The following is a 144,179-nucleotide window of genomic DNA, read 5'->3' on the forward strand; positions in this document are numbered from 1 at the left end:
TATTTTCCCCTCCTTTTTCTGTTTTCAGGACGTTTGTACTATCGAGGACGTATTTCTATAACACGTATCTTCCTCCGTGTGGGTCGGTCTTTTTTTTTGTCGACTGACAATACGGCAGATCAACTGTTGAAAATAATTTCAGAAAATTATTACCTGCTCAAGCAAGAACAATGTATTTATTCGTAGAAGAGAGGAGAAACTATGCAACAATAACGTTTTGTTAACTTGTACTTCCGCCAAATATACAGGACTATTATAGAGAAAGGGCCGAAAATCCCACTAGAACGAAGCATGAGTGCAGCGACGCATTTCCGGCTATGCGTAATTTGACAAAAAAAATTACTTTACGAGAAAGATTGGGGTCCATAACGGGTGACCCAACGCAATAAAATCACCGGAAAAGGAAGCCCGCCAAATAAATAAATACCAGCCGGAATCAAAACATCTGTTTTGTGTTTGAGAAATTGCGATTTCAACTACAAACCTTGGTTAGAAAAAGAAGTGGCTTCTTTAAGCAGCACTGCCACGTACAAAACAAAACACGCAAAACCCTCAAAATTTTGCGTAGGATACGCCACGGGGCATAAATATTTTTTCTTCAAAGTTCCTTGCTAGGAGTAATGCCCGTCTCCCGATTTTGTACTTGTAAAGCTAGACATAGCTACCGAGGGTGACCTAGGCGGTTTGTTACCGTTGTTTGTCCTAACACAAACGTAAATTAATTTTGACTGAGTATAGATAACCGCCACACAGGGTAAAATATTTTGGATGGTAATACAAGCCCACAAGGCAACACCTTATGTCAGTGAAGCGTTTATACTGAACACTATGAATGTGTAAAATTTGTTGTCATGCTTTTTGATTTTTTCTTCACATATAAGGGTTTTTACTAACATATACCACAGACAGAACCTTTTCGACCAGTTAGAAATTTACGAATAAAATTTAAAAACTTCGAAATTTAGACGCAATGCGATAGTAGTAGAAACAACATCGTGTTTCTTGTGACAATGTAACGTCAATACACTGTAAGTAGTAAATGAATGTATGCTACGCAATCAAGTTGATAGGGTTTTAATTTGAAGCCTATGCGGTTCTTTTGAAGAGGAATAAATGCCGCGAACATGTTGTGTGTTTCATGAGGAGTACAATTGCAGTTCATCTGTGCGAATTTAAATAATAGTTACCTTACGCGGTAATTCTTCAATGTCGTAAACTGCAAATAGGAATTCGTGTGGTAAAACACTGCGTTGACATCCAGCTGTGTGTGTTTTTTGCGCCTCATTATTTTGCGACATATCATCCTGCGAAGTTAGGAAGTCTGAAAAATCGTAGAGATGAGCCTCAAGTTTGTGAACGAGGCGCCTGGACTAGGCTCCCCCAAGGAAACAGGCGGCTGCGTCAATGCGCTTGCGTATGAAAATACCGAAACGACGAGAGAATTGCATATGTCGCACGTATATCGCAATATAACATTTGCCATGAGTTTAATTGTTATTACACGGTGGCAGAACGAATTATATAAACCATGGTTGGCAATAAGCCGATTTATTTACAGGATGTATCGATGTTCGCACAAGCGCCTATAGCAGTTACGGAGAGGCACGGAGCTGTACGACTTCGATGTTGTCTTTGGTTGTTGAACGTTGTTCTATGCGACACTCAGCAGTTTCTTCTTTGGTCGGAACGAGTGAGGAGTGCGCCTAGATCGGTTGATGCAATAACCAGAAACCGTGGATGATTGCCTGCTGCCGAGGATAATGGTATCTTTGGTGATGGCTCTTACGCGGCAACAACGTAGTCAAGGCAGCAACAAATCGTCTATTGTTGTCAGACCCTTGTCGGACGATATGGCTTAAGGCACGGCATCGTCTACATGTCTTGTATTATCTGGTAACGGTAGGTATTGATGGTCACTGAAGGGGGACACCGGGTGAGAGACGTGGGATAGTTTTGGTCACGGTGAGGGTGGGGCTGCCAAGCACGGCCGGCGTACCCTCGACGACTCCCCCCCGGCCGAGTCATTCAGAAGCTGGAAGAAGGTAGCCTCAACTGTCGGTGCTACATGGCGGCCAAAGAAACCAAGCGAACTATGGCAGCGAATGAAGCGATCAATTTGCAAGATATGTCAATCAATCTTCAAGCGCCAGTAGAGTAGAGGCTTCTTCGTGACCACTGCTTCGGTTTCGTCTGGGATGGCTGATTGCGGCGCTACGTGACACTTGGTACCTCTTTTGCTTGCGTGATAATAATATTAAAATATCAAATGGCCCTAAATGAGATTTAAAAACCCAGTCATTCCTTCAAGTTAAATGTTGAGAAAAGGACCGCGGACTTTACTTAAAGTTGTATTCATCAGCTATAGAAGATTCGCGTCTACTGCTGGACGAAGGCCACTCCAAAAATTTCAATGCACTCCTCTAAACATCTTTTCGAGTATTTTCTATGCCCGGCAACGCATTCATAAAGACTTTTACAGAGCTTTGCTGCTATTACATCTCACAATTGAACCCATGCTGTTCCCCACAAAATTATTTGTAAAATATGACGCCTAAGTGGGAACAGTATATAACGTATGAAGAGACTGGGTACCTGGACACGAATCACATTGTTCAGCTGCTCTCTTCTACGAATAGACGGAGCATGGGGTCTCTCATGAGCATGGTCCTTCCCAATCTGCACTGGGGCCTGGAGTAACGCCCTCGCTGTGTCCCTCGACCTCCCCATAGATGCACATCTACCACCAGAAGAAGGATAGACGAGCTCGTCTAAAATATCAAACTCGAGCTGGACACTTCAGTCACCTACCACTTCTTCCGCTTGAAGTGAACTTTTCCTCAACAAACATTTTGCCAATACACCCAACACTCCTGAAACACATCGCAAGTGGCAAAGCTTACACCTCACCCACCCCTCAATGTGCTGACGGAAATACCACACTGCATCAGAACAGGCACACCTTCTTTGCTTGTGTCCAGCCTTTGCTAGACGCTGTATATTCACATTCGCGCAACCTGAGCCAGATACAAAAATGGATCAACAAGCAGTATCCGAAATTGCAGCTTACTCAATTAAAGCGGTCTAGCACGTGTTATGTGAGTGGGTCCCTGAATATAAGTACCTGTACCAAACTGTAGAACTTGTACCTAACTACGAACTCTACTGTTACCATGAGCTGGCCCATTACTGCACATGCCAAGAACTGCCCAATTCATTTACCAACTATAGCATTAGGTAACTACCAGCATTTGTTTATTTTGCCTTTCCTCTCTCACCATTTCCTCCATCGCGTGCAGTGGTACTTTGCTTTTTTTAAAGGTTCTCGACTGCGCTCCTATGCCATAATTTTTTGTATTTCGACCCCACATCTGGTGTTTTTTGTTATGATGACAACAGTGCCACCTGCAATAGCCACATATGATAAAGAGCATTGCGGATGCAGGCTTCCGTCTTCTTGAGGGCTTGCATTGCGCTCGAGTTAATTTTTCAAAGCTGTGGTTTATATGGGCTAGGCAAAGGAAAACACGGCGGTTTCCTGCATAATCCCGTGAATATGCGCGAGAAAGTCAGGTTGGAAAGAAGTGATGTCATTTGTAGGGGATATACCTGAATCCTTGCATCTACCGAAACTCGTAAGTGAAAATGATGTAGTGCGGAAAGCTAAAGTAGAAGGTCAAGCAAACACGTTGGGAAAAGGTGGCGGCAATGCAGTTGGAACAGTGTCAATGTGACAATGGGAAACACTGCCCGGGCGTTACTTTGGAGCGGGTTGGCAGCGCGTAATACCAAAAATACTGTCCACACGTCCCCGCTTCGCCAGTTACCCATCTGTACATAGCGCACGGGCGCTTGTTTGATTAACAAGATCCCCCGCTTAGTGCAATTGAAAAGTCGTCTAATTGCGCGCAATTCCAATGAGGCATCAGGACCAAGTTTTTTGTAGAAAAGTTTTTATTGTGAACGGTTCTGTTGCGATAATGTCCGTCAATTAGTAGCAGTTGACCCGCAAAAACGTGCAGAAACGTCACCTTAATATAAAGTGACGGGACTGCATTGTATCAGGATTATTGCCGTTATTTTAATTGACTGCGTTTTTTCGTACGCGTTCTATTATTGAGAGACTCGGCCAAAGGAGTCTTTGAGCGGACCCTATTTGCTGTTTTCCTGCAGGTGCTTACGAATTTTTGTAATTAATGGTGCTCAAAAGCTAATTTAGGCATGCGGTGATGGGATTATGTCCTCACATTATCAGCCATTAAATCCTTTGCCTTTCGATCATTTGATTTTTTTTCCTGATTTTTTTACTGAAAGGTCCGTGATATCGCTTCCGTTCGTCCCATGTTTGCACTGTTAGCATAAACACGCTTTTCTGCTATCGTGACTAACAAGCTGGAAATATCCGCACGTCGGGGCTCCCCCGCATTGAGAGGGCAGGCTTGGCCATGGGTTCACTTGGGGCGATGACTTACCGGCTTTGTTGACCTTTAGAGATGGAGCTATGGCGAAGGTGCTTGTGGAAACCGCTGGTAGTACTGGTGCTGGTGGTGTAGCTGGGTGGAAATGGGTGCCGGTGGTGGAAACTGTGCCTGTGAAGCCCTGGAACTCTCACGTGAGTAGTCGTGGCCGTCTTTGATACCGGGAGCATTCGATGATCTACGCCGTCTCGATCGTCGGCAGCGTTACACTTTGGCAGACGCGTCTTTGTGAGACGAGTGATCCTCGACCACCTGCTGCCGAACATTTCTTCCCTGTATGAGGCGATTGCAGGTCTACAACAAGGAGCCGTGTGTGCCTTGACAGTTGGTACCCTTGAGCGCACCTTCGGTGCAGTATTTGGCATCATGAGGCTCAGCGCATGTGGGGCACACTGTGACTCGTCCGCAAAAGCTGCTAACATGGCCAATCTTTAGGAATTTCCGACGCAGTTGCGGTTTCGGCAAAAAAGGTCGCGCTGGGTGCCGAAAGTAGCCCATCTTGACATGTGCAGGAATACAGTCACCTTGAAACACAAGCTTAACACAACGGAATGATTGCGCCGCCCTGCCGGTTTAACAAGTATGGGCAAGTCGGCATCCGTTATGGAGACATCAACATCATAGCTGACTCCCGCGGAAACACTCTGCACTGGAGATAAGGAGGCCCAAACCTTCATTTATCCAAGCATCGTGAGTAAAACTGCATCTCGCTGCTCGACGTAAATACCCAAAATATTCTTCCTTGGGTAATTCGTGTCTCCTTATTACCCCCGGCAGAATGGCTTTCAAGGAAACAGAAATTGCTTGACGATTGAGCATTAGGAGGTTGTCATTCGGGGATTCCGGCACAAACAAGACGGTATGGACCGGGGGCCTTGTTCGGGTAGTTATAGTCGATGCGCTGGACGTTGAGGACGCTCCAGTCGACGGAGAGGCCGCTGCGCGAAGACTCCGTTTCGCCTTCTTCCCGAAAACCAACTTGAAGTTGTCATCACTGCTGCCATCGCTAGGTGCGGAATATAGCTGTGTCCTCGGAACGCACCTCGCTTGGGAGGCAGATATTTTTCCTTGGCGTGGCACCATCCGGTGGCATGTTACCCGGCGGAGTGTCCGCAGGTTCCACTTCTATCATCTCCGCTTCAAAGGAGCGGCGTCCCTGTGAGGTAATATAAATGTAAATATAAACAGAAATACCAAAACACACACACACACACATACACCCACACACACACACACATTATATATATATATATATATATATATATATATATATATATATATATATATATATATATATATATATATATATATATATATATATATATATATATATATATATATATATATATATATATATATATATATATATAGATTTATATATATATAAGAGGGTTTCCCGCCAGTTGACCGCTTATGACAGGCTGTAGACGTTCGCGTCACGCCCCGGGGGTTGACAAAGAAGGTCCCCTTCTCCCCGTGTAGTCTGAAGTGGCGCTGGCTACCACCCTCAAGCGTCAGATACAGTGTAAATATAAATACCCCAGAAAGTGAAGCAGAACACAGTCGCCCAGATAGCCGAGTTGGTAAGGCATTCGAGATCTAATCGAAAGGCGTGGGTTCGGTCCCCACTCTGGGCGCGTGTTTTTCTTTCTTTCTTTCTCACGTAATTAATAAAAGTTCATAGTAATGTAACGTCACTAACGGTAAAAAAATAGTCTAACATTCCCCTATGCCTTCTTTGGCGTTGTAGACTGCCGGCATTTCTTTCTGTATATATATATATATATATATATATATATATATATATATATATATATATAAATATATATATATATATATATATAAATTGGGCTACCGAGCCACCTACCATACTTCCGCCATCAACATTAGGCAACGAATTCGTCGACCTGTGCTCTGTATTTTTCTGCTCTCAAGTAGTTCACGAACGAGCAACAACAACACTTACAACCGGCAATACCCTTGACCTCGAACGAACAACCAGGCCTTTTTCGGACATAACTTACGCACCAGGTTTGAGTGATCGTTCATTGTTGTTCAAAATTAGGCTCACGCGTCCGAAACCGGCCAAGAGCACCAAAATAATTCCCGATTATAATAAAGCAAATTTGAAGGCAATAACTACAAACTGTGGAATTTTTTTGACACTTCTGGAGGGTTTCGACAAGCACACCATGCAAACTAATTGAAATCTGTTTATACGTAAGGTCGATGAACGAGCAACAAATACATTCCCGTCCCCTCTATCACTACAAACGTACACGCTCCATGGTTTATTACTCAATTAAACAACTATCTAACAAAAGGAGCGTCCATATAGATTAGGAAAGCGTTCCTACAACGCGCCCCGATGGAATGCCTATACATTTGCACCTACTGAGTACATAAACACGATTCAATCACATTTATCTTTACCACTCTCCAAAGACACATTTATCATTACCACTCTCCAATCCATGCTATCTAACGTTCCTAAAAAGCTTTGCCTCGTAATAAACAGAAGTGAAAATACGATACCCCTTACCGATAGCTCTGGAGACGCTGTAGCTCCAGAACGGTGCACTTCATCTCTCAATAATTTTTTCACTTGCCATTTCAGTCGCACTATGAATGTTCCTGTGAAAAAATGCCATTGGCGTTGACATGTTTGAGTGGCGCCCCCTTGCTCTGACGTCGGCTTAGGGACTCGCTCCACTGTCGTCTGCTACATTCGCGCCGCTGCTGTAGTCGCGCCGCAGTCGTCCGCGTGGGAGTGGAAGCAGTGCCTGGGCTAGAAATCGCCCGCTTTGATGTTTTAGTGCTTTAAAAAGTTTATTTCCAGCCAGCTTCTGACAGGTCTGAATAATGTCAAGCTTTATCTAGCACGAGTTTAGCACACGAGGAGAGAGAGAACGACTTTCTCATAGCATCTCTAAGACGATCGCGTGTTGCTCGTGCTATCTAGCGTATTAGCGAGTTTGAGTGCTAAGTGCTCCTCGATAAGTATGAAAATTGCGTAGGCTTCCCTACAGTATTTCTGAGATGTGAGATGCTCTTATGAAGACCCAACAGTGTCACGCTACGCACCAAGGAGCAGGTCGCATAGCAGGAAATAGAACGCCTGTCTTCTATTTATTTCGTTGTTGTTGACGTGTATTAGATTAATGTTTTTTTCTGTGCCCAACGCATTATTTTTTTGCACTGTCCCGAACACCCTAGGAGGTTTTGGGATGTTTGCGAGGCTCGCAAAGTTTGTGTGGATATATTTTTCGGGCTGTAAGGCATATAGTATCCTCTTCAGAAATGAGCTTTCCTTATGGCTGCGTAAAAAGTACATACCAACAGTGTGCTTTGTTTATTCACACGCAAATGTAACGAGAAGGTTTGTGCTATATACGCCACCGTGAAACGGCGCATACAACGTTGTCCACAGTAGTCGAAGGCGGTTTTTGTGCGCCGAAGTTCTATCGTAACCATCGTAGTCGTAACGAACTGAATCTCAACCCGAACAGTTATGACATTAATGCGGTGGTGAAGGCTTGATATGCTTGATAATGAACACAATAAATAGTATATATACCGGTTTTCAGTATAACACAATTCGAAACCGGTGAATGTGTCCAAACAACTCTTTATTGTTTTCCAACCCCTTCAGTCGTAAAGACCTGGCCTACTCGGGATGATGTTCGATGAATTAAAGAAAATTACTCTTACTCTTTAGTCTGGGGCTGAGGAGCCTGCCCACTAACCAGCTCGATGTTCCTGTTAAAGTTTTCTCCTCCTGATTGTCTTCCTCCTCTTCAGTGCACGTTTACTGTAACGCCTATCTGAATATTGGGATGATATGGCTGTGGCAAATGTACCTAAATATCCCTCTAAGTCTGTAGAAACATAGCCTTACTCTATGCTTACCATACGGGTACCTCGTTTCGTTCAATAAGCCTTCATGCTGGTTGGAAGCCCGGTATAAAACCAGCACACGCCTATACACACAGTAGAGTATTTGGAAGTCAACCTACATTATTTGTGCCCCATAGTACATGTCGGCACACGATCATGCCAGGACAACGTAAAGTGACGTGACAACGTAACGTAAGTGACGTGACAATGTAAAGTGACGAAAGTCGTAAAGGGCGAGGTCATTAAAATCAGGACCTATGCGGCTCGCTAATGGCAACATGGCATACTCTTGGACGCATAAGAAATATCGGCAGTTGGACACTTACGTTCTAGCTTGTTAGGCGAGATTCGGTGTGAAAGAGCTAGACAATTCAGATAGAAATATCTAAAAAGCTGGCCGTGTAGCAAGGTGTTCTTGTAAGTCAACTATACATAGCTACAAATATATCAGGGCACACAAGTCCACTGCAAAACCGTCAATCAATATTTGGTCCATCATTAAGTAATGGATCAAAATGTAAGGTAGCTTAGAAGAGTACCGGAAAGGAAAAATGCTGTCAATATAAATGCTGCGATTTGTTGAACGATTATATTCAGAAGCTGTGTAGCGGCGCACTCAATGTTTGTGTATCACCGGCCATATATGCTGATATTTTACATCATCGCTATTACTGCAAGAAACTTAAACAGCCATGCGCACTGCGTATGTGATTTTTAAGATGGGAGTATACTTGACTCTACCTTTGAGCTATGAACAAGTGATGTTTCTCGTTCGTTCAAACCGCCCGGCAAAGAAAGGAAGCTTGGCCACGCTAGCGAAGTTTTTTCGACGAAGCACTTAAAGCACACGCACAGTTCGAGTACACTGCGCTAACCCTTACTTTCCTTGGGCTTGACAAATTTAGCAAATGCTGAAGTGTTCCCAGCACCTGACCAGCCACTATCAATGTGTACGGCATGGTCCAAAATCTTCCCTTCTTGGTAGACGAAGTGGCACTTACCAGATTCAGACCTTAAAAAGTTTAAAGAGCCTCGAGTGCCAAGTCTAGCCTTGTAATATTTTCATCCAAGATGGAGGCGTACATGGTGGCCTCGTCGACATTACACGAGCGAATTCAGCACTCCTGTCTGTGTCTCCTTTTTCTCTCCTGGTTTAAGCGCTATTTCACCGTTTTATCATGAATCAACAAGCCCAAAACCAAACGTTAGTTACAATTGCGACATCCTTGAATGGTTATTAGAGTGTCTGTGGTGCGTTGCTGGTACCCTGCACCGCCCCAGCAGCATCACCATAAATTTGTACTGTCCGTCGGGTGCTGATAAGGCAGTGTTTTCATGGCCTCCCTCACCCGCGTAGGTCTTTATAGTGTATTTTCAAGTCTATGGAAGCGAAACTATAGACATGCAGGTGTAGGCAACGGAAATTCATTTTGTAGCAGAGCGTCCATGCATTATTTTGGTTAGTTCTTGAGTCATCTATTTCCTCTCAATACAGCAGAGCTTTTCTTACAACCTTACAATGGTTAGTGCCAAGCTTTCCCATTATTCTAATTTGTGGTCGTGGAGCACCTGTTCAACTTGGGCAGTGATACATTCGTGCTCGTGAACACATACGGTATTGTGAGTTTGTGATAGGTTGAACTATCACAAAGTGCAACACATCGCAAATAATTCACTGCAGCATGGATCAGAGGTACATCACTCGCCACGTATACGGGAGGTACCGAGTTACAATCTTCACAGTGCCGTGCGCTCACAGCTTTCTTTAAAGGGGCCCTGAAAGGCGTTTTGAGCACACTAAATGAAGTAGCGCAATCGTTAGATTGGGTCGTCAAGGTCATCTGGGCCAAGTATTACTCTTTTACGCGCAGCGGAAAGCTCACACTTTTGTTGCAAAGTTTGTCGCTTTTTTGTCACCCTTTCCTTCGTGTTTTTGGACGCCGCCGTCTTCACATGTCTACATCATCGATTCCCAGATGTTCGTCAGGAGCTAGACATCCTGCTATTGGGCGGATTTTTCACGCACTTCCGGCAAAGAGATGAGTCGTCTGCTCAGCGTCGGCTCGCCGGCTGATCTGCCAGTGGAGTGTTGGAGTGCTTGGACATTTTACGACAAACGAAACAAGTGTAAACAAACGCTTAACCATTCGTATTGAATGCAACACGGCAATAACACGACATGGATATTCTCTTACCTCAGTACGTTTCATAAAGAAAGCGTTGAAGCCCCGTGGAACTTCTTTCGTGCAATCGCAGAGAACGCCCTGAGCCGAATGCCCGGGTTTGACGGATACATTTTATTCCACTTCAAAACAATCCAGAGATGCGTTTCGAACGAACACAACGTCACAACATGCGTTGCAAGTCTGAACCGCGATTGACTGACGATGAGTTGCCTCCTCCCGCCCGTCGTAAATTAGGCACTCACCTCGCGCGCGGTTGCGGGGACGAACAGCAAGTCGCTTGAGCCTGGCGCGCAAGCCGAGATGGCTTTTAGCCACGCACACTGCACATACCCCATGCGAGGTTGAGTCGTACGTCGCTCGAGAAAGATACTCCAGACCATGGGAAACACTATCCACCCGCAGAAGCACAACGTCGCATTTCATCGCGAAACAAAGGCGTCAACAACACACACACACCATCGCCTCCTGTAATGCCAAACGCATCTCACACTTCCCAATGGGAGTGAGTGGTACGCCTGCAGTGCCCACATGTCGCGAGGTGGGACCCCGAGCTGAACCGGGATCACGCAACCGTAACTGACTTCTGGGGCGGTTTTTGCCTTGTTGCCAAGGCAACCGATGTTTGAGATTGTCAAAGAAATGGCGCTCGCTCCAGCGCTAGAAAGCTCAGAGCCACGCCGGAGCATGTTTTGCCAACGTTGCCACTCTCCACCACGCGTCGCCCCAAGCTGAACTGGTCACATGATTCAAGCGTTTTGTGCACGGGTTCTGTATCGGTTTAAAATGTCTTTTTCACAAGCCGCTGGCAGGAATTACCGCCACCGCAAAATAGGACCCGGCACCAGCGGGGCCACATCTGATACGGCGCTTTTTGGATAAACAGTGCGCGGTGCATGAGGGGCATAAGGGACCGAGCCCACGATCCACCCCGAGCGGCTGCGAGTTCGCCGCCGATTAAAAGTCACGTGCTGCCCGGCAGCAACGCACACCGCGAAAGGGCAAGGCCAGGCCGCCGCACAAATGCCGCCAGATTTTTCGTTCGCTTTTCCAGCCTTGAGCGAAGTGAGAGATTCAAGGTGTCAACAAAGCTTGCCCGTAGCAGACGGCAGTATGACCAGCGTGATAGCGGAAGTACGTCACCGCCGAGGAGCGCAGCGCATCACGGGAGGGAAGGGGCGCGCCGTCAACAGCGGAGAGTAAGTTGAAAGGAGTAGGAAACGCGGCGCGACGATAATGCGCGGTTTTTGATTTACGATTTCTCAGCTAATACTCATCGCTTTAACAAAATTCTTTCGAGAGGAGATTGCTAATGCATTGTCTTATTTGGTTACATATACATCCATGCATCGGCCGAAGGTATTTCAGGACCCCTTTAATGGGCACATACGTCCCTTGTCGAGCACGGACCCCTGAAACAGGAATTCACGCCTGGAAAGCAGCTTTTAGGCTTGGAAGCGGTCTGTGACCATTGTCCATTTGTAGCCACCCCCTCCCAACATGCCGCGTTGGCTCATTGCCGGGGGTGAAAGATTCTTGCGGCATGCCCTGTCACAGGTCGTTCCACAAACTGAGCATCCACGGTGGCTGTCGAAGTCACCATGTGCATTCGTGCGCCTTAGTGCTGCCGGGCACCTACCGGTAAAACAGTTACAAGCGGCTCGTCAGGCTGGCTCTAGGCCCTTTTGCGGGCACACAATGTTTAAAAAGCTCTCTACACGAAATCGCCTATATGAAACAGGGCGGCTTCAAGAATGCAGTAACGTTTTACTGCAGCGATGGCCCACGCATACTGCACTGGCCTCGTATGCGGGAGGTACCGGATTAAATTCCGCGTACCACCATAAACCAACCGGTTTCTTTATTGCGTACAGGCGTCCCTGGCCGAGTGCGAACCCTTCAAAGGGGAACGCTGACCTGAAACGCTGTTCGAAGTGCCCTCCCGAAGTGCCCGTGATCATGGTCCACCTGGCGAGGCATCTAGCCATAAAGCCGTATGGTGACATTGATGTGGGTTGAAAAAGTCGGCTGGCATGTCCTGCCGCATACGGTTACCGAGTTGAGCGTTCACCGCGGCTGTAGAAGTCACTATGTGCACTCGTGTGCCTTAGTGGCGGCGGGCACCTACCGGTAAAAAAGGTACACGCGGCCTTCCGGCCTGGTGGTCAGCCTTTGTGCCGGACTACAACACTTGGGAAGTTACCCCGGCTTGTACGGGAAATCGCCCCTATGAAATGGGACTGCTGCAAAAATGTAACTTTTGGACCGCAAGGATGCCTAAGATGTATACCACTCGCATCGTTTGCGGGAGGTACCGTATTCCAATCCACGTGCCGCCGGGCACCTACCAGTTTCTCTATTGGATACAGGCTTCCCTGCTCGAGTGCGAGCCCCTAAAAGGGGGGCTCCTGGCCATTCTCCAGGTGGTGAAAGAACCCCAAAATCATTCTGCGTTGCTTCATTGCCGGGGGTGAAAAAAACAGGCCGCATGTTGTGCCACAATCGGAGAACCGATTTCAGCGTCCGCCGTGGCTGTGAGGTTACCATGTGCATTCGTGTGCCTTGTTGGGCCGGTACCGACGGGTAAAATGGGTACAAAAGATTCCACGGCCTGGTGCTCGGCCTTTGTGTGGGACTACAACGTTTGGGGAGTTTACTCGGCTAGAACAGGATAACGCCCCTCTAGAATGTGACTGCTGCAAAAATGCGGTAACTTTTTGCCTGCAATGGTGGCTCAGAGGTACAGCACTAGTCTCGCATGCGGGAGGTTCTGGGTTCTAATCCGCGTTTCCCCGGGGACCACCGGTGTCTTTGCAGGAGTACAGGCTTCCCTGGTGAGGTGCGGACCCTTGATAAAGGTAATCCATGCCTGGAAAGCTGCATTTACCCTTGTGAGGCAGCCCTCTAGTGGGGGAGCCCATTTTCCATCTGGGGGGACTCCGACCATCATGCCGCGTGGCGGTATTGGCCTGGTTGAAATATTACGGACAACGCTTTTAACGCAAACTTTAATAAAAGAAGCTATAGTATTCGGGAAAAAAGCATGGCCTTGCGATCCACTAACGCATTTCACGCACTACAACCTGTGGCGTATTATGGGCAGCAATGTGATTGGCTTGGGCCGGGAAATGCGAATTCAAATTAACCAGGGCCTTTTAGCTTGCCGAAGGAGCTATCTGTGCTAAATGTAATACTGAGAGACGATGGAAAGCGTAACCGGTTTATTCGGACACTCGGACGAAAAGCCCAATTTAGTGCTGATTATGATTATGTACAGGTGATGATGATGCCGGGGCCACGAGAGCTAGCACTGATGATAATGTACCGATTACGAGGAAATGTCCGTAACGTGTTGAAGAGCACAGAGTCGTGGTCAGGGTGTCTCACATAATTACCCATCCGCGGCCGGAAGCGGCTACCTGGCCGCGACTTATTCTTCTGTCCTGCGGTTGAACGGCTTGGGGCGAGATACGTGCACGATTTTAGTACCACGGTGGCGCCAATCTGACGACTGTTCTACTGGCGTCACACGGTAATTAACTGGCGAAGTCTGGTCTGTGATTTTGTATGGACCAAGAAAGCGATGGAGGAATTTTTCGCACAGACCGGGTACACGAACAGGGGTCCATAACAATACTTCATCACCCGGCCGAAATTGAACAGAGCGATGTGCGACGTCGTAGCGAGCTTTGCGTTCTTGTTGTTGACTTTCGGTTCGTCTGCGTGCGAGTTCGCGGCAGTGGGCGAGCCGTGAAACGTACTGCTCCCGAGATGACATTTCAGAGGGGACAGGAGCATAGAAGAAAGTTGACTCGATGGTAATAGAGGGAGAGCGGCCAAAGACTAGGAAGAATGGTGAGTATCCAGTCGTTTTTTGCGTTGCAGTATTGTACGCAAAAGTCACAAATGGCAGGATGGTATCCCAGTTGCGATGATCAGGGCTGATGTACATCGAGAGCATGTCCGCGAGGGTTCGATGGAATCTCTCTGTTATTCCATTCGTCTGGGGATGGTAGCTGGACGTTGTCTTGTGCACGATCTTGGAGGCACGCAGAAGCTCTTCGACTACAGCGGACAGAAAAGCCCTGCCGCGATCGCTGAGGAGGACGCCTGGCGCGCCATGGCGCAAAATAATGTTGTGTAGTATAAAGTCAGCGACTTCAGCAGCCGTTCCAGAGCATATTGGTGCTGTTTCAGCGTATCGTGTCAGATGGTCGACAACAGGAACTATCCAACGGTATCCAGACGGCGTTGGAGGTAGTGGTCCAAACAAATCGATGGCGACGGTCCCGAAAGGCTCTGACGGACAAGGGAGAGGTTGAAGTAGTCAGGCAGGAGGCGTAGTTGAGCGCTTGCGGTGCTGGCAGGAGGCGCACGAGCGAACGTATTTGGCAACAGAAGTGGACAGGCCAGGCCAAAAGTAGAGACTACGTATGCGCTCGTACGTTTTTGCAGAACCAAGCGGTAGCTGCATCGTGGTAGGCTACGAGAATAGGGCGCCGGAGTGTACGAGGCACAACGGGGACCCATTTTCTGCCATTTGGATGGTAATTTTGCCGGTAAAGAACGCCATGAAATAGTTTGAACTTACTGACTTGGCGATGCGCACGGCTGTTTGGAGGTGTTAAACGACCGTCGAGATAGTCAATGATGGCACCGCAATATGCGTCTGCGCGTTGCAGCGACGGCAAATCGACGCGTCCCTCAATGTTTGAGGAGATAATGGGGGCCAAACAAAGTGTGTTGTCGGCGGGCTCCTGCGCATCGGAAGAGGAAGAGGACAATGGGCAACGAGAGAGAGCGTCGGCGTCCATGTGCTTCTTCCCTGACTTATACGCCACGGAAAAATCGTACTGCTGGAGGCGGAGAACCCAGCGGCCAAGGCGTCCAGAGAGGTTTTTCATGGTGGAGAACCAGCACAGCGCATGATGGTCGGTCACCACTGTAAAAAGACGGCCATGAAGGTAAGGGCGAAATTTTTGAACAGCCCAAACGATGGTAAGGCATTCCTGTTCAGTGATTGTGTAATTCTTCTCTGCAGGTGTCAACGAACGGCTTGCGTAGGCGACGACCCTCTCCCGAACTTTATCATCCCTTTGTAGGAGAACACCGCCAATGTCATGGCCACTAGCATCCGTGTGGAGTATAGTGGGCTTTGTTTCATCAAAGTGGCAGAGCACCGGAACAGACGTTAGAGCGGCTTTCAGATCGTCAAAAGCACCATGACAGGTATCAGACCAAACGTACTTGGTGCCAGACTGTAGGAGATGGTTCAGTGGGGACGCAATGGTGGCAAAATTCCGTACAAAGCGGCGAAAATACGAAGCCAACCAGAGAAAACTACGGAGGTCTTTTTGTTAGCGGGGACGAGGAAAGCTGACAACGGCAGCAATTTTCTCAGGATCGGGTCTGATGCCATCTTTACTAACGACATGGCCAAGCACCTTGATGGTTTTGGTAGCAAAGCGGCATTTTTTTAGTTGAGTTGAAGTCCGGCGTTAGAAATGCATATGAGTACCTCGTCCAGACGCTTAAGATGTTCAGTAAACGTCGACGAGAAGACAACGACGTCATCCAGGTAGCAGAAACAGGTCTTCCATTTCAGTCCTCTAAGCACCGAATCCATCATGCGTTCAAATGTCGCCGGAGCGTTGCACAACCCGAATGGCATGACATTAAATTCGTATAGGCCATCGGGAGTTGCAAACGCGGTCTTTTCTTTGTCGAACTCATGCATGGGGATCTGCCAATAGCGAGAACGCAAGTCAAGGCTCGAAAAGTATTCGGCTCCTTGAAGGCAGTCCAGGGCGTCGTCTATGCGTGGCATGGGATATACATCCTTTCTGGTAATCTTGTTGAGGGCACGATAGTCAACGCAAAAGCGTACGGTGCCATCTTTCTTCTCCACTAGCACGACCGGGGAGGACCAAGGACTACATAAAGGCCGGATCGCATTGCGTTTCAGCATGTCAGCCACATTTTCCTCGATGACTTGCCTTTCTGATGAGGAGACGCGATACGGGCGACGGCGAACAATAGACGACCCTTCAGTTTCGATGCGATGCGTGGCCGTGGTTGTGTGGGGAAGAACGGTTGAGTAGGAGTCGAACGATGCACGGTGCTTATTGAAAAGCTCCAGGACTGATAATTTCTGTGATTCTGTCAGGTCCGGGCTGACGGTGACTGCAAGGGAAGGCTTTGAGGACGTAGTCGCTGAAGCCAGGCATGTAAGGGAACGGGAACGCGAAGGCAGAATGGTCACCTCGACATCGGAGACAGATGCGATTGTGGAACCTTGCGGAAGCAGAACGTCTTCTGCAGTGGTGTTTTGCACAGGTATAAGAGCTTGCCCTTCAGAAAAACGAACGAGACACGCGGCAACAGCAAGTCCACGGGAAAGGAGGCGGCTGCAGGGAACGACCAGGACATCACCGTCAAGTATAGCGCTAGCAGAAACTGAAAGGATGTGCTCACAACGGGAGGGTACGACGTGATCGGTCGTCAGCACCAAAAAAATTGGCTCTGTCGGGGAAACAGTTGAATGATTAGTATCTGTGATGCTAATAGCAGGACTTCGACAACAAATAAGAGCGGACGTCGATGACAGGAAGTCCCAGCCAAGAATTAGGTCGTATGGACACGTGGAGAGTACGGCACACTGGATGTGATGACAAATTCCTTCAATGGAGACACGCACTGTACAATATGCAGAAGGATCGATGCGTGCTTCATTTGCACCACGTAATGAGGGACCTCTAAACGGTGTTCTCAGCTTGCGTAACCTTTCGCACAGATCAGCATGAATAATTGAGACGCTTGCACCAGTGTCCACCAACGCTTCGATGCGGACGCCTTCGACGAATACACACAAAATGTTCGAGGGATGCTCTGGAGGAGATTTTATCTTTTCCCTGTATGCAGTTTCCCCTCCAAAAACTGCATGGCTTAGTTTTCCGAGAGACGAGCGCTGTCGTGCATGACGGGGCGAAGCGGCGATACAGATCGGCGGAAAGGTGAGGGAGAGCGGCGTCGTTGATCACGTGAATTGCGCTGTATCACAGGGGAATCGGCTGGGGGAGGAGTCTCGCGGGTCGGAGATTGGTAACCCCGCTGGCGGTATCCATAACGAGGGCTCGTTACGTCGCGCTCGTAGGTGTCGTAGCCACGCCGTTCATCCTGTGCACGCCGGCGACAGAACCGAGCAATGTGGCCGCGAATTCCGCAGTAGAAACACACTGGCTGGTTAGGTGGGTGCTCGGGGCTCGGCGGTCCCCACGTGCGATAGTAAGGCTGTGGCCGAATGGCATGGTTGATCGTTGCCACATATCCAGGCAGAGGCTGCGAGGTAACCGGGACCAAGGGCAGGGGCGGCGTACCAGCGACTTCCGAATAGGACGGTACGGCATAAGGGGTGGCAAGATCAGGCACTGACCGACCAGGCACACAGGCAAGCTCCTCCTTGATTATCTGTCGAAGATTGGTGTTTGCTGAGTGGTGAGCAGGAGCAGAAGCACACACGGAGGCCCGGCCGTCAAGCTCCTCCCGAATCAGCTGCCTTATAAGCACGCGAAGGTCTTCGTCGCCTAAGCGCGTGGCCGATGTATCCTGCTGAATGCGAATTGACTGCAGATCGTCAAGACGTTGGCAAGTAGTGGTGACATCCGAGACGGTTCTTGGGTTCTGAAGGGCGAGCGCAGTGAAAGCGAACTGGTTAATACCTTTCAGTATCTGGCGTACGCGGTCCGACTCTGACATATCCTTATTGACCTTCCGGCACAGTGCGAGAACATCTTCGATATAAGACGTGTAGCTTTCGCACGGGTGTTGCACGCGTGCTTCCAGTTTCTTTTTCGCGTCCTCAGAGCGAGCTGCGGATGTCCCGAAAATCTTGCGGATCTCGGTTGTAAAGGTCGTCCAATCGGGTAGGCTTCCCGCGTTATTGCGGTACCACGTCTTCGTGATCTCAGTGAGGGAAAAGCCGACAGTCAGCCGTTTTAGCTTGTCGTCCCACCCGTTATATGCGCTGACCCTTTCGAAGTTCTCCAACCACTCTTCTACATCATCCCCACGAAGGCCAGCGAAGTCGGGCGGATCTCGCTGGCGGCTGATAAAACATTGCGGGGGAGGCGTAGCCGTGGCGCTGGCTGGATCGAGCGTCATGGGCATGGTCTCCTGAGTCAGACGGCGGCCCGAACGGAGCTCCAGGAGTGGCGCTGCAGAGGTAGACTTCGAGATCGAAACGCACCCTCCACCACTTGGGAGACGATGGAAAGCGTGACCGGTTTATTCGGACACTCGGACGAAAAGCCCAATTTAGTGCTGATAATGATTATGTACAGGTGATGATGATGCCGGGGCTACGAGAGCTAGCACTGATGATAATGTACCGATTACGAGGAAATGGCCGTAACGTGTTGAAGAGCACAGAGTCGTGGTCAGGGTGTCTCACAATACATATTTTTATATCACTAATATTGTTACGGTAAACAAAAGTTATGGATGCACACGTAAACATAGTAGTCGTAATGCGTACTGCGTGCACTATGCTTCCTCTAGCTCCACAACAGTCCGGCTTTTAGGGAATGTCTCACACGACACTGGCTAAATGCCACAAGCGACATTTTCGTACATGACCCTATTTGTCCAGCATATCAAATGTCTCATGAAGCGATTATAACTAGCATAAAAATAAGATAAATTTCGGTCAGAAACAAAGCGAGTGTGGACAATGGGAATGATGATGATGATTGATGATTCCTATTGGTTTATCCTTTGAAGCGTGGTGATGACATGTCATCTTACCAAAAGGGACTAATATAACTATGTTTTACACTCTTGGTTTAATACTAGCGCTGCTTAGGGCAGGCACTAAAGCTTATTAGGCCCGAAATACTTTCTTTTTTCTGTTACAGGTAGTAACTGTCCTAGGCAATATTCCCCTCTCTGCTTTTCGTCCACCAGCATTCTAATCTTCTTTTCGTCCCCTCGACAGCCTTAAAGTTAACTTCCTCTCTGATACCGTTAAATCTTAGGGCTTCTGAAAGCCCAATATTCCCTTCATGTAGATTTGGATGGATACCCTCACATCCTAACTTTATGTGCCGCATAGTTTCTGTTTCTTTTCCGCAGACCACACATACCCCATCATTTTGTGAATACTTCCTCACAAAACTCTTAGTTCGCAGGCAACCTGCTCTAGCCTAGGAAGGAGCGGTTTTGTTTCGCCATCTAGAGGATGGACGCTAAACGAAACAAGAAAAGGTGTTTTGTTCCCTGCAGCGCCTATTTCGGCATACTTCAAAAATCTTTTCAAATACCTGCTTCGATATATATTCGCTGACGTCACGAAACAGCCTATAGAGTGGGAGAAAATAAAATTCTGGCTCAAAATGTGTAATTTATCAGTTAATAAAGCATCAGTTTCTTGCAGACACCCGCTGGGGCCCCTTTAAAATACGCAATTTTTAAAATAAAACGAACTTGTAGTTCATCGTCATTATCCCTTTTATAACCTCCAATTTTATTCTTTCCGCGTTGTATGAGCATTGCTTACTGCGACCTTTTCAAGCGTGTAATATAATTCCTGCTGCATTGCCTACGATATTTTTCCTTTTACGCGTAACGTACTCACTGTACTGTATTGCCCCTTCACGCGCGGTATAAGTAAACCGCTTAAAAATTTTTATAATAAATAAAAAGGTATCAACTACAAAGTTTATCTCACAGGAACGCCGAACATTGAGCAGTGAAGGCATGCGCACAAGCAGGGTTAGCCTTACGCATAACGGTAGAGACTCTTCAGTAGCTCATTTACATGACAGCACGGATACCGGCAGCATAATGCGGCGGATGAAGCTGTCCGTGCTGCAAAAACGAAGGCAGATGCACAAAAACAGGATGTGGGGCCTTCAACCGCGAGAAAGGTTCAATCAAATTGCCCTTGTTTTTATCTGAAACCTTGTACAGCCTCCCAAGCTGGTATGGGAAGCGGGAGGATTGCGCGCAGTACAGAACAATAGACGGCTCACTTAAATCACTCTTTTAGGGGTTGAAAACAAATACTTTATTCTTACTCTTCCCAGATTGTAAATACGAACACACAAAAGTTCTGGCGCAACATAAACACCTAATGCACAGCCAGATTTCCGGTATAGGAAAGCGACATAGGTACCTCTCAAGAAATGTTGCACGTGCTGGACATTTTGACTTGTATGATACTGAAGTGTTCACCACCGAACAGCCTTTAGGCAAGTCAATCACCCCTGAACAAATTTAAAAATCCTTGACAGTCGTTCTCGTCGATGTCATTTAAAATGTGGTAACTAGGGCGATTGACCACATATCTCACGGAATATGACCGGGTCCTGATGGTATTAGTGCGATATTATTAAAATTACTTGGCATCATCAGTCCCTCACATTTCTACAATTTTCCAGCAGTAATACGGCACAGGCTGCATACCGGACCACTGATAAACACTCATGTCATACTCCTTTTGTAGCGTAAGCTACACTGGCCGAGGTTGAGCCGTTTCGCGTGGGCGTTGCCGTTCTGCGCAAGCACGAGGAGCATTGGATTGGTTTGGATCAGATCGAAATGGATCAGAATGAATTGGCTTTGTTTGGATTGGATTTGAATTCGATTGGAATTAATTGGATTGTGTTGGATATAAATCCAATCCAATTGGTGTACGGGTTTGTAGAGAATTACGTCTGCACATTCTCCGGTCTACGCATTCCAGAGGAGGGACGTCATAGCCGCGGCAGACGCACTGGCGCCGGCGCGTGCCAAGCTGTTCGCCTGCGTTGTGCAGTAGCTGAGTCTGATGCTGCGCCGGAGACGCTTGATAGCCGTTTGGCGTGGCTCTTAGACAGCCGTGCTGCGGGAGGCGCCATGCGTGGGGAGCAGTGACTGGACTGGACTGGACTGGACTGAATTGGATTGGATTCGATTCGTTTGGTTTGGAAATCGTTTTAGCAACAGTACGCATGATAATCAGCTAATTTTCCTACACAGCCCGGAAACCTAAAAATAACCAGCTTAACCTTAGATCACGCTACGTATATCCTAGCATACCCGAGCTAAGCCGCTGCTAATTTTTTAAAATCTCTGATAGCGCCGAGCCCAATAATGACCGGCCTATTTCTCTGTCTCCAGTGTGGTGCAATCTACTAGAGATCATTCTTGGTACTGTCCGTCGGGTGCTGATAAGGCAGTGTTTTCATGGCCTCCCTCACCCGCTTATGTCTTTATAGTGTGTTTTCAAGTCTATGAAAGCGAAACTATAGACATGCAGGTGTAGGAAACGGAAATTCATTTTGTAGCAGAGCGTCCATGCATTATCTTGGCTAGTTCTTGAGTCATCTATTTCCTCTCAAGACAGCAGAGCTTTTCTTACAACCTTAAAATGGTTAGTGCCAAGCTTTCCCATTATTCGAATTTGTGGTCGTGGAGCACCTGTTCAACTTGGGCTGTGATACATTCGTGCTCGTGAACACACACGGTATTGTGAGTTTGTGATAGGTTGAACTATCACAAAGTGCAACACATCGCAAATATTTCACTGCAGCATGGATCAGAGGTACATCACTCGCCACGTCTACGGGAGGTACCGAGTTAAAATCTTCATAGCGCCGTGCACTCACAGCTTTCTTAAAGGGGCCCTGAAAGGCGTTTTGAGCACAGTAAATGAAGTAGCGCAATCGTTAGATTGGGTCGTCAAGGTCATCTGGGCTAAGTATTACTTTTTTACGCGCAGCGGAAAGCTCAGACTTTTGTTGCAAAGTTTGTCGCTTTTTTGTCACCCTTGCCTTCGTGTTTTTGGACGCCGCCATCTTCACATGTCTACATCATTGATTCCCAGATGTTCGTCATGAGCTAGGCATCCAGCTATTGGGCGGATTTTTCACGCACTTCCGGCAAAGAGATGAGTCGTCTGCTCAGCGTCGGCTCGCCGGCTCATCATCCAGTGGAGTGTCGGAGTGCTTGGACATTTTACGACAAACAAAACAAGTGTAAACAAACGCTTAACCGTTCGTATTGAATGCAACATGGCCATAACACGACATGGATATTCTCTTACCTGAGTACGTTTCATAAAGAAAGCGTTGAAGCCCCGTGGCACTTCTTTCGTGCCATCGCAGAGAACGCCCTGAGCCGAATGCCCGGGTTTGACGGATACATTTTATTCCACTTCAAAACAATCGAGAGATGCGTTTCGAACGAACACAACATCACAACATGCGTTGCAAGTCTGAACCGCGATTGACTGACGATGAGTTGCCTCCTCCCGCCCGTCGTAAATTAGGCACTCACCTCGCGCGCGGTTGCGGGGACGAACAGCAAGTTGCTTAAGCCTGACGCGCAAGCCGAGATGGCTTTTAGCCACGCACACTGCACATACCCTATGCGAGGTTGAGTCGTACATCGCTCGAGAAAGATAATCCAGACCATGGGAAGCACTATCCACCCGCAGAAGCACAACGTCGCATTTCATCGCGAAACAAAGGCGTCCACAACACACACACACCATCGCCTCCTGTAATGCCAAACGCATCTCACACTTCCCAATGGGAGTGAGTGGTACGCCTGCAGTGCCCACATGTCGCGAGGTGGGGCCCCGAGCTGAACCGGGATCACGCAACCGTAACTGACTTCTGGGGCGGTTTTTGCCTTGTTGCCAAGGCAACCGATGTTTGAGATCGTCAAAGAAATGGCGCTCGCTCCAGCGCTAGAAATGTGAGAGCCACGCCGGAGCATGTTTTGCCAACGTTGCCGCTCTCCACCACGCGTCGCCCCAAGCTGAACTTGTCACATGATTCAAGCGTTTTGTGCACGGGTTCTGTATAGGTTTAAAATGTCTTTTTCACATGCCGCTGGCAGGAATTACCACCACCGCAAAATAAGACCCGGCACCAGAGGGGCCACATCTGATACGGCGCTTTTTGGATAAACAGTGCGCGGTGCATGAGGGGCATGAGGGACCGAGCCCACGATCCACCCAGAGCGGCTGCGAGATCGCCTCCGATTAAAAGTCACGTGCTGCCCCGCAGCAACGCACACCGCGAAAGGGCAAGGCCAGGCCGACGCACAAATGCGGCCAGATTTTTCTTTCGCTTTTCCAGCCTTGAGCGGAGTGAGCGATTCAAGGTGCCAACAAAGCTTGCCCGTAGCAGATGGCAGTATGACCAGCGTGATAGCGGAAGTACGTCACCGCCGAGGAGCGCAGCATCACGGGAGGAAAGGTTGCCGCGCCGTCAACAGCGGAGAGTAAGTTGAAAGGAGGAGGAAACGCGGCGCGACGATAATGCGCGGTTTTTTATTTACGATTTCTCAGCTAATACTCATCGCTTTAACAAAATTCTTGCTGGAGGAGATTGCTAATACATTGTCTTATTTGGTTACATGTACATCCATGCATCGGCGGAAGGTATTTCAGGACCCCTTTAATGGGTACAGGCGTCCCTTGTCGAGCACGGACCCCTGAAACAGGAATTCACGCCTGGAAAGCAGCTTTTAGGCTTGCAAGCGGTCTGTGACCATTGTCCATTTGTAGCCACCCTCTCCCAACATGCCGCGTTGGCTCATTGCCGGGGGTGAAATATTCTTGCGGCATGCCCTGTCACAGGTCGTTCCACAAACTTAGCATCCACTGTGGCTGTCGAAGTCACCATGTGCATTCGTGCGCCTTAGTGCTGCCGGGCACCTACCGGTAAAACAGTTACAAGCGGCTCGTCAGACTGGCTCTAGGCCCTTTTGGGGGCACACAATGTTTAAAAAGCTATCCGCACGAAATCGCCTATATGGAACAGGGCGGCTTCAAGAATGCAGTAACGTTTTACTGCAGCGATGGCCCACGCATACTGCCCTGGCCTCGTATGCGGGAGGTACCGGATTAAATTCCGCGTACCACCGCAAACCAACCGGCTTCTTTATTGTGTACAGGCGTCCCTGGCCGAGTGTGAACCCTTCAAAGAGGAACGCTGACCTGAAACGCTGTCCCAAGTGCCCTTCCGAAGTGCCCGTGATCATGGTCCACCTGGCGAGGCATCTAGCCATAAAGCCGTATGGTGACATTGATGTGGGTTTAAAGAGTCGGCTGGCATGTCCTGCCGCATACGGTTACCGAGTTGAGCGTCCACCGCGGCTGTAGAAGTCACTATGTGCACTCGTGTGCCTTAGTGGCGGCGGGCACCTACCGGCAAAAAAGGTACACGCGGCCTTCCCGCCTGGTGGTCAGCCTTTGTGCCGGACTACAACACTTGGGAAGTTACCCCAGCTTGTACGGGAAATCGCCCCTATGAAATGGGACTGCTGCAAAAATGTAACTTTTGGACCGCAAGGATGCCTCAGATGTATACCACTCGCATCGTTTGCGGGAGGTACCGTATTCGAATCCACGTGCCGCCGGGCACCTACCGGTTTCTTTATTGGATACAGGCGTCCCTGCTCGAGTGCGAGCACCTAAAAGGGGGCTCCTGGCCATTCTCCAGGTGGTGAAAGAACCCCAAAATCATTCTGCGTTGCTTCATTGCCGGGGGTCAAAGAAACTGGCCGCATGCCGTGCCACAATCGGAGAACCGATTTCAGCGTGCGCCGTGGCTGTGAGGTTACCATGAGCATTCGTGTGCCTTGTGGGGCCGGTACCTACGGGTAAAATGGGTACAAAAGACTCCACGGCCTGGTGCTCGTCCTTTGTGTGGGACTACAACGTTTGGGGAGTTTACTCGGCTAGAACAGGATAACGCCCCTCTAGAATGTGACTGCTGCAAAAATGCGGTAACTTTTTTGCCTGCAATGGTGGCTCAGAGGCACAGCACTAGTCTCGCATGCGGGAGGTGCTGGGTTCTAATCCGCGTTTCCCCAGGGACCACCGGTGTCTTTGCAGGGGTACAGGCTTCCCTGGTGAAGTGCGGAACCTTGATAAAGGTAATCCACTCCTGGAAAGCTGCATTTACCCTTGTGAGGCAGCCCTCTAGTGGGGGAGCCCATTGTCCATCTGGAGGGACTCCGACCATCATGCCGCGTGGCGGTATTGGCCTGGTTGAAATATTACGGACAACGCTTTTAACGCAAACTTTATTAAAAGAAGCTATAGTATTCGGGAAAAAAGCATGGCCATGCGATCCACTAACGCATTTCACGCACTACAAGCTGTGGCGTATAATGGGCAGCAATGCGATTGGCTTGGGCCGGGAAATGCGAATTCAAATTAACCAGGGCCTTTTAGCTTGCCGAAAGAGCTATGTGTGCTAAATGTAATGCATATTTTTATATCACTAATATTGTTATGGTAAACAAAAGAAGTTATGGATGCACACGTAAACATAGTAGTCGTAATGCGTACTGCGTGCACTATGCTTCCTCTAGCTCCACAGCAGTCCGGCTCTTAGGGAATGTCTCACACGACACTGGCTAAATGCCATAAGCGACATTTTCGTACATGACCCAATTTTTCCAGCATATCAAATGTCTCATGAAGAGATTATAGCTAGCATAAAAATAAGATAAATTTCGGTCAGAAACAAAGCGAGTGTGGACAACGGGAATGATGATGATGATTGATGATTCCTATTGGTTTCGCCTTTGAAGCGGGGTGATGACATGTCATCTTACCAAAAGGGACTAATATAACTATGTTTTACACTCTTGGTTTAATACTAGCGCTGCTTAGGGCAGGCACTAAAGCTTATTAGGCCCGAAATACTTTCTTTTTCCTGTTACAGGTAGTAACTGTCCTAGGCAATATTCCCCTCTCTGCTTTTCGTCCACCAGCATTTTAATCTTCTTTTCGTCCCCTCGACAGCCTTACAGTTAACTTCCTCTCTGATACCGTCAAATCTTAGGGCTTCTCAAAGCCCAATATTCCCTTCATGTAGATTTGGATGGATACCCTCACATTCTAACACTATGTGCCGCATAGTTTCTGTTTCTTTTCCGCAGATCACACATACCCCATCATTTTGTGAATACTTCCTCACAAAACTCTTAGTTCGCAGGCAACCTGCTCTAGCCTACGAAGGAGCGGTTTTGTTGCGCCATCTAGAGGATGGACGCTAAACAAAACAAGAAAAGGTGTTTTGTTCCCTGCAGCGCCTATTTCGGCATACTTCAACAATCTTTTCAAATACCTGCTTCGATATATATTCGCTGACGTCACGAAACAGCCTATAGAGTGGGAGAAAATAAAATTCTGGCTCAAAATGTGTAATTTATCAGTTAATAAAGCATCAGTTTCTTGCAGACACCCGCTGGGGCCCCTTTAAAATACGCAATTTTTAAAATAAAACGAACTTGTAGTTCATCGTCATTATCCCTTTTATAACCTCCAATTTTATTCTTTCCGCGTTGTATGAGCATTGCTTACTGCGACCTTTTCAAGCGTGTAATATAATTCCTGCTGCATTGCCTACGATATTTTTCCTTTTACGCGTAACTTGCTCACTGTACTGTATTGCCCCTTCACGCGCGGTATAGGTAAACCGCTTAAAAATTTTTATAATAAATAAATAGGTATAAACTACAAAGTTAATCTCACCGGCACGCCGAACATTGAGCAGTGAAGGCATGTGCACAAGCAGGGTTAGCCTTACGCATACCCGTAGATACTCTTCAGTAGCTCATTTACATGACAGCACGGATACCGGCAGCATAATGCGGCGGATGAAGCTGTCCGTGCTGCAAAAACGAAGGCAGATGCACAAAAACAGGATGTGGGGTCTTCAACCGCGAGAAAGGTTCAATTATATTGCCCTTGTTTTTATCTGAAACCTTGTACAGCCTCCCAAGCTGGTATGGGAAGCGGGAGGATTGCGTGCAGTACAGAACAATAGACGGCTCACTTAAATAACTCTTTTAGGGGTTGAAAACAAATACGTTATTGTTACTCTTCCCTAGATTGTTAAATACGAACACACAAAAGTTCTGGGGCAACATAAACACCTAATGCACAGCCAGATTTCCGGTATAGGAAAGAGACAGAGGTACCTCTCAAGAAATGTTGCACGTGCTGTACGTGTTGACTTGTATGATACTGAAGTGTTCACCACCGAACAGCCTTTAGGCAAGTCAATCACCCCTGAACAAATTTAAAAATCCTTGACAGTCGTTCTCGTCGATATCATTTAAAATGTGGTAACTAGGGCGATTGACCACCTATCTCACGGAATATGACCGGGTCCTGATGGTATTAGTGCGATATTATTAAAATTACGTGGCATCTTCAGTCCCTTGCATTTCTACAATTTTCCAGCAGTAATACGGCACTGGCTGCATACCGGACCACTCATAAACACCCATGTCATACCCCTTTTGTAGCGTAAGCTACACTGGCCGAGGTTAAGCAGTTTCGCGTAGGCCTTGCTGTTCTGCGCAAGCGCGAGGAGCATTGGATTGGTTTGGATCAGATCGAATTGAATCAGAATGAATTGGCTTTGCTTGGATTGGATTTGGATTGGATTGGAAATAATTGGATTGTGTTGGATTTAATTCCAATCCAATTGGTGTACGGGTTTGTAGAGAAATACGTCTGCACATTCTCCGGTCTACGCATTCCAGAGGAGGGACGTCATAGCCGCGGCAGACGCACTGGCGCCGGCGCGTGCCAAGCTGTTCGCCTCCGTTGTGCAGTAGCTGAGTCTGATGGTGCGCCGGAGACTCTTGATAGCCGTTTCGCGTGGCTCTTAGACAGCCGTGCTGCGGGAGGCGCCATGCGTGGGGAGCAGTGACTGGACTGGACTGGACTGGACTGGACTAGACTGGACTGAATTGGATTGGATTCGATTCGTTTGGTTTGCAAATCGTTTTAGCAACTGTACGCATGATAATCAGCTAATTTTCCTAGACAACCCGGAAACCTAACAATAACCAGCTGAACCTTAGCTCACGCTACGTATATCCTGGCGTAGCCGAGCTAAGCCGCTGCTAATTTTTTAAAATCTCTGATAGCGCGCGCCGAACCCAATAATTACCGGCCTATTTCTCTGTCTCCAGTGTGGTGCAATCTACTAGAGATCATTCTTTACGACCATATCAAGGGACTTCATAGCAAAGGTAACGTTCTAGTTAAAAAGACCAGTATGGTTGTACGCCTCAGCAATCATGCCAACACAAACGCACGTGTTCGTGATAGTGACTGACGTTCACCACTGATTTTACGTTTCACCTAACGGTAATGCTATCTAGATTACCTACTCAAAATCTTTAATATGTGTGGCCCATAACCTCGTACTTCTCTCGCCTTCAACTTTACAGCCCGGCGAAGGAGTGGGTCAAGCAATAATTACCTAACCGTTTTCAGTCGCAGAAGCTTAGCAGTCTTGTATCTAAGGGCATGCCTCTGAAACACGGGGAACCACAGGGATAAGTCCTAGGTCATATACTTTGGTAGTATACGAGTTGCATTGTTGATAACAGAGCCTCAAACGTGCGCCTTTTCATAAATGATTGCGATGTTAATGAACATACAATTGAGCCTCCTGATGTACGTACGCTCCAGAATGATCAAACCGTATTATCAGGTTGGAGCTGTACCTGAAAGATAAAGATAATCATTCGCCGTTTACTTTCTCTAACAATTAGCCCCCCCCCCCCCCCTAAGTACACTATTACTAATAAGCTTCTGCAGGGAGTCCAGTCGATTAGGTGCCACGGAATATTGCTTAGTTCAAACTGAGCCGGAATTACTAATATAAAATACATAACCTGCATTGCTTTTACAAAGCTAGGCGCTCTTAAACACCGTTTATATCTTGCAAACTCTGAAACATAAAGTGACACTGAGGGCAACTATCAAGTTGGGCTCAAACAAAAATTCAACTGCCCGTAGCACTCTCAGCGTTTCTTCGAGGCCAAATACGCTTTGATAGCCCAGAAATTACTAATTCAGAAATGCATTTCCTTCCTGGCGCTGTTTCATGACGTTTTTCTCACGTGAATGGAGGCCTGAAGCGAGTGAGGCCAGGTGTCGTTTAGTATTAAGACTAAAACCTACCAAGCGAGTCATTGCGGCCGCAGGGAACACCACCATTCGCGATCTCGGCGCATACGAATAAACAACTTGCCTGCCCGACACGTCCACTCTGTGTGCCGCATGGCATGTGTGATGGTTGATAAATAATGTCGATGGTACGCGTGACCTTTTACTTTACCTACAAAACGTCTAGCGGACAGCGCAACCGCAGCGAGAACGACGTTAGGGGCGCTCCTACGCTTTGCAGTCTCGTTATCAATAGTCTGGTTCTAGTCGCTCTGATGTACTTGGATTGATACGTAGCCTGACCTGTTTGTTCCACTTTTAACCTCACCAAATGCCTAGTTTGAAAACCAGCCTAGGTACTCCGCAGTTTGAGGACCTGAATGACACTACGTGTGCATTAGCCTGCTATTACTATGCACGCGTGTGTTGGCGCTTCCATCGGGAAGCTCGAAAAAGCCATTAAAATTTACAACTCGACCGATGGGCAGCTTTGGTATACGTACAGTTTGAGGTAACAGGCATGTGCTTATGCCGAATCTGCAGTAACTCTCGCAACCGCCAGCGGCGATGCGTCTTGGCAGCTTGCGATTGTCGGCGTGAGTTGAATTATACCTGTACATTTATAGTTGTTGTATGCTCGTGAAAGTCAATGTGCAAAGAAATATTTTCCTTTTTTTAGAGCATGTGTGTGGACTTCTCGTTCAGTTGCTCCTGACGTGACTCTTCGCATATCAGCTCTATCGCCGTTTACGTCATCTCTGCTGGGCGACTGATAGCTTAATTTTTTTTTATTATTTACGAGAATAATTTATAGGTATTACCCTAGAGACTGTATATTCGTTTTCTGGGGAGGCCAATATAATTAAAATCCACTTCGGTGTTGTATTCAGTGTCCCTTTACCAGGGAGCGTACATTTCTTTAAGTATCCCTTCGTTAGAGTACGCCTCCGCTATAAGGCCCCTGCACCTACAATATCTTACAAACTTGCTGGAGTTAGTCCAGAAGAACGTGTCATGGTTTATGTCGTCGTCTTATTCCCGCTATAACAGTGTTTCGGCAACAAAAGCGTTCCGAAAACTTTCGCATGTCGCAATGCGAAGACAATACGGTCGCTTACCGTTTTTCGTTCTTTGTATCACAGTGGTTCATTGCCTCCATGAAGTCATGTTCATCCCGCTACCTATGTCTCAGCACGCATCGATCAATGTCATAAGTCAGGCCCATATTCGTGAAAACTCACCACTACCGAAAGTCCCCCTTACGGCTTAACATCGCCGAGTGGAAAATGCTGCCCGCAAGTGTGCCAAATGTAACCAATATATCCTCGTTCCTCTTAGCGTTTTTAGAAAGTGAACACCAGTGCGTGTTCCCTACTTTATTTTGTGGTTTTGGTGCTTTTTTGCAACCTGGATATGAAATACTGCCTTTTCACCTTGCAGTCACTTGACATTAGTTACTTGTATCTCATTTCTTGTTTGGTGTGCAATCGCTTATGTAATAATGCATTTATAGCACTGAGGGTATCTCACTTTTGAGTAAATAAATAAATAAATAAATATATAAATAAATAAATACGGTCATGTATGACCTATTTACAAAAGATAACATGCTGCGATACCTAACGCCAAGAAAAGGAACAACCAACGTGTTGGCCACGCCGCGCTGGGCCAAACCCGGTCGGCATGGCCGGGCGACTCGAGACGCCACAGGAGCAGAGCATGGTGGGAGCCAGTGGCATCCAAGCAACAGGGCAACAACCCGTGGTCAGCGACGACGAATCCCACATGGAACTTCCTGACGAGAGCGAGGAAGATGCAGAACTTCACAACAATGACACCGGTACACCGACGGAGGGAGACCACCATGACGACGACGCCGGCTGGAAACAAGCCCTTCTTCATTGGCGCTCTTTGCCCATTGTCGGCCTTGAGCCAATAAAATCCAACTATCATCATCATCATCATGGAAACAAGCTCTCGGCCCAAGAGCGAAGAGAAAACCGCTCAAAGAAGCGGAAGGACAATCCGGTGTCCAAGCTACACCTGTGCAGTTGGAAAAGGATACAAGACACGCAGGCACGACCATTTCGAATTTGGCCAGCCGCGGGCCGAACACGCCACGCAGGCGTTTGCCCCCGTTACCAAAAGGGGACATCAAAATAATCATGCGACCAGCTAGAGGGCTGCCATTAAAGAGCACAGTATTGTAGAAATCACCAAGGCGATCGCCGAAGCCTGCAAGGGTGGCAGACAACTACTGCACAAGTATGTGGTCCGACCTAGAAACGGTTCGAACATCTTGATTGTCACACGCCTGACACAGAGGCTGCCGATAAGTTGAGGAAGATCACTAAAATCACCCTTCGAGGGGTCAGCCAGGACATAACCACCTATGTGGCTTTCTCCGAGGAGGAAGTGAGGGATGTTGTGCATGGTTTTCCGGCCGGCACCACACCGCAAGATTTAATGGACGGACTAAGGATCCGGACACAAAATACTAGGATCATCTAAGCAAGGATGCTTGGTAAATCCAAAACCGCCTTTTTTACATTCGAAGGCAACACAGTCCCGAAGGTGGTCTACTACTACGGAGGGGAGATGCCTTGCTTCCTGTACTGGCCTACCAGACAAGTGGGGTATGTGTGCATGAATCCCGGGCACCGCTCTGATGTCTGCCCGACACCTAACGTCAAGACATGCCATCAGTGTTTGACAGAGAACCCAGTGGAGGGACACAAGTGTCCAGGAAGTGTGCATATTGCGGGGAATCCCACCTTACGGGGGCTCGTGAGTGCGCGATGAAACTGAGACGTGCAGTGATCCCACCGGGCAACCAGAATCAAAGGAAATTGAGAACAGACCTCGAAGATGACAAATCCAAAGTGACGGTTGAGCTCTGAATGGCCACGCTTGGAGAAACGAAGCAAAAGCCTGTCTCCATCAAAGCCTACGGTGAAGAACCAAACACCAGAGCACAACCCGAGGCCCCCATCATTCGAAACAACGAGAAGAAGGTCAAGAAGAAGAAACTCATGGCGGAAAGAGCATCGAAAGAGGATCAGGTGAGCTGGCCCAATGTAGCTGCCTCCCTGGCTGATACCAATACCAAAGTCGACAGTATCACTTCTAAGCAAGAAGAGATAATAGAACAGCTGCAAAGCCAAATTGCACGCCAAAGTGCTGAGATAGCAGAACTAAAAAAAAACAAGTACTGAACCCTCCAAGAACATTAGCAAGAAGTAAATCAAAAACTACGACTATCAGCATAGGTAACATTTCATCACAACCACCCCCATTGCCCCAGCCCCCAGTTCCAGAAGGGCAGCTGCAGGACCCAGGCGGCATAGGGCTCTAGGACCCAGGCGGCATAGGGCTCTACCTGATACGAATAATGGAGGTAATAAACAGCACATTCGATGCTCTACAAAAACAAGGCGATGAAATCAAAACCAAAGGCTTCGAAATTAAAAGAAAGCTATCAATGCCGGAAAATATAAGAAAAGAAAAACAACAAATACTAGAAATCAGCAACGATGAAGATGAAATGTCCGGCGAAGATGAATAAGGAAAGAACAGCACAGGAATATCTAGAGATCTGGCAGTGGAACTGCAGGAACTTCAAAAAGAAAAGAAACAGCCTAAGACAGTACATTGATCAATCCCATGTAAACACAGACGTTATATGTCTCCAGGAGGCAGGCCCAAACGTAGCGCTTCTGGGATACCAGGTAATCATCGATAAAGACAACCCTCGCTTAGCGACCCTGATAAACAAAGACCTCACCACAATTGAGCACAAGCTAAGCTCATCAGAATAAGCGCACGCATATCTAATTGAAATAATCCAAACAATAGGGGAAAACAAGCACATTCATCCTAAACGTATACAGTCCCCCTCGCAATAAGGAGGAAACCTTCACCGAAACTTTCAGGGAGACCATGAAGATAGCAAACAAGAACCAACTCGTAATCATGGGCGACTCTAATGCACCCCATGGAGAGTGGGGTTATAACTTTAACTCGCGCAAAGGACAAAACCTGATCCAAGCCATCGAAAATGACGACTTAACCTTGATCACGAATCCAGAATGTCCCACCAGGATAGGAGGCCAAACTAGTAGGGACACCTGCCCGGATCTCGCAATAATCAAGAACGCCGAAGGAGTACACTGGTCCAATCTAGAGGAAACACTAGGTAGGGACCATTGCATAATAAGCTCATCTATCCCCACGGCGATGACCAGGAGAATTTTAGGAGAAGCCAAAATCACCAATTGGGAGAAATACAGAAAAAGGGCATCTTCATTATTGGAAATAACAAATATTAAAGAATGGAGTAAAAAAACTGAAACAAACATATCAGGACGCAACAATAGCGGTAAAACGCGCAAACTAAGAACCAAATGTAGACAAACATTTACAACACATATGGGAAGCAAGGCGTAGTCTGGTAAACAGGTGGAAAAGGCAAAAGCGCAACAAGAAGCTCAAGAACAAAATTAAAGAACTGACAACGAGAGCACGGGAATACGCAGACAAGCTCGGACAACAGAATTGGGCTCAGTTTTGTAACTCCTCGAAAGACACGTTCAGCACCTCAAAAACCTGAGCCATTCTCAGAAGCATGATTGACCCAGCAAAGACAAGGACCGAAAATAATACAACCTTAAAAAAGATAGCGCATCAGTTTCAAGGCACGAACAAAGTATTACTGAAAGCCCTGAAGGACAAATTCCTGGGCCCACAGAAGACGGCACCCTGCAAGCTGCCATACGAGGGAAACCGTAATGAAGCCCTGGACGCAGAAATAACTAAGGAAGAAGTTAGGGCGGCAATCAGAGCGGCGCAGAAAAACACCGCCGCGGGTGCGGACCGCATAACAAATGCAATGATTATAAATTTAAGCGGAGACCATATAGAGGCACTAACAAAGTACATAAATGAAGAACTCTGGGCAAAAGGAGAAGTCCCACAGGAATGGAAACATGCCGAAATAATACCCATCCCCTAACCAGGGAAGAAACCAGGAATCGAAGCACTTAGACCAATCTCGCTGACCTTATGATTGGGGAAGGTCTACGAAAGAATAATATTAGGAAGGCTGCATAACTACCTGGAAGACAACGACCTCTTACCGCACACCATGGTAGGCTTCAGAGAAGGCCTATCAACACAAGACGCCTTCTTGCTCCTGAAAGAAGAGGTGCTCCCCAACATTCCCAAGGGAAGTGAACACACAATCATGGCCCTGGTCTTAAAAGGGGCTTTTGATAATGTGTCACACTACGGAATTTTAAAAGAGCTAAATAACCTCCATTGCGGAGAGAGAATTTACAACTATGTAAAAGCTTTCCTATCAGACAGAACTGGAAGCATAGGATTAGGCGAAGTCAGATTCAAAAGGCTCAAAATGCCCAACAAAGGCAACCGCAAGGATCTATAATATCGCCCTTACTCTTCAATGTAGCCATGATAAAGCTACCAAAAAACTCCAGGAAATAACAAACATTAATCATACGCTATATGCGGATGATATAACCTAATGGACAACCAAAGCTCATTGGCCCAAAAGGAAGAAGCACTTCAAGAGGCGGCGAACTGCGTAGAATCTCTCGCCAAGGACAGCCGCCTCCGGTGTGCCCGAGAGAAGTCAGAAATAATCAGGGTCTATAACAGCCGATACAAAAGCCCGGGAGACCTAAATGTCCTTCTGGAAGGACAAAAAATCAAAGAAGTCATTAATCAGGATACTCGGACTCTGGATACAGAGCAACCTAAAGGCCAACTACACTATACAGATGCTCAAGAAGACCACACAGCAAATAACACGAATAATCAGAAGAATAACAAGAAACAAAACAGGAATGACAGAAGAAGACAATCTCCGTCTAGTACAAGCCCTGGTGGTCAGCAGGGTGGCGTACAGCCTACCATATCACCGGCTAAACAAACAAGAGAACGATCAAATAGAAACGATATTAAGGAGAGCTTATAAAACTGCCATCGGACTTTCTCAGTGCACGGCCACGAGTAAGCTACAAAAACTGGGCGTAAGAAACACCTTTGAGGAGATCAAAGAAGCCACGCTAATCGCTCAAAAACAAAGGCTGCAACTCACTAGAACAGGCCGAGTCATACTCGAAAGAGTAGGCACGCCCGCTGATAAATTCAACATCGCAAGTAAAGTAGACCTCGACCAGGACATACGCAGAAAATTATTTATATCACCAATACCAAGACACATGGACAAGACAGCCCACCAAGGAAGAAGAAAAGTAAGGATAGCATATCTAGAAAAAAAAAACTTCACGGAGACCCTAACACACTCTACACTGACGCAGCAATGCACAAAAACAACAGAGATGCGGTGGCGGCTGTCATAGATTCTGACCACAACTTAATAGATTGCTTGACTATTAAGAATACGAATCCCGAGGAAGCGGAGGCCGCAGCAATGGCCCTTGGTTTCGCCCACGGAGAGAGACAACAGAAGAGCCTGCACATAATTACGGACTCCAAGCAAGCATGCTACGACTTCGTTAAAGGAAGAATATCATGGGTGGAAGCAAAGATACTGAACAAGGTCAAGGGAAGACCCCATGGCACGCACAGATTAACCTGGACACCCGGTCACGAGGGATTGGCGGGGAACGAAGCGGCTAACAGCACTGCCCGAGAATTGACGAACCGGGCGGGTGACAGCACGCCGTTTTTCACCCCACTTCCCAACGGCTATGGGGAAAGACTGGAAGCACTCAGGGCAGCCAGGGCACTCTACCGGCCCCCTCACAATAAGCTAAACGCAATGGAAGCCACCTCCTGGAGACAGGTTCAAACGCATACTTATCCGAACCTTCACAGGTATACCCTTATTTACCCAGGAAAATACCGATGAGAATGTCCAACCTGCGACAGCACACCCACACTATACCACATCACCTGGGAGTGCAACAGCAATTGGCGTGAAGATACAACACCAGAGAAAAAACTTGAGCTATGGGAGGCAGCCTTGGCCAGCTCGAGCCTGGAAGACCAGCTTCATTTAGTCAACCAGGCCCGGGAGAAGGCCAGACTTAGTGGAGTCCTGGACTAGGGACCCCACCCATCAGCGTCACCAAAAGTCTTCTTTTTCAATAAAAGTTTGTTCCTCCTGCTCCTTCTCCGTAATAAAAACATTTCTAATGCATATTTCTATGGAGTATCTAAAAAACATCAAAATTACCAATACTATCAGGTACTTTTCTGCCAATGTTCCTCTTATTATCACATTCAAGCACCGTGGCCTACTGCGAATATATTTCCACCCAGACGGATTTCAAACAGTAGCAGTACTTCGCAGAGAGCAGCCGTACTTCAGAACAACGACCTTTTTCTCTCCGCTCTAGCTAGTATTGCACACTAGCGAACTGAAGAACGTGTTTACTAAAGCATTTTTTATTCTTGCATTGTATTTATGTGTCCAGTCTTCTTTCTAAATCTCCGACCTCGAAGGAAAGTGCGCATGAAATCGAACTAATAGTATTTTTCTGAATATCTTCTCGGTAAATTTTTTTTTTTGAAAAGCCGGAGGATATTCAGCGTTGTTTTACTTATATTTTTCATTCAATCTGGTTGCATCCTATCCCAATTACGCTTGTGTTGAAAAGCTAGGTGCCCAGAACCCTTCATCTTCACTTATCATTGCTGAAAGGGGAAAAACGTAACTCTGGTCGATGAGTGTTGTTTCGCTTTTTATCCCTTGATGTAGGGCCTAAAGGCGTCAATGCCAATCGCAAGCAATGAAGATGGCGGTTATCTGAGCTGCCTATAAAGATCAAACGCATACTGGAAATGTATGTATGTGAAAAACACAAATCACACTAACAGAAAAAAAGAAACCCAATTTTGAGAAAACCTGTAAAATGACAAACATTATAACATATGCACTCACAGCAGCTATATCACCGAATCCTTCACGGTCGGAAACAGAACATTGCATTCCTTCACAATGGGCCACAAGTACCAAAGTCTAAATTGTGCACCAAACGCACATAACAAAACTAAAACCATCGTTATCTAAAAACTATTCAACCAAAGTACCCCACACTAACATAAAAAGAAAAAAATGGTAGCATCTCCACTCCGTGGATGGTGGCGAGAGTGCGGAGTACGGGGACTCGAAACGACATCCAAGTTGCGCCCCTAGTGACATCCCATTTGCGGCACGACTGTTTTTCGATTTGAGCCGTGAGTTGATTGATTGATTGATTGATTGAGTGGTTTAACGCGCCGACGCAACGCAGGCGATGAGGCGCGCCGTAGTGGAGGGCTCCGTATTAATTTTGACCACCTGGGGATCTTTATCGTGCGCCGAAATCTCGTACACACGGGCGTTTTTGCTTTTCGCCTCCATCAGAAAAGCGGCCGCCGCGGCCGGGAATCGAACCCGCGACCTCGTGCTCAGCAGCGCTTGAGCCGTGAGTTGCCCCTTGATTATTCCCTAAATGAAACTGCAACTCACGCCTCAATTCGTATTCCGCTTGATTTTCGCTTGATGGTGGTGTGCACACGGATGGACGCGGAAGGAAATTGGGAGGTCCCAAGGTATTCCGCACAGTTACAGGCGAGGGAGTAAGCCGGATTACTCGCGCTCGTAGCCCAATGGGTAAGACGACTGACCCTTACTCAGTCTGGTATACCTGACACCGGCTCGAATCCTGACGGTTCCTGTGGGAATTTTTCCGATCGTAAATGCTATGAGCACAGACGCGGACGGACAAGGGGCGGTTCTATGGTACTCTTGACCTAAAAGACCTTAAAAGCAAACATAGTACCTGAGACGTACCCAAATCGAGCCAAACCACACGAAACCCCATTTATAGTATTCAACAGCGTAGGAAATCACTGGGAAGTTTAAAAAATATTCTCTTTTTATTCCCCCTTCCAGTTTTTAAGAATTCTTTATATATAAGAACGTGATTAAAAAACCGGCGATTGTAGAGATCACCTACTAGGTTTCCCATACTTGTCACTTTAAAGCGGAACTTTGTCGTGCGAAGAATTCGCAAGGACAAAAACCAACGCCGGTTAAAGAAGATGTAGAACAGAAACTATGAAGCAGACCACACGCGCAAGATGCTCCGCCAAGTCGACTGACACCAGCTACGGCGCCGAGTGCTCGCGAACATGGCACGAGCTCACGCCGGCCACCAGCCAATCGGCAGCGGCCAACGACAGCGACCGGCGGGCAGAGCCGATCCCGAGAGGAAGACGAGGGAGAAGAACACTGATAGTGAACGGTGGAGCGAGACCGGGATGCGCGGCGGTCGGGCGACCAGACCCGTGCCGTGCCCCAGGAGGTCCTCCACCAGGACAACTTTAAAGACATCTTCTCCACAAGCAAGTCGTCGCGCCGGGCATCGGTGACGACAGCGGCGCTTCCGGAGAGCTGCGTTCCCCACGACGGTGACGGGATCTCGGAACGTGCTGTACTACCGCGGCCACTACACACTACCTGGACATTTCAAGGCTACTTCGACCGGTGTCGGTAATCACTACGTACCGTGTCTCATTCCTCATTCCCCTGACTGTGACTCTTCCACCCTTTGAACTAATTGCCGTTTTCTATACTGCGTCCTCGCAGCCCCGATTTGCACTATCGTTTGTATCTGTTTATTGTGTGCATTTGGGTTATACCAATATAGTCTTTTAGGGTTATACCAATATAGTCTCGTCTAAATAGTTTCATCTCTTATTTATTGTTTTCCACCGAACCTGACAATAATTGGCGTCCGCGATAGGACGAGGCTAGTTCGTTTGGCATACCCATAAAAAACAAACTCATAATGTACACGGCAGAGTACATAAACTAGGGAAGTGGTTAGGCTTGAGCGGCGACGAGCTTAAACAGTGGGTGCTCGAGGAGCAAAATAGCTGGCTCGAGGAAACAGTTCTAGAGCTCGAGCCGGCCAAAGAGCTAGCCGAGATAAAAAAAAAAGAGATTGCCGCAAAACAGAAAGAAACTTTTCAGCTGCGGCTACTGCTCGGGGAGCTTGAGCCGACGCAAAGAGAAGCACTTGAGGCAGAGGGCTATGAAGAAGCCCCAGATGAAACGCAGATGGTGAAATCTCTTTTGACTGTTGACGAGTTTGTGGAACCTGCTGGCAGGGATGACCATAAAGCGGGTGTGTATTACATCCTCCCTCAGGAACGCAAATCAATACACGAAAGTGCCCCGATGGGAGACAAGGGGGTCATACAACCCCAGATTTTCACCCAGAGTGCAAAGAAAGAGTTGGGGAAAAAGCAACCGCCACATAAGCGGTGTAACAATTTCAATCGGACAAAGGAGCGACATTTAACAACAAAGCAGAAGATAGGCAGGGTGGCAAGACGGGCACAGCCAAAGCCCAGCAGTTCAGAAAAAAAACGCCACCGGTAGGCAGAAAAGTTCCCGTGAAATTTCCTCTGGAAGCTATCACGAGTGCCCTCGCGTTTTCATATCCTGTAATGGTAGATATAATCGCAACTCTGGCACGCTTGTGTATCGAAAAGGCAGGGGATGGCACCGCAGCCACTGTCGAAAAAGGCACAAACCACCTGCCGGTTTGCATTTATGGTTGAAGTCTGGTCCAAAATCTCACTTGAATGTCATGTGTAAAGATGGTTGGTGTTTTGACTCATTATGTACTCTGATCAGTGTATGTTTAACGCGTGTTTTCTCTTGGGGACATTTCAAGTGCATTAGTGAGGACTAGAGCCTGTGTCCATGGCGTGGTAGGACTGCGAAAAGACATTTTTCGTGGAAAAATGCTTGAGTGGGGGGTAATGTCATGCGAAGAATTCGCAAGGACAAAAACAAACGCCGGTTAAAGAAGACGACGAAAAGAAACTACGAAGCAGACGACACGCGCAAGATGCTCCGCCAAGTCGACTGACACCAGCTACGGCGCCGAGTGCTCGCGACCATGGCACGAGCTCACGCCGGCCACCAGCCAATCGGCAGCGGCCCCAGGAGGTCTTCCACCAGGATAACCTTCAAGACATCTTCTCCACAAGCAAGTCGTCGCGCCGGGGATCGGTGACGACAGCGGCGCTTCCAGAGAGCTGCGTTCCGCACGACGGTGACGGGACCTCCGAACGTGCTGTACTACCGCGGCCACGACACACTACCTGGACATTTCAAGGCTACTTCGACCGGTGTCGGTAATCACTACGTACCATGTCTCATTCCTCATTCCCCTTACTGTGACTCTCCCACCCTGTGAACTAATTGCCGTTTTCTATACTGCGTCCTCGCAGCCCCGATTTTCACTTTCGTTTGTATCTATTCATTGTGTGCATTTTGTTGTGCTTTAGGGTTATACCAATATAGTCTCGTATAAAGAGTTTCTTCTCTTATTTATTGTTTTCCACCGAACCTGACAACTTTAAAGATCGCTTAATTTGAGCATCACAAACAGGCGGACGTAGATTCAAGCGTTCTTACCCAATTCCTAACTTCGCTATGTTAACTAGGAATCACCTATACGTCTGCAGACGAGGGTCACGGCCCTGCTAACGTAAAAAAAGTTTCTGACTTCGTTTATAACAAGACCGCTTGAGGTTCTATGTGTACATACGCATGTACAAAGTCCCCAGAAATTTCAACCAATCTATCTTTCGGTGAAGGATAGTTGTGACCTATGACAAAATTTACAGCGGAACTTCTGGCTTCACGAGTATGCTATACTTCCTCCCTCGTTTCGTAAATCATAATGAAGGTGTAGTGAAGGGCCCGTGCATTGTGATGGCCCATCCGCCAAACCGCTGATGTAGCGCTTGCCGAAGAGGGAGGGCCAGCAGGAAAGAAGAAGCAGTTCGGAAGCGGTCGGCCAAGATGTTTCTCTCGTGTGCCAAGTGCTTGCCAGAGGGAACGATATCTGGCCTTTTAGCAAACTACCTAGAAGAGTTCCTGACACATGTCGTTATAGCAACAGATGCTTCTGTTGGAGACACAAAAGCTGGTGTAGGCAACTTTTCACCTGCGCTTGACTGGGCATTTTCTCTCCGTCTTCCAAATTTCACGTCAATATATCTGGCAGAATTTTTGGCAATCGCGCTCGCTTTTAGAAAGCTCGGCGAAGAGCATTCCCAGGGGCTCATTGTGACGGATTCTTTTTCGTTCTGCTCCGCCTTATCTTCACCAACCGTTCCAAACTTCACCGATCGCTGTCGATGCTTATACCGGCCCGTGTCAGGGAAATCCCTCTGGTCTGAGTCCGAGGGATACAGAGGCGCTGAACTAACAACGCCGCTAATTACCTGGCAGGAGTAGCACTGAATGGTCCTCTGGTTAATACTGTACCCCTGATAGCCTACGTTGTTGCAACTAGGTTTCGAAGGTACAGTTCTCTGGACAGCTTCCCTCCAAACAGCATCGCTGGCTGCCCTGACATTGAGCATTTCCAGTACTCTTGGAACAGTGACATTGCGCAGTCTCTACTGTGCGAGGTCCCACTGACTAGCGTTCCATGCCCAACTTCTAATTTGAATTTTATCTTCACCGCGCACGCATAGCGCAATCGGCCATGTGCGGCTTCTGTCAAGAAGAGGAAACAATTGACCACTTCCTGTTGTCTTTCCGGCGGTTCTCCTCCCTCCAAAATTGTTACCGGCAGGTTCCCCTCCAGCCCCTCAGTTTCGGCTTGTCGGTGCCTAATTTATTGTCATTTGGGGCAGTCGGACTTTGTTGGTGCAACGGGGATGTTTGTCGCGCTCTTCACTCATTTATAGCCGAAACAGGTCGCTTGCCTTGTTAATCAATCGCATTAAACAATTTTTATTCGTTTGTTGAAATACCTGTTGGTACAGCAGTATTGAATTTTTTTTGGTTCAAAATTGTTAGCATCATTGTACCCCATTTTTTCTTCGTTTGCAACTAATTTGTATGCTTCTTCAATAGGGAAACCACAATAAGATTTGGCCAATCCCCAAGAGTGGGTACGCGCCAATCTTGTTCAGGATCCAACCAACCAACCAACGAGAGCAGGACGGTGGCCTCGCAGTGTTGGCCCGAGGTCCTTCGTCGGCGCTGCCTTGCAAGTTCCCATCCGTCGCGTTGTCGGCCCGAGGACAGCCCTGGACGCCACCGGGAGCAGGTGGTATCCGGCCCACGAGTGAGCGGTGCGCCGGTTGCGAGGAGCGCTAGCAGCGAGGCCTCGTTTCGGGCCGAAGCTATCTCGTCCCACTGCTAGTCATCGGCGCCGCCACGCTCTTGGACGTGGAACCATAACGCCCGTATGGAGCTCCTCAGTGCACAAAGCTCAGCAGCCTCGTGGACAGCGCCGCCTCGCATCGACTCGCCCAAGTCACTGCCCTCTCTCTCCTGGAGTCTACTACACCGTGCCAGCCCTAGCGGACTGAAGTATGCCAGTTTCTCCCAAGTTCTAAAGAAGTCTTGTAAATATATTTTCCCGCTTTCCGTTCGCGACCACTGGATTGTCTTTTCAGTATAACGCGTGTGTTCATGTGGATGCAGTAGCACGGCTCACAACTCACCGCGCGATCCTGCCCATTCCTTCATAACAGAAGGCATCAGTCATACTATCAGTGTCCTACGAAGTCATGTAGGAGAGTATTAGGAGAATAGTGTGGCTGAATGTGGATTGGGACTTTTTTTTATGAGAAAATGTTGCAATTGCAATCTTTTGATGTATACTTTTGTTCTTTGTCACATAAATTTTGGTCTGTGAATTTTGACGCTTTGTAGGTTATATTATGAAATCGTTTGTGTGTCTTGATATCTCCATCATGCTAGCAATGTGATGCAGTCTGATACAAAATTTCCAAATTAATTGTCTATTTTCTCAGCTACCAGGTGTAATAAATTTGGGGAGTAGTGAGAGAATTTGTAACATCGTGCTGCCGCTGATATCCGAACAGAGAGCAACGAAATCGTCAGGTGCTTATGTGTACCTTTTTTTTCCTACCTTCAGTTTTTTTGGGGGAAACGTAAAGTAAATAAAAAAGGCTTCAATACTTCAGCAGAGACCCGCAGGTTGAGGTGAGAAGAAATTGGGGCATCTTCTGACTTGTTCACCACGGTGTTAAAACTACCTACAATTGAGCCTAAAATAGGGAAATGGCGCGTAAATGCTGAGGTGCATTGGTCTACGCCTAGTCCCTAAGTGTTAAAGAAAAAAGTCTTTCTTGGGCCACTTAAACTCGAAAATTTTGGCCAGCCTCTACGGATGTCTGTCTGTCTGTCTCTGCATTCAAGCTTCCTACCAAAGTTAAAAGTATACTTTAATATCGGCTTATAGAGGCAAAACTTTTCCAAACGTTAAACCTAGAAGCACTCTTTTACGTGGCAACATTATTCAGCACGGAGCAAATATTGGGCCTATTTGAGGGAGAACATCAATGCACCAGTGGTGTCGATACAATAGTGGTTGATTTTTACGATGAGAAATATACAAATACAAGCTGAATACACTACATCTTGTGACAGGAAAATGCAAACAATCACGGGGTTACGAAGTCTAGACGTCGTGGCGGCAATACAAGCAGTCGAACAGCAATATAAGGTACCTGTACTAGGAGTGTGGGCATTGCCGTACCGGAAATATGTATTGACTTGAGCAAACGTGCACCGTGCTTATCGGAAGGTAGCGTTTCGCGCACCAGCGTTTTGCGTGCGTGATGTTTGCACGTGGGAGAATGCCTGGGATTACCGCAGCAGCTCCCGCGGGATGGCCAAATCTGAGAATGACAGTGAGTATGAGAAAAGAAATCTTCGCAATTTCAGGGTATTGCATTCTAATGTTTTTTTTTCATTCTTTTGACGCTTGTCTAGAATGGGAGCTCTTTACAGCCACATTTATTATTTTATCGAAATTCTGTTCGACAAATGATCTCCATTTACGATACTACGGCGTTTTAAAGGTGTTGCTTCGGTCAAGTCTGCATTTTCTTCGGAAATACAGGGCGTTAACACATTTAGCCAGTTTTCGTCTTTTTTTTTTTGTTTTTCATATACTTTTTTTCAAACCTATGTTCTACCAATTATTTTCATTTACGCTATTGTAACTACTACGGATATAACTTCCGCCAAATCTGCATTTTTATTGAAATACACGGCTCGCCAATTTTCGCTATTTTTTTCTGTTTACAACTTCGTGTATTTTGAAATGCTATTGTTTGTCAAAATTCTCATGGACCAGTTGCCCAAATTGCGCTGTTAGAATGCGTACAGGTGGAACATTCGTTCAATTTGCATTTTTGTGGAAATACAGGGCGTTACACGGTAGGGGGTACGGGGGTGCTCGGTGAAGAGTGCTACGATTTAAAACGTTAATCGTGCAGAGTGCGTACCATAGGCATCGAGCAAGAGGGTGCTGGCGGGCCTGTAAATGCTAGGCGCAGGAGCGTGACTGACGAAACCCACAGTGGTGATGGTTGGCTACGACATCGATAACGCCGTCGCCGCCGAGTGGTGAACTGCCCTCAGGTGGTGGAAGATTGAACCAGGTTTCCAGGTTAACATGTGGTGCCCTCGTGTCTGGCTTCGACTAGTCGCATTCATCGCAAGAGAGTAGTGTCGCACTTTTGAAGTCCACGCAGCCGTCATGAGTTTGTTGACGGGCCTTGAATGGAGATGTGTGGATATTTCTCAGGTCAACGGACGGTGCGGGCAGGATGCTGGATGAGGTAAGCATGGTGGGTTATTTAGCGCCCTCAAAATACCGGGTGAAGCGTTGACTTCAGAAGTATAGAAGGCGTGAGTTCTTCAGGGTTGGTGTAGGGTGGTGCGGTGTGCATATAGTGCGGATCATAGTGCGACTGCAAGGGAGCAGGACGTTGTGGCCAGGTCGAGGTGGAAAGGACGTGCGATTGTGATTTAGACGGTGACCAGTTTGGAGAGGATTTGGTGGAAACGCATAAGTGCCTCTCCAAAACACTTCAATTGGGTGACGGCAGCGAAAGAGGTGGTCTCTGGAGCCAGTAGCATCTGCTCTGACGTCGTTTCCAAGTTCTTTCGCTGGAGGTGCGGCTGCCGCGCCAGAGATCGTACACAATGGGATGAAGCTAGTAGCAGGAGATGACGCCATTAGGGCGGAGGGTACAATGTGCGGTGGCAGAACATAGGCACGCCTTGCTAGTACCTCTTTTGCGGCAGGCGCAACCAATCACCTCTTAAGCCATGGGGCGTGAATTCGGCACGTCGAACGTCATCGTATGGGTTCAGCTGAGAAGTGTTGCGGTGCTGGCACAGCCGTGGTCCACTGGAAGTTGGTCATAAAAAATGAAGTGCTGAGGGCCGGTATCCTGAAGTGGTTGGGTCGGAACTTGCCCTTGAGCTTACAAAAGTATCCGGGGAGAGAGAGAGAGAGAGAGAGAGAACAAGACTTTATTATCAATATCCGGCGTGTGAGGGAGTCGGTCATGCCGCGCAGGGCTTCGCCACCCCTCTGTCTCGCTAGACCTCTATGTTGCCTGACTCATCATTGGCTACTAGGAGGAGTCTCCGTTCGCCTCGGTCGGGCCAGCGCAGCATCGAGCCGCTGTATAGCTTGGAGTTGCATCGCCTGATGGGGCGACGTGACCCACTGTTCAATGTCCGGTGGAAACAAGTCCCAGGTATTCCCTTGCACGGGAACACCACACCCCCACATCAAGTGGGCTAAGGTAGCCGGTCCGTCCCCGCACGCACTGCACATTACACTCGCAAACAATCCGGGGTTCACATGTCGAGCGAGTGCCGGTGTGAGGACAGTCCTGGTTTGTAGTTGTAGAAGGACACCTTCTCTTCTGCTTAAACCTGGATGAGGCGCGGGTAGTTGTCGGCGGGTCTCCCTGTACCAGCCGAGTATCTCTCCGAATTCCATGAGTGGTTCGAAGTTAGCTGTGGTCGTTTCTTCCGCTTCCGAGGGGCGGCGGGGCGTCGTGCGGCACGCGAGCTCACGCGCGACGGCGTCCGCTTCCTCGTTACTGTTGGCGAAGCGTCCAGAGACGGTGCCCGTGTGGGCTGGAAACCATCTTAGGTGTGTGGTGGTGGTTTTGACATTGGGTAGTATCTTGGCAGCCGGGGCTCCAGTGCACCCTCTGCTGTAGTGGGTGATGGCTGAGCGAGAATCGCTGAGTATCGTGGTTACTTCCGGTCGGCATCTGAGAGCCAAGGCGATGGCGGCTTCCTGCGCCTGCTCCGCCGACGTGGCACGTATGCTGCACGCGTTGATCGTCTGGCCGTCCGTTGCCCGGATAATTGCCAGTACAAATATACCCGGTTCGCAGTGGTGTTTGGCTGCGTCGACATAGACTGCTTGCTCGTCTGCGTGAGTTTCTATCAGGACCTTGGCTTTATAAGTCGGCACGATAAGAGTTGAGCAATTGGGTGAAAACAATTATTCATTTCTCTGGAAGCGCTGGTACCTTCTTTGTCCTGCCTGGAAGTTATAATTGGATGCAAGAATAAAGGACATTGCGTATGCGGCCAGGTTGCTTTTGGCTTGAAGGCACGCACCGCAACGGAGATTGTGGAATTAATTAAAGTAAAAAGTTAAACTGGAAATAAGGCTCTCATTATGATTATGTAAAATAGTGTTTTAAAAGCCACCCCGCAAAAGCGAGTTTCCCAATTTTATTTTATTTTTACGTCTATGCGACGCCAGAAAATACTAGATGGGACGCCTCTTTCTGGGAGCTAGAGAAATATCCGTGGGTTGGGAGAGATCTCCATTAATGATTGTTACCTGCCACGTCCTTGTATGATTACTCATTCGTTTAGTATGTTTTTAAGCATTTAGAGCACCTCTTTTAGTAGCTACGTCCCATAAATTGCGATGTAGTTTTCCTGTACGTTTTTTCACTGGATCAACATTCATTGATAGATAAAAATACCTTGTGAAACAGAAGCAATAAAAAGACAAAAACTAAGTGATCAGTTCAACGTAAGCTAATCAAATGGTAATCAATGATCTCGGTACAGGAGGCTTTCTTATCCCTCCGTTCCTTCCTGCGCCAGCATTGTCCCTGTCAGTTTTTGTTATTATTTAGTCCTTTGTTTTCATGTTAAGCTGGTTTCTTCTAAACTTGATCTCGGTACTTTTTTGGTACATCCATACGAGCAAAAACGCAGAAAAGAACATGTGAAAATGCTAGGTATGTCGTCATGTAAAACATGCAAAATGTCGAAAGTTCATCCGTAGCAATATTTTACCTTTCGAAGTGAAGTATAGCTAATACTCGAGGCCAGTTAATCTAAATAAATGGCAAAGATTTAAGCATTGTTAAATACAAAAGGAACAAAGCTCGCGAATAAACAGCTGTAGAATATCTCAAATTAATTACTAACAAGCGGCTACGAAGGGACAAGTTTCCTTTGTTGCGCAGGGCTATCTTCTCGCACAATACATGCGGGTATAAAAAATATTGCAAAGTGCGCCACTTTGAATTGTCTTTGAAAAATCGGTATTTCGACGTCCTAATAGTTTAAAATATAGAACACTCCCCCTGTTACAGCAAACGAAACACACATTATTTGCTAACCTGGTATGAGAAAGGTACAACTTCATATCAATAATTCATGATTGACAATCCAGCGCGCAAAAACACGGCACAAAAAAGAACGAGAGTTAGACAGGACAGCGCTGCGAGACAGGACAACGAGAGTCTAACTCTCGTTCTTTTTTGTGCCGTGTTTTAGCGCGCTGGATTGTCAATCATGAACATTCACCAACTCGCCCAAATCACAGTCCTCTTCATATCAATAGGCTTTTATACCTTAAAACAATTTATAGAAGATTTATGTTTCCGTGCACCTATAAGGTTGCATCAAAGCCTGAGAAAGCTGGCAATATATTTCATGCTACTGCTCTATGTTGTTTTTATGTACAGGATAATATTCAGTCCCACATTACCATATTGAAGAATTTTCTGCAACCACCTAAGGCATACAAAAAGCCAAAACATAAAATAGCAGTTACACCGCACAGGTTGAATGAAGGGCCGGAAATTCAATAGCATAAAAATGCATTGCACATTCGCAAATGTTCCGCTTGGAAAGGCGGTTGCAGCGCATGGTGAAAATATCCCGGATTGAGCTTCGAAGCTGTGTGTTAGGCGCACACTGCCCGGCTGCGATCTGCTTGGGTTGTTGGCGTATACCGGCTAGGCAGAGGCTGCAGAAAGCACGTAGAGGCACCGTCAGGTCTTACAGCGCTCGGCAGCGTCAGTAAAATGGACATGCCTTCCATGGCGACGATTTTGGTAAGAACCTCTCTGCCCCTACTCAAAATGTTTGCGCTTAATTTATTCTACTGATGACCACAGGAATATATACTTTAAAGCAAATGAAGAAACGCCATAAAGGTGTGTGGGCAAGCGAAGAAGTAGGAGAGATTGTCGCGGGGCCGAACCCCGAAGGGGTCCAACTAAAACCGGTCAAGTTGGCGGATTTTAATTACCATCCTTACCAAAACCTTTATACTCCTCGTCATCATCATTCGCATCGTAGCTGTCACCGTGGTTACGCCGTGGTTTGGACGAAAGCCTGCCCCATTGCCTATTAATATCCCTTAACTTGTGCTCTCCAATAAATTTCTTTAAGAAAGATTTTTTATGCAATCCTTTGTATGGAGGCTTCTGCCTGCCGTTGTCATGATCTTGCATATTGTTCATACTCTATAATGAGTACGTTTCCCACTTTGCCAGTACGCTAACTTAGAAGCCCCGGAGAATTCAACCTGTCCTAAATCAACCTAAACTGGCGTCAACCCTGTGGCTTCCTTATTAAATGGCTTCTTTCTGTGTGTAAGAGTTAATTAAATCCTGCATCTCTCCATGGTCTCTTTGCACTTCTTAAGCTTCTCATCACTGAGAAATTACCGTACGCCGTACGTACCGGTCTTATGCCGCTCACTCATAGGCTATTAGTAGCTCACTACACATCTATCCAGAGTGCTTTCAGAACGATCCACTTACCACATAGGTATAAGCCTGAACGTTTTATCCTAGAAATAGTTCTTAAGGCATTTGCAATGATCGACATTGTTTTTCTCAGAGATTGTATCTAAATACCAGTGTGTCGAACCGAAAAAAATACCAGTTCAGTTAGTGTTCTGGTTCAGGCAAATTTATTTCTTTCCGGTTCAGTTCCGGTTCGACGAAATCACGTACCTAACCGGTTTTCGACTTCTTTTTATTAAATTTTACGAACAATCTTGCTTTTTGGGGAACTCAACTTCGCGTATCCTCCCAGGGCTCATTTCTGGGTAACCACATCCTGGTAAACATCTGTCGAAGGAATAGGACAATTTCATTTGCAGCCACAAGTAGGTCTTCGTGTTCACAAGTCAGCGGATGCCTTATTCAGTTTCCCAGCAGCTTTGGCAGTCTTCAACCTGCTCACAGCCACTGCAGGCTGATTTTCCGGGACACCCTTTTCCCACATTTCGGGTCCTTTTATTGGTCTTCGATGGAACATCCCAGAGTCTCATCTAAGCACTAGTTTCCAACCGACTTTTCGCCATTTACGTGTGCGCCTACACACAGGTTGGTTCAGCGACCGGGTCAAAAATTCCTAATGGTAGGTTTTTCGTGGAAATTACAAATTCTCTTAAACAGCAAGCTATAAAGTTCAGCGTACGTAAGAAATTATGAGAAAGATGCGAATTACATACGTGATTAACTCACACGGTCTAATGAACTTTTCAATTAGCGAAGTTTGGCGAGTATTGCCACTGGCGAGATTTGGCCACGGAGATAATGGGCGGTATAAGTTTTCAAAACCAAGAAAAAGGCACACTGTGAAGTCCTGCGGCCCGCCAAAATCAAGTAATTTTTTCCGCATGAAACCGAAACGCTCCGCACATGGTGCGCCAGAATCTAGTGCAAACCCAACCTCTGCTGATTGCGTTATGCAGTGCGTTTGGTGCCCAATTCGGAATGTCTCTGGTTATTTCCCAGGCTCGAGAGTTTCACCAAACACCTTAGACAACTGCTCGTGGTACCTATTCTTGGTAGGCGCAAGAAAGAGGCGAACCATCGTCCAATGCGCAGTCGTAAGTTTTGGGAGCCCTATCGAGAATTGCCGGAAGTTTCAAAGACGATAGTCTTTCTTGGGCAACTTAAACCCAGAAATTTTGGTCTGTCTGTATGTCTGTCTGTCCGTCTGTCTGTGACTTGATTAAGCCACCCGGCCAAAGTGAAACAATGCCTGCGCAATATTCTTATATAGTCACAGCCAAATCTACCCGTCCAAGTCCGGTGTAATGTTCATACTTGTCAACATTGTTGAAGAAGAACAAGACATCGCGCAAATATAAGACAACAAATTAATACAGAAGTGATATTTGCAGTGTTCCTTTATAAAAAATCGTACATGCTTGACTTTTCCGAAATTAAAAATTTTATCAACTGCAGAAAAAACATTCACTCCGCCGTCGCCTGCTGTCACCCGCGCCTCTATTGGTTCTGGCGCCATTTTAAGAAATCAACCGGCAACAGTTACGAATGGGTCCACTGATAGGTTCCACGTTCTGCATGCAACGCACGCGGAGTAGGGAAACGCGGTTCTATAAGCGTTGAAGAAGGGCGCCTCAATTCACGCGCGTCTTCGCCGTACGGCAGCGTTGGCATCGAGTCACCCGGTCTGGATCAGTCGAACGCGGGAAATTTAAAACGATTTAAGCAAACCTTTGGTGTTTTTTCCTTGGGAGGTGCGCGACGCAAGATGAACAACATGAGAGGGGAGAGGGAAAGCGAAGGGAGGCATTTACTTGGTAAAAGTCCATAAGACTGTCGTCTTTTGACGACATTTGCAACGAAAGTAGAAGATACGCGGCCATTTTTTCTTTTCTATCGACCACTTGTGGTACGGTTGCCAGGCGATCTAGATTTGAGGTGTCAACTTTTCTTCATTTATTTGCTAGGTTCATGCGATGTGTGTTTATAATTGCGGCCTTTTAGAAAGCACATCAGACAAAGGAAATATTCATTTGGGGTGTGAGCAGGGCTTTCGTGGCAGTGGTTACATGTTGTTACAGTTTTGTCGCTTTTAGCACCAGATTTACTAACGCGTGTACGTTTCTTTTAATTAAGGAGTTTGTTTTCGGGGTATGCGTGAGATATGGCTATATCGACCATGTCTTTTACCTCGTTTATTTGAGGATCCAGATTAGCGACGCCGAAGCGCTAATATTGTGAAAATGGCCCCGCCAGCTCAACTCCAGTACTCCTTTGCCTGGAAAGTAGACATTGAGCTGGCCTATGTGAGCGCGCAAAGTTACGCGCAGCTTCATCGATGCTGTATGCTGCCAAACATCCTGACAGTCTTGTGCCAGCTCGGCTGATGTACGTATCGATATTTATTAGGTTTATAACCACTGGATCAGTCCGTGCACAGAAAAGAATGCGGCCAAATGGTAGAACCCATGATTTCATCATCGATGTGCTGGCATACGCTGCTGTCAGTTCGGAAGCAAACGTCAGGGAAATTGCCAGTGCCATGGAGCCGGCTAAGCTTCAGCTTGGAGGTCCCTTTCAAGCCCCATATCACGTGTGCCGTCGCACAAAGGTGCGACCATGCACAGTTCCAAAATGGCTTAATTTTGGCGACTTACGCCTTTTGCAATGAAGATCCGGAATGTCTCAACAGACTGCCTTGGACTGACGAGGCCCAATTTAGCAGGGATGGAATATCACTTTGCACAACGCCCGTTATTGGTGCAATCAATCCTTGCTTCGAGAGCATGAGCAGCAGGTAAGGTGGTCAGCAAACGTATAGAGTCTGGAATTATAACGGCTGAATTTAGGTGCTTACTTCATCAACGGAAATCTTACAGAAGAGAAGCGCACAGAGTGCATCTTAAAAGGAACAAAAGGAAGGACAAAACGTCCTTTCTGTGTTTGCCTCAAGGTGACCGCTGGTCGCGCTATAGAAAGTGTGTTTTCAGTAAAACAAAGCCCCTGTACATTTTTCTTCACTGCCTTCTAAATTCATCGACGAGCCTTTTCCCAACAAGAAAACTGGGTGTTGTGGAACCACGTCATAGCCGTCTAGGTCAACCGATTTTTCCCTTGAACTTCTTTGCCTGACGAAATGTTAAAAATGAGGTTTCCTACACGGAACCAGCCAACCTCGAGATATGACACAACGTCGGAGAAGCTCCCTCGACAACATTCCCGGACAGATCCTGTTATCTGGTATGAACTCCATGACACAGAGCCTCCGCCCATGCGTCGCAGTGAACAGAAAGCAATTTGAGCACATCGTGTAAATATTCTCTGCTGTCGTCCAAAATGACCTTACTATGATGGTGGGCCCCAATACGTCTACAACCAAATGAAGCATTCAAATAAACCAGTTTTGTTCATTGCCGTTTCTTCGATGACTCAAAAGAGACAAACATAGTATGAAGTCGAGATTTCCTATTCCTACCGGATAACTTCTTACGTAAGGTCGGACGGTAGATCGTACGAAACAACGACGCGCTACAATGACAAAAAGTTGTAAGCTACGGATAGCTTTTTTATTTTTATTTTAGGTGTCAAGCCGATACCACGTAACAATAACTCCTGACAGTTGCATGTAACAATCCCGGCGCCGGAATACAAAACTCTGCCCTGTCCCAAAAGCACGCCTTTATTCTTTTACCGAAGCAAGCTTATTTGAAATGCAAAATAAAAAAGTGTTTGCGACGGTACGTGCACTAACAGAGCGCCAGGCCAGTGCCTAACAGCAGTTTAAAATGAGCAGCTGCGTAGTTTGCAATGACTAGCCTCTGCCTCCCGCCCCGTGCGTAAGCAAAAGATAACACCGGCTGCTTCCTACGCTGAACGTTGAGGATTTCTAGCTAGTGGTAATAACACGTGCATCTCATATTGGCCGCCGCAGTCATTTCATTACGTCCCCAATAGGTTTCTGAAGACTTCTCCCGCTCTTCCATCTCAGAATTTCGTTCTTGAGCGGAAAAAATGAAGGTTTGCTGGCACTGCACGGATTTAAACAACGACTTCTTTTTGTCTTGGAATTTGATATTAAATTGTTTTCTCAGGGGCTACAAAATCGCCATTGACAAGACAATACCACCAAACTTCGATGCTTAAGAAGTTTATTAGTTGAGTTTCATTTTCCAGATTACCAATTTGCATGCCATAAGTACGTTTTGGCTTCGGCTGCAGCTAGCAGATTTTCTTTTTTCTCGAAGACCCTTTGTTACGAATTTTCGAAAGTTTTCGCTGAAACACCCTATGCACCATACCCAACTCGATATGCTAATGAGTTCCGAGGCCTTCACAATGCCTCCAAGTCCAGCACGTCTTTTTTGGGACAACCACATCTGACGTGGCACCAACTTGAGTCAATTGAGAGCAGTCATCGGTTATTTGAAGCACGTGTTGCAAGGTTCGTAGGATTGCCTAACTGCAGATGTTTTTTTGCAGTAGGCGCCAATTCACTGCCTCCTCTTTTGTGAAATGTTTGCGGCAGTGGGAAAGAGATGCGACGAAACACTTTAGTTGTAGTAGGTCGTCATAAGTGAGCGGCACTCAAACTTCGATGTGGCCCCCTAGTAATGGCAGATCTAGGAGAGTCGTACCTCAGGAAGACGCACGCGGTCGTTCGTTCTTGTCCAGAGAGCTGTTTCTTATTGTCACTATAACTGATATCGAACGGAACTAACGCACGCGGTCGTTCGTTCCTGTCCAGAGAGCTGTTTTTTATTGTCACTATAACTGATATCGAACGGAACTAACGCACGCGGTCGTTCGTTCCTGCCCAGAAAGCTTTTTCCCGTTGTCAATATAACTGAGATCGGACGGAATTACCGGAATAGTCATTTTCGTAATCGTTATCAGGGTATCGTCATTTTTTGTGCATTAGTTTGTATGAGTCGCCGTTGAGGGAACTGTGAAAAGCTATTTGTCTGCCTAATACCCTGGTTAATTTTTCGGCTTTCGCTGTGGATGTGACCTTTAGCGCCACGCGTGTTTTCCTTGCTTACAGCAATCTTGTAGATTCCAGGTAACTGGTACTTTGTTGTCGCGTACTTTTGTGAATAACTCTTAATACTATGGCTTGACTCCTAGACTAGCTGGTTGGATCAGTGTACCGGTCGTTAATAAGGGAAGTGTCAGTGTCCTCACTGATGCAGGAAGGGAACTTTTTTTGATGATGATGATGAATGATTGTGCATGAAGTGAAATAAAAAAACGCTTCCCGCAGACGGAAAGCAATTTGGGTCCCTCGCGCTATGAAGCCGGCGTCTGTCCGATAGCGCCATTTTGACAGGATTGGAGCGGTTTGGAAAACTCACACGACAACCAAATAACCTGTCGCGAGCAGAATGGCGTTGCATTGAGTGCCTCCAGAGTAGCACATACACGCACTGTGTTATTGGCCAACTAAACAGTTCATCACGGGAATGCTTCGCATTCAACCATCGTCATCGCTAGAGGGAGACGTGCTTGATTTTTGGTATTTACACCCATTGAGTGTGAGAGAAGGTGTACGAATTTGCCGTTCCCTCTAGATCTATTTGGAGCGCGTATTTCGAGGTACATTTGATCCGTCCATTTTGCTTCGCTACACGTTTGGGAGCGTGTCACTTTTTTGTGACCGGTTATTTTATTTTGGCAGAATGTGCGCTCAAATACCTGCCTCCTATTCATGGTCAGCCTGAGTACGCCTGTCGTGGTTCACTGCCGGCGTATCTTGCCTGGTGCGCTGAACGGTTTTTGTTATTTCGCGAGCAAGCAACTTTCTCAAAAAGCTGCTCCCATTTTCGACTTCACCAAGGCCGGGACACCCATCGTGGGTTGATTAGCAGGGTCTGTGCGTTTGGTCATTAGGATAGGGTCACAACGACCTCAAGAAACATGCTGATTGTAGGCACGTCTAGGTTCTACCGCGGTCCGGGAACTGGTGCTGTATTTCGGGGGAAAAGCATCGAATATTATTAATTTGAGACCAACCAATGGTACACGGGGGAGAGAGTTTGCGCCATCCTCCGTGCACACAAATCGACAACCATACAGACAATTTCCAAGTGTGATTGCCAAGACAATTGCCAAGTGCCAAATCTTACCCCCATGCCTCGAAAAAATGAAACGTTCTTCTCCCGTGGCCATACTCTTGGACAAGGCTTGGTTGTGCGCCGGAGGGTCGAAGCTTTACCTATTTTCGCAGAGTTCTAACTTAATGTCTGATGTTCCCAGCGAATATTGTAACGTACGTGGATGTTCAGGCAACTGCGTTGGTTTTTTGTCAACAAAGTTTGTGATTCTTCGGCAGTGACAGCACGTTGTAGAAACGGGAAAGATTGTGTTTTTAGGCATAAGATAAGAATTCATTAACTTTTTTTGAAGAGAGTAGTGCGGTAGTCGTGGTCACAAGGAGCACGGTAAGTGAGTTCGTGTGCCTCTTTCATGGTGCGTAGTTGATCCGGCTGTCCTTGTGATGTTGTTAGCGTGGTGCATTATGGATGTGGAATTGCTCACCGAAGCGCTTCGTATTCAGCCTCCTAAAACTGTATAGTGTCCTCTATGAGTCTCTAATGATTTATGCTTTTATTTAGTACTTCCGCTATTCGGATCACCACGAGGATAGCTGGAACCTCCAGTTATTTTGTCATGTATGTTGGAGGGTCATGCAATCACAGAGATTGCCAGAGTAGTAAACTGCGAAAATTGCGGCCTGCTGCGTTCTCATAGTATCAAAAACAGTCGTATCCTGCAAACATCATGCAAACAGTGCAGTTAACTCATTGTGCTCTCGTGGGGGCGCCGAATTAGACATGTCTGGCCGAAGGGGGATTGCGGTAAGAAGTTCACTTTCTTGTCTTCTTGTCTGAATGTTTCGGTGTGTTCGACGAAGACTGTAGCCAAGCAAGTTGTGTTCCCACATTCGATCAAGTAAGCAACACATAAGAAGCTATGTAGACAGCGACATCAGTGGTGCAAAAATTAAAACAGATGGCTTCGCTGAGAAGAACCACGCTGTATCGTGCAGGGTGTTGAACCGGAACCGGAACCGAACCGAAAACCGGAACCGAACCCGAATTTTTGCCCGGAACCGGAACTGAACCGGAACAGTAAACTTTCCGCCATTTTGGAACTGAACCCAAACCGGAACGAATCAAAGGAACCGTTCCGAACCAGTTCCGGGGCCTCAAAAATATGATTTCTAGTTTTCCATTTCAGTGCCCTAGCTTTGCCACTCGCCAGACGGAACCATGAAATATTTTTTATAGTCTGCAGTTCCCAAGGCCCATCATGTTCTCTTCTTACTATTGAATGTAATTTAATTTAATGTAAAGTTGTCCTAATTTAATGTTGTTTAAAGTTGTCTTAATTTAATGTGAAGTTGTCCGTATATACTATCAGTTTGCGTTACGTACTGGCCATCTCTACCAATTGTCTTTTGCATTTAGCATAACCTAAGTTAGAACGCATATTCCGAGGCAACATATCATGGAATATTCTTCATGGTTTCTATCTGCATGGTATTTAAAATCGTCTAAAGTTTTTAATGTGTTGTTAATTCACATGCATCCATGTCCGCTTGTGAAGGCCTTCAGGGACACCATCAACAATAAATTCATATATTTCACTTATTTTAGTTTGAATGGGCAGTTATATACAAACAGCACTGAGACACAAACACTCGTAGTTCTCTAAATTAACGTCACTTCTTTTTGTATACAGTGCCGTTGTGTCGTTTGGTTACTGCTCTAAGAGAACATGAGATATAAAAAATGGGGATCCTAATTTCCCCTTTTAAAGTATATTTGATAGCATTTTCATGTTATCTTGAATCTGCTCAACCTTAAACTTTAAAGGCGGATGAATTAAAGTCGATTAATGCGGGTTAGCGGGTAGACTGGGGTGGATTAGTTAGGTGAGTGAATGAGCTAATGTGAATTAGTTGGACTGGTGGGATGAATAATTTGGATTACAGGAATTAGAGAGCCAGTTAAGGCAGATTAGACGGTGGGACCACACATGATATCATTGGGGTCCCTGGCATTTGGAAATTTCGCAGCATTCTTCTTCTCGACCAATCCCGAAATTTTGTCAAGCAACAGTAGCCGCAAAGTTATGTGACGACCACCTGAACGCTAAAAAGTTCATTCTTTATGCCCGTATTGCGCTGTTCTGTTGTTTCTATATTAAAAATTAACATCTCGCAATAAAGTTAATAACTACTTGCCTAATGCATATTCATCAAAGGGTTATCAAAACTTGTATTTATATGAGGTGAGACAGTTGGAAAGAAACTAAACTGAGAGAAAAAAAGGGAGGAACGATCAACTGGTTTGATGCAAGAGACACCCGATAGCATTCTTCAATACCTTCTCTTTCTTTGTGCTACCGTTCTGCAGCCTCCCACAGGTGTAGCATCTCAACCCCCGAACACAGCGCCCTTTAAGCTGACAAAGCGGCGCCAAAACTCTCATAACAGACTCTTAGCGGGCGTGGCCCAACTTTGCCAACAATCGATTGCATGTTACAATACTTCCAATGACCAATCAGAAACCACCAATGTGACAGTCACGATTGTATGGGCACCAGCTCGTACTGGCATCCCCGGCAAACAAGATCACCAACCTCGTGGCTCGAGATTTGACCCGCTTAGCCAGCGCTGATGAAGCCATGCCCGAGTGCATGCATCCTGCAGTCACTGACCGGGAAGTTACTCAGCACTATAGCCTCTTCCGTAGAACGTATTCCTCCCCGCACAAATCGCTACCGATTAACCAGGAAAGATTACTCCGTGCCCTGCGGGCATACACCTTCCCACGCACCACCAGACTCCACCTCTTTGACGGGACACAACTATCCATTTCGTCGCTTCTGTGGAGAGCCTGGGAACCTCATACACATAGTAGGCGGCTGCGACAAGTGTACCGTAGATCCACCCAACCTCCACGTTTCCACAGAGAGTTGGGAGACAGCCATGGCCAGCTCCGGCCTTCAAGATCAGTTGCTCTTGATGGAAACGGCTGTCGATTCGGTTCCCTCGAATGAGGACGCCTCTCTGAACCTTTGCCTAGATTTAATTAAACGTCATTTTCTCTTTCTCTGTCTCTACAAGTGATCATTACTGCTGCTTGTGACTTCACTTGGCTATCATCTTTCCTAGAGCCCAATCGCTGTCACCGGTCGCTGAAGGGCCATAGAAAGGTCCTATCTCCGGGTGTTCCCTATCCAATGCCATCCTATACACGCCGTCCAATGAGCCTTTATAGCCGTTCTTTCTTTCCAACAGCTCTTTTAGCAGATAAAAGATGAGCAGAAAGAAATTGCTCTAAATGCCACCTGCCACGCTTGGCAGTCGGAAATTAACGCCGACGCCGGACTGTTTTCTACTTCTAGCACTGCAAATCATTTCGTGTTAAAGCCAAAGCTCCGTTGAAACTTGGGGTAGATGAAAAGCGTAGCAGACCAACCGATTTATTTACAATGTATATTTGTTGCCTCATTATGCGAAAATAGGGGTGCGCGCGTGCGTGCGTGTGTAACATATGATCGATCAAAAAAAGATGGCGGGTGCGTACGTTCTCCTGCCCGCCAAAGAGACCGCCCGTTTGCCAGTAAACTACCTGCCCGCCTGCCCGCCTGCCTGCCTGCCTGCCAGGCAGAACATTCCGGTAACGATGCATGATTTGGGGACGTGGGGCGGCCCGTCACGAGCTGCCGGGGGGGGGGGGGTAGGAGAGACGCAAAATGCCCCACCACGGCGACACTCAAGGGTACCAAAAACGGTTGTGGACGGACGGGTCGTCTGCTTAGTAGGTCGAGGCAAAAGGCTGCCTGCACGGAGGCTGCCCATTACCAGAAGATACTGGTTAGGATGCACCGATGGGGGAGGCGCTGGAGGCACCGGGGCGCTGCCCGCTGGCCAGGAGGGTACATGTTCACCTTCGAAAAGACTGTGGCGAAGACGCATTATTTGGAGACGATGTGCGGCCAGTCAGCGGTCGGCGAAGGGAGTGGATCACAGGGCGGCACAGAGGGGCTATAAAGTGCAATGCGTTAGAGTGCAACCCTTAATCGCCCGATCCTGTGGTTTCGCGTAGCTTCTCAGCGTCGGCCTTGTTGTAACCGAGAGAACGAAGACGCCACCGAAGATAGAGCGAGCAGGAAAGCGGAGGGCGAAAGTATGGCGAAAGTGGGAAGGGAGGGCGAAATTTCCAGACCGCGCGAGACATGCTCCATGGCAGCAGCCCCATACGAGATAAAACAGAGTATACCGCATGCCGTCGTGCATTTGTTGAGGACGCGATCACTCAGCAGCTATGCGCCGTCGCCGAGAAGACTACAGTTCCGCTGCGCTCATTAGCGACTACCGTAATCGTCTGCCATATTTTTTTGTTTCCTCAGGAAAACTACTGTGGTGTATAAAATCGCAGTGGTATAAGCCAAGTATAAAATAAAATTAAATCATGAAAATGAACCAACTTAAATTAATAAAGGTAAACTTGCGGCCATAAAGAGTAATGCTTTCATATTCATACAAATAGGCAGCATTAAGTGTCCCAACGAACCTTTCGTTTAGCTTCAGGTATTGTTGTAATCGTTGACCTATCTGTCACGATTTGGCCCGCATTTGTTAACGTGGGAGGGCCGTAGTACCCTCCACCCGAGTGACGACCCGCAGCTTGCTGGTGGTGACGGTGACTGACCGCGAGCAGCTGTGCTCGTCGGTGTTTATTCGCCAGCCGTGCACAATTAATGTTTGACACCGAGCCTCGCAGGGCCACCGAACTTAGCGGCCAACGAAAATTGAGGAGGTGGCGGGGGCGCCAGAAACTCATTAAACTACCATAGAAAACGTTTTGCAGTAGCTTGTACAGTTAAAGGAGCTATTGAAGACTTTAGATAAACTCGCCGCGGTGGCTCAGTGGCTAAGGCGTTGCGCTGCTGAGCACACAGACGCGGGTTAGATTCCCGGCCGCGGCGGCCGCTTTTCTGATGGACGCAAAAAGCGAAAACGTCCGTGTGTGGGAGATTTCGGCGGACGTTAAAGATCCCCAGGTGGTCAAAATTAATCCGGAGCCCTCCAGTACGGTGCGGCTCATCGTCTGCGTTGGTGAGCGCGTTAAACCCAACAAGAAATAAATAAATAAATAAATAAATAAATAAATAAATAAATAAATAAATAAATAAATAAATAAATAAATAAATAAATAAATAAATAAGTAAAGAAACAAACAAACACTTTCGATAAACGCTTTCACTCTTCTGCGCATCTGGAAGCACTGCGACAACTATAGCAATTGCCAGCAAAGAGCAACAGTGCGTGATTTGCTCGTCGCGGTGGATGCAGCTTTCGTTTCTGCTTCGCTTTTGTGGCTTTCTTTTTAAAGTGGCTATGAAATGTGTTCTATTCTGCAACTTAAGAAAAGCCAGTGAATTGCCGCTACACCGCTGTAATGATGTCATTCAGCGGTCGAAGAACGCCAAGACCGGAAAGGAGAGAAAAATATTTTATCCATATTTCTAAGTTATCTGATGAGGAGAGAGCAGTAATTTTTGGCTGAGGCACTTTGCGACCCCCCTAATCTAAGTACAGGATGTGTTGGTTGACTACTTTCTGCAAGCATTTAGAAAAAAGTTGAAAGAAGTGTTGCAGGGTCGCTTCAGTTTGGCCAAGGCAAAATATTTGCACAAAGAAACATTCATTATGACTGTTTTCATGCCGCCTTGATAAGGAAACGAAAACGAATACAAAAAAAAATAACAGAAAAAAAACACGCCTGCTTTTTTTCTTCGAACCCGTTTGAACCCGTTTGAACCGGTTCGAACCGGTTCGAACCGGAACGGAATGGTGCTCTAGAACCGAACCCGAACCGAACCCAAAAGGCTGGAACCCGAACCCGAACCGAACCCGAAAAAAGTCCGGTTCGACACCCTGGTGTCGTGCGAATGCGGTGTACCTACATTGCTGCCTACAAGGCGTTTTCTAATGCAACATTGCACGTGTGGTTTAATCGCGGGGTTGTAACACATGGATTGCCTTCAGATTACGCACATAGCATTCATAGCCCAGACACTAATTTTATTGATCGACCCTCCAACAGCTTGCGCTCAAAGTGATTTTATCATTCTTTGGTTGTTTCACTCATGCTGAATTAGGCATCACGTTTTTAAAGCGTTTGGGATACACCTTTTCCGAACAAAATACCCGTGAATATGTCTCTCTGTAATGCAATACTAGCAGGTACCGTGGGGTATGTGTCACCATTTCATATGGAGGCGTTACGAGGTCAACCAATGATGGTGGAGGCTAGCTTTTATGAGCAATGCCAGTAGCCCGCGAGGGTAAGGCACTAAGGTAGCGAAGGTTCAGCTCGTATGATTCCATTCCTTATACGAGTCATCTTGAGCACCGGAAAAGTTGATGACTCATCCGAGGAAACAAGAAATAAATGCGCAATTTGTTGCAACGACCACTCATAAATTGATCCTACGAAGCAACCTTTTGTGGCATGAATATTTTCACGACGGCGTCAGGTGATAGTTTAATTAGAACAATTGCCTCCAGCTCAACTTAACTTGAGTACAATTAGAAAGTTTTTAAATGCTGTGGTTGGCGATGTAAAGCCTCAAACCATAACGCAGGCCTAGAAGCGTATGTAAGGACTAACGTCATGTAGCCTTTCCGTTGGGCCTGAAAACATCCTACACCGATTGTTTAGTGAGAGCTGCAGGATTACATTAAAACTGAACAATTGATTTTAGGCCAAATTTTGGGACGTTTAATTCCCGCACCGCCTGCTTGCTTTGCTAGTCATCCGTTTTAGCGCAAGTCAATAGTAAACTACGATATACGGGAGGCTAACAGAAGAAGCTTTAAAAACAGGGCTCACGAATCTGGCTTCAATAAACACGGCACAGTTAATTTTCGGCAACCCTGGCAGCACTCGGCCAATAGTTTTCTCGCACTAAACCTCTGAGGACTCCAAAACCGCTGAGCTAAAACACACCTACGTTGCCAAGCTGGTACAGATGGAATACAAGGAAGAAAATGTACGTGTGCTCGCCATAACATTGTAACAGCGTTTAGCAATAAGCAGTGTAAACACGCCGGAAGACTCGCAGGGAGTACACTTTGTCGCCCACCAAATTGCCATTTTCCCCGAGGATGTCCCTTTCGATTATATGAACGGACCTGCAAAGCAGAGATGTGACATCGCGTAGGAACAACAACAATCCTCAAAAAAGCGCGCGCGGAGAAATTGTTCCATTCAACGCCCGTATAATACCTGTTGCTGCCGCAAACCTTAGACCAGCCATTCCCTACCCCCCGATATCCTGGCCTTCTCACGATGGCGAGACGTCGTGTTCGGATTCACATTGTGTCTGGGTATCTTCAGTGGAGGTTGCGGGCAATAAAGCGTGGTCTAGTTGAAGCTTCAGATGAAATCACTCGCAGTAAAAGCAATAGCGATATCACATGGCACAATGCATTTACTGTGCACCACATAAATAAGTGCCTGCAGTAACGCGATAATTGCGGAACGGGTAAACCCGACCTTTTTTTGGAAACGTAATTGCCAATTGCTTACCGCGTCAAGATACCAGCAAGCGACGTCGGTAATGCTTCTGGATAAAAATGTAGGGTAATTTTACTCCTCGTCAGTCGGTCCCTCGGAACGTTTGTTTTTTCTTCTGACTCTCTGTTTGTCGCTGGGGCGAATCAGCAAGAAAGGCTATTAGGGTATCTGCTCCTTAGTGTGTCGTTGAATCAGAGTCACTTTAACTGACCATTTCTGATTTTCGACCAGTGCCCCAATCTTGCTTCACCATGGGGTCACAGAAGGTCACGTGGTTTATAGGCGACACATCAACCACTCGACCTATCACGCACAAATTGCGAATAGCCCACCGGTAATCAAGTGAGGACCGAAAAGGGGGAATATTTGGTACCGTTTCCGCGGGGTTAATAACGCGACAGGGAAAAAAGGGAGCTACAAAGGCATAGGAAATAAGTGAATTGAGGAGAGGCATGAGGAAAGTACGCGCAAAATATTCGTATGTTTCGTGTGTCTGGGGAAAGGATAGAAACAATCGGGCACATCGTGTGAGAATTCAACTGTATTCGTCCAATGTTACATTGGGAAATATTTGCCTTCGCGAAGCCCTACGGTTTAGACGCAGCGCATATCTGAACTTCAAGGCTGAAGAGTTGACTAACAGGAGATCTGAGTTGACCACAAGAAGAACTAAGGGTAATTGCAAAACGGCGAAAACAGCATAGGACAGCTACGACCTGAACCGACACACAATGCTTATTTTGAACCTGTCAATATTACCAGCGCTACAAGTAGGCCAAGCGTACAACATCGACTTTTTTTTGGGATGGCACTCGTTGCGAGTAATGAATCAATCATTTATACAGGGAGTGGAGCGGCAACAGAAGGAAGAAGATAAAAAAACTTTATTTTGCACAAGAATCCCTTAGTTCGGAGCTCCCGGGATAGCCGACAGGGCCTTCGCTTCGCGTTCGACGAGTCTCCTTTGTACTTACTCGCTAGAGTCGGCCAGACTCCTTTCCCACGAAGCAGGGGTGGATTGGGTATGGGGCAAGGTTAGGCGTCCGTGTGCATGCCCAGTCAGTATGATAGATGCTAGGGTAGTTCTAGTCAGAAATTTAGTATAATAGTTTACCGTTAGTGGGATGCACAAAGAAAGGAGTAGAGTGGCAGGTGAGGGATAAGGTGTGGGGAGAGTGGATGGAAGGAAAAATAAGGGGCCGGCGAAAGAGGCAGAATTGAAGATCGAAAGGAGGAAGGCTGAGGATCCGGAAGGGCGTGTAGGCGAGGAGGCGTTACGTGACACAGAGGTAAAAACGCCATTGGTCGCCGCCTTTAGTTGCTGCGAAGCAGGAACATTTACGCCAAATTCTCGTTTTTGAAAAAATGGTGAAGAATCAGTGTTTGAATGATGTATACTAGGCCCTTTACGCACCCCTCATGACTAAAGTACACATTTAGGCATTATTTCTTTTATAAACCCCCTGAAACTGCCGTAGCCTCCACGGTGTCTAGTGTTACAGCACGTGGGTGGTTGATTTTAATATATCTAACGTGGATGGTTTATGCTGCTTAAAATGGTTCTGCAACCTCCACCACGTTATTTGTTATGCCTCTTCAAGTTCTGTCTGAATATTCTGTTGACGCCATTTCAGAAGATGTCGCTCAGAAAAATGGCAGCCTTCCTACTTTTGTTCGGGGTAACAATGGCAACTTCCATTCGACATAACACCAGGCCACCCCATATTGTGTTTATTCTTGCCGATGATCTCGTAAGTAACGCTGTGTCATTAGTTATTTTGTTGCTACAAATGCTATTATTGGCCGCTGCCAGACTCATTGTGAGCGTTTGCTGGAGATTTGCTTCTCTGAATAACTAGTGGTCTTTTGTCCGCAACAGTTACTCCGTTGCGCTGATTAAAACCTGCTCGATTGGTGAATGCAGCGCGTGAAGCAGATAACATTAATCGCTAAACATACCAGATGCCAAAAAGAGGCTGTGCGGCAGTGCTCTTTGGACTCAGTGATGCTGGCTCTAAAGCAAACTTTGTTTTAAAAGTAGGACTTTCCCAGTTCGTTTTTGGGGCATGGTTTGTACACTGGATGAAAGAAATTCCCAGGTGCGGATTTTCCTAGCTTAAAGTACAAATACCCGTACGAGTCTTTTGAAACACTTTGTACTGCCATTATTGGCCGCCCAATACGCCAAGTGCTCTGAAGGTATTTTCCTCGTTAACGGCGTCTGCTCAAAGTAAATTTCGTAACAGCCCTCGGGTGTCCCGTATTTGCCGTGGCCACCACCCCAACTGAGCCCCACCTCCAGAGCCCCGACCAGCATCCTCTTTCTGCTAGTCCAGAGAAAGAGCTCTCTTTTTGCAATTAATTTTACACTCCGACTTCTTCTCTACCTCCAACTCCGGCCACTCAGTAGACAATCACTAAGGCTACTCAGGATACAGTCATGGTAAGCGCCTTTAACAAGATGAGGCTACTCAGGTTTTATCGCCAACTTCGTCATCGTTGCAGGTAGTCACCACAATCAATTAACCATTCCATGCCAGCCATAATATAACCATCCTAGCGCAGTCACTGATCAGGTTCACCGATCCAACTCCACTACGTTTCCTCCTGCCACGGCCATCAAAATAATAACCACCAAGACAATACCAGACTGTCAAACTTTTATGAACTTTATTCGAAACCTTACATGCTTTTAAACGGTAGTGAAAAAGAGCATCCAGTACGCAGAATGGAGGCCCCGAGGTACCCACACCAAGATATACTGCTCTCCGCGTAATTGAAAACAAAGAAACTTACTTTAAATATGTTTCCACCTTTTCTTGGCCGCCGGGATGCTTCAGCACTTGAATAACGTTGTTCAAGTAATGCCGCCATTATCGGCTGGCTCCCCTTCAGTTGCCGCAATAAATGCATTTGATCGGGAGTTTGAACAAACCCACCGCAGAAGCACAGCATAAATTTGAAGGTATGCCTTGCGCGATCAGCAAATTACGTAGAGCGGTTATATGCTGGTTATAATTACAGCTTTCACAATACATACAGGCATAAAGAAATGATCTAAAGCATTTATCTGTCGTGTTACAGGTTCCTTTATAGTCTGGGTTTGGCACGCCAGAGGCGCCAAACGCGGAACGCATGTTCCAGAAGCAGACGCTCCAAATGCACTGCGGTACCACTGGTTCATAATTTCGAAATTTTCAAACTTTTATTGCTCAAACTTTTCAACCTTTTATTGTGCAATGTATAGTGTAAACAAATTCGACGAAAGCCGAGTCGGAACAGCAAATATTCTTGTGCACAATTCATGATTTATGTACGAAAGCCAACATTTATCCTCAATAATAACCCTGACTGATGTGTGCTCAACTCAACAGTTCGAATAGCCAGCCCGGCGTGCGAAGGTGGATGACCAGCTCGCCCGACTGCGTATAACCAAACTGCCCAACAGTTCATACCACGGGTCCATACTTGCCAACCAGAATGTAGCGCCGTCGCCAAGCACTGCGATATATCCGACCACAGAGTTCATTCTGGCGGAACGGCCGTCCCCGGGGACTGAATGTAAACGAGGGAGAGGCTTCAATTTGAATCGTGGCACATTCACCAAACTCTACGAAACCTTAATTGCTATATTGCGAGAATGCCGTCCATATACACGCACGGGCTATGCTCCTCAGCGAATATCTTTGTGACAGCCCGACCTCGCTGAAAAAGTAATGGACGCCGCTTCAGCGTGGCCCAAGTCACCCGTAAGGAAGGAATCGCGCTGGTTTCAAAACGTCAGCTTCTGAATTTATTGTGCCCTCGGTTGGAGCCTGTAGTCATATTTCTTAGCTGTAAATTTCCCACTACAGAGAAATCTGTCAAATGTTCACGTTCACACACACTGTACTCTACGTGGCTGTGTTTAATGTGTGCTTATCCGAACCGTTCCTCGTAACAAGCATAAGTGCAATCCTACGGCGCGATTCGCTCCTTATATATCGAGGATAATCCGCGCTATTTACTTAGATGCTTCTCTGCATTTCTTATTTCTAATCACTGATAAAAAAAGATTATACTTATCGCGGAGTGAGAGAGCATATCTTTTATGTGGGACCTGCATCGTTACGTCACCAGAACAATCCTTTGCTTGTAGTTAAGCATAGATCCAAATATAGTAGAACAGTGTACTTTTTGTTTGAAGGAACTCGTGATTTGGTTGGTAATGGTCGTTGGTGTTACGTAGGGCATTGCCGACATCAGCCTGTACGGCTCCTCTCAAATCCCCACGCCCAACCTGGACGCCATAGCCAGCGAAGGGGTGATACTGAACAACTACTACGTGCAGCCACTCTGTTCTCCATCCAGGGGGAGCCTTATGTCTGGACTCTACCCCATCCACACAGGTTGGTGAGGTGTCGCTTCTTCTTATAACCGGCGCATGAAAGCCCTTCATGCAAAGTTGGGAAGCTGATTTATAATTGAAAGCACCCCACATAAGTGCTCTAATTGTGTCACGATCTTCTACAGCGAACTACGATACGATAAAGTAAGGTCTACGATAAAGTACGATAAAGTAAGGTCTACGATAAAGTAAGGTGTATACCAAAAGAAATTAAGAGACCTGCTGAGATTCTGCATTTCCGCAAAATGTGGCCTATGCAACTAGCACTGGCACGTAGAAAACTCATACGGAGCGGCCGTTCTTCCAAAGCACGCAGTTCTCAGTTATTTTAGGGGGAACACGTACTGATTGCTAAAACAGCAAACGTGGGTTGTGTTAACAATGCGCTATCAAGCTCCCAGAAAATGGGTGCGGGAAAAAATAAGCTGTCAAGCTGCCAGAAGATTCAAGAACGATAATATTTCCTTACACTTCAGTGCATTAATCTTCACGCTCAATGTGAGAAACGTTTTTCAAGTTTACTACTCACAGCCAGCATTCCTTGTCGACCATGTCGTTGAACAAGGATGGCTTAGTACGCCAGTTATGGTGTGAACTTTACAATGTCCTTTTCACCAGGATATATTGTTACCCGTCATCTTCTGCCAACCGCCACTCAACAATCTGCATGTCGTTGCTCATCCGAAATTAAAATAACTTGCTTGTCCTCTTTCTTTTTTTCCGTTCCCCTTTATTATGTACCGTGTAGAATATAGAGGAAAGAACCTTTTTCTGCAACTTCGATAGCCTTATTCAGTAATAGAATAACCGTGACTACCTCGTATGACTCTCCCAATGAGTGAAATGCAGGTCCAGTCACGTAGCTAGCCGCTGGCTAATACATCCCTATTATAAATTCGAAGGAGCTAAACGCAATTCACCCGAAGCAACCCTTCATTGGCAGCAATTGCTGAAGACAATGGCGTCGTGGCAGCCGGGGCGGATCTGTTATGTGCGCTTAGGCAAGATAAGCCCCCACAACGTCCTCGAGCATCGCTGCATGGGTTACGGTGTCGAAAGCTTTCTGAAAGTCAATAGCAACCGGAATGTGTGGGCATTGATACCGGCTCGCTCGATGTAACTTTCGTGGGATGTAAAGGCTGCTTTGGGTGTCCAACCATATTTGAGCCAGGTGGAAGTACTTGCTTGACTTTTCAAAGTTATGGCCATCAGCTAAATCAATTTAGAGAAGGATGGCGTGAGAGACAATGGGCATAAATTTGCCATGAACGCGCGGTCACTCCTTGGTTTCGGAATGGGCACCACGACAGCCTCTTGATGGTTCTAAGGGAACTGCCACAGATCCATACGCCGTAATTTCATGTACTACAGTATGCTGATAATGCAGTGCAGGTATTCGAGTTATAATTTGACCACAATTTTAACATATTTTCAGCATCAACATAAAAAAGTAATTTCACGAGAAAAGCAAAACAGAGGTTCTAACGCTGCAAAAACCGAAAAAGAGTACACATTTCAAGAGTGGTCTTGTTCCGGCATAAACCGACTACAGTTTTCGGAAATCACCGAAATGCACTGTCAACAGCTTCTCCTTGTCGTTGCTTCTATAAAACGGGCAACGCGTAACGTAATGCCTAGGTATGACGGTATATTCGCCAAGTGCGAACATAAGTTTCTTCGGTCGCCCGAATTCTGGGTCTCGCTTTTTTCCCCAGGGATTCCAGCACAACAGCTTTAATTCCACCACAACAGCTTCAAACAATATATAAAAGGCAAAAACTATTTTATTAATCAGACCATGATTTGCTGGAGCAGAGCGTGGATGTTGTAGAGCAGATGATTGACCATAGCAAGAGAAATGCACGTCGCTCTTGCAATGATGCCAAATGTAGAGCACATTTCAGAAACAATATAATCGATGTGCGTATTTGGCGTAAAGTGTTTCATATCATGAAGCATTTTTATATCATATCCCTTTGCACCGGCGCCGAGACATATGTTCGGTTTCTTCAATTTCTTACCCTTGGGGATCGCAGAAGATCCTTTGCCTGATCAGAACTTACTTTTAAGCACTTCATGTCGGCGGGAGCCTCTGTATTCAGAAGTGTTTTTTTGCCTTCATCTCGTTCTCGTCCTCTGTTTTCCCAGAAGAAAAACTAAAGGGTGTTCAGTTAAACCATCATTTAGGTTCAGCCATGCCACATATACAGTACTCCCTCGTTATAACGTAGTCAGCGGGACGGCTAAAATTCGGTTATAAGCAGTGTTTCTATATTTGCGACAACTCCGAATAAGCTAGAGGATGTGAGCTTTAATCGCGCCACAGCTGCGCGGAATCAAAGCACAATGTCTTCAGTGAAGAAAAACTTTATAAAGGGGCTAAAAATGCCGTGAGCTTTTCCTGTTTCAAGTTCTCGCCGGGAGCGAGCATCTTCTGCTCCAATTTGGCCAAGCAATACATGGCGCTGTGGCCGCCGTACAAAAACGTGACAGTGGCTGTGGCCACTTTTATAGGTGGCGTGCGGACTTCACGGAACGCTACGAGAGTTTCGCGCTGGAAAGCGCCACAAACTTATAGCTCGAGTTTAAGGTTGTCTTTGTTGAGCTAAAAACGATTCACCGCTCATATAGGTAAAAATGATTCACCGGTTTTCACGGTTGCGCTGAGTGACCGCAACCGTGAAAACCGACCGGCTTTGCACTAGGGGCTTTGCATGATCACTGGGCAATTTTCGCTGAGCTGTTGAGCCGTTAAGTTTGCAACACAAGAGTCTTTTGTGCGCTGTTGTCGACGACACTGCTGATTTCATGGAACGAGTGCCGGTGTTCGCACACCATCTCGTCCACGCCATTGCCCAATGTCTAGAAACCAAATTCAATGGCCGTATCCTGCATTTGGACCGTTTGTGTCTAAAGTAGGATGGGGCGATTTCATCATGACCGGCTCGAGAAAATCGCGGGCAAAACACTAGCTTGCGTTGACCCGCCATCATTGACAGTCTGACTAACCGCTGAGTCGCCGCCGCTCGGCGACGCCCCCACTCGCCACTTCACTCTAAGCGGGTGAAGCTCCTCGTGGGGTTCGAGGGATGCGGCCTAAAATGCATGTTCTTGGGTTTGGACCAGAAGAAATTTCCAATTAAGCGATATTTCGAATAAATCGATTTCGTTATAAGAAGAGATTATTATATAATTATTGAAAAAAACAAGGAACAGAGAGAGACGTGGAATAGTGCCTTCATTGACAAGGTAGGCACGCGCATGCAAAGCACTGGCAAGCCAAGGACTGGGGACGTCTATAGTCCACCCGAAACGAACTGCCAAGTTTCCTTGGCGATGATGGTGACCATGGGTGAAGTGAAGAAAAATAATACGGTTCCCACCATGGTCGCAAAGTTTGGATTTCGAGAGGGTAGCATGGACGTAAAGCATCAGAAAGAAAATACTCCAATCCGTCTAAGACACTGATTGAAATCTTTGCAAAGCCATGGAATGTCCGTACCAGTAAAGCACTAAAGAGCCCAATGAAAGCCCTGTCAATCCTGCCGATAAGAAACAGGTGTTTGCTTCCTGGTTGGATCATTTGGTGTTGGATTTGATTTTTCCAAGCTTCGTGCTCCTCATTTGTTGTGGTTTCGATACAGGAGTAGTAGATTTTTATATCTACGCACTGTGCCCTTTGTTCAAGTTATGGAGAAACTCCTTGCGTCGTGAGAATAGCCAGCAAAATGTGATAGTTATCAAGATAAAAAGCTTCCCAAATCAAGTTGAAAATCCTCCAAGAATCAGTGAATATTGGTAGGACTACTGGTTTTTTCATGCTGGGGTATAATTTCTATAATGACGAAGTTGCCTGCTAAAAAATTCCCCGCATTTCCCCTAGGGGAAGAATGTGAAAGTGCGAATGCACGAGTCGAATTTGCGGGTTCGGTAATGTTCGCGAAAGAGAGATCACACACACACACACAACTAAAAAGAAAGAAAGATGCATTTATTCACAGACACCTATTCGTGTTGTCGTTGTACTTGATTGCTAGAGCGGATCTCAGGTTTGAAATTTCGTGTCAGTACTCCTTTAAGCGGGTGCATTAGCCCTTCTCACGCCCGATTCCTGGCCTTTCCCCCATGTGGGTATGTGCCATGTCAGCGGCCAGGCAGCGCGCGCCCATCTCCCCCCGTTGCCAAGGAAGACGAGGAGATTCCTGGCCAATCCCCCACGTGGGTATGTGCCATGTCAGCGGCCAGGCAGCGCGCGCCCATCTCCCCCCGTTGCCAAGGAAGACGAGGAGCGCGCGCACCCGCAGCTGTTGCTATGCGGACGGCGGCGGACGCTTCAGGCTCGCTTACGAAGTGCATTCGCACTTAAAATAGGCGATTTATTAAAGAAACCAGATAAAGCAGTGGCTACTCCCCTGCTTTATGACGTCACAGAATCTTGTTTGTCTGATTAGCGGCCACCCGCCTAAGCCACCACTAAGAAACAAAAGTAGAGGTAGCGAGACTAGTGCCCGTTAGTTGGCTCATGTTCGTAAAAATTTGTAAGGGGGCCAATAAAGTGCGATGGAGAATTTGAAAACATGTATGACCCAGATGGGCTCTATATACAAACTTTTTATCTCTCGAGAGTTCAAGAAACCTATGTAAAAAACATCACGCAAACATATTTCATAACTAAAGGAACCCGTCAAAGAATGTGATGCCTTTACCAACCAGTGACAAGGATGGTGCGCTTATGCCTTTGTCATTCGCTTTTTTTATGTAATTCGCTTCATAATTGTTTAGTCAGTTTATTGCCGGGCCGCTTCAGTAACATTGTTTTTTTGCAGTAGTGGCTCATACCCGCATCTTTAACACTGGTAACTCGTGTGACCGCCTAAACATGTGAGTACTCCGGTGAGACTGGGGACCGCTCATTGAAGCATCGGAAAGGCTGTGCGATAAATAAATGGCCACAATTCAGTGGGATATCGTAAACCACGTCGCGTATGCAATCGATGAAACGGGTTGCATATATCTTTGGACACAGCGCTCTTCTGTGACCCACCTGTTTTCTAATCCTCCATTAGATTCTATTCGCGCTGTTAACATTCCTCATGAGTTCACGATTGGAGTGACGCCTCTTGTTTCCTTTACTTGCATCACTTGAACGTTGAAGTTTTAAATGCCGCTCTTTTCTACTTGTTCCCTTGTTATGTTGCAGCCCTTCAGCATGATGTTAAGGATTTTGCCAATATTTCTCGCCTTTTTGATTAAACCGTCTTTTGTGGCCAGAATGAAGCTGAGTGAGCTACCAAGAGCCACCTGGTTGAAATAAAGTTCTATGTTCTCCTCATAGCCTCTTTAGCAGATAGGAATTTATTTTGTAGCTTCCTTACACAAGCACGACACCCTGGTGAAATATAACTCCAGGAAAATTTACCATGCCTTCGCATTTAAACACGCAAGCACACCTAAGTCATCCTTCTGTGCCAATTTCTATGTGGTGTAGCCGCATAGTAGTGGTAAATCATCTTGCGTGTCACTTCGCATCTCCAGGCTTTCAATTCCGTTCCTTTAACCAATATATCAAATTTCGGGTGAGTGGAGTTTTGGGTCAACAGCAGCTTAGAATGCCGGGTTTTTCTCCTCGTTAGGACATAACGCTTTCCCAAAAATTGCGATTTTGGGTGCAGTATCAACAATGTCGGCGCTCTATTTTTAATCTTTCTGAAACCCCTGAAGCTTCTACTCACCTCGAAGGTTTTCTAAACAGACTGGCAACACCTATATATCATAGGGATGGCATTAATTCTCACCATTTTATACTTTGCTTCCTCTAGTACCACGTGGCCATTGCCAACTGTGCCAATCGGATATTTTTTTGGTAATCATTTTAAACGTCGTCCGTTCCCTCAGGCTTCAGACAATTAAATTGTGATTTGCCTTCAGCGTAGCTTTATTTTGAAGGTGTCTTAACAATTCCTAATTTGCCAGTAATTACGGCGAGGTGTTCAAGCACCCCGAGTTTACGTACGAAGCGGCGGATAGACGTGTTGGGTCGTCGGTGGTGTCTATACAGAGAGACTGCTCTTCATAAAAGTCTGAACTTTTATAGCAAACTTGAGATAAACCATGGGATTTTTATGGTACAGATTGTAGCTTGCTAGCGGCGTTACAAAGATTACAACACGTCGATTGCAAATGCGCCGCCTAACGTGCCGCCTAGGGGAAACGTTTCTTCATTGTTGCGGTTGTGGAAGCAACTGTAATAAAGAAACTATACTTTGAATTCTGTCGTCGATATGGCCGTGGAGGGGTTAGAGTACAATATGTGGGATATGATGCTGGCCGGGACCAGTGCGAGCGCGCTCTCCTTCTGGTGCCTCACATAGTGGCGTAGCTGCGCCTCATCAGGGGTTTACTTGTGCTGTGGTTTGATTCAGCCAGTTGGATAGTACGGATGACTTGCGGTGTCATTTGAATGTCGTGCCAAGGATCTTGATGTTTTAGGAAGTAGTACACATCATTTATGCCTTTGACATTTTTCATTTATTTGCACAACGTATGAGCAGTATTCTTTCTTTTGGGCGCTGTCACTTAACATTGGAATATGTGAACAGAACCTTTGCCAATTTTTTAATTTTGTTGGATAGTTATTTCATTTCAAATACCCCGAAGCGGTTCGTAAATTTTGTTTCTCGCGCCAAGAAGTTCGGGGGAAGACTTCCTGTCTTCTTACTACACATTGTACTAGCAGAAAAGCTGTCCCTGTTCTCTTCATACTAACACTTGTATCAAAATTTATATTTTAAAAAAGGTATGCAACACCGCACGTTATCTCCCATGGAACCAGCTGCCTTACCGCTTCACCTGAAGATTCTTCCCGAACATCTGAAACACTTGGGATACGAAACCCACTGCGTGGGAAAGGTAAGCACCAAGTAAGAGTAAAAGTAAAGGGCCTATCGGCTATAAAAATAAAAATTAGCCAACATCAACATCAAGGGATAGATAACCATTGATGCTTTGTGTCATTACAGATCAATTCACAAACTCATAACTGTCTCTGCGACTGCTTTTTGAATCTTACCCAGCAGCTGTTTGATTCACCACATTATAACCAACCATCTCCAAGCATGTTTACTGACAAAATAAGAAGTTTACTGCAGTACACTGTTGTTATATGGTGCTTTCAGGGGAAACGAAATATCGACGTGTTTGTTTTTTCGCTGTATTGGAAAAGAAAAGAAGTGCATGAGACATCGCATATTCAGCAAATATTATATTCAAATTAATGCTTGGAATCTGCATACGGGAAAGTTCCAGAGTAGAATAAAAATAAATTGTATTGAATATTTTGTAAGCAATAGCTTTACGGCCATACTGTTTAAAGAAGGTGTTTTAGCTTCTATTGCAGCATAGTAATGTTAATCAGTTTTCCGCAATTAAATTGAGGTATGCCAAAAGAGTCCTTTATGATGTAAATGTCTTGGCTGTATTGGGTTTTCGGTGCTGTGGTCTTTCAATCTGTAAGTACAAAGATGCCATTGCTTGTAGGTACAGATGATGCCTTTATTTAAGCAGAAACCTTTCTTGGACCTCCCCAGCCTGAATGTCGGATGCGTTTAAAGGACTTTTTTTCAGGCTTGTTTTGTTCAATAAAGATTGCTTGAGGCAGTTGGGATAGTATTTCCCTTTGAGTCGACTCGATGTCTTAAAGCACTATCGTTTGGAGAACTGTGTGATTTTGCTATTCCGTCTAAATGTTTGACTCCCGACTACCGTAAACCCAGTCTCCTGTACAAAATCAGCGGTGCTCAGGCAAAGTACTAGCAACTTGGGGTTGAACGGTATCTGTGGGAGTGTGAAGAAATATCACCACGAGAGAAGGTTTCCGCTGGTTAAGAATAATGAACCTCCAAACGGGTTTGCATTACTGAAAATAAAAAATGGCACTTTTTTATCCGGGAACACACGAAAGACCCGAAAATAAGAGGGAACACACGAAAGAGCCGGCAAAAAGTAAATGTCTGACCTCTACTTTTATTCTTATTCTCTTTAAAAAACAACTACAATGCCAAGCACTCCCAGCTTTCCATCACATATTCGCCTGTTAGTTCATTAAGTAAAGCGTTGCCGGGCCCAACGCAACAACTCGGGTCCGGTGCCCCTCGCGGATTCGGTTGGTATAGGCCCAGTACTACAAATCCTCCTGCGTACACATTTCGGTGCACGCCACCAATTCTCTACTGGCTTTAGTTATAGGGTAGCCATGGGATGCGATGCGATGCTCCTCATTGCCCATGTGTAGGTTCGGGTCTAAAGGACACTAATGTTTAAAAGCGATACTCTTTTTTCGGTTTGCTAAAGGCAAACATTTTGCTCTGTTTATCTTTATGTCTATCCATCCGTCCGTCCGTCTGTCTGTCTGTCCACAAGACCATCTATACACCCAACCATCTGTCTGTCTGTCTGTCCGTCTGATTCTGTGTCTCTCTGTCTGTCTGCTGTCGTTCTGTCTGTCTGACTGTCTGTCTGTCTTTCTGGCTGCCTGGCTGGCTGGCTGGCTAGCTGGCTGTGCGTCTAAGTGTCGGTATGTATGTAACTGAAGCGTGCAGTATATATAGTGAGGAAGTCCCAAACAAGTCAGGCTGCTCTTATGTGGTACAAAATGTTACATTATCCAACGGAAAGGAAACCGTGGGTGTAGGAGGCAAAATACGAGTACATAACCAATAGTACCAGGCCTCTTAAAATAAAATTGTAATAGGTTTCAGAATAGGCAAAAGTCCCGGGCTATCTCCATTACTGTGAAACCTGGAGGGGGGCGAAGCATGCAGTGTGTAAGTGTATTCTTAGCACCTTGGCGTTTTCGCCAGCGGAGATGAAATTTTTGCGGGAGTGGAGGTATACAGCTTTGCTGTAAAAGTCTCGTGTCTTTCAAGCCTTAAGCTCTCTAACGCGAGGCGTAAACGAGTGTCCCAGTGTTTTTATCACGTGATAGGAAGCACTTCAGCACGAGGCGTAAACAAGTGTCCCGGTGCTCTTTTTCAGTACCCGTTACGAATCGTTCAAGTACGAGGCGTAAACGAGCGCCTGGTGTTTAAGCACCGTGACTACATAAGACGAAGATTACAATGACGAGAGGAGACGCCAACATCCGCAGCCCCTAAGGAACTTCGCCCCTAAAAACTACGCATTAACAACGCAAATGAGAGGGAGATAAACTCAAACAAGTATAAAGATTCCGCACGAGCAGTTCCAATGTAAGCAAAAAGAAAAGAACAAATAGAAGCAGCACCTTCAAACTAACGTCGCCTTATATTATTCGCAATGGCGGCAGCAGAAAACGGTGAAACAGCCATTTCTCCGTTACTCGCCCTTTTCCTTCACCGCTCGCTATCCTTCGGACGTGCTGCCGGCCTGAGTACCGTCTGCTGGGCAGTGCCACTTCACGAAAACTGTACGGACCAATTTACATTGTTTGTCCGGGCTTCGAAAGATGGTGGTCCGACGCCTCAATGCTTAAGGACCCTAGGGCGCGTAGTTTCTCCGCTGATCTTCTGGTGCGGCGCGCTGCGGCGGTTACGACTCAGGTGTCTCAACTGCTGTCATTAGAAGGCGACTGACGTGACAGGCAAAGTTATGCACGCGTCGCTCTGCCAAGAGACGGCCGTCCCCATCTAGAAAGCGGAAAGTTACAATTATCTTTGCATAGCCTGAAAAGCATTCATTAGGTGCGAGACAAATGGGAGAGGAAAAGAAGCATTGTTCGGACGGAGAGAAAGGAAAGGCAGTTACTTGTCATTTACGCAGGCAACTATGATTGTTTTTGCGAACGTTGAAAGCAAACCAGCAGGATTTCAGGCAAATTTTTTTCCATCCCGCAAGGAAGAGTATTCCCAAACATACTTACCGAAAAGCGATGAAAGACTCCGGCAATCATATAAGAATTCTGCCGCTCGTAATACACGGGTCCTGAGAGGTTCACGTGGGTATTGCAACAGAAGATAAAGAATACGTTCCTGACCCCCTTTCATATGTTTCCAGACTTTATTCTGACCGTATATGAAGCGTTGCTCTCTCTCCTGCGTACGTGAGCCCTGTACTAATGCGTGCAATACAGTGTTCCCATTCTGCTACTCCTACTCGTTTGTAATAACAGGGCCAGTAACAGCAATCATATTCCTTGTCTGATGAGGTGCTTTCATGTACGTGGCTATATCTACGACGGGTACTGCGTTAACTGCTTATGCGGTAAGAATATGTGTTTTAAGGTTTCGCTTGAGTGCTTTGCCGCAACGGCCGCAACGGCCGTTACTCCGTCGTTGTTGGCGTTATTGTTAGCTCCGTTCATTCTATTCGAAGTGATTATCCTTGGACATTACCTTTGGGGGTGGGGGCGGGGGTGTACGCTATGACGTGTCGTTCTCGTTCCGAGCAAGTGTTGCTATGATTCCGGCGGACGCTGGAGTTTGTTTCCTGCGTGAGACGCGTGCTTTTTCCCACTGAAATAAAAAACGCTGCTAACAGGATTTTCCCTCTTTTCAGTGGGGCATAGGACATTACACTGTCAACCACACCCCTACCCACCGGGGCTTCGATACATTCTATGGAACCTACATTGGACCTGTTGATTACTATACACACGAAATGGAATTGGTAAGTACACGTGAATCGCATTTGGGGTATCACCAAATGAGGCGTTTCGGAAAAAACATTTCACCTGAACGTAGCTTTAGTAATGTTGTGTCAGAAGTATTCCCACCTTTTAAACGGACACTAAAGATTGGAAACAAGTTGGCCTATATCGGTGGCTACGATGCCGAGAATACAAAAACTCCACTCTCGCAACCGGCAGTGTTTAACGGGGGAGAAAGTGCCAGAAACGTAGAAACAGGTGTCCACGCCCTGTAAGCCTTTGGGTACTACGGTTTGTCACGTCACAAAGGGTAAGAATGGCGAGAGCACCTTGGATAAGCTTCTATAAGTGTTTTCTTGAAATACACAGTTACGAAGTGGTTGAGCGAATGAAAAATTCCAAGACATGAAGGTAGCGAGGCTGAACGCAACCTTCACAACCTTCACGCAAGTTTAGAATCCACGATTGCAGCCGATTTGTTTCTTCTTTGCTGCCGCAACGGCCGTTACTCCGTCGTTGTTGGCGTTATTGTGAGCTCCGTTCATTCTATTCGAAGTGATTATCCTTGGACATTACCTTTGGGGGTGGGGGCGGGGGTGTACGCTATGACAGGTCGTTCTCGTTCCGAGCAAGTGTTGCTATGATTCCGGCGGACGCTGGAGTTTGTTTCCTGCATACCCTGGCCTATTCTTTTAAGTGGGTATGCTTGGGCTAACAAACGCACGCCGGCCACACAGGGCCGTCGCCGCGAGGCTAGCAAACACGAGCGCTAGCAATTCACCTGCCGAGAGGCAGCCGCGCAGCCCGCGCGCTCACTTCCGCGAGCTCCGAGATTTTTCGGTATTTTTAACTGCCGGCAAGAATAAGTACGATTTGGTGAACAGCTTTCCTGTTAATATATGTAAATAAATGCTTTCCTTGAGCAAATGTAATAGAAAAAACAGGCTAAAGCTTTGATACTTTGCGAGACAGGCTGCTTTCCTCACGGTGAACAGCTTTCCTGTTAATATATGTAAATAAATGCTTTCCTTGAGCAAATGTAATAGAAAAAACAGGCTAAAGCTTTGATACTTTGCGAGACAGGCGGCTTTCCTCACGGTGAACAGCTTTCCTGTTAATATATGTAAATAAATGCTTTTCTTGAGCAAATGTAATAAAAAATTCCCGCGCCTTCCCGCCAGGGGAATACGAGTAAATGCAGTGCATTGGGGGTCATTAACGCCGCGTAAAGTGGCGTTAGGGTGGGTAGTTTGGTCGTAGTTGCGTTGGTGTTGGTTTGGGGTAGAGAGCGGAGAGTAAAGTCGCGTTAGGGTGGAGCGAGCGTCAACCAAGGAAGGAAGGAGCAACGCAGTGACTGAAGCACGAGCGACCGCTAGCCGCTTTATATTTGCAGCGCGCGCAGTAGAGGGAGAACAGTACGGGGGGGAGAGTGCGCATGCGCAAGCAGCGCGCCCTTCCACGCCCAACCGCGCTGCTATCACGCACCTGTTACGCCGAGACCGCGACGGAGCGAACGGGCTGACTATGACGCATGCGCGCGCCAGCTGCTGTTGAGAGAGAGGAGGGAAGGAGGAGAGGCGAACCTGCTGCGGACGCGGAGCTGTGGACGGTGTCCGACGCAGGAAGAGGCGAGGCTAAGAAATGCTCTGCATTTAAAAACAGGCTAAAGCTTTGATCATTTGCGAGACAGGCTGCTTTCCTCACGCTTCACTAGACCACCATGGTTTCACTTTCGTTTTGGAACAAGCATTGGTTCGCAATTAGCGACGTCATTAACCTACTACGGCTACTCCCGAGCTTCTGCAAGCTCGGGAGTAGCCGGCAGGAAGCTGCAGAAACTACATGTGGTTAAGCGATCCGCCGGTCGGTCTCCGTGCGCGGATATCGCTATCGATAAAGAGTGCCTGGAGCCGTTTGGAAACTTATCGCTCGTAAACGGTACAGGGTACTTACTGCAAGTGTTTATCCGACCGATCCGACCTAGTTATCTTATGTTCGGCGTGACCCGCTGAAGATAAACATCACATAAATGCGTGTGTTGCTTGGCTCTACATTTCGTTTTATGTTTAGGCCCGGGAGACGACGGCCCCAGAGGACTACTCGACACGGCTGCCGTGAAGAGAGTGCTTATTTTGAGCTACGTTCGAGAGACAGAAGCAATATGAGATTGCCATGATAGCGACAAGGGGAATTGAAGGCGGCCGCCTCAACAGTGCGCCGGGCAGTCGCGCTTGCAAGACATTTAAAACGGTGGTTGTCGCTACAGAAAAACTCCCACCTCCCCTCGCGGGAACCCCTGTGTAGATGCGACGCATAGGCGGAGCGGCGAAGGGACCGCGTTTTATAGCGCGCATAGCGTTGAGGGAACTGCGTAAGCCGGTCCCAGTCGATGACGACGTGGCCGTACTTGTAAAGCGGCGTGGACTCTAGGCGTTTGAGCCAAGCGTGGATGTTGCTTCGCCGGAGAATGGCACACTGGTTATATGCGCAGCGCGCCCGAAGAGAGGAAACCGCGGAAGAGAGAGTACTGCACATGCGCTGGCCCCAGCGCGTCTGCCGCGGCTATGACGCAACGTGCCGCGGCTGTGACGAAACACAATCCAACACAATCCACTTTAATCCAATCCAATCCAAATCGAATCCAAGCCAAGCCAAGCCAAGCCAAGCCAAGCCAATCCAATCCAATCCAATCCAATCCAATCCAATCCAATCGAATCCTATCCAATGCCCCTCGCGAGAGAGTGTTCGCTATCGGAGAGGAGAGGGGGTGAGCGGCGGAGAGCGCAGCTGGCGCGGTGAGGAGAATGGGGGAGGGGTGGACAACGCCGACGACGACGATGACGACGAAGACAACGACGACGACACCGGAGGGACAAGGCGAGTGAATCAGATGCTCTGCATCTAAAAGGCTTTGCTGATGGCCACGCTCGACGGGGTAGGATTGGCCGGTGTAGGCGGGGACACCGGCCGCTCCAGCACTTCAAAGCATTTCTCGTTCCATCAGTGACAAATCCTAAAAACCCAAGCCAGCGTCTTCTACCAGACAAACGTTGTCATAGTCGGTCATGGCTTAGAAAATTAAAAGTTACCGTTGCCATCGAGAGAGCGTGAAGCACCCACAGTTCCGGATCTATACCACACCGGTGCCCCGCTCCGACTTTATGGCGCAATGGGTACGTGATGGAAGAACGAAAAGGAACTGGGATACAGAAATTCAAGCTATATTTTTTTATTTCTGAGCAAATTACGCATCTTTGTTCGTCGAACAAAAGGCAACAGAGCTACGAAACGTACGATGTTTCAGTTTAAGTAAAACTTTGTTCAGCCTTTAGAGTCCCTGTAAAGAGGGTCCAGCACTTGTGCTACGTTGTAGTGGACCTAAGAAAGGGTGGCTGATGTCTTTACTCATCACGTTATGTTATGAATATGCAAGAACGTTAAAAGGGCAGCAGCCAATTTTCTATATGCTTGGCCTAAACTTCTGTTTTTTGCGTTGTTGGCTGGTCCTAGCACGTCATTATACTCACATGTAGCTTATGCGTTATATACAGCAAGTTATCGGCCACCATTTGTCACTACTCTCTGCACCGTATGAAGAAATTTCAAACACTTTTATCTAAAAATTGTCGCTTCACCTCTACAATGAAAACTGTGAGCGTAAACTTTGGAGAACCTCACTGAATTACTAGCACACAGTCGTGTGACTACACAAATTCCTTCAAAAATTCTGCACATTACTAAACATTCACACAATGGTGTTGCAATACGAACACGGTCAGCATCACCGGCTGGTACCTGATTAACCTGGCTTGTTTAGCGCTATATCATATTTTCACGCCCATGAAAATGCTCTTATGGGTGTGCAGGGGGGCCACCGTGGACTCGACTTCTGGGAAAACGATCAACCATTGGCATCTGTACGTGGCCGATACCTGACAACGCTTTTCGAAGAGCGAGCCGAACACATCATAGCGAACAGAAACACTTCAAAGGTGAGGAAATTGCGCTATTACGAGTACTTCTAATCGGCCGGTTACGTTTCACTGCATGCGGTGTCAATACACACAATGTCGTCACAGGGGTTATTTATAGAAACAAACGGAATTATCAGAACAACAGACTCTACACAATAAAAAACGGGTTCTACATGCAGAATTTATTGTCATAAATGCTAAACGTATGTGCGTTAGTGAGTGACACACCCTAAAGGACCTGGTTTTCCCGACGGGCTCCAACTCCATTCTGGCTTCCTGCCTTCCTATTTGTCCTGGCCTTCCTCGAAAAGGTGAACCTTATACAACGGCTGTATCCCAATGCCAGCAGGTCAGCCGTACGCGCTCATTATCTCTTTCTTTCTCTCCCTCTTTTTTTGTGCCCATTTGTTCTCACCTACCGCCTTTCACTCCCCTCTCCCTTCCCCCATGCTGGTTGTATACTGGTGAGCTCCAAAATGAGTTTAAAATATCCCCAGTCCACTTATTTTCCACTTTCTATACCAATAAATAACTTGCACTCACAAGCATACGAGGGAGCGTCCGAGCATAGAGTTCTAGAAAGGCTGTTAAACGTATTAACCATGAGGACCACGGCTATTGCCATTAGCTGCGGAAGACACACGAAGAGATACACGACAGCTACAGCGTATATCAGGCGTTTTTTTTTCAGGACATCATGACGCACGAAAATCACGACTTAAAAGGTCTTATCTTTTGAGCTTTGTAAGAAACCGAAGATAATCTATCACTTCTGGACCTGGAGCTGCACTGCCAATGTGATTTTTTGATGGTGGATGGTTGCGCCATTAAGCTAAATAACATTGGCTTATGTCTCCGGATCTCCGATAGCTTAGACGCAGAGCACAGGGATAATTCCCAAAACCCAGCAGAATGACCACTTTAAAGAGTGGAGCTCTCCTAGGGTTGGCCCTGACGGCGTCGTTGCTTGTATTGCACTTTCCTGAACAGGTTTCTCCGCAGCGCAAAAAGCAGTTTATTTATTCGGGCTTTGATGTGAAAAAATAAACTGTGATCATTGCGATTTTGGGACTGAGATTTTTTTCTGCACTAAACATTGTTTTTTACAGTTTGAAGTACCAATCAGTTTGCGCCGTTTTTTCAAGCAAAAAACCTTACTCCTCCACGCAGCCACTGTTTCTGCTGTTAGCCCACCAAGCGACGCACGGGGTCCCAGGTAAGACACCCGCTGCTCCACGGAAAAACATCGACAAGTTTTTCTACATTAGAGATGAAAAGAGGAGGGCTTACGCCGGTGAGTGGGCTTCGTTCCTTTCATGTTGGTGTAACAATTTCTCTCTATATGCAAAGTGTTAAAAGCTTGGATGTTTATAAAAACAGGATGAAATAGTGGGTGGTTTGAACTGCTTCGTCACTAAACACACGTGTTCCACCCATGTCATAAAATCGAATTTTTTCAGTTTACTTACACAACTTATCCGGCCCCCGAGTTGTCCCCGTTGCATTGACGTTTGCATTTGCACTGATAATGTCACTTTACTATGCCACCGGCAGTGATTACAACAGAAGTAAACAATATTTCTTCAGAAAAAATGTCACAAAGTAACACCGTGGAAATTGCTGCGCACATTTATGCAATTTCCAAGTACTGATCAACATTTCACTTTATTTTTGGGTTTGTAAGAATGATGTCTTTTCCTGTGACGCTTTGAAACGCTTCAGATGTAGGTCTTGTATTCTTTGACCGAAATTATTATTGGTGTTAATGCTCCGATGAAAGAATTGTGATGCGCTGCTTGTTATGAGATTTGTTACAGTTGCGTTACAGTCACGCGCCCCATCTGGATAATCCTTTAAGTGGTCGAATACCTTTTTTAAAAAGCTGACATCCCTATACCCTCTCCAATGACTCATCTAAAAGAAACTTACAGTTCCATGTCTGTAGCGAATGACGGTTTTTGCAGTGGCAATTGATTCATACCCTCTTGTTATTTTTATAGCCGAATTTGCTGTTTTGTGACTGAAATGTAAATGTATATTTGTAAATTGTAGAATTATATTTTCTATCTTGTGTTTTAAAGCAAAGCTTTCTGCGTCTTACTGATGGCGTACGTACTCGAAAACGCACTGCAGGATGTCGAGCTTTCCCTGACATTGATGATGATCGCGGGTGAAGTGTAGCAAAATTATTACACTTCGTTGCGAAGCTTGGCAACAGCTCCGCTAGGCGATATTCGGAACGTTGATGAGCAGCAGAGGGAGGTCGTGACGCAAGAGCGTGACGGCCAACGCATATAGGCCTAAAGTCCCAGTCTGAGGTGAATATCGACAGCTGTTACTCACAGCTCGTGGTGTGATGAAAATAACGTTGCTACACATGCGGCAAGGCTTAGCCGAAGGAGGATAGGTATTACTTCGCATTTCCAGGTTCGGGACGTTATACCAGTCATAAAAGTTTCTTGTTTAACACCTTGAACTAGCACCTACTCAAAAAAGTACTTAGCCTACACCAAGCAGCCGGTAGCGATTCATGCCGTAGACCCTTAACCCAAACGTCAGGCCTACAAAGGTGATACTGGAGAGTTGCCGCGGTAATTATAAAAAAGTGCTCTACACTAGAAAACTGGTGGATAGCTTGAGAGCAGCACATACTCGCAGTGTAGGATTGCTCGACTAAGAAAAGCATCAAAAGAAAGCTTCGCTTTCAACAACCGTCATCGTTTCACTGAGGGGTGCGATATTTTTTATTTTCTTTCTCCAGTGTTCAACAAGACGAGCTTTACGGTCTAGTAGGCCCATCGGTTGTTTACTGGAACCAAATAAAATCCTGTCTATCTATCCATTACTTGTATTGTGGGCAATGAAGGCGGAGATGCGATACACAAATATCTGACGTCATGAATTTAGCAGCTTAAGGCACAATTGGTGCAGCTAGGCAACTTTTGAATCAACCGGTAAATGACAATCCGTTTCAAAAGTCACATTCAATTCCACGCCTGCTGGTGATTCAATATGCACGTTTATGTAAACTGCACTCTACAAAAGTTGGCACAGCTGGCTTTAGTGCTGCAACGACAGAGAAACAGCGGAACTGGCGTCCCCTCTTCCTTCGTCGGAGACCCGGCTGTCGCACCTCGGGTGGATTTACCAACTTGCGCCGGAAAGTTCTCCATTACTGTCGGGCCCGGATCTTTCTGGCCGCAGCCTTTCACATATCTCCCAAAGTGGACTACATCAACACGTTAGCTAAAACCCACGGCAACCGGGTTTGCAAACTTGGAGTCTGTAGCGCGAACTCTCCACATTTCCCGCATGAAGCACGTGAACTCGCGAGTAGAAGAGCACGCGACAGGTTCCGCCACGTATGCTGGGAAGAGTGTTCTCGGAGGTGTAGCATGCCGACGCCGGCTGTTCCTCACGAGGCGCACGGTCAATTGCGCTTGATCTTTTTTCTTTGTAATTTTTCTGGCATGCTTTATGGCGGAACTAATGCCTAAACAACTCTCCTGGAAAACGCCTGATGGCAAAAAAAAGGCTTTGGATGTCGAGCGCACAAATCAGTTCACTAGAATTTACAATAAATTTTTTCTCCAAATCGCACATTCTCTATTTTTCTAAGTTTCTGTGGACATTACAGTTGCAAAGCTTTGGATTTGCAGTGACGCTTGAAACCACTATAAAACTAATGCTGTCCACAGAAAAAAGCAGTTCACTCTAGTTTACAATAAATTGTTGCTGCGACTTGCACCTTCTCACTTTCCCCGAAGTTTCTTGTAGGCATTATAGTTTTAGTCACATGATGTCGTTATTGCAAGACAAAAAGATACGGTCTTGTTATTATTACCTGTCACCTTTCTTGAGCAGCAAAAATTACCAGTATGATTATTGGAAACTTCTTCACGTATCAATACAGACCTAAACTTTTCTGGAGCAGTCTCACCCAGAGCTGTAGTCCTATAACGAATAAGCATCCGTTTGCACAAAAGCCATATTAAGGAGATTAAGGAAGCCAGTTAATGTCTGTGCAAAGGAAGTTGAAATAATTTTTCACGCAATAAATTGTAACAATGCAATTGCCTGTCTTCAATTCGGTCGCATAAATATACAAAAACCAAAGAACAAACTTGTATACGTCAATGGCGCCCTACTTCAAATATGCAAACGTTGTTTGTAATACTCACACCACAACCGAAAAGAAACAGCCTTGACCAAAGCCAACACAATTACTTTTGACTTATTTACCCGCATACGGAAGACACGCTTCAGAAACTAAACTCTGCGACACGCCTATCCTTCCTGCATTAGAGTCCGGAAGAACGTTACACAGCTTACAGTTGCAGTATATTATAGTAATTGAAGCCTTTCATTTCAACAATTCAATTCAATTTGAATTAAACTTCAATGCAGGAGAATAATAAATCGCAATAAACAAGGAATACGCATACCAAAACTATTTTATAGCCCCATACGCAAACAAGTTCTCTTCGATATTCTTTTCCTCCGCAAGCGATTGTCTGGTTTGAATACACTTCCGCATGATGCAGCAAAAAATGCATGTACAGACACACCCAGTTCAGACGTCGCTGCCTACATTTACTAAACACTGCCGGGGCGAGTGTACGGGATTCCAATTAATATATTTATTGTGCTGTACGGGTTAGGGATGTGTCATGGCGCTCAATTGTATGTTGAATTCACATCGGTTGCAGTCTGGTGGCCCAAGTATAGTACATGTTTCGCGCAGTCCTGTTATTATGACCGGTTTTGTCGATATTAAAAACACAATAGTATTCCTTCGGATATTTACACGCAAATATTTTCGCCTGTATGTCAGCTGTTAGCCTGTTGGTCTGTTCTGTCATTCTGTCTGTCAGTGCCTCGTTTCAGTTGCCTGTTAAAAAGTTTGAAGAACACCTGAGGCAAACATTCCGAAACTACTAAATCTGTTTGTATGCTTGATACTAGTCTACATTGTAATGCAAAAGAAAAGAAAGAAGGCTTATTTGAAGCAAAACACAAAAACATAGCTTATGCATGTACCGCTCTCTTAAGTAAAAATAGTCGAGGACGTAATTTTTGAGAGAGAGAGAGAGAGAGAGAGAGAGAGAGACAACTTTATTACGCAATAATGCGAGAGTGCTTCCTCAGTCCAGGAGCCCATGTGCTGTCCAGGCTGCCATAGCCCTGACCACAAGCAAAAGCAGGTCCTCAGGTCGACAGCTGGACAGCAGTATGTACCACTGCTCAGGGGAAGGGGACGGGTTCAGGGACGCAAGGTCCGAGTTTTTTGTGCAGTCGAATAATATGTGTGTCAGAGTTCCTGGTTCGTGGCAGAATTTACACTTATCAGAGTACTGTGTGGGAAAGAGTAAATGCATACGGATGGGGTGGGGAAAAGTACCTCCTTGAATTTGTCTGGGTGTGGTTTCTTGACTTTTGTTGAAAGGTGTGTGAGGACTGGGGAACGTCGGCCTCGTGGTTCTGTAGTATTGCGTGATTTCTTGGTAGGTGAGGAGAGGTGCGGAAACAGCCCCGGTCTCAGCGGCTCGGTGAGTGACGTCTCGAGCCTGTTGATGAGCAAAATTTTCGCCCGTCAGTGCAGAGTGGGCGGGAGTCCACACAATGTCCACCGGACGGGTAGGCGGAAGTCGGCATGTGGCGGGGGCCACCCGTCCCGACAAGAGCCTGCGGCAGGCGGCTTGCGAATCCGTCAATATAATCTTGGAGGTGGTTTGGTTAAGGGCGAGCGCAATAGCTAATTCTTCAGCGTCCAGGGAGGAAGTTGTCCGAATTGAAGCGGTGGTCATGAGGGCGTTCTTAGATGTTACCACTGCCACCATAGTTTGGTTAACTGGGTAACTGCCCGCATCTGTGTAAATTACGTCGGATCGGCTGCTGTAAAGTTTTTCGTGGACTTTTCTACGGGCTTCTCTACGACCAGGGTGGAGATCCGGGTGCATATTTCTGGAAATGGGGAGCACAAAAATGGACTGGCGCCAAGTGTCGGGGATGGTGACCAGGTACGTCTGGTCGGGGTATAACCATTGAATATTTCCAAAGAGCGCGCGGCCTGCTTTGGTTTGGGCAAGTCGAAGAGCGTTAGAGAGCAAACGCCAGAAACCCGTAAAAACAATGTTTACACACAAAATACGTAACACGGTCGAACGCAATGCTGGAGCTCGTGACCAAATCTCTATGCCCAACAGTAACAAAATGTTCCAAAAGATAGCGCGCCATCAGTGCAAACGCGGTAGAATTGAATTCAATTTAACACACCTGTACTGTTTCAATTAGGGGGCAGAAACAGGAGGGGCCCAGCGTGAAAGATTGGCAGGGGAGAGTATAATTTCAGGTAGGTGAGAGGGACTGCCGATATGTCGTCTTTCGCGTCATTTGCTTCTAAGCGTGCAGGCACGAGGCCAATTTGAGTCTTATGTGCCGTAGATTGTCGTTGCTTTTTATAGTGTGTTATACCACTTCAAGTAACCACAATGCACCATTCCTTTCTTTGCCAACATGTTGCTGGCAGTATGTACTACAAAAAAATAAAACAACTATCTTAAGATTATGTTTCATTGCATTGTGCGTTTGGCGGATACGGACGCAAGTGTCATTACCAGTGTACTTGAATATTAGCGGACATTAAAAGGTTCCAGTGACTGGGTGGAGCACTTTTTTTCACACCGCCCACCGCCATTTTGTAAGAGTATTTTTTTAGCTAAATACAACTTTCGCTTGTTCTCAATCATACGCAAACGTCACAACAAGCAAGAATTTTAATCTCTGTACAAGATTGCAAGGCTCTAAGGCGGAAGTCTTTGCAGCGCGGCGGACGTTTTTGTGTAAAAAAAGGCAAATCTTTTTCACCGCATAAAATGGTGCGTTGCTAAAGGCGGTGCTCACTCAACCCCACATCGCATTTTCTTTTCACTCTAGGAACCATGCATGGAAATTAAAGTTTCTCTGATCAAAAGATATCATATTCATATAAACTTCAAACAAGATATTGTGATATTGAACAAAACATGTTAAACCGTGGCGAATGTTTGGAAAGTTTACAGTGAGATCTCTGTGATTGATTGATTGATTGATTCTATGGTTTAACATGCCGAAGTGACGCAGGCAATGAGGCGCACCGTAGTGGAGGGCTCCGCATTAAATTTGACCACATGGGGATCTTTAACGTGCGCCAAAATCTCGTACAGAGGGCCGTTTCCGCTTTTCGCCTCAATCATGAAGCGGCCGCCACGTCCGGGAATAGAAAACGCGTTCTCGTGCTTTGGTAACAGAATCTTGTTTTTGCGCTTTGTGAGTGCCAACCCAAATCAACGCAACGAAACAAGGCTAGGGATACATTTGAGGGGCCTCTATTTTCGCTAAGCAGCGAAAGGCGCTAAGGCGTACTTACCGCATTGATCAAAGTATTATGTTGCCGGCCTATTATACCTCACTGTAGAGTGAATTTCCAAAGTAGTATTTCTTGCAGTTTTTCCGTTTCAAACGTATTTGGTTGCTTGACCAGCGCCGAGTAAGCTCCGAAATTCTACTTCTAGCAAGCTCTACAAGGTTGAATTTGGTTTTATGGTTTTGCAATGAGCCGCGAGACCCCACAACATAGACGTTGCTTTTTTGTAGGCATGGTGGACGCCCTCGACGAGTCAATTGGTAGACTCATGGAAGCGTTAGAAAGAGCTTCCATGCTGCAAGACACTTTGATCGTGTTCTCCAGTGATAATGGCGGTAGTCCTCCTGCCGCCGGGTACAACTGGCCTCTTCGTGGAATCAAAGGTACCCTTTGGGAAGGCGCCGTGCGCGCAGCGGCTTTTGTTTGGAGTCCGCGTCTGCTGAAACGCAGGAGGGTTTCCCAGCAGATGATGCACATCACGGACTGGCTTCCAACGCTGTACACGTCAGCCGGTAAGGAGGCTTTCCTTCAGTTCTGGGCCTAAACGAAAAAAAATTGGCGATGTGTTTATACCGAAAGAGAAGGATGAAGCGGTAATGGTGTTTTCAAAATCATTCTAATTAGTTACCATACTAATAATACCTATTCTAAAATACCCATTCTAATTATCACAACACTAAGTAAGAGCATCGAGCTTTATGTTTAAATAATCACTGCAAGATTACGAACAAGAACTTTGAGTCCTTTCTTCCTTCCTGAAGGCACTGCGAAAGCTATAATAATCTTCGGTAGAGAGCGTCACTGCGGGATTTCCTCACCCAGGAGATGCACTTTCAAGTTTCTGATTTGCTTTTGGTGCAGTTTTTATTATACGCTTATCCAGTGCATCGTTGCTATAACCTAAAGGAAGCCTGCCAATAGCCGCTACATAGCCGAGTGGCATCGCTTGACCGGGTGAGCAATGCTCATACTAAGAAAGTAATAAAAATTGTTTGGGTATTTATTACGTCATCTGGTGAGCAGTAATTATGTCTCAGGTCCTTTGTGACAACCTATTCTGAATTGTAGAGGCACTTGTCGACTAATTTCTGAAACCATATCGGATTTAGTAAAAGATAAAAAAACTGTTGTAGCGCTCTTTAACTTAGTTGGGGGACAACCATGCATGTTCAGATGTATCCACTCTTGCACAAATGCCGTGAGAACTGATTCGTTCCCATGTTTAAGTTGTACCACAACACAAAAAAGTAAAAGACGCGTGTCTTCAGTGTGCTCGGCATTTGGGTCCATGAAGTTCTCGCAACGATTATCAGGCTTTACTTGGCCCAACATGTTTTATTACAGTCCTTGCACCAACAGAATATAGCCAAAAGCTTACAAACCATACTTCGAATGAAATCTCACCTTCTTTGTAGCTTTCGTAACCAAAAACTTTACATATTGTCACAAAGGCAGAGACGACGCACTTGTCTTCAAGGAAAACAAGTTTATTAGAACGAACTCGTGCTCCCCTAACAACCTAAACAATATACAGGCGGTGCACCAGCAGTCAACAAAGTGACGTGCGCAAGCGAGCGTCGGCGACTCGAATATCGCGGCGTCTTCTGTGCACACTTTTATCTTTCAACGTTACTGTTTCTAGAACCGTCGATATACATCCAGAACATTGTAGATCAAAGAAGATTAATAATCGTTGATTAATCTAGGCTGGTGAAGTTAGAGCGAAACGCTATCCTTATGGGAATGAGATAACGCGTGCGGCATAAAAATAAAATAATGGAACACGGATTTCTCTTGGGACAGTGATAACACAGGTGGGCGCGGCCGGGCAGTAAAAACGAAACGTAAACAAAAAAACCAACCGAAGGCATGGTTCGCGGCAATATTATAAGGTGTGTGGATTGGGGATACTGATCTCAGCATGCCGATTGAGAATGTCGTTCATTTTAAATATCCACCGCTGGGCGCAGACCTTAAAATTAAACCAAGAACTGGTACAGTACCTTAGAAAACAAAGCGTCTGAATGAGAAGTGCTAGAATGTGAACACCCCTAAAACAATAAAGAAAATAAACTTCCGGCAGTTTTCAGGCATCAATAAAATAATCGGGATCTGTGGCATTATTGTGAACAACACAGCAAGGACTAACGAAACGTTAAGGAAAGTTGGGAATGTGAGAACAAAAAATCAACCTTGCTCATTCTTCAGATAGAACCCGTACCATGAATAACATCGTGAATAAAAGAGTGTGGAAAGGTTCCGTGACCACTTCAAAACCGCCAACGTCAGTAGAGGAGCCGTAAATGACTACCTTTAGTGCCGAGGTTCCACGATCAAGTAAACACAAGTTGAAAAGGTGCGGAAAAGAATTAACTTGGACAAAGACTCAACTGGCGGAGTACCGCACACCGACGAAAAGCTTGGGGGGACGTGATTATAAGAAACCTTGGAAAAATACACTCAGTATGCGTCACCAAAACAGAGCAACCAGTGGCCCAAAAAAGGTCAAAAGCTACTTCAATTTTTTTACCTATTACCGACCCACAAGCCTACTCTCTATCTCGTTCAATGGGTTTATAACAGGTATTAGCTGACCGTATAGGCTGCCCCTGAGATTTCATACACCAGAGTCAATGGGCTGGTTTAAGAAAGGAATCACATTTTTCCGATCAACGTCTAGTGCGCACACACCTGGTGTGAAATAAAGCCATTTTTCTGGCCTTATACGAAGAACAAAGAAAAGATAGAATTAGGTGAAAACTTCTTCAATGAAGGAAGAAGTGAGGATGCACGAGTATTTAACTATGTACGTACAGCTCTTGGACGCCATTAGAAATTTGTAACAAGGATGGGCAAAACTCGGAGCGGTGCGATGTTCCTGTTTCAAGGGCGTAGTGCAAGCAACGCCAACTCACTGAAAATATTTAAACGCCGGGTCTGGGGTTGGGGTATGGGGGGGTTGAGAAGGAGGTGCGGTGTGTAAATAAGGAAGTTTATTGGAAGAATCAGCGATAGGAATAAATGGGATTTTTCTATTACAAATGTTGCGCGGGTGACCACATCTTACCAAGACATTCGTGAGAAGACCAGCAAAAGATATGGGAGGAACTGCAGGCGGAAAGTTGAGTTCATAGGGCAAGGATACATGATAATATACCTAAAGAACGGATATGTGTCAACGCGAAAAACACGCCCTTCAGACAAAGCAGTGAAATCGTATTAGGGGTGAAATATAAATATGTCATTCATGTTGACAGTTTGTGACCAAGGCGGCCGAAGGAAAACAGATGAGGAATTTAGTATGGGTCAGAGACGATTTAAACAACACTTAGGAGTATCTAAACACACATAAGAGAATTCACTGAAAGAAAGGCTATACAATCAATGCGGTGTTTCAGTAACAACACGGTGCAGAAGAAGTCAGAGGGCGAAAATTTTGTCATGTAGTCTGTGTAACTTGCGTGATTATCGTAATTATCATATGTATATCCACGCAGCAAAGTTCCCTTCCACCAACTAGTGACATGTGATGACTTTTGCATCCTCATCGTGAGATGTAAATGCAGTTCCGGGAGGCTGTTCAGGGGCTTTGTATTTTATAAAACCACCATTTATAAGTAGCATTGAGAAGATCACCATATTGTAGTTGTGTAAAGCACACTACAGAAACTAACGCGCACCAATTCAGTAAAAGCATTGTCATGAAAGCACCAAAGCACTAGGATACGGTGTATTTTTATTGATAAAATAATACAACTTTGCACCACACTCGCTAACGGTAACGTGGTGGCTACTAAGTGCTACTTGCAGAGATTCAAGGCTTGGGCGCACGTGCACTCCGTAATTTTTTTTACGGGCGAAGCTCCTTAAGTCTTGGGTCTGTCCATCCCTTGTGCCTCGTGGTACGTGACGGCCGCATGCTTTCGGAGATGTCGCAAAGTGGGCCGCGCTGCACGCGCAAGAACCGGCTGCAACCGGCAGCGCAAACTCGGCACCGGGAGCGCGAGCTTGTCTGTGTTCGCTAACGGAGGCGCGAGCGCACGTGCACTGCGAGGGGGAGATCACGCAAGTGATCACGCCACGAACGCAGGCAGTCGTTCTCGGAGATCGAACGAGACGCAAGGACCTTTGCTCGTTTCCTCTCGTCTTGTTCGGGCACAAGTTCGCCTTAAATAAAAGTTCATTCTTTACCGTTGTGTCCCAACCTACGTGACAAATTGTGGTGAGGTGCTGGGTAGTCCTCGATGGCGCAGGACTTTCACCAGGTCTGGGCCTGGGAGCATTGACTCCGAAAATAAAAGTTGATTTGTACAAAGGTAAAGGCCGCAGGTATCATTAATCAAACCCATTTACAAAGGTAAAGGCCGCAGGTATCATTAAGAAAATGCCGCGGCGTGGCGGCTTAGACGGCGGCTGCGGAAATAAACAAAGCTTTAAAGCGGCAGTATTTCTTAACCTACTGAAAATAGAAAATGTTGCTTTTTCTACATGTAATGTCTCACTGTCCTATCATTTTAACTTTTCTGATAAAAGGTAAATGAATTCCTGAACAAGTGGTTGATAGGGGAAAAGCGTTTTCAAACAGCCAGCACCGATAATATTCCTCTTAATTGTCAACATCATTGAATAATAAGGAAACGTTAGGCATATTTGAGACAAAGCATCCCACAAGCAGTGATATGAAGTAATATATACTAGAGTTTAAATATAGTAAATAAAGAAAGCGTTGAAAACACGGTTTTCTCTTAAAATACAAAAAGGGCTCGTGCCTGAGCCAAGATATAGAGACGGTACTCCACGTTCAATAGTAACGAATTGATGCAATAGATCGCGAACAAGCAGGCACTGCGGATGCACAAAAACAAAATTGGCATGATCAACCTAAGCATTATTTATTCTTCGGGGAGAGTGAGAGGCTGCCGGCTGCGCGAATCGAAGCACTTGCGTGCCAGTTTCAGTAGAAGAGTACGGTCTTTTGACAAATTTTGCAGCCAAGTGAACAGATATGCCGCCAATTTTCTCTCCGTATCTGTACCTTCGTAGGTACTGCAAAATGACCCTCATGGCAAGAGCATACCGTGAAGCCGGTACAGTTAGAGGGTAGTTCGATATTGAAGTTGACGTGTGACATTCCTTTATACTGATGAGCGAAAAAAGTTTGGGGCCTGCAACATCTTCAACCCCGTCTAGGTGGACTCTTTGAAAGAGGGGCCGCACTCGTTCCCAAACCACCGCTAGAGATACGCAGCAAATGTGCACCCTTCAGGTGCAACTGGTATGCTACCGCAGCCATTGGAGTGAAGAACATGTATACTCTGGAGAAAGTCTTTAAAGAAATTACTATATTTCACCTTTGCTTCCAATTACTCCCCATACGTCGAAGAACAACATAAAACCGTCCTGTGAGACATCCAACCAGTAAAATATTCCTCATGTACGTTACTTATTTGTACAGGAGGTGATACTGCGGAACTCGGTTCTTTGGATGGCATGGACATGTGGCTGGCCCTCTCCACAGGTGGACGTTCACCGCGCACAGAGATCCTCCACAACATCGACAACTTTGTTGGCACAGCCGCGCTCCGTTACGAGGACTTCAAGCTGATCGTTGGCATAAGCGGGAACCTATGGGACGCACATAACAAGATTCCCGCTGGAAATTACCCGTACAATGACCTGAATCGCCTTGTGCATGGGTCCAAAGCAGCATCTGTGCTAACACGTTTCTATACAACAAAGTGTTCCATGAACGGCGAAGGCTGCTTCTTTAGGAAGAATGCAACAATATCTTGCAGACAGAGCTGCAGCACCACCGTTGATTCTGGTCATTACTATCACCTGTTCGATGTCTCTCAAGATCCCTGCGAACTCCGCAACCTTGCTCAAAAAAGACCCGCGGTAAGCACACAAATCTATTTTATGTCCAAGCTTTTCTTATGACAGGCCGGCAGCAAGTTCATGTAGAGTGGAATTCACTTTATAGGTTTAATGAAAAACCTCGTTCACCCGCATTTCATGGCGGCCTTTATCTTCAAAAGCTTCCATTGCAGACATTGAGAGAACGTTTAACGAAGATAAAAGAAACATATGAGGAGTTCCACAACTTCACTCTAGCACAGCTTTCGTGAACCAAATACCAAACCGAACGACAATCAGGTTTGGCGTGACTCACAGTTATGTTATGCACAATAAAGCTGTACCGAGTTCACAACAGCACACTTTTCTTACATCTACTATAGAATAGAAGCAAAACACTTTTGCATTAGTCAACTTGGATTTTACCAACCGGCATTTCACATCTAGTTTATGATGAGTGGCCACATGGTAGTAATATTGGGATGAGGATGTAACCGAACAGCAAAATTCTGCCAGAATTCTAACACTTTTAATATCAAAAAACCGGTAAATTTTCGTACTATCGGACATAACTAAATTATTCTCTCCATAAGTTCCAACACTTTTTCTTCATTCAAATTTAGGATGCTGTGTTATATTACGTCCATGTGTAAAGAGGCGGAACTTGCAGCATCCTATTCCCCCGTTGCACAGTCACAGCCTTGTTTCGCGCTTTTCTGATTCCTAGAAGTTGAACCTACACGAAATACTAGGGCAGTGTAATAAAAATGGCATTAAGATGCATTTATATCTCCACCCTAAAAGATTGCCGCCTAATGTTTTTTTTTTCTAATAATCACCTCCCATTGTAGGGACAATAAAGTTTTAATGTTATTAGTACTGCTGTCTGCTCAGAGTGTCGAAACTTCTGTTGATAAACCTTCGGTGCTGGTGCCCCGGGAGACGACTGGGTACTCGAGGCTCCAGAGCAGCTCTATGTGCGCATATCAGAGAGCGGTGTTTTTCTATTTTATATATCCCTCTTCCCTCCTAATGCACACGCACAAAAAGCTTTGCCGAAGCAAGCAATACCTAATTTAGCCGTAGCAAATGCAAACCGGAAAGTGGCCTCTATCAAGCAGCCTGGCACCGAATGGTGCGTTTCCACCAAAACACTTCTTAATGCGCCCGTAATACACCTATGATCCCAAATTCAAATTTAGTAGTGTCCTCTTTTTTTGCCTTGCTCCCACTCACAGATCTGACTCCCTCATTGTAAAAAAGCCTATTCATCATTTGGTACTCTCTTGTTCTTTCTTCCAGGTTCTTTATCTACTATTGGCCAAGCTCACTTCATACAGCGCGACCGTCCTCCCAATGGTTAACAGACCAATCGACCCAAAGTCTTTCCCGGAAAACCACAACGGTGTGTGGGCTCCGTGGATTCCTCATACTGCGTCGGTTTGATTGCCAACTCAACCTGGCAGCAATACATCTACTACAACAATATGTGATAATGACTTCTGATGTTTGAAACCAACAATACTGCAAAATTTCAGCAGCGCCCAGAGTGTGCACACAGCCGGAATAAATGAACAACAAATTCTTTCTCGCGTAGCCACGCTCTGGGACTTAGATTTGTGAAATTTCGGGAGCACGTCCTGAATACGTAGAGTATTTTTAGATGCGGAGCATATTATGGTCGGGGTTATGTCCCTCCCTCTGCTTTGCGGCTTCCACACTCCCACTGCGCATTCCTGGCCACGCAACGCTGATGATGATTGTTGCAGGATGTCCCTAAGGATTGGCTGACCAAAAAATCCCTCACGAGATAGCTCCGCGTTCAGCCACCGTCGCCATCTTCCCGCAGGGGAACCCTGAGTACCCCACCCCACTGGGCATGCCTGGCCAGAAAACGGAGATGATGATTGTGGCAGGTTGCCCCTAGGGGTTTGCCAACTAAAGAATCCATCACGAGAGAGCTTCGCGTTCAACCACCGTGGTAATCTTCTCGTAGGGGAACCCGGAGTAGTTGTACCTGATGATGATGACGACGGCAGGATGCCCCTAGGAATTTGCCAACCAACGAATCCATCACGAGATAGCTTCGCTTTCAACCACCGTCGTCATCTTCCCGTAAGGGAACCCTTAGTCATATGCGACGCATTCCTCCCTATTTGTTCAACGCTCCTCGCCTCTCCAGCATTCCTCCTCTCCTTTCCGAAGCTCCTCTCCTCTCCGGGATAGCGCAACAAATGGCAACACCTGCGGTAGCCGCTGCATACTCCGCTGGGGGCGCCACTGTAGTTTCGCGGTATGAATGACTCAGTCTGCTCCCCTTATGCTCATCCCGCAATGCCCGTTGAGTCAACGAGTGTCAGCGCCGATGACAGCGCCGCGGAGAAGAGGGCTCGAGCCACTGTCACGAAATGGCAGAGTCGAAAGGGCGACCCTGAACCTCGGGCTCGCGAAGCCGAAGAGACACGTCAACGCCGCCAAGAAGCTGCTACTGATGCATCGAGGGTTCGCGCCGCTGAATATTGGGAGGTTGAGTCGATCCCATGGCTGCTTCGCATACTAGTCAGGGTTCCCCAACGGGAAGATGGTGAATTTTTTTTCTATCACTTTCTCAGGAAGCGTAATTTAGGAAACAATTTTTTTTATTATTTTAAATCATTCTCCTTAGAAGTATTGGGACAGTATTGCCAAATATTGGGAAGACTTACGAATGTCGAAAATCTGGCGTCAAGGTTGAACACTATGCAGTATCCACTGCAGTATCAAGCAGTATCAAGCAGCAGTATCAGCACTAAGCAGTATCAACTGGGCCGTATATAAGTTCTTGTGATTTAACGTGTTTTTATCTGCCCCTCAATATATTTTAGTCGCATTTACTCATACAATCTGCTTTTCCTGGGAAATGTTACGCACATAGAAACGTATCAGGGGATTTTGTTCCAAAAAACCACTGAAACGGTGGATCTCGAATTCTCTGTTTGAATAACTTTTTCTATTACCTAGACTCATTGAGATAGAGATTTGCATTTTCGGGGAGAATTGATGCTAGGAACTTGTACCTACCGACTTAATATTTTGGAGTACTTTTCTTATGCAGTTTAGCAATGACAATCGATTTCCAACTTCCACTCATAAAATATTTACATACTTTACAAGTGTTGCTCTGAAATATGTGATTATCTTGCTTGTTTTTTGGCAATATTTTACCGAATTTCTCTGACAAAGCATCCTATTTAACAATTGATGACCTAACCTTGCTGAAAAGTTGCCATGTTGTATGTCAGGAACCTAATACACGTCAGCCCCTCCCTCATTTACCAATTGCGGAAGTTACGTGCCAGAACACAAATCGTTTTCCTTCGCCTTCGTCTTCGCCGCCGACAAACGCGAAGCTAGACCCACGAGAACGTACACAGAAACCGCAGAAACGACTCCTATACGGACGTTTGTAACTTCCCAGTTTTAACATCCAGTAGCTACAGCCCCCACAAATATTGCCCTCGTCATTGGGGTCTCACTGAAGACGTTGTCAACACGGGCTGCCAAAAATGTAGCTAGCGACTTTGCCCTCATTTTTACAGAGAATCGAATCATAATTAGCCTTTCTCAAGCTTTGTCCAAGAGCTTGGTATCCAGGATGGCACTCCCTAGACTTTCAAGCTACTCTCTTAACATCACCGCTTCCGTAAAATCTACCTCAGGTGGTCTCCTAGTGATTCTTTTTTGACGACTCATTATCTTGGTTATCCGTCGTCAGGGAAGAAGATGACGTGAGAGCCCAATTTCGGGAGCTCGGTCAATCCAACGGGCTTATATTGATCTGCGATCGATCAATAAAGCTGCAAGAAAATGGTTAGGAATAACACCGTGTGGCGTGCTCTGAGCAATCAAGAGCAGTCACCGCAGTATATCCAACGGGAGGCGCAAGAGCACGCGCGGCCACATCCTATGCGTCATAAAGCTTTCGTATGAACACCGTGCTCACCTCAAAGGATGGAATTCAGCATGGTTACATGAACAGCCATGGAGGATGTGACGGGCCACACAACGTCCGCTTCAGTAGAACGTGGCCGCAGGATATTTCGCAACGATGTTATTGATCAGGGTGATTCGCAGATAACTAAAGATGATTGTGGCATATGCATCACATCTCGCTGAGCAAAAAGAATGAGATCATTAGAACCAAGAGTGTAAGTTCGCACGATGTTATTGTTCAGGGTGATTCGCAGATAACTAAAGAGGATTGTGGCATATGCATCACATCTCGCTGAGCAAAAAGAATGAGATCATTAGAACCAAGAGTGTAAGTTCGCACGATGTTATTGATCAGGGTGATTCGCAGATAACTAAAGATGATTGGGGCATATGCATCACATCTCGCTGAGCAAAAAGAATGAGATCATTAGAACCCACGGTGTAAATCAAACTTGTCTCACGACATCTCCGACCAAGTGGCTACAATGAAAATAATATACAGCTTCATAGAGGCGAAAGGTAACACCATTTGCTTTAACATTTCAAGTGTCGACTTTCCTCAAATGGGGGACGTAAGTTTGTCTATATGCCGTAATGGCGCCGAAGTCAAACGACGTGAAATATGCTGTGAAGCTTTCTCGAAAGACCGTGTCACGAGACGCTCAAACAGCCGAACTGACACCGTAGAGCTGACGGTCAACCGACTGCACCCAAGTAAAATCACAAGAAGCAAAATGTTCCATATTATTGAAAATAAAGCCAGCTCCACGACTGTAAAATCTGCTAAAGCAGCTTACCTAAGTTGGGTGCACCCGCAGCCACGTCCCGCAGGGGCAGCCGTCACTGACAACACTACTCGCCGTGGTAAGTACAGACTCGAAGCTAAGGCGGATATCTGGTAGTTCGTTGGTGCATATATAGGGCGGTTGAACTTCGCCGCGTGCCGAGATCACGCATGAGCGACTGTCGAGGCGGTGGCACAATCTTTCAGCCCAGCGGGGTACCTTCACCTCGCGTGACTGTCCTCATCACCTGATATTATGAGCCCCTAAAGAGCTTTTTTGTTAATAGTAGCCTTGTTGTTGACCTGTGCAAAAATATCCGGCGCTGTAAAGAGTGAAAAAAAAAAGAACATTGGAGATCACACACAAACAAATGCTGTGTCTACCCAGTGCTTCACCGCGGTGCAATATTCTCTCATGTACTTGTCTCATGTACGTTGTAGGATGTAGTATTGTGAAGTGTATTTTGTGATGTATGTGAAAGAGCATGGAAGAAGTAGAATTTAATGTAGAGATGTATTCTTTTTTTATATCGGCTATACATTTATTTGTATCCTTGATATGACAGTTGTTCTGTCAGATTTCTACCCTGCCCCTGTAAAGGCCCAATCGGCCAACAGTACCTCGAAATAAATATCAGCACGTTACGTGCGGCGGAAGTAGATTTGTTGTAGTGTGTGCAACGCTGACATTATATTGTCTGACACGTGAACGTGACGACTTCCTAGCAGACTTGGCGCAACTTACCGCGGAGACCCTAAATTTGGTGAAGCAGCAGCGCGAATTTTCCTAGTATCACGCCGTATTAATTCCCACTGAAAAAGAAACAAACGAAGCCAAGAAAGATACATAAACGCGATGTAGCACTGAGGAGTCCTTGACGTGTATGGAGATGTTTTCGTCTTCATATGATGCAAGTACAGTTACGTGCGCTGGGAATTTTAAGCTTACATTTTCTCTTTCACTCCGAGCTTCGTAGAGACAACATTCTGTTCATATAATATTTTAAATATCCTAAAAACTTGCATCCGCATGAAATTACAATGCGCCAGCCTTTGTTACAGTCTTTCCTGAATTCAAGTTTGGTAGTGGCTCTATCTTCTCCCGCTCTGGTTGTTTTTCTTTTAAATAATACCCGCGGGTTCATGGTATGATTCTCAACATTCGATGTATGATTTTTTGAACCGTTTGTTTTCCGCTGATGCTTGTTTGAAACTGGCTGCACCTGTTTTAAAGCATAAAAAAGCAATGTCGAAGAGACCCAATTGAAAAAAATTCACTATCTTCCCGTAGGGGAAACCTGAGTAGTACGCGAAGCAGCCATGGGGTCGAGTCATGTTCCCTTTAGTGCAGCTGCGCGAGCCCTCGTTGCATCAGTAGCAGCTTCTAGGTGGCGTTGACGTTTTCTTTCGGCTTCGCGAGCCCGAAGTTTTGGATCGGCCTGTCGCCGCTGCCATTTCGTGACATCGGTTCGAGCCCTCTTCTCCGTGGCGCCATCCGCGGCGCTGACACTGGCGTTGACGCTGACTCGTCACGGTGTTGCGGGAGGATAATGAGGGTAACAGAAGAGTGAGCTGGGAAAGTTGGTATGGCGTCATTCTGGGCAACAGTGCGAAAAAAGACGTGGACGAAAGAAACGAACAGGACGAGCGCCGTCTCATGTATTTGGCAGCGCTGTCTCATGCGCAGCGCTAGTCCTGTCCGTTTCTTTCGTCCACGTCTTTTTTCGCGCTGTTGCCCATAAGGAGAATGAGGGGACCGGAATGAGTCATTCATTCCGCGGAGCTACAATGGCGCCCACAGCGGGGTATGGAGTAGCTACCACAGGTGTTGACATTCGTTGCGCAATCCCGGTGAGGAGAGGAGATTCGGAGAGGAAAAGGAGGAATGCCGGAGTGGAAAGGATGAATGCCTCGCATACTACTCAGGGTTCCCCTACGGGAACCCTACGGGAACTTCCCCGAAGATTGCGAAGCATACGAAGTAACACACGACGGGAAAATGAGGGAGACCTTCGAAACCAGGCCCATCCCTCGCAACATACATCCGCAATTCAACGAAAACAGGAAGGCGGCCAGGGCAAGGCGCAACTCAAAATTGCACAACAAGGGCGGCGAACATCGAAGTTCGTGGTAGCAGCACGATACGGCCGCTCCAACAAATACATGGCGGACGTGACTGCCCTGCTGGCGAACTACGGAACGCAACATCCGTAGTTACCCACAAACCCGCTGTCGCAGAGCAAGTTGTGATTGCCCTGGCTATGGCCGACCTTTCGGAACCGAACTACTATTTGAACTGAAGGGAAGCAGTCCGTGCGTTACTCAAACGAACGACAGCCAAGGAAGCAGCGCTAATCATTAACAGCAGAAGCGAGGATGACTATCACTACATTACGTGGTTCCCTGTCCACATGGGACACGAAATACACGAGAACATCCACAACGCCAACGAGATGGCCCACGACTGCGCGCGTGAAATCGTCCGCCGCCGCAGCGTAGGATGCTGGACCACCAGCGACTGGGAAGAGTATAGAGATCTGCTACAAACTTTCAATGAGATCGCGGCAGACTACAAGCTAGAGAGAAAGAAATACCCATCTCCGCACACAAAGTTTCAGCGATCACAATCCACTGCCTTTAGAATGCAGCAAACGGGTACATTCCTCTTGAGAAGCGTATTTAGCTACTTTGTACACGACATCCAACCGCACTGCACAAAATGTAGTAGCACCAGATGCTAATTAAAACACCTGCTCTGGCAATGTCCTGCGTTACCGCGCGGTGACTTTATAACAAAAGAAGAGTGGGAAGAAGCCCTAAAAACTGAACAGTACGTGACTCAACTCAGGGCTGTCCAGATTGCTTGTGAGAGAGCGGAGGAACAAGGACTTACGCCCCCTGCGCAAGTGCGGCCCGCGTCCGTAGGACACAGTCACTAAGACCGCCACTGATTTTCTGGACCTCAATAAAGTTCTTTTTCTGTCTGTCTGTTTGTCTGTCTGTCTGCCTGTCTAGTCTGTCTGTCGTGATGGATTCTTTTGTTGGCCAGTCCCTAGGGGCATCCTGCCACAATCATCATCAGCGGGGCCTGGCAAGGGATGCGCAATGGGTGTGTGGTACTCAGGGTTCCCCTACGGGCAGATGACGACGGTGGTTGATCGCGCAGCTATCTCATGATGGATTTTTGGTGGCCAATTCCTAGAGGAATCCTGCCACAATCATCATCAGCGGTGCCTGGCCAGGCATGCGCAGTGGGGGTGTGGGGGCTGTGCCGCGGAGGGAGGTTCATAGCCTCGACCACAAGATGCTTGGCATATAAAAAATTTGGTCATGCAGGCAATTGACTAGGAGAGAAATTTAGTGTTTCAGTTCGTTTCTCACTCTCCTCAAAGACAAGAAAGCTGAACGTCTTAAAAGAAGCAGGGACCAGAAGTTATTTAGTCCAATTTTGCAACCGGCAGACTTATCTTACTGTATGAATCGAAAGGAATGCTTTTACATCAATGCAATTTTCTAATTCCGACAATGGATTCGTTTCGAGACTAGTTCTTTATGTCTTTGAAAAATTTGATTCCATTCAAACTGCCCGAAAGTTCTTCTATTTAACAAAAAGTGATGCACAGAAGCATCCGCAAAAATTGGTTGTCCATCTTTTTCCATGGTTGCCAATATCGTGGAAAGACAATATTCTTCCGCCGCTTGGCCTTGTAAGTGCTTTGCCTATCTCTCCTGCCGACCACTCCCGCTTCTCACGCTGTTTCTCTCCTGTCTGGGTCCTGCGTGTTCAGCAACGTGAATGTTTCATTAATGAAATCCAATTTTCCCGGGCTCTAAGTGCGGCTGCGACACCTTTTGGGGCATTCTGTTACTGTGGCTAACCAAAATACCCACACTCATGCACTATAAGCCGATCGAATCGGTTCATTTTCTTCGCGTACTCGAAGAACAAATTCTGCATGTCAGTCGGCATGTACTTTGTAAAACGCACCCTCGTATTCGCAGTCGAGTTCGTTTCGTTCTACTTCAGGATCAGGAACAGGCGACAGGCGCCAAAGCTGGAGGTGCCGACAGCAGTGAAGACGGTGATCCGTAGCTTTGGCGACTTTAGGCAATTATCTGGTTTCGAAAGAATCGCTCGGGTTGTCTTGTGTGCCTCCTCGTTACCAAGGATCTTTTTACGGCCGCAAACCCATTGTGTAGCATTTGTTTGTCCGTGCTGTCGAGACCTCTTGTGGTGTAAAAAATCTTGAAATGTTCACGCTACGTGTTTACTACTTGTCACATTCTCTTACGATTTTCTTGCAGCTGGGATATAGCATAAAGTTGTTGGCGCCTCAATGGGTTTTCTCGCGGCTATTCAGTAGGCTTCTCTCGTCGCTTTTAGTGTTTCCCTCAGTTTGCCTTTGGTTCTCGGATTCATTACCCGGACTTTCCTGATTCCGTTTGTTTTGGCCTTTTTGAAATACCAAATAACACAATCCTGATTTTTCTGAAGGGCCAGGTCTGTGCACACTATCCGCGGTACGCTAAAAATTTTTAGGTAAAAAAAACACGAAACGCAGGTTGGTGCTCGTTGGCTTTTTTGTTGGATGAGCTGTGCTTCTGGTTCTGGTCGTATTCCGGTGGTAAACAATGTGTACGTGTTATCATGGTTAAGAACGTCTGCAAAGTGGAGCTGTTGTGCCGAACCGCTAAGTTGCCTAATAACGGTTCTCCCAGTTTGTGTGCTCTGGAACCATAGCAATTTTAAGACTTTGACGCTTTTTCGTTTGCCTTCGGTGGTATAATTGCGTGAAGGTAGGCTTTGTAAATCATCACAAAAAAGAAAAACAAACACAAGGCGATAGGCTACGCGGATAAGGTATTCTGCACACTACCATTAGGGTTGGTTTTTACTTTGTTCAAGTTATACCCGTCCGTCGCTTTTGAATACGTAATTCATTTATTAAGATGCGAAGAACGCGTATATGGGCACCCTACATTTTTAGCGCAACCCGGTAGATCAGTGAATGGGTGCTTTGCAATAGAGCGGTCAATATCTTTGGCCACAAGGTGGCACTGCCAACCCTATGTATGCCCAGAACGAGAATGCCACCACTAGGTCTCTTGTACCATTGCTTAGTTTATGGTCTGCTTAAATTGGTTTTTTTCTCTGCTTTGCTTGCGTCGTAACCTTTTCTTCGTTAGAACTGGTGGCACAATCTTCTGTCATGACCGAGCAAACCTAACAACGGAGAGCAAAGAAAATACTGTGTTTAGGTCCTGCTGCATTGTTTGTTTTTGTTTGCCGATTAAACCACCATCCGTTCAGATCGGAATAGCATCCTCGTAGTTCTAGCAACGGAAGCTTTCAACTTAGGCCATGCGTGAGAGTAGGTCAGCCTTGACAATATTTAATAAGTTTGGTGATAGGACAGCCCTTTCGGGCACTCTCATGCAGTTTATTTTTTGGACTGTATGGGCCATGCTCTGGTTCACGGCTGTGCGGATCTCGTAGATCTTGGAAACGGCGGGTGGCTCGCCGTCCGGTAAGCGATTCCCTGCTCCTTGAATAAGGCACTTTAAGGCCTTAGTGATAACGTCTTCAGACAGTGATTTTAGGCTGTCTAGAGTACGAAGCGTTCTTCGTAACCCCATTTTCAATGCGTGGAGTGTGCCCGTTTTTTCTAAATGCCACATTATAAAGCGAGAATCCTTCTGTTTTGTGATTCTTAGCATTAGACATAAGAGACAGATCAAACTTTGCCTATTTGCGTGAATGGCTTGCCATGTTTCGAACCGCACACGATACGTTTCACTGATTTGGTGACACAGAAGCTTTCCAGAAGCTTTCCCTTAAATCCAGTCGAAGAGTCGGTCCTTGGGAGGTTTGTGCAAGTTGCGAATAGCACGGTATGTGATCCCGTGCGGACCAGGTGTGCTGGCGATTTTGACTTCTTGCACAGCTTATAGAAGACATGCCATTGTAAACGGGTTTGCTGAGAAATTTTGCAGCCATCCGCTCCTCTCAGATCTGCATTCTTCGCCTCATGGGGACGCAAGGTTCACCCCTGACAATGCAAAACGCCAAGCAAGCACCCATTCTTTTCAACCCACTGACACGACGCGACGAAAAGTATTTAAGCCGTTGTCGCTGTCGCGTTGTTGACACATCTACACGTCAATAGATAAAAAATAGTAAAAAACGTTAGTGCTTTTCTACTCTGTGAAGAAGGATCACCTGCAAAGCTGGACGCAGTTCACACAGCGCACGAAACAAAACACGTTTGCCATAATTTGCGATGGAGCATATTTCCCAGGCCATTAGCTGAATGACCCTCTGACGGATCCAAGGTTTGTTCTTGCAGATAAACATAGCACTGCCTGTGTCCCTCTTAGCACTGCCTGTGTCCCTCGTAAGCATCTTACTGTTTGTGTAAAGCAGAGTTCCGACTGTTGCCGCAACTGTCGCAATTTATTTATTTATTTATTTGCGTACCTACGTCGCCAGTTGGGCATTATAGTAGATGGACAAAAAATCGATATAAAATACAACATTGCACACTCTTTGGAAGGTTGAAAAGAAACAATTGTAAGAAAACATACAAGGTTTGCGTTAGTAAGCCACACACTGCAGACCGTGAGTACAATGCTAATCACACATGTGGTACATTCTGAGGGAGCACAAGAGACAGCCCTAAAAACAAGTATCGGCCAGGTAACAAGATACATTCATTTACAAAACACGCTGGCTAACATTGCAAAGCATAAATATCAAAGAAAGTTTCAAATGGCGAGAACATTTTTATCTATAAATATATTCTTGAAGGACAGTGGGGAACGTCACATCAGAAGCAACTTCGATTAGTTCAGGAGGCAGCAGGTTCCATTCTCGTATTGTACGGGAAAAAAAGAAGTTTTGGTATGTGGTTGTGCGCGCGCACATTTCTTTTATCTTAAGTAAGTGGTCACGGCGCCCGGATATGTATGTTGGTGATTGTAGATAAGTCTCTTTGTCTAGTGGTGTGCGATTGAAGACGGCATCTCGAAGGAAAGAGAGGCGGGAAACAACACGGCGCAGTGAAAGATCTTCCAAACATATGGGCCGTTTTATTTCTGTGACACTGCTGGGGAATGAGTAAATGCCGGTTATGTATCTGGCTGCACGTTTCTGTATCGCTTCGAAGCTATTGACAAGAATTTGTGTGTGTGGGTCCCACACAACGGACGCGTATTCCAGAATCGGGCGAACGTTGCTTAGGTAAAGTGTTCTCTTGACATCTATTGGCGCGTGCTTAATGTTCCGTTCAATGAAATTTAGTACTCGTCCTGCTTTTAAAGTGATGCTTTAAACGTGACGATTCCATGTCAGATCGGCGGGAAATGTGACACCTAGGTATTTTGCTTCGCTTGTTTCTGATAAGGGGGAGCCGTTCAAGCAGTACTGTGTACCGATTGGTTGACGCTTGCGCATGAAGCAAATATGCTTGCATTTTGAGATGTTCAGGGACATAAGCCACCCACCTGTCACACCATGAAAAAATGTTTTTTTAGGTCTGTCTGTAATGCCACTCGGTCAGAGTCGTTATTAATTTCTCTGTAAAGGACGCAATCGTCTGCGTACAGCCGGATTTTCGAAGTGATTCCTGTGCCAATGTCATTTATGTATATAAGAAATAAAAGAGGACCTAAGACGGAACCCTGCGGAACGCCAGAAGATACGCATGCATATTCAGATTCTGCGCCATTAATTACCACTCCTTGTAAATGACCTGTCAAATAGTTTTTGAGCCAAAAAAGGATGTTATCTGGTAAACCAAGAAGTGAAATCTTATGAAGTAAGATAACATGGGACATTTTGTCAAACGCTTTTTGGAAATCTAATATTATGCAGTCGTTTCGTAAACCTTTATGAAATGATGTAAATATGACATGGGTAAATTCCACTAACTGAGTTACGCATGAATGACCACCTCTAAACCCGTGTTGGTAAGAAACAAAGAAACTTGTTTTGAAGGTGGGTAAAGATGTTAGTGTAAATTATGTGCTCCAGGGTTTTGCAGCACACAGATGTTAAAGATATGGGTCTATAGTTCATGACACTGTCACGGGGCCCACTTTTATGAAACGGAACAATGTCGCCCATCTTCCAGTCTTCAGGTAATTCTGAGGTTTCAAGAGATTTGTGATACAGTACATCTAAATACTTTGAGATGACATGTGCGCAGGATTTCAAAACAAGATTGGGTATCCTATCTGGACCTGGTGCCGAGTGTGGTTTTAATTTTTGGAGAAGGTTGACTATTCCAGAGTAGTGAATAGCAATATACGGCATATCATCAAGTGCGTTGCTCAAGAAGACTGGGAGATGTTGAGGTACTAGCGTGGAATACACTGAGACAAAATAATCATTAAAACAGCTTGATTTATCTCTATCATTAGTAACTGCTGCATTACTGTGGATTAACGGAGGGATACCAACATCGGCTTTGCTGTTAGATTTCACCAATTTCCAGAGTTCCTTTGGATTTTCTTTAATTCAGAATGAAGAGAGTCAAAATACCGCTTTTTTCCTTCGGTGATTTTGAACTTGATTTCGGAACCAAGCTGTCGAAGCTTAGAAAATAGCAGTGGATCGGGATTTTTTCTATACCGTTTGAATATACGATTCCTCTTATTAAGCAGAACCTTTATGGGTTTACCAAACCAAGGTTTATTTTTTCGGTGTTTCGCAGGGAGAAGTTTAGAGGGGATATGCAAGTCAATGAGCTTTAAAGTTGCTCTTTAAACCGCAGCCATAACTCAGACACAGATACGGTGCTCCTTTGTTCTGGGAAAATATCGAAGCCTGACTCAAGCGCTTCAGAAATACGGGAGTAATTTCCACTATCAAAGAAATAAACTTTCTTGGGTTTCGGAGGCGGTATGTATGGCTTGGAAGCAACGAGACGGGCAATCGCTGCATCCCCAAATGGCACAGAAAGTGTGCCCCAAGACCGGCCCGTCTATGGCCGCTTTCTGGCATGTCCGGCTAGCATCCAGGTTCTGGCAGCCACTGATCATGCGTTGAACGGCCAACATTCGGCAACCAGCGCTTCGGTATTTTTCCGTCCGCCCGTGTCCGGACGCACAACGGCAGCTAACCGGCTGCAGATATTCAGTTCTCTTACGGCTGCCAATGTTGAGAAAGAGAACGGCCGAAGTACGTCCTTAGGGCATCCGTTTTTTCTTCGGGAAGCGGTAATCGGCCGAAGCACGGCAAGCGACCGGCCATAGAATATGCGTATTCTTGCGGCAGTTGGTGTTCGAAAGGAGACCAGCCGGAGCGCGGCTGCCGTGCATTCGATGTTTCAATGGTGAACCGCGCGTCCGGTGTTACAATATTCGTTTTCTTCGGGCTACCAGTGTTATGAAGGATACCGGCTGACGTACGGCCCCAGAATATACGTTTTTCTTTCGGTTAGCTGTCCTCGGCCGAATTACGGCGAGCGAATGGCCACAGAATATTTGGCAATCGGTGTTCAAGAGGAGACCGGCTTACGTTAGTTATCTGGTTATACGTCATTTTTTCGGCAAACGGCATACAGCCGAAAACGGGACGCGCCTGCAGGCGCCGAGAATTCATGCACAGACGTCTTTGGAAGGAGACCGACCGGTTTTTTCCTGGGGGGAGAAAAAGCTGTTAGGGAGCCGAATGACGGGGCCGCGTTTTTCATCCGCTCCGTGTTTCTACGTTTTAAATGAACCAACATCGTTTGTCAAACAGTAATCAGTGTTCTCGGTGAACGGGCAAGGTGCAAGGACTCACTGGACATTAGCAGGGAACCTTTTAGGCCATCGAAATGTCAATAATTGCCAAAAGAAGACTGTGCCACACCGACGGGGGAGCTAAGCCTCGCCAGTCACCGCCGCTACCACGCCTCTGCCGCCGGCTTCTTCGACGCATCAGCTCGAGGCTATTCGCCCCCTCAAGAAATGGAGAGCATTGGAGACATCGACGCGGCAGAGATGTCCGATCCGAGATGGAGATGGTTCACCAAAATAACTGGCCTTCAAGGGCGTCGAGCAAGCGGCCACTACGCAGGAGCTAAACCGCCACCATGTCAAGGACTCCCCACCAAAGAAAGGCAAGTGCGAGCGAAAACTCAAGTTATTCTGCTCACAATTAAACTGCGACAAGCAATGTTGCACTATGTTGTTGGTGATAAACGTAGAAGAGACTCGCTCGTGCATTGGTAAGATCAACTTCATGCCCTGCACTATGTTACTTCATGGGATTTCACGACTGCCTATTTAGAAAAAAAATTATTTTAAATTTGCGATAACAACAGAGCCTTGTCACTGACGAAGCCTAGCTGTTAATTTAGTTCCTGGGATATGACTCATTTGGATAACATAATCGCCAGCATCCTAGCAAACACGGATTTTGTCAGGATTTTCTTGCTGAACGCAGATTGTTGAGTTCACGCACGATTTGGCTCTTGCAATAGATAAGCTTAAAGTGGTTGACTGTATATTCTTGAACTGCAAAAAAGCAAATGATGGTGTTCCATATCACGTTCTACGTAGTACATTTCATCCTATGAACTGAATGAATCGGTTTTTGCATTGTTATTACTATTGGCACTATAGCTTTGTTCAAGATGATGATGATAATGATGATGGTTGGGTTTTTATGGCGCAAGGCCGACTAAGGGCAACGAGCGCCAGAGAAAAGGTTATTTGATGAAGTGAAGTGTTTGCCACAAAAAAACGTGTCAACCGAACATAGTAAAATCAGTTAGAGATAATGGTGATGGCTGGTGTATAGGGGCAGATTTGATTATGCGTGATAAGAAATTAGGTTTAAAAACTTAATGTGTGACAAATACTCAAATACACGTTTCACGGAAACGATGGCATCGTCACCTAGAAATAGCGATGGATGTAGGGGGATATGTTGTCTGTAGAGTTCTCTGAAGTGTTTGTGTCGTGTTGTGTGAAGTGCCTTGCATGTGATTAGTATGTGCACTAGGGATAGGGCCTCCCCGCACCTGCTGCACAGAGGTCTTGGAGATTCAGTGAGAAGGTGCGAGTGCGTTGCGTGTGTGTGCCCTATCCGTAACCTGGCCAAGGCGACTTCAGAATATCTATTGCGCGTGTCGGTGGTGTATGGTCCCAAGTGAGGTTTTATTACGTGTAACTTGTCTTTTTGTTCGCTCCAGTGTGTCTGCCGTGTTTTGCGAACTTGTTGTCTGATGTGTGGTTTCACGTCGGTGTTGGGTAATGTGGTTATGTCTACTGTATTCAAGAGTGTAGCAGCAGCAACCATTCGGTCCGCTGCTTCGTTCCCGGCTATACCACAGTGGCCAGGGACCCAGTAAAGAACCAGTTCAAACTTGCGTACAGACACAGACATAATACCCTTGACTGTTAAATTTATAACGTGATTTTTTGAAGACTTTGTTGACGACAACGCCCGCACAACACTGAGAGAATCTGTGCATATAATGGATTGTGGGATGTGGCTCTGAAGGATATGATTAACAACCAGATGTACATCATAAGCCTCTGCCGTAGAGATACTTGTATTACGGTAAGAGTTCTCGTGCCACTAAGGCCAGGCACATGTACCCCGCAGGACACCGAGGTGGAAGTTTTAGAGGCGTCCGTATAAAATTCAGAAGATTGGTACTTCTGCTGCATATACAAGAAGTGCTGCGGAATTGCACATGAGGGAGCTCGGTTTTTATCTACCTGCCCGAAAGATGTGTCGCATGATACAGGGCGGAGATGCCATGGTGCTATAAAATCTGTTCGAGAGGTTTGGATAGTATCTAAAAAGGAGACAGCAAGCTCTGACGCTTCCTCTCTAACTCTGTAAGGTAAGGGCGCAGAGAACGATGGTCGATTTAGAAGGAGTTCAGTCATGGACGTATCATGAAAAACTGATTTAAAAGGATGGTGAGGCATGGATGAAATTTTAAAAGCATAAAGGAGATCTATGTAGGCTCGCTGACGTTGTAGGTTCCAATTGTTGCACTCCACATAGAGGCTTCCGACCGGGCTAGTGCGAAAGGCGCCACACGCCAGGCGGAGCTCGAGATGGAGCACTGGGTCCAGCATTTTGAGTGATGTTTTACTTGCTGACCCATAAACAACGCTACCATAGTCCAATCGTGAACCTATCAAGCCGGTAAAAACACGTAAGAGAAGTTGTTTGTCAGCACCAAAAGAGATGTGCGACAGAACCTTCAGGATATTCATTGTTTTTAGGCATTTATGTTTTAGTTGTTTTATGTGTCGGATGATTGTCAGTGTTTCGTCGAAGATAGTACCTAAGAACTTGTGTTCCTTTTTTACAGGAATAGAGACACCGTGGAGTTGAATGTCTGGATCCGGCCGAATGCCACGGCTCTTGGAAAACAAAACACAAGTGCACTTCCCTGGATTAAATTCAAAACCGTTGCTATCTTCCCAGCCGGCAAGCTTGTTCACACCAAGCTGGACTTGCCGCTCGCAAACAGACAAGTTACAAGACTTAAAAGATAATTGTACGTCGTCTACATAAATTGAACATAAAATCGACGGTGGCAATGCCTTCCGAAGAGAATTCATTTTCACAATAAACAAAGTGCAACATAAAACTCCACCTTGCGGCACGCCGTTTTCCTGAACATGAACCCTAGAAAGTGCAGCTCCGACTCGCACGCGAAACGTTCTTTCAGACACGTAACTGGCAAGCGTTTTCCACATGTTACCCGACATGCCAAACGACTTCAAATCGCTGAGGATGCCGTACCACCAAGCAATGTCGTACGCCTTTTCAAGATCAAAGAATACTGTTATAAAGTACTGCTTGTGGAGGAAAGCATCTTTAATATATGACTCTAACGCAACGAGTTGATCGTTAGTAGTTCGCCCCGCCCTGAAGCCTGCCTGGCAGCTCTCGAGAAGACCGTTGTACTCTAAGAAGTACACGAGTCTCCTGTTTATAATCTTCTCAAAGAGCTTACACAGGCAGCTTGTCAGGGCAATGGGACGAAAACTGGCGGGAGAAGAAGGGTCCTTCCCTTCCTTTAGGAAAGCCACTACAATGGCCTCCTTCCAAGAGCGTGGAATGTACCCCGAAAGCCATATTTTGTTGTATAGGTGTAGGAGTGTTTGAAGTGTGTCTGAGTGTAAGAATTGTATCATTGTGTAAGTAATCTTATCTGCCCCTGGAGCTGAAGGTTTACATGTGGTCAAAGCAGCCTTCAGCTCATAAATTGAAAAAGGAGAATTGTAAGAAGTGTGCGACTTGTTGCTATCACGCAGTGACTTCTTCTCCGCAGATGTTTTGTGTTTCATGAAAGTGTTTGTGTAGTGTGCTGAACTGGACACGTGTTCGATGTGTTGTGCAAGTGTGGTAGCCTGGTCTTCCAGTGTGTCCCCTGTTGTACTAACCAGGGGCAGGCTGTGTGTCTGTTGTCCTTTTAGTTTTCGTATTCGTGTCCAGACTTTGTGTGTATCAGTGTATCAGTTGATGGAAGTGAGGAAGGTGCGCCAACTCTCCCTTTCCGCCTCACGACGCACTCGCTTCCCAAAAGCCTTTGCCCGTTTAAAAGAAATGAGGTTATCTGACGTGGGGTACCGGTGAAGGACACCCCACGACTTGTTCTGGGCCTCTCGCGCCCGCTTGCAGTCCTTGTTCCACCAGGGCCTCCTTGGGGTGCGGGACCCACTGGAGGCCTGGGGAATGGACTTTACGGCGGCGTCGAGAATGTGCGCCGTGACGAGTTGGGCGGCTTCCTCCACGTGTAGGTGTTTTATGGATGTGTGGTGTAGTTGAGATGTTTGTGTGAATGGGCTCCAGTTTGCTTGTGATTCATTAAACATTTTTTGGGAAGATGGACTGCTTGGGCCTATAGCTATATACGTTAATGAAGTGGGGAAATGGTCACTACCATATGGGTCTGTGCCCACACCCCACTCAAGACATGGAAAGAGAACTGCGGAACCAATAGCCAAGTCAAGATGCGAGCATGTATTGTGTCCTAAGTTATAGTATGTAGGCTGTTTTATGTTGAAGAGGCATGCTCCGGAGGATGTAAGCAACTTCTCTATCAGGCGACATCGGGTATCCGTTCTGGAGGAGCCCCAATGAGAGTTGTGCGCATTAAGGTCACCTGTTAGTATGTATGGTTCGGGCAGCTGGTCAACCAGTGCCTCGAAATCAGAGCTCAGAAGTGCATGATCAGGAGGAACTTAAAGGGAGCATGCCGTTACCAACCTATTAAATATTATTGTTCGAATTGCTACAGCCTCGAGGACAGTGTTCAGAGTGACAGGGTGGCATGCTAATGATTTCCAGGCGATAATGGCCACACCTCCTGAAGAGTGGGTGCAGCCAACCCTGTCCTTTCTGAATACCATGTACCTATTTAAGAAATTTGTTTGTTTAGAATTGAGGTGGGTTTCCTGGAGGCACATGATACTTGGCTGACTGGCATGCAGAATTTCATACACATCGTCAAGATTTTTAAGGAGGCCTCTGCAGTTCTATTGGATGATGTTTTCTGTTCCATTATTTAAATTTAAGAATGACTGGAGTGTGTGTGTTCGTGTGTGTTCATGTGTCGTCTTTCGCGGCTGTTACTCTTGGATTAGGCTTTTTAGGCATTTCTACTGGCTTGGCCGTCAGAGGCCGCTCCTTGCGCTGCATTGCAGGCAGGAACGGCGCGACGTCCATATCGTCATCAGATGTCCTGGGGGTGCCCGTCGAACCGGGCCACCGGACATGGTCCCCCTTCGGGAGCCCTTCGTTTGATCCGCCACCGCCGCGGTCGTCGGGGACGCCAGAAGTGGCACGGGCGGTGCGGTGACGGTTGGAGCCAATGCTCCGTCCCCTCGACACCCTCCAACGCACTAGAGGACGGGGAAAAAGCGGCGGGAGCGGCACCGGTCCTAACGGAAGCGGTTGGCACCACAACCGCTGCTGCCTCAGCAAGTGGCGTGGTGGCGGGTTGGGCTGCCTTAGGCAACCCCGGGGGGGGGGGGCGGGAGAGGGACCAGGTCAGACTCGCTGAAGTGGGTCCCTGTGGAAACCAGACGCCGCACCGCCCCCGGCGAGCTGCGTCGGCGTACCTCCACAGGGGGAAAGAGGCAAACCTCTTTCGTGCCTCCGGGAAGGTGATGTTCTCATTTACCTTGATGTTGATTATCTTTTTTTCAGTTTGAAATTTTTCGCACTTGCGGGAGTAGGGTGCATGCGCCCCCCCCCCCCTCGCAGTTTACACAAGAGAGGGTGTCGGATGGACACTTGTCGCTCGGATGGTCATGCGACACGCATTTTGCACACGTCGTTCGGCCACGGCAAGAGTTTGTACCATGCCCGAACAGCTGGCACTTAAAACAGCGCCGTGGGTTCGGGAAGAAGGGACGGATGGTGCAACGGATAAAACCTGCATTTATGTGTTGTGGAAGAACTGCGCGGTCGAAAGTCAAGATAATGTGTTTGGTAGGAATCTCCTTGTTGTCTCTGCGGATAGTGATGCGTCTCACACAGTGACGCCCTGATCCTTCAAGCCGGCAAGGAGATCCGCATCTGTTTCGTTCAAGAGATCCGTCTCGGATATCACACCTTGCGAGCTGTTGAGGCTCTGATGGGGTGTGACCCTGATGTCTAGATCAGCCAGTCTAGTCTGAGCTAGAAGCTTCGTGGACTGCTGTTTGTCATTTACCTCGATTAGTAGTTCACCAGACCTTTGTTTTTTGCACTTATATGATTTTCCTATCATGGCTTCAAGATATTTTGCGATCAAAAAGACTGACTGAGATGCAAGAGGGTGGGTTAGATTGAGGGACTCCATGACAAGAAATCGAGAGTAATGATTAGGTTCAGGAGATGTCAAAGATTGCAATGAAGGAAAAGATACTTCGGTGCGGTCCCTTTTCTGGGACCAATCACGTTTGGGGGGGGGGGGCGGTGTAATTACCATAGGGCATGTATAAAAGCAGGGAGACGGGGGTACTTTCTTCTTTGACCTTGCCCTGGTAGCCAAAGAGGTCCCGGAGCTCCCTGCCTGGTAGACAGACAAGGAGCCCATCCGCCGGAGCTTGACCTGGGCTCCGAGGGCCACCGTTTGAGGTTTCTGCCCTTCACCTTAAAACACATCACCACGGTTGGATCCAGCTTATGTATGGGGGCTCGGGGTCCGCGGTGTCGCCAACACCGTCACCATGAATACTCAAGGTGCCCCGTGCGGGGAGCTTTGTTCAACTTAAATGGAAGGTTTAGCGCAAACAAGACGAGGACGGTGGCAAACGGGACAGGCGCTGTCCCGTTTGCCACCGTCCTCGTCTTGTTTGCGCTAAACCTTCCATTTAATTATGTACCAACTTGCCCAACAGCACGTTCTGTGAAAGCTTTGTTCAAAAGTACTGTGTAGTTTACCGGACTTTAGCGAATGAACGTGATTCCGTATACCTGCCGCTTTATTCGAATTTACAACATCCTGGTGTGCTGATTCAGAAAGGTTTTTGGATGTTAAACAGTGTGTTAACGGCACCTTTACAAGAAAACCTTAATTCCAATTAAATACGTATACCGTAAATTATGCTGCTGTGACAACGGCCGAGGAACATAATGACCTAGGATTTTATTTGGGGAGTGGTTAGAGGTTAAAGAGGCAGGTTCACGCCATAAAAGTTACGGATGCATATGTTTTTGGCTTTCTGAGACGAAATTTCAGTGAACCTCCATCTAACTGAAAAGAACAACCGTATTTCACTCATGTGCGCTCTATCTTGGGCTAAGCATGTGTTTTCGTGGATCCCTACACCAAAGAGCTGTTGAATACGCTCGAAAACATACAGAATATGTAAGTGCGATTCGTATTAGGTAATTGGCATGCTCAACTTAGCATGAGAGAAAGTAAAAGTAAACTGAAATGGCAGGACGTCAAAGATCACAGACGAAACCACAGGTTGAACTTTTTTCGTAATATTTATCGTTGGAAAACTCGAGTAGAAGGGGAGAAGTATGTCCAAGTGCCATTCTACATATCGCAAAGTGGGACCGCTAGCTTAAAGCAAATTATTAACTTTCCTTTAAAGGTGACGCCTTGCGCGATTCATTTTATTTTACATCAATACTGCAGTGTAATTATCTTCCACGTATGATTGGAATAACTGTTTATATTGACAATTTTCAGCGCGCTTTGTAGAATTAGTTTGTTATTTTGTCTCATATTTAATGCTTAGTGTTATGTATCTCCCTTCTGTAATCCATGCAAAGGCAAGCAGGCATCAAATAAATAAATAAATAAATAAATAAATAAATAAATAAATAAATAAATAAATAAATAAATAAATAAATAAATAAATAAATAAATAAAACAATGAATAAATAAAAGAATAAAAATAAATAAACAAATAAATAAATAAATAAATAAACTTCCAGAGGCGCAAGTTTCCCTCGGACGGGTTGAGAACCCTACGCATTCAACCTTGACCAATAAAATATTTATTGCCCTATTCGTTGCAGTATGCAAGGTTTCCTGTATGCATGCTACCATTGCTATGTTATTGGTTTGAAACAAATTATATAACTGTAATTTTACGCCTTTCCTTGCGTGAACAAAGAGGGATACAACTGCAGCCACCTGAAGCAGGGCGTCATTCGCAACGCTTCCAAAATTTTTTGAACGTAGTATGACATTAGAAGAAAATTAAGTTCTTTTGAACTATTAAGTGGTGTGGACGTATACTCATGAAAACAACATTAAAATAAATCGAAAAAGACAGTACCTGTTCGCTCCTTCTTAGGATCAGCCCTGCGCAAGATCATCAAAAAAGTTGATCGAGGAGAAAATGTCTTTGCAAGAAAAATGGGCAAAAAACTGGACGTCCTTTTTTGTGAAGGAGTTATATTAAATGTTCCTGAGTGTTTTGTTAAGAACCAAAACGCTTCGTAAAGGCATTCACGCCGGTTTTATATACATCAAAATTGGTCAACCAACTGTTATAAAAATAGTTTATGTAGTCATAGCAAGAAATTGTTCCGGAATATTTCCCTAAAAGAAATTGGGTAAGAGCGGCGCAATGTATCTCTCTGAAATTCAACCCACTAAAGTATGCGCCCTCCGCCGCCGCCTCCCACCCCCCCCTCCTCTATCCCCGTTGTTTATTACAGGTAAGCCGCCCCACAGAGGATATCAGGACCTGGACAATACATCTATTCAAGCACTACAAAGAACTGAATATTTTCTGTGTTCGGCAGTAAAAGAGGTGCAGCAATTAAAGGAACGACAGTTTGTGAGCCCTGTTTAATAAATGTATTTTGCTGTGAACTTAGGCTTGTAATTAAGCAAGGCTGCGCTGAAAGCTTGACGGCTGGTGGTTGCGCGTGAGGTCACTTTCATGCGGCTGCATTGGACCCAAAATGCTGGTTTTGTGCTGCTTCTGCACTGCGCGAATGAGTCATCTGCTTGCGCGACATGCAGTGACCAGCCTCAGTACAGTTTATGTACTGTGGCTGAACTCCAATGCCCGTAGCACGGCCGTATTTCCGGTAGCTTTAGTCCGGCTGGAGTCCGACGACCGCATCTCGGCTGTCCTCCGGCGGCCGTACTTCGGCCGTACACGGGTGGCTTTCGAATGGCCGGAGCCCTATGGCTGGAATGTGGCCGTATGACCGTAAGCCGGTCCACTGGCCGACGGACACTGGCCGTTGGACAGCCATGGGAGTACGTCCGTATACGGCCAAAAGGCCCACATTTGGACATGGGCCGGACATGGATGCCGGAAAACGGCCAGACAGAAAATCACCAGCCAAAGTACACCGGCCTGCTTCAGGCCAAACAGTCCTGTGCTGTCTGGGTCATGGTCGCTTATTCCTCGAACTATGAAGCAACTAAGGAGAGTTTGATATCAGAAGATCTAAGGTGGAAGCGGCATTGTCATGGCGCCGTGTTGGTTCCTCCACGAATTGATAAAGACCATGTGTTGCAAAAAGATCATAAAAAGCCGACGACAGGGATGAGCGCGAAGGAAGTACTGGAAGTTTGTTAATCCACTGCTCATCCGCCATATTAAAGTCACCACCGACGAGAAAGTCATCAGTTGAAACCGTAAGTAATATGTGAGAGAGATTATTAAAGGTGTGGCTGCTGTTGTCATTAGGCGGACGGTGTAATGCTCCAACTGTAAGCTGTTTGTTTTCTCGAGAACAACTTTACACCAAACAGATACACAGCTGTCAGCCTCAAAGTTAATTACGAAACTTGCCAAGCTGTGCTCGATCAGAACAAAAACGCCCCCACCGTGCGTATTGCGGTCTTCGCGGTAGGCCACATATTCCGCAGGAAATACTTCAGAGCTGGAAATCGATTCATCCAACCAAGATTCAGACCCGATAACAATGTCAGGGCTAAAAGATACGAGCCCTGTTAACTCCTCGGTTTTGTTCTTGACGCTTCGGCAATTGATAAGCATGATGTTTACCAATGAAGGACGGCATGGCTCATACTCAATAAGGCTGCATCGAGGAACGCTGACGGAATCGTTAACTGCGGTAACAGGGATTGCTCGACTCCGTTTCAAGTTCACTTTTTTTGCAGCACGACAATATCCCTATCAGCGTCGTAAATGAAGTCTCGTCCGTCCATACGAAGCCTATCATGCCCTAATTTATAGGAGGAAGAGGGAGACTTTGCAAATTCGGTAAGTTTCCTGCGGGCTAAGCCCACTAAACGAGAGAAGTCTTCCCTGACGGAAATGTCACTGGACTTCAGCTGCGGACCCGCCCCCAACACCGCATCTTTATCTTTGAATCTAACAAAGCGAACTATTATGGTCCGGTTTTTGTCTTCACTGTAAGAGCCCAGTCTATGCGTTCGATCAATATTAAGTGGGTCAAGCGATACACCTAGCTTAGTAGAGCAGAACGCAACAACAGTTTCTTCGGCTTGCTTCCAGGTTTGGGACGGATTATCCTCAAAACCAAAAAAGAGAAGGTTGTTCCTTCATAGACAATTTTCGGAATCATCCGTGGAAGCTTTCAAAGCAGCTATTTCTGCAGACGGGGCTTTGGAATCGGCCGAAGAGTTACTGGACTGCGAGCGAGCTTGTTCTAGAATATCGACACGTTCAGTCAAGCTCTTCACTTTTTCGTCAGTGGCGATTTGTCTAGTCCGTACGTCTGATAAATCCGACAAAATTTTTTCTTGACCTGACGCGAGCCTTGTAAGCATCTGCATGACAGCAGAGATATCTCCGGCGTCGATCTGCGTACTAGATTCCTGAATGGTACCAGGTCCTGGGTTCGACTCCACGTCGCCTGATAGAGCTAGCAGCAATTGTGACAATGCAACATGGCACACCGCGGACGTACAACGATTAAAAAATCAAAATAGCCAGTCTCTGGTGTCACTGCGGCACACCCAGTTAAAGTCGTAGGGGCACGAAACCGCAACAAGAAAATGATTGCCGCGCCTAAATTCTTTAGAAAGTTTGGAGTAACCAACCTGAAATGTCAGGAGCGGCGTCAAGATACTGCGGAATGCGGCGTCGTGCCCCGGACTTTTGGCGGCTTTCCGGAGTTTAGGTAGGCTCGTGGAATTCGGGGAGGCTGACGTCACGGAGCTCGGAAGCCATGCGGGGCTGGTCAGCGGAGGCAGGTGCACCGGAGGAGATGGCGAGATGCTGAGGTTTCGAGCGTCGACAGGCAACCGCACGGAATGGAGGCGGTCGGCAGGGTCGAGCACGAATGGCGCAGGTTGGAGTGCGGGCATGCAACCAGGCAGCCAGCACGCAAGGACCTGAAATGTCAGGAACGCCCTGCGGAATGCGGCGCCGTGCCCCGGACTTTTGGCGGGTTTCCGGAGTTTAAGTAGGCTCGTGGAATTCGGCGAGGCTGACGTCACGGAGCTCGGAAGCCATGCGGGGCTGGTCAGCGGAGGCACGTGCACGGGTGGAGGTGGCGAGGTGCTGCGTTTCCGAACGTCGACAGGCAACCGCACGGAAGGGAGGCGCTCGGCAGGGGCGAGCAGGAACGGCGAAGGTTGGTGTGCGGGCATGCCCGCGGGCAGCCAGCACGCCAGGACCTGAAATGTCAGGAGCGGTGTCAACATACTGCGGAATGCGGCGTCGTGCCCAGGACTTTTGGCGGCTTTCCGGAGTTTAAGTAGGCTCGTGGAATTCGGCGAGGCTGACGTCACGGAGCTCGGAAGCCATGCGGGGCTGGTCAGCGGAGGCACGTGCACGGGTGGAGGTGGCGAGGTGCTGCGTTTCCGAGCGTCGACAGGCAACCGCACTGAAGGGAGGCGCTCGGCAGGGGCGAGCAGGAACGGCGAAGGTTGGTGTGCGGGCATGCCCGCGGGCAGCCAGCACGCCAGGACCTGAAATGTCAGGAGCGGTGTCAACATACTGCGGAATGCGGCGTCGTGCCCAGGACTTTTGGCGGCTTTCCGGAGTTTAAGTAGGCTCGTGGAATTCGGCGAGGCTGACGTCACGGAGCTCGGAAGCCATGCGGGGCTGGTCAGCGGAGGCACGTGCACGGGTGGAGGTGGCGAGGTGCTGCGTTTCCGAGCGTCGACAGGCAACCGCACTGAAGGGAGGCGCTCGGCAGGGGCGAGCAGGAACGGCGAAGGTTGGTGTGCGGGCATGCCCGCGGGCAGCCAGCACGCCAGGACCTGAAATGTCAGGAGCGGTGTCAACATACTGCGGAATGCGGCGTCGTGCCCAGGACTTTTGGCGGCTTTCCGGAGTTTAAGTAGGCTCGTGGAATTCGGCGAGGCTGACGTCACGGAGCTCGGAAGCCATGCGGGGCTGGTCAGCGGAGGCACGTGCACGGGTGGAGGTGGCGAGGTGCTGCGTTTCCGAGCGTCGACAGGCAACCGCACGGAAGGGAGGCGCTCGGCAGGGGCGAGCAGGAACGGCGAAGGTTGGTGTGCGGGCATGCCCGCGGGCAGCCAGCACGCCAGGACCTGAAATGTCAGGAGCGGTGTCAACATACTGCGGAATGCGGCGTCGTGCCCAGGACTTTTGGCGGCTTTCCGGAGTTTAAGTAGGCTCGTGGAATTCGGCGAGGCTGACGTCACGGAGCTCGGAAGCCATGCGGGGCTGGTCAGCGGAGGCACGTGCACGGGTGGAGGTGGCGAGGTGCTGCGTTTCCGAGCGTCGACAGGCAACCGCACTGAAGGGAGGCGCTCGGCAGGGGCGAGCAGGAACGGCGAAGGTTGGTGTGCGGGCATGCCCGCGGGCAGCCAGCACGCCAGGACCTGAAATGTCAGGAGCGGTGTCAACATACTGCGGAATGCGGCGTCGTGCCCAGGACTTTTGGCGGCTTTCCGGAGTTTAAGTAGGCTCGTGGAATTCGGCGAGGCTGACGTCACGGAGCTCGGAAGCCATGCGGGGCTGGTCAGCGGAGGCACGTGCACGGGTGGAGGTGGCGAGGTGCTGCGTTTCCGAGCGTCGACAGGCAACCGCACTGAAGGGAGGCGCTCGGCAGGGGCGAGCAGGAACGGCGAAGGTTGGTGTGCGGGCATGCCCGCGGGCAGCCAGCACGCCAGGACCTGAAATGTCAGGAGCGGTGTCAACATACTGCGGAATGCGGCGTCGTGCCCGGGACTTTTGGCGGGTTTCCGGAGTTTAAGTAGGCTCGTGGAATTCGGCGAGGCTGACGTCATGGAGCTCGGAAGCCATGCGGGGCTGGTCAGCGGAGGCACGTGCACGGGTGGAGGTGGCGAGGTGCTGCGTTTCCGAGCGTCGACAGGCAACCGCACGGAAGGGAGGCGCTCGGCAGGGGCGAGCAGGAACGGCGAAGGTTGGTGTGCGGGCATGCCCGCGGGCAGCCAGCACGCCAGGACCTGAAATGTCAGGAGCGGTGTCAACATACTGCAGAATGCGGCGTCGTGCCCAGGACTTTTGGCGGCTTTCCGGATTTTAAGTAGGCTCGTGGAATTCGGCGAGGCTGACGTCATGGAGCTCGGAAGCCATGCGGGGCTGGTCAGCGGAGGCACGTGCACGGGTGGAGGTGGCGAGGTGCTGCGTTTCCGAACGTCGACAGGCAACCGCACGGAAGGGAGGCGCTCGGCAGGGGCGAGCAGGAACGGCGAAGGTTGGTGTGCGGGCATGCCCGCGGGCAGCCAGCACGCCAGGACCTGAAATGTCAGGAGCGGTGTCAACATACTGCGGAATGCGGCGTCGTGCCCAGGACTTTTGGCGGCTTTCCGGAGTTTAAGTAGGCTCGTGGAATTCGGCGAGGCTGACGTCATGGAGCTCGGAAGCCATGCCGGGCTGGTCAGCGGAGGCACGTGCACGGGTGGAGGTGGCGAGGTGCTGCGTTTCCGAACGTCGACAGGCAACCGCACGGAAGGGAGGCGCTCGGCAGGGGCGAGCAGGAACGGCGAAGGTTGGTGTGCGGGCATGCCCGCGGGCAGCCAGCACGCCAGGACCTGAAATGTCAGGAGCGGTGTCAACATACTGCGGAATGCGGCGTCGTGCCCAGGACTTTTGGCGGGTTTCCGGAGTTTAAGTAGGCTCGTGGAATTCGGCGAGGCTGACGTCATGGAGCTCGGAAGCCATGCCGGGCTGGTCAGCGGAGGCACGTGCACGGGTGGAGGTGGCGAGGTGCTGCGTTTCCGAGCGTCGACAGGCAACCGCACGGAAGGGAGGCGCTCGGCAGGGGCGAGCAGGAACGGCGAAGGTTGGTGTGCGGGCATGCCCGCGGGCAGCCAGCACGCCAGGACCTGAAATGTCAGGAGCGGTGTCAACATACTGCAGAATGCGGCGTCGTGCCCAGGACTTTTGGCGGCTTTCCGGATTTTAAGTAGGCTCGTGGAATTCGGCGAGGCTGACGTCACGGAGCTCGGAAGCCATGCGGGGCTGGTCAGCGGAGGCACGTGCACGGGTGGAGGTGGTGAGGTGCTGCGTTTCCGAGCGTCGACAGGCAACCGCACGGAAGGGAGGTGCTCGGCAGGGGCGAGCAGGAACGGCGAAGGTTGGTGTGCGGGCATGCCCGCGGGCAGCCAGCACGCCAGGACCTGAAATGTCAGGAGCGGTGTCAACATACTGCAGAATGCGGCGTCGTGCCCAGGACTTTTGGCGGCTTTCCGGAGTTTAAGTAGGCTCGTGGAATTCGGCGAGGTTGACGTCACGGAGCTCGGAAGCCATGCGGGGCTGGTCAGCGGAGGCAGGTGCACGGGTGGAGGTGGCGAGGTGCTGCGTTTCCGAGCATCGACAGGCAACCGCACGGAAGGGAGGCGCTCGGCAGGGCCGAGCACGAACGGCGCAGGTTGGAGTGCGGGCATTCCCGCGGCAGCCAGCACGCCAGGACCTGAAATGTCAGGAGCGGCGTCAACATACTGCAGAATGCGGCGTAGTTATTTCACGTTTATTGACGTTATTTGACGTTATTTGACGTTTCAGATAACTGAAGTGCTTGACATGGCATTTTTTTAGGTCAGTAGATCACGATATGAGTTTTGCGTCGGTAATCTGAACTTAGCCTAACACACAAATACAATCCGCTCTACCGCTATGAACTGCGGAAAGGTCCCATTGGGCCGTTTAAACTCGGCTTTTAAATCCTGTACCAGCACAACAAACATACCATCCATCAGTACGGGCATGAAACCTATAGCTACGCAATCACGCCTGCCCTCCTCCCCACCACTATTTTTCACTACAAAACTGCTCACGCATGAAAAGGGAACCGATGATGTACGCCTGCTTAGAAGTGGCATACGCCGCGACGGCGGGTTTCAGTGGTTTTAGGGGGCTTCCCTTTGGCAGCCATTGCCTGGGCTTCCCGGGAGTGAGCGAGCGCAGCAGCGACGAAAGAAAAAAACGGAGAGGAGCGTCATGCGAAGGGTGAAGTGGAGTACGACACGTGCGGCTACCGCGTCATCTCTGTCACTGCCTTTCTTTCACACATGTTTCATGTGTCGCCACCAAGGAGCGCCCTCCCCCCTTTACTTTCCCCAGACGCTGTTCCTTTCTCCGCTAGTCCAAACTTCTGGACTTTTGCGCAGGAGGTTCCAACACGATACGCAACAACATGCTCGCTGCTCCCTTGCGCGGGGCTAATCCGAACAACGGAAAATTTGCGCGAGAGATTCGAACACAATTTGCAACATGCTGGCCGGCGGCGGCGGTACACTGCAAGGTAGCAGCGGATTAGCGCATGCTATCGTACGCTCGCTTATCACGCGAACACCTATTTAGACGCAGTCGAAATGCGCCGTGACCGAGAAGACTGCAGCACCTGCTGCGCACAATTTGTAGTAATCGTCAGTGCATCTTCACCGCCCATCCGTGCTTCAGTTTATTTTTCGCAATCATCTATAGCCGCATATCGCCGTTTGGGGCATCGGTGGGGGCGAGAAGGAAAATAGTTGTGAAAGAGGTGGCTGCGGTGGTGGGGAGGGGCCCCGGAACGGCGCTGAGTAAATCGATGACACCGGATTAAAATCTTCGGGGGGTGGGGGTGGGGGGGGGTTAGACATATACTGCTTTGCAGTAAAAGGTTCCTCTGACGCACACGTACGCTGCTGACCTATATTGCTGAAATGCGCTTTGAGGAAACATGTAGCATCCGTCCGGTAAGCCACGCCTGTGTAACCCCAAAGCAGCTGATTTACAGCGATAAGGACACGCAGTTTATCGGTGAGATGGCACATTCGGTATGTGCCATTTCCTTTCATGGCCCATTTGCTCCATCTGGCGCCACTAAACGTTAGAGAAAAAAAGAACGCTCAACTTCCTTTCATATAGCTATGATGAAGTCTGCCGCAGTATAGGCTAGTTTATTCAAGGACAGTAAGACACCACTTTATTTTCTTTTCGAGGCCAGGGGCGTGTGATACCGAGCTCAGGGAGGAAAAAAACATTTTGTCTTTTCCCAGCTCAGCTCATAGCGTAAGCATCATAGTATAGCAGGTTATAGCGCCAGAATTAACGAGCCATTTTAGTCGCGCAATAACCGAAGCGCTTTTCACGCCCTCTACGATTACGGTAAACACAATGCACTTTCACTTTGGTATCCTAGTTTCAACTTTATTATACGTTTTTATTCTTTAACATTCTGTCCCGACCATAGTATTCTAGTACATGCTGTTTATAGCAGATCCTGTTCATTTTAGCACACCTAGGGGCTAACCTGTGCATTCCATTCGAACCTAACCAGACACTGTGAGACTTCTGTGTCATGTGCAAAACCTTTGCAATAGCCATCGGAATGGCGGAATGGGGAGCGCTAGAAGATTCACTTTAGCTGAAATTGTTGTGCTCTACAAACCACTTTAGACCTCTTTCAAGTAGCACACTTTCGATCTACAACATTTCCTCCCAAAGGCAAAATGTTTAAAACGACTGTCGTCCTTTGAAACAAACATGGTATTGGCATGCAGCGGCACGTATTTATTGTTTCATCAATGTGCACTATGGGCTTTGTTTTGCGCGCCATGTTGGTGGCAGAACACGGGCATGCAGCGGCACGTATTTATTGTTTCATCAATGTGCACTATGGGCTTTGTTTTGCGCGCCATGTTGGTGGCAGAACACGGGTATGCCCTTTGTGAGTCGTACAGACCTACGCACATCACAGGCATCACCGATCCAAGGAATACACTCGTTTTAAAACCAAAACCACGTCGATTAAGAACCATGGTCAAGGTTTAGAGAATTCGGCTCCTCAACGATTTTTTTTCTCAGGTTGCGCCACCTGTAATCTGAGAGTTTTCATCACAGAAGGTTACGGGCACCCGCCTCTCCCGGTTTGTATACCTGTTTACGGTTGATGCATAGTGGTTTTGAAACGAAGGCATTGCACAGGATCAAACATTCAAAAGACATTATGCACGCGCAATAGAAGCCCCGCGCGGTGTTTGCTTTTAAGATGGAGATTGCGGTCAGAGTAACAAGTAATGCATGTCACATGAGCTGAATTGAGAAGGCAGAAGAACTAAGATGATCCTCAAAATATTTTTATACTAATTTAATTGGGGCTCAGATTCATTCTTATTGTGCTAAAACGCGGCCACACCTGGAGACTTATGCACAGATTCCGTAGTCAAAGTCGTCTCCTGAGGTGAAACGAACGAGGTGGTGATAACACACTACCAAGCAATATTTTCCTTGGTCTGGCCAACGGCAACCGGATGGAGAAGTAAATGATGGTGGGACTCTTCGTCTGCTGTAAAAATAATGTAATTCTGACTTGAGATATAACAAAGAAAACGCTTTTTTTCTCTGCTTCCTGTGAAGTAGGTGCCAGAAGGGACATTCGTTGACATTACAATTCTAACGTCGGGTAACCCAGTGATTACACCCAGCTTTGATGGCTGCATCAAAGGGTTTGGTGTCTATATTCACCGTGTTTTTGTACAAACGCAAACACAACTGAAGGAATTGGGAAAACGAATATTTAGATTAGAAAAATACAAACACAGCTCTTGCACTAGTCAGAAAAGCTTACGAAGATAACCTGAGAGCATAATTTTTGAAGGTCGATTCAGCATATAATACAAGAAAGGAATATAGGACATAATGGTTACGTAAACCAAAGATGAATATTCTAGGCACAGATGATATACAATGTTTAAGCATATACCGTTGCAGCAATGAATTTTTCTCAGGCTGACAACCTAACCTGTGGCTTCTTAGTTCATTTGATCGGGTTTCGCGTAGTTGAACAGCTCGAGAACCTAATAAGGAATAACCCTCAGGTTAGTAAGTTTAGTAGTTTTAGGACATTGTCTAAATGCAATGTACCCATGATGAACTACACTACCGACTGCGTTCTAAAACTCTTTGCACAAAAAAACAAATTATATGAGTCTTCAAACTGAAAGGTATTTTTATTGACATCAAAGAGATCTTTTCTGTAGTTTGTAGGAATATTCTTATGGCATCAACGTTAAGAATGCTCTACTATAGCTGGACTAAAATATTTGGCATCGTTGGTTTTCTCCATTAATACGTTGAAAAGCTGTGAAAAAATTCGTTGGAGGATTTTGGTGTAATTTAAGTGAGTGCATGAAAGAGTGATTGAGTTTAATAAAACATGCTTCAGTCGTTACTAAATGTTAGAGCGTGGTACTGGTGGGGAACCTCCTCTAGTCTGGAAGCCCGAGTCCGCGCTAGTGCTCAACTATCTTCACCACGCTACGCTAAGCTGAGGAATCGGTAATGGCCGTGTGCTCCACCTAGCACTCGTTTGGTCAAAGAGCTTTGAAGGGATGTGCTTCATAAACACTGCCTTATCGTTGGTACAAGGTGCCAGGTTGTGGTGGGCAGTTACTGGTAACCGAGGGCATGGTGTGTATCTTACATTTACTAGGGCGTCTTTGGGATAGCTGTCGGTTTGTATCTGGTGGCAGGAGGTCACTTCCTGATTATGTAGGGGTGGTTGTGGTGGTGATATAAGTATATATGTATCGTCGTTCTCGGCAGTGATGGGCGGCTGTGCTCTCTTACGTTTCAAGAGGAGTCAGCTCTGTGCGCTTGTTTTCTGAGTGTTTTTCCTCCCTGTATAGCGATAAGTAAGAGCAAGAATTTTTAGTGAGTCTGTTTTGGGAATTGGGGTATTCTCAATGGAGATGTTAATGAGGTCACGATCTGGAACTCTGCCTTTCTTGTTTGTTATGATCATGACGGCCGAATCGGAAGGGGAGATAGAGAAACGGCCCGATGGATAGGAGAGACGCAACAGCGTGTGCTGCCTCCTCTCCGAGTTGTGCCTTTATTGCGCTGCATTGACTGCCTTGAAGCACCACAGCACTGTCCTCCAACAGCCATGTAACGCCCTGCATTTTCTGAAAAATTCATTGTTACCAGAAGTAACACGTTTAATCGTTAAAATGGCCGTAATTTGAGATATGTTGTTTAATGAAATATCAATAACAAAAAAATGAAATAAATATAAAAATAAAAAGTTGCCAATTCCTACTTACGAAATAAAAAAATATGCATCCTTTGAATCTCCCCACAAAACCCAACACGGTAACCGGTAAGGAAGCCTGTCAAAGAACAGTGAAAATACGAAGGGAAAATAGCGGTAATGAACCAATCATGTTACGCCGTGAGTTTCCACAAAAGTGCATAAATGGCCGAAGTCATACAATTATCTCAATAATAAAGCAAACAGAGATACTAGGCAATGAATATATTTCTCATATCAAGTCAATATAATGCATCGTAAATCCTTCCATTCCAATTATCCCACGTAGCTTAGGTCATTCTGGAGCTCCAGCTGTGTTATGTGTGAGTAGATTGTGCCTGTAAATCAATGATTTTCCTACAATATATGAATATTTTTACAACTTCCTTTATTGCTACATTTTATACACTGCCATCAATGTGAACCACGAAAGGATTAACATGTTCACCAGGGTTACAACCAATAACGATTTTGATTACCAGCTGTGCAGACTAATGGCCGCAAGAAATTTTCAGGCTTTACGGCAGTTTTAATATGGAATAGCCTCCCTCTCACCTTAGACATTATCGCCCATAAAAGCTTTGAATGTATGAAATTTTTTTTGCTGTACTTCACTTCGAAAATCGCGCTTACAATGTTTGCCAATTATTCGTGGAGTTTGGTCTTGAATACCTTTACATAGAACTCCTCTGTGTTCACTATAGTATTGTGTCGGATTTTGTGAATTCAAGTATTTAAGTTTAATACAGTTAAAAGAATATTATTTCTATTTTTGTAAATTTATGTTGTAGTTTGATATAGTGCTTGGTGATTTCCAAATCTCGTCTTGCATTATTTTGACTTCTGACGTCATTAGGTGTGGTCATGATTGTTTGGTTTACTTGATGGTTCAAAAAGTCAATATTAGCATTCTTTATCGAGGGTCCCATACCGTCTAAGGACTGTGGGACCGCTGTATGTACACAAATCTGCTTTTGTCTTTTGAATGGGAAACAAATTTGACTTCGACTTGGACTGTGCACACACTTTAAAAATCCAAAATTACAACGAAAAGACTGAATCAACACTTTCGGAAAGCGAGCAGACGAAAAAAAACGTACTTCTTGCACTTCGAAAAACAGCGAAGACTAAGCAAAGAAAGCCTAGAGAGGAGCATTGGGAATAAGAATATTTTCATTGAGAAAATAAGTCAACCGCGTAACGCTCTCCATATTCGTAAATTTGAGCAATTTATGTAAGTAGTAAATTTACCAAATATAGATAATTGGTCAAGACAAATTTTCAGAAACGCAAAATTACCAAAAAATAGAAATTTTATAAAAGCAGGCAGACGAAATCAGACATTCATCTCAAAACCTCCTCTGTAAAATATACAGTCATCTAAAAAATACGAAAAGAATGTTGAAATACCCATAAAAAATTGCGAAAACGGTCAGACTCTTGCGGTAAACTATGCATCTGCTGGTAAATGCAAAATTTGCCAAGTAAAAGCAATCAATCGCTGCAATGGCGGAAACTTGCATTCTTTGCGAAACTAAACAAATTTTAAAATAATACCCGAAGTATTTGGCGACTGATAGCGTTACGTGTTCCTAAAGAACTTGCAATGTAGACAACCTTGTTGAGTAAGAATTATCAGAATTTCTACAGATTTGTTCACACCAACAAATCATTGTTTCACATAGCTGGAAATGTGCAACAGAAATTAGCTGGTTCTTTTTTTCTGCCGACTATTTTCCGAATAACACTTGTGGCGGATAAGGATTCCATTTTTTCATTTCGACTCCTTTCCGGTGCATTAAAAGTAATAAAAAAAGGTCCACACACGTCAGAATCGGTTGGTAAGTGCGCACACAAAAGGTTGAGCATAAAAAGCACCCTTGCGGAATAACTTCTGTGGTTGAGCAATTTCTTGCCTGGCGAAGCCCTCTTCCCATGTCCAAACCAACAGATTTCATTTACGTGCAACCTACACAGTTCTCCTCACCGGTTTATATCTTGAGAGATCATAACGAGACAAGTCTCCTATGGCGACTGCTTTGGTAAGGAGCTATGTTTTTGCTGACTGTTTGGGGAATGTTTACCTATAAATGTAAGCAATCATGCTGCTAGGGCACTCAAACAATAAGAAACACGTACATACTATGTAGATCAAGGGAACATTACGAAATGGCTAGGTCACATAAGGTAGCCAGTAACGAGTAACGTAAATCCTAGCTGCAGTTAAGAAGTTACGGGAATGCCGCTAATGTTCTCAGAGTCATCATCACCAGCCTGTCTACGCCCGCGGCAGAACAAAGGCCTCTCCCACGAATCTCCAATTTTGCCGGTCCTGTGCTAACTGCGACCAATTGATCACCGCAAAACTTCTCGATCTCATCTACCCATCCAACTTTCTGCCGCCCTTTGCCACGCTTGCCTCCTCTAGGGATCCACTCTATTACCCTTAATGAGCAACGGTGATCTTGACTTCGCATTGCAAGCCCTGCCCGCGTCCATTTCTTCTTCTTAATTTCAATTAATATGTCCTTAAGAGGCATTTGTTTCCTGACCCACTCCCCTCTCTTCTTGTCCCTTAATACTACACCTGTCACGATCCGTTCCATTATTCGCTGAGTCGTCCACAATTTAAGTTGAACCCTCTTCGTGAGCCTCCACGTATTTGGACAAATTGAAGGCCGTCTCCATGCGGGTAACACGGAAAACGTGTCTTATTGCGAAAACATTACTTTAACGGCGTCCTCAAAATGTTGTTTCCCATGCGTTACAGCGTCCACCCACAGGTTTCACTTTGAACTAACCAAGCGAACCAAGAAACCAAGAGAACATACACATAGTTCACGAGCAAACGACGCTGTAATGCGTCCCGCGCAGTGCGCGTAATACTCATTCACAAAACTCATTCTCCTCGTGAACGTCCCCTGGGGCTAACTAAATGAAGCAGAAAAAAGAGGGTTACATCCTCTATAAACTGGAAACAATCATGCTGATGCATGTGTCACAACGTTAATAAATAAATAACTAGACTCTTCCTGTAGCAAATTTTACGACAAAGTCCTCTCGCACCACCCTGGGATTCTCGGCTTCTCGAGATCGAGTGTCTAAATAGACATGGCTCCACGTTGTCCTTATGACGCCATGATGCACTTAACACGAGCTGGTTACTTGCATCAGTACAAAACGGTCAGCTTTGCTTGCGCGCACTTGAATGTTTTCGAATTCATCGGCGATCCGAATGATGGTTGCGCTCTTTAAGAGATCGCCCGACTGATGTACGGCGTAGTTTACTTGAAGGAGGCATTCGCAATTCATTCCTATACAACACGCCACGTGCGAAACCTTTCTTGCTCTATGCGCAAGACGAGATCGTTTTTTATTATTCTGAAACGGATTCTTCCACCGCAGAAAAACTGACGTTCGAAGACATACCGAATCGAAAAAAAATTGCGGACGGATGGCCGACAAAGCGGCAAAAGGCCAAAGACCAGCAACCAGCCGAACGACTGCACGGAGTGAGGCCGAGTTTCTCGTAAAAGCTCGAGTTAACAAACGAGTTTAAAAAAAGATCGCATAAATTTCGCTCTGCGTGGTATGCAAAAAAGGATCTCTGGGATATACAATTCGCGTGAATGTCAAGTACCCCAACATCTAGACGAGTGCTGCTAAATAAAAGTGGAATAAGCGAAGGCGTTGTGGCTTCCACCCCGAACAGTGTCTTACAGGCTTTTACTGAAGCCCAGATAAACGATTTCATGTTACATTGCCACAGTATGAAGTAGTGACACCCGAAGTGGTGCTTGTAATAATGTCCTTTTTCAATTGCGATGCAAAGCGTGTCTACATGCTGCAGCAAAGCAAGCGACATTTAGAAAGCGACGCAAAGGAAAAAAAGATAATTGAGGGCTAGTGAGCTTACTGCGGCTTTCGGTAGAATACTTGCACCGGAGACATGGGTAGATGCCTGTATGAATCATTTGAGCGTACTTTTTTCGGAAATAACTATTTGGGTAGCAGACAAGTATGTTACCTCAAATATGTCTCTCGGGCTGACCATACGAACGCGGGCATATGCGGAGTCATTGCGACTGAAAGAAGAAGATGGCGCAGAGGCACAGAAGGCCCATAACAATCAGTGCACGCGCTTAGCAATTGGACGCTCATGCTTTTGCAGTCACTGCATTGCAAACAGCTCTCGGGTAACTTCCTATTTAAAGTTTCGTACAAAAATTATAACTTGTTAAACAAACAAGCTACGTAGGGAGAGCCCCGACCATCAAAATCTATATGCAAAAGAATGTTTGTTAAACAAACACAGTCTTAGCTCCACCCTTGTCATCTTTCCTTCGAAAAAATCTACTCTGTCTGCAACACGTATTGACGGGACATTAGTACACTTAAATTGCCCTTTGTTCCGGATAAGAAATACATGACAAAGGAAAGTTCGTGTGATCGGCCCATCTCCCGGGCATTGCTGTTGGTGTTAGTAATGAATAAGGCTCTTATCTCACTTCATTGCCACGTTAAAGAGAGAGGAAAGAAACGTTTCAGTACCCATGTGTTTCGCTGAAATATTAGGGCCTCTTTTTATTTGGCCACACTGCTTTTCATATTATAGTGGCATATTCTATTCACGACAGACAATTCCACATAAACATATTGCTTTGTACGCGTAGGAACTTGACAACTTTAGCGGTTGTACGCGTCTTTCAGCTATTTAGCTAGTAGTGAAATGCTTTGGCAAATAGCCAAAATTTCCTACAGTGACTAAGGAGCATGGCCGACAGTACGGAGCTGCAAATTAATCAGATGCGGTTGCCATAAAAGAAACGATGTTTCAGATGGCCCTCTAAATCTACTCTGCCGCCCTAAGCGCACTGCTCTCCGGAACACGTAATGGCAGTGGCGCTATCAGGTACCCTTCCCCGTTATTTCACTAACTTCACTGTTCGAGTTTGGGAATACTAGGAAGTACAGTGCACAGTGTTTGTAAACAAACATGTACGCTAATTTTACACGTCACACAATACAATTGACGCAGAAATCTCACTTTGCGCATTATTTTCTTTTCAACGCGAGTAAAAAACGCGCTAAACTTGGCAGTTTTCTGTAAGATAACAGAAAAATAGCAAACGCCGCCAGGTGTTTTATACCCCACATCTTCCTCCCCTGGCATTCTGAAAACGCGCTGTTTATCGCCTTGGAAACAAAGTCGTCCAATCAAATAAAATATACCATACACCTAAAGAAACACAAAATAAATAAATTGGGCAGGTGTCTCCACACAAAAATATTTTTCTCCCCACTTTTCCTTGCACATTCGACCTGTTCATACCGGAGTTTAAGTAGCTTTTAATAAACCTATCCACACACATATTTTAGCTGCGAAGTGGAACTGGGGAGGTAGAAAATTTTGCTTCCACGTATAGGTATTGTTTCGTTTTCTTCTGACATGGCGGTTATACCTTGTCGTAACGCTTACAACTGTAGAACTCTCAATTACTGAAAAAATCTAATCGCCCGTTTTAATAGAAGCATGCTTAAGACGCCAAGCTTCCTTCTACGCAACGTCCGTCAAAGCCCAAAATACAAACTGCTTCGACCGTGTTGTGATGTCGCATTGGGACAGACGTTGACTCTTTAAACCGAGGAACAAATCTGGGGTTGCGATCACGAGAATGGTCGTAAAAGAATGTACTTTCTTGAGGCGTTTCGTGTTTCCTCCTCATCATCACGGTCGCCATGTCTCGGTGTATAAACCGATTGTGTAAAGCAGGCATTTATGTAGTGCGTTTTGGAATTACGATCCACAGCGCAAGAGAGGCATAGAAAGCTTTACTGCGAAAAATGAATGATCAAGTGTTGTGCGTTTTTTTTTTGAAAGATTAGCCTTTTTCGAACTAAGCTATTGTCAAACGTTTGGTCTGTCTGCCTATCTGTCTGTCTGTTTTTATGTCTGTGTCTCACCCTTCCTGTCTTCATGACTGTCTGTAGGCGAAGTCTGCCAGAAAGTTTATTGGTACGTGCGCTCACTGGTTTGCAATTAACTTGCTGTCTACACCCCATTTGCTACCAACCGGTGACTGTGACCCACATACATCTGTCCCCTACTGTCGAACAACGACTGGCCTACTCGATGGCTTCCATTGATCTCATTACTGGAGACGAACGACAGCACGGGGAGAAAGAAGTGAGCGGAAAGAACGCTGCGAAAAGAATGGAGGGGGAGCGTAGGTGGAGCGAGAACAGAACGAATGTAGGAGGAAAGAGGGAAGGGTAAGAGGCTGGTAAGGTATTACCCGCCGACGCTACACAGGCGATGAGGCGCGGCGTAGTGGAAGGCTCTGGAATTATTTTGACCACGTTGGGATCTTCAATGTGAGCTGAACTCTCGGAATACGTGGGTGTTTTCGCTTCTCGCCCTTACCAGAAAGAGGGGTGATAGAAGGTGTAAAGTAAAATGGGGAGGAGGTTTTCAGGTGAAGAGTAGCAGCCGGTACGAGACAGGGTGCTGGAAGAAGACAGGGTGCCTGGAAACCACAAATGGTGAATGCAGCAACTCCGTTACAAAACACTCTCTCGACGCGTAGGTAACTCTACCGCATCATAGATCTTAAGACCGAAACGTAGATAAAATCTGCAACTTTTTTTGTTGCGCAGTTTGCGCCTGCTTTCCAAAGTGGTTGGCGTGGATGAGTGACCCATTGTTAAACATGTGTTCTGTGTCGAGGCATCGAGTACAAATTAATGGGGGCGCCTCTACCGCAATCGGCTGGCTTCGGAAATCCGGGAATGAAAACTTTAGAACTAAAATGCCCTTTCCTATTTGCAGCTGTGCTAAAGAAGTGCACTGACTTGCTGCGTTCTCATAGTTTCAAAAACAGTCATATCCTGCGAACATCACGCAAACAGTCAGTTCACTCATTGCGCTCTTGTGGGAGCGCCGAATTATTTATGCCTGGCCGAAGGGGGATTGTGGTAAGAAGTTCACTTTCTTGTCTGAATATTTCGGTGTTTTCGACGAAGACTGTAGCTGTGTTCCAACATTCGATCAAGTAAGCAACACATAAGAAGATATAAAGACAGCGGAATCAGTGGTGCAAAAATTAAAACACATGGCTTCGCTGAGCAGAACCACGCTGTATCGTGCGAATGCGGTGTACCTACATTGCTGCCTACAAGGTGTTTTCAGTGCAACATTGCACGTGTGGTTTAATCACGGGGTTGTAACGCCTAGATTGCCTGCAGAGTACGCACATTTTATTCATAGCCCAGACACTAATTTTATTGATCGACCCTCCAACAGCTTGCGCTGAAAGTGATTTTATCATTCATTGGTTGTTTCACTCATGCTGAATTAGGCATCACGTTTTTAAAGCGTTTGAGATACACCTTTTCCGAACAAAATACCCGTGCATATGTCTCTCTTTTATGCAATACTAGCAGCTACCGTGGGGTGTGTGTCACCTTAGGTCTAGCATTTTATTTGGAGGCGTTACGAGGTCAACCAATGATGGTGGCGGCTAGCTTTTATGAGCTATGTCAGTAGTCCGCGAGGGTAAGGGAGTAAGGTAGCGAGGGTTGAGCTCGTATGACTTCATTCCGTGTACGAGTCATCTTGAGCGCGGGAAAAGTTGATGAGTCATCCGATGAAACAAGAAATAAATGCGCAATATGTTGCATCGACCACTCATAAATTGATCCTACGAAACAGCCTTTTGTGGCATGATTATTTTCATGACGGCGTCAGGTAATAGTTTAATTAGAACAATTACCTACAGCTCAACCTATCTTGAGTACAATTAGAAATGTTTTAAATGCTGTGGTTGGCGATCTAAAGCCTCAAACCATAACGTTGGCGTAAAAGCGTAAGTTAGGACAAACGTCATGTAACCTTTCCGTTGGGCCTGAAAACATCCTACACCCATTGTTTAGTGAGAGCTGCAGGATTGCATTAAAACTGAACAATTGATTTTAGGCCAAATTTTGGGACGTTTAATTCCCGCACCGCCTGCTTGCTTTGCTAGTCATCAGTTTAGCGGAAGTCAATAGTAAACTACGATATACGGGAGGCTAACAAAAGAAGCTTTAACAAGAGGGCTCACGAATCTGGCTTCAATAAACACGGCACCGTGAATTTTCGGCAACCCCGGCAGCGCTGGGCCAATAGTTTTTTTGCACTAAACCTCTTAGCACTCCCGAAGCGCTGAGCTAAAGCACACCTTCGTTGCCAAGCTGGTACAGATGGAATACTAGGAAGAAAATGTACGCGCGCTCGCCATACCATTGTAACAACGTTTAGCAATAAGCAGTGTAAACACGCCAGAAGACTCGCAGGGAGTACATTTTGTCGCCCACCAAATTGCCATTTTCCCCGAGAACGTCCCTTTCAATTACATGGACGGACCTGCAAAGCAGAATTGTGACATCGCGCAGGAACAATGACAATCTTCAAAAAAGCGCGCGCGACGAAATTGTTCCATTCAACGTCCGTATAATAATACCTGTTGCTACCGCAAACCTTAAGACCAGCCACTCCCTACCCCCCGATATCCTGGCCTTCTCACGATGGCGAGACGTCCTGTTCGGATTCACATTGTGTCTTGGTATCTTCAGTGGAGGTTGCGGGCAATAAAGCGTGGTCTAGTTGAAGCTTCAGACAAAACCACTCGCAGTAAAAGAAATAGCGATATCACATGGCACAATGCATTTACTGTGCATCACATAACCTTGTTCCTGCAGTAACGCGATAATTGCGGAACGGGTAAGCCCGACCTTTTTTTGGAAACGTAATTGCCAATTGCTTACCGCGTCAAGATACCAGCAAGCGACGTCGGAAATGCTTTTGGGTAAAAATGTCCGGTAATTTTACTCCTCGTCAGTCGGTCCCTCAGAAGGTTTGTTTTTTCTTCTGACTCTCTGTCGGTCGCTGGGGCAAATCAGCCAGAAAGGCTATTAGGGTATGTGCTCCTTAAGCGGGATTCACACGACGGAGAAACCCTCTCTTTTTGGCCCGCGAGACCCGCTCACGTGACCGGTTTTAGGCTCCGCCCCTCGGTGGGGATAACCCGCGGTGGCTCCGCGAAAGAAAATGCCTCCGCATGTTTTCGCTGGACGGCGGTGGCCCTCGGCGGGGAATGGAACCTGTTCCTCGGCGCTGTCGTCTGCTAGTCACTCCGCGTAGCTCCGCGCGCGTGGATGCGCCGCCAGGCCGGATAATCCGGTCACGTGCTGTTGACGTCACATATCCGTCCGCCTCCGTGAGAGGGTTTCTCCGTCGTGTGAATCCCGCTTTAGTGTGTCGTTGAATCAGAGTCACTGTTAACTGACCATTTCTGATTTTTGACCAGTGCCACAATCGTTCTTCACCATGGGGTCATAGTGGGTCACGTGGCTTATAGACGACACATCAACCAACGACCTATGACGCACAAATTGCGAATTGCCCACCGGTAATCAAGTTAGGACCGAAAAGGGGGATTATTTGGTACCGTTACCGCGGAGTTAATAATGCGACAGGGAAAAAAGGGTGATACAGAGGCATATGAAATAAGTGAATGGAGCAGAGGCATGAGGAAAGTACGCGCAAAATGTTCGTATGTTTCGTATGTCTGAGAAAAGGATAGAAATAATTGGGCACATCCTGTGAGAATTCAACTGCAATCGTCCAATATTACATGGGGAAATATTTGCATTCGCGAAGCCCAACGGTTTAGACGCCGCGCCTAACGGAACTTCAACGCTGAAGAATTGACTAACCGGAGATCTGAGTTGACCACCAGGAGAACTAAGAGGAATTGCAAAGCGGGGAGTAACAGCATGGGACAGCTACGACCAGCAAAATACACAATGCTTACTTTGAACCTGTCATTATTACCAGCGCTACAAGTAGGCCAAGCGTACAACATCGACTATTTTTTGCGATGGCACTCGTTGCTAGTAATGAATCAATCATTTATACAGGGAGTGGAGCGGCAACTGAAGGAAGAAGATGAAAATAACTTTATTTTGCACAAGAATCCCCTAGACCGGAGCTCCCGGGACAGCCGACAGGGCCTTCTCTTCGCGTTCGACGAGTCGCCTTTGTACTTACTCGCTAGAGTCGGCCAGACTCCTTTCCTACGAAGCAGGGGTGGATTGGCTATGGGGGAATGTTAGGCTTCCGTGTGCATGCCCAGGCAGTATACGATAGATGCTAGGCTAGTTCTAGTCAGAAATTCAGTGTAATTGTTTACCGTTAGAGGGATGCACAAAGAAAGGACTAGAGTGGCAGGTGAGGGAAAAGATGTGGGAAGAGTGGATGGAAGGAAAAATAAGGGGCCGGCGAAAGGGGCAGAATTGAAGATCGAAAGGAGCAAGGCTGAGGATCCTGAAGGGCGTGTAGGTGAGGAGGCGTTACTTGACACAGAGGCGAAAACGCTATTGGTCACCGCATTTAGTTGCTGCGAAGCACGAACATTTACGCCAAATTCTCGTTTTTGAAAAAATGGTGAAGAATCAGTTTTTGAATGATGTATACTAGGCCCTTTATGCACCCCTCATGACTAAAGTACACATTTAGGCATTATTTGTTTTATAAACCCCCTGAAACTGCCGTAGCCTCCACGGTGTCTAGTGTTACAGCACGTGGGTGGTTGATTTTAATATATCTAAGGTGGATGGTTTATGCTGCTTAAAATGGTTCTGCAACCTCCACCACGTCATTTGTTATGCCTCTTCAAGTTCTGTCTGAATATTCTGTTGACGCCATTTCAGAAGATGCCGCTCAGGAAAATGGCAGCCTTCCTACTTTTGTTTGGGGTAACTATGGCACCTTCCACTCGACATACCACCAGGCCACCCCATATTGTGTTTATCCTTGCCGATGATCTCGTAAGTAACGCTGTGTCATTAGTTATTTTGTTGCTACAAATGCTATTACTGGCCGCTGCCAGACTCATTGTGAGCGTTTGCTTGAGATTTGCTTTTCTGAATAACTAGTGGTCTTTTGTCCGCAGCAGTTACTCCATTGCGCTGATTAAAACCTGCTCGATTGGTAAATGCAGCGCGTGAAGCCGATAACATTAATCGCTAAACATACCAGAGGGCAAAAAGAGGCTGTGCGGCAGTGCCCTTTGGACGCAGTCATGCTGGCTCTAAAGCAAACTTTGTTTTAAAAGTAGCACTTTCTCAGTTCGTTTTTGGGGCATGGTTTGTACACTGGATGAAAGAAAATCCCAGGTCGGATTTTCCTAGCTTAAAGTAAAGATACCCGTTCGAGTCTTTTGAAACACTTTGTACTGCCATTATTGGCTCCCCCAATATGCCAAGTGCTCTGAAGGTATTTGCCTTGTTAACGGCGTCTGCTCAAAGTAAATTTTGTAACAGCCGTCTGGTGTCCCGTATTTGCCGTGGCCACCACCCCAACTGAGCCCCACCTCCAGAGCCCCGACCAGCATCCTGTTTCTGCTGGTCCAGAGAAAAAGCTTTCTTTTTGCAATTACTTTGACACTCCGACTTCTTCTCTACCTCCAACTCCGGCCACTGAGCAGACAATCACTAAGGCTACTCAGGATACAGTCATGGTAAGCGCCTTTAACAAGATGAGGCTACTCAGGTTTTATCGCCAACTTCATCATCGTTGCAGGTAGTCACCACAATCAATAACCATTCCATGCCAGCCTTACAACCATCCGAGCGCAGTCACTGTTCAGGTTAACCGATCACACTCCACTGCGTTTCTTCCTGCCACTGCCATCAAAATAATGAACACCAAGACAATACCAGACTGTCAAACTTTTATGAACTTTGTTCGAAACCTTGCATGCTTTTATACGGTAGTAAAAAAGAGCATCCCGTACGCAGAATGGAGGCCGCGAGGTACCTACACCAAGATATACTGCTCTCCGCTTAATTGAAAACAAAGAAACTTACTTTAAATATGTTTCCACCTCTTCTTGGCCGCCGGGATGCTTCAGCACTTGAATAACGTTGTTCAAGTGATGCCGCCATTATCGGCTGGCACCCCTTGAGTTGCCGCCATAAATGCATTTGATCGGGAGTTTGAACAAACCCACCGCAGAAGCACAGCATAAATTTGAAGGTGTGCCTTGCGCGACGAGCAAATTACGCAGAGCGGTTATATGCTGGTTATAATTACAGCTTTCACAATACATACACGTATACAGAAATGATCGAAAGTATTTATCTGCCGTGTTACAGGTTCCTTTATAGTCTGGGTTTGGCACGCCAGAGGCGCCAAACGCTGAACGCATGTTCCAGAAGCAGACGTTCCAAATGCACTGCGGTACCACTCCTTCATAACTTCCAAATTTTCAAACTTTTATTGTTCACACTTTTCAAACTTTTATTGTGCAATGTATAGTGGAAACAAATTCGACGAAAGCCGAGTCGGAACAGCAAATATTCTTGCACACATTTCATGATTTATGTATCAAAGCCAACATTTATTCTCAGTAATAACCCTGCCTGATGTTTGCTCAACTCAACAATTCGAATAGCCATCCCGGCGTGCGAAGGTGGATGACCAGCTCGCCCGACTGCGTATTACAAAACTGCCCAACAGTCCATACTACGGGTCCATACTTGCCAACCAGAATGCAGCGCCGTCGCCAAGCACTGCGATGTATCCGACCACAGAGTTTATTCTGGCGGAACGGCCTTCCCCGGGGACTGAACGTAAACTAGGGAGAGGCTTTAATTTGAGTCCTGGCACATTCACCAAACTCTACGAAACCCTAATTGCTATATTGCGAGAATGCCGTCCATATACACGCACGGGCTATGCTCCTCAGCGAATATCTTTCCCGACCTCGCTGAAAAAGTAATGGACGCCGCTTCTGCGTGGCCCAAGTCACCCGTGAGGAAGGAATCGCTCTGGTTTTAAACCGTCAGCTTCTGAATATATTTTGCCCTCGGTTGGAGCCTGTAGTCATATTTCTTAGCTGTAAATTTCCCACCACACAGAAATCTGTCAAATGTTCATGTTCACACTCACTGTACTTTACGTGGCTGTGTTTAATGTGTGCTTATCGGAACCGCTCCTCGTAAAAAACGTAAGTGCACTCCTACAGCGCGATTCGCTCCTTATATATCGAGGATAATCCGCGATATTTACTTCCATGCTTCTCTGCATTTCTTATTTTTAATCACTGATACAAAGATGACACTCACTGTACTCTACGTTGGCTGTGTTTAATGTGTGTGCTTATCCGAACCGTTCCTCGTAAAAAGCATAAGTGCAATCCTACGGCGCGATTCGCTCCTTATATATCAAGGATAATCCGCGATATTTACTTCGATGCTTATCTGCATTTCTTATTTCCAATCACTGATAAAAAGATGATACTTTACTTATCGTGGAGTGAGAGAGCATAACTTTTATGTGGGACCTGCATCGTTACGTCAGCAGAACAATCCTTTCCTTGTAGTTAAGCATAAATCCAAATACAATAGAACAGTGTGCTTTTTGTTTGAAGGAACTCGCGATTTGGTTGGTAATGGTCGTTGGTGTTGCGTAGGGCATTGCCGACATCAGTGTGTACGGCTCCTCTCAAATCCCCACGCCCAACCTGGACGCCATAGCAAGCGAAGGGGTGATACTGAACAACTACTACGTGCAGCCACTCTGTTCTCCATCCAGGGGGAGACTTATGTCTGGACTCTACCCAATCCACACAGGTTGGTGAGGTGTCGCTTCTTCTTATAACCGGCGCATGAAAGCCCTTCATGCAAAGTTGGGAAGCTGATTTATAATAAAAAGAACCCCATGTAAGTGTCTAATTGTGTCACGATCTTCTACAGCGAACTGCTCTACGATAAAGTAAGGTGTATACCAAAAGAAATTATGAGACCTGCTGAGATTGTGCATTTCCGCAGATGTGGCCTATGCAACTAGCACTGGCACGGAGAAAACTCAAACGGAGCGGCCGCTCTTCCACAGCACGCAGTTCCCAGTTATTTTAGGGGGAACACGTACTGATTGCTAAAACAGCAAACGTGTGTTGTATTAACACTGTGCTATCAAGCTCCCAGAAAATGGGTGCGGGAAAAAATAAGCTGTCCAGCTGCCAGAAGATTTAGGAACAACGATCATATTTTCTTACACTTCAGTGTATTAATCTTCACGCTCAATGTGATAAACGTTTTTCGAGTTTACTATTCACAGCGAGCATTCCTTGTCGACCATGTCGTTGAACAAGGATGGCTTGGTACGCCAGTTATGGTGCGAACTGTACAATGTCCTTTTCACCAGGATATATTGTTACCCGTCATCTTCTGCCAACCGCCACTCAACAATCTGCATGTCGTTGCTCATGAGAAAATAAAATAACTTGGTCGTCCTCTTTCTCTTTTCCCCTTCCCCTTTATTATGTACCGTGTAGAATAAATAGGAAACAACCTTTTCCTGCAACTTTTATAGCATTATTCAGTAATAGAATAACCGTGACTACCTCGTATGACTCTCCCAATGACTCAAATGCAGATCCAGTCACGTAGCTAGCCGCCGGCTAATACATCCCTATTATAAATTCGAAGGAGCTAAACGCAATTCACCCGAAGCAACCCTTCACTTGCGGCAATTGCTGAAGAAAATGGCGTCGTGGCAGCCGGGGCAGATCTATTATCTGATCTTAGGCCAGATAAGCTCCCACAATGTCCTCGAGCATCGCTGCATGGGTTACGGTGTCGAAAGCTTTATGAAAGTCAATAGCAACCGGAATGTGTGGGCATTGATACCGGCTCGCTCGATGTAACTTTCGTGGGATGTAAAGGCTGCTTTGGGTGTCCAACCTTATTTGAGCCAGGTGGAAGTACTTGCTTGACGTTTCAAAGTTATGGCCATCAGAATGGGCGTAAATTTGCCATGAACGCGTGGTCACTCCTTGGTTTCGGAATGGGCACCACGACAGCCTCTTGATGGTTCTAAGAGAACTGCCACAGATCGATACGGCGCAATTTCATGTACTACAGTATGCTGATAACGCAATGCAGGTATTCTAGTTATAATTTGACCACAATTTCAAGATATTTTCAGCATCAACATAAAGTAATTTCACGAGAAAAGCAATACAGAGGTTCTAACGCTGCAAAAACTGAAAATGAGTACACATTTCAAGAGTGGTCTTGTTGCGGCATAAACCGACAACCGTTTTCGGAAATCGCCGAAATGCACTGTCAACAGCTTTTTCTGGTCGTTGCTTCTATAAAACGGGCAATGCGTAACGTAATGCCTAGTTATGATGGTATATT

The 144,179-nt window shown here is 46.7% G+C and overlaps 1 protein-coding gene and 1 non-coding gene across 2 annotated transcripts; both read left to right on the forward strand.

Annotated features, from left to right (window-relative positions):
* The first annotated feature begins 6,040 nt into the window (after positions 1-6,040).
* Trnar-ucu (transfer RNA arginine (anticodon UCU)) lies at positions 6,041-6,112 on the forward strand. The gene has a single exon. It is a non-coding gene; the product is annotated as a tRNA-Arg (tRNA).
* Positions 6,113-48,595: 42,483 nt separating this feature from the next.
* Positions 48,596-100,699, forward strand: LOC144142169 (arylsulfatase I-like). The gene is made up of 10 exons (XM_077673552.1): positions 48,596-48,758; positions 64,684-64,800; positions 67,278-67,437; positions 74,233-74,345; positions 77,967-78,077; positions 81,924-82,049; positions 83,202-83,325; positions 89,667-89,948; positions 94,892-95,334; positions 96,595-100,699. The coding sequence occupies exons 1-10, from the start codon at positions 48,729-48,731 to the stop codon at positions 96,736-96,738; spliced, it is 1,650 nt and encodes a 549-aa protein (XP_077529678.1). The 5' UTR covers positions 48,596-48,728; the 3' UTR covers positions 96,739-100,699.
* Positions 100,700-144,179: the final 43,480 nt, after the last annotated feature.

This window comes from Haemaphysalis longicornis, unplaced genomic scaffold (genome assembly GCF_048455015.1).
Source record: "Haemaphysalis longicornis isolate Haplotype H1 unplaced genomic scaffold, Haemaphysalis longicornis Haplotype H1 scaffold_6, whole genome shotgun sequence".
NCBI classification, from domain to species: Eukaryota; Metazoa; Arthropoda; class Arachnida; order Ixodida; family Ixodidae; genus Haemaphysalis; species Haemaphysalis longicornis.

What these genes read in the sequence shown, in the direction of transcription:
- LOC144142169 (XM_077673552.1), top strand. Translation starts at nt 48,729, where the DNA reads ATGGACATGCCTTCCATGGCGACGATTTTG. An exon ending in CTTCCATGGCGACGATTTTG is followed by an intron (nt 48,759 to 64,683) that starts GTAAGAACCTCT and finishes ACGCCATTTCAG; the next exon opens with AAGATGTCGCTCAGAAAAAT. An exon ending in ACTCTACCCCATCCACACAG is followed by an intron (nt 67,438 to 74,232) that starts GTTGGTGAGGTG and finishes ATTTTAAAAAAG; the next exon opens with GTATGCAACACCGCACGTTA.